Source organism: Numida meleagris, chromosome 1 (assembly GCF_002078875.1).
Source record: "Numida meleagris isolate 19003 breed g44 Domestic line chromosome 1, NumMel1.0, whole genome shotgun sequence".
Lineage (NCBI taxonomy): Eukaryota > Metazoa > Chordata > Aves > Galliformes > Numididae > Numida > Numida meleagris.
Genome location: NC_034409.1, coordinates 6,046,974 through 6,191,152, shown reverse-complemented (window position 1 = coordinate 6,191,152; position 144,179 = coordinate 6,046,974). Strand labels below are relative to the sequence as shown.

At 40.4% G+C, this 144,179-nt stretch overlaps 2 protein-coding genes and 1 long non-coding RNA gene across 10 annotated transcripts in view; 2 read left to right on the top strand and 1 right to left on the bottom strand.

Moving 5' to 3' along the window:
- ECHDC3 (enoyl-CoA hydratase domain containing 3) overlaps positions 1–2,816 on the bottom strand; it is a 6,591-nt gene extending 3,775 nt beyond the window's left edge. Inside the window, exons 1-2 of one of the 3 annotated variants that reach the window (XM_021384554.1) lie at positions 2,564–2,816; positions 2,033–2,154 (exon numbers count right to left, since the gene is read on the bottom strand). In XM_021384554.1, the coding sequence (XP_021240229.1) occupies positions 2,033–2,105 (73 nt within the window). In that variant the 5' untranslated portion in view covers positions 2,106–2,154; positions 2,564–2,816. The other 2 variants (XM_021384553.1, XM_021384552.1) reach the window with 2 other exon arrangements.
- LOC110392399 lies at positions 3,154–15,738 on the top strand. The gene is made up of 2 exons (XR_002434339.1): positions 3,154–5,446; positions 15,291–15,738. It is a non-coding gene; the product is annotated as an uncharacterized LOC110392399 (long non-coding RNA).
- Positions 23,685–139,864, top strand: USP6NL (USP6 N-terminal like). 6 transcript variants are annotated; one of them, XM_021384363.1, is made up of 15 exons: positions 23,685–23,885; positions 30,819–30,908; positions 82,324–82,397; positions 83,184–83,266; positions 99,039–99,078; positions 102,956–103,036; positions 111,653–111,760; positions 114,569–114,678; positions 117,581–117,629; positions 119,336–119,456; positions 120,911–121,005; positions 123,682–123,747; positions 123,831–123,930; positions 125,549–125,701; positions 136,265–139,864. In XM_021384363.1, exons 2-15 carry the CDS (start codon positions 30,905–30,907, stop codon positions 137,704–137,706), a joined length of 2,526 nt encoding a protein of 841 aa, XP_021240038.1. In that variant the 5' UTR covers positions 23,685–23,885; positions 30,819–30,904; the 3' UTR covers positions 137,707–139,864. The 6 variants fall into 6 exon arrangements, with proteins under 6 accessions (XP_021240038.1, XP_021240035.1, XP_021240037.1 ...); XM_021384360.1 differs by lacking the exon at positions 23,685–23,885 and adding an exon at positions 23,937–24,086; XM_021384362.1 differs by lacking the exon at positions 23,685–23,885 and adding an exon at positions 24,262–24,460.

Genomic DNA, 144,179 nt, shown 5'->3' with positions numbered 1-144,179 from the left:
CTAGTTAGCCACTGCCAACAAACTGCTCTGCTCTCAGACTAAACAAACACAATTGTTCCCCATCTGCTGTATGAAGAATTAATGAATAACTTCTGCTACGCAATCATCCAGAATTTTGTGTCGTGCATTTAAGCCAACAACCAAATAAAAGGTTCTTCTGCTGGAGGAGAACGAGGAGGGCTGTCCCTTTGTTCCTTCACTGCTAACATTCACCTAAAAGAATCCCCCCCAAATTCTCCAGGGCTTGGGTAGAAGAAGAGCAGGAATCTGTCAATCCATGTTTTGGATTCACTTTCCTCAGGTGGTAGCTAAGAACAAAGCACCCTTTATGGATAATTATCTCTGCAGCAGTTTTCCTTTCTTATGAAGATATGTGCCATAAAAATAAACCAATCTAAAGCTTTTTAATCCTTCAGAGCTTCTCAGGTATTTGTATGGATGCGACATTTGCAACTACAACTATGAAGATGCCACCTCACCAATGTATTCACTTCTTACAGATTATTATAATAGCATCTAGCAATAACCACACGCTTAGCATCCCTCAGCTCACTGCATTCAGAGCGACATCATCTGGAAACTAATCACATCTGCATTTGTGCCTCATTGAAGCGGAATCCGCTGTAAAGTCTGTGTTGAAGATTGAAAGCAACCCCTGAGAAGTCTGTTGAGAATATGCCCTACGAGGAGAGACTAAAGAAACTGGGGCTGTTTAGTCTGGGGAAGAGGAGGCTGAGGGGAGACCTCATTGCTCTCTTCAAATTGCACCAGGTTGTTTAGGTTGGACATCAGGAAAAACTTCTTTACAGAAGGGTTGTTAAGCACTGGAACAGGCTCCCCAGGGAGGTGGTTGAGTCACCATCGCTGAATGTGTTTAAAAACCATTTGGATGTGGTGCTCGGGGACAAGATTTAGTGGTGGGTTGTTAGAGCAGTATGGTTAGGTTGTGGTTGGACTTGATGATCTTGAAGGTCCTTTCCAACCTGAGCAATTCTATGATTTCTTTTCAACTGAAAACAAACAAGCAAGAAAACAAAAAAACTCACCAAACTGTGCAGACAAACTCCCTGCACATTGTGCTGCCAAAGAATAACCTGAAGTGCCTCATGAAATGCGTGCTGCTGTTTGAAACATTGAGTATAAATATTTAAGTCACTTTCTGTTAGGTTACTTCCACTCTCACATGCACACACACTTGCACGTGTGCACACAGAGTTCTCCTCTCCAGCATTCTAAATTAGGAAACCCATTTCTCCAAGATGTTTGGGAGGAGGACAGGGGAAGACTATCTTAAAACATCAGAGGAAATAAATGGCTTAAGAACACCTGAACTTTTATTATCTTTGAGAGCTCCACGGGCTAATACCTAAACAGAAGAAAACTGCAGAGAGAGATGTTTTACATCTGCAGGTTACAGGTGTCTGCAAAACCAATGTTAAGGTCTCTTCTTCACTGGAGAGTTTTAGAATCAGTTCGGACAAACCAGTGGCAGAGATTACAAAGGCTGAGCATGACTTGGAGCAGAGGAACAGGGCACAAGAAACCCTCTGAGCTCTGAGTATTACGCTCTGTGCCTGGCAACAAAAGCCATCCAGGCTCAGCCTGTCTCTGTGTGACAGCCAGTAACCAGGAATGTTTGTTCTTTAGTTTGGTAACTATCAGAACCTGGCTTACAGACTCTGTAAACACACTGTGCGACCTGACGGACATACCAGCATTCTAACAAGTGTTTCAACAGCGCTTCTCCTTACCTGCGTTAATTATCAACAAAAATAGAGCAAAAGTGAGTCAACTGTTAATGTCATATTCCAGAAGGAGGGGTTAAGCACATGGAAGTCAAAGCACGCCGGTGTGAACACGGAAGGCACTGGTGAGATGCATGCTCCTGGCAGGGTGTATCAAAACAACGTCCCCTCCTGTCGTGTCATCTGTAACTCAGTGACATCCTCAGCTCTAAACTCCGCGTTATCCCGTTTCTTTGCATTCCACCCACTGCCCTTCCTCCTCCCTCAGCTCTACATCGGGGCAATACCTGAAATGACAATAACGCGGAGCTCTTTGCTCTTGACGTCGTGCAGCAGGTCCTCCTTCAGCGCCAGCAGCATCGAGAGGGACAGGGCGTTCCGCTTCCCGGGGTTGTTCAGGATAATGTTCCTGCAAGGCAAACACTCAGCGCCTCGGTGAAAGACGAACCCGACACAGCCGGAGCGTGTCTGTGTTTGGAAGCTGTGGGAGGCTCTGAACGGACAGGGAGGAACTTTCTCGGAGGCCCCGCGAGCGGCGGACAGCATGCACCCCCACCTCCGCCACCCGAACCGCGCCGGCCCCTCACACCGCCCCGCGGCCGCTCCCAGGGCCGCAGGAGGGCCGGGCACCGCAGCCCGCCGGGCACCGCGGCCCGCCGCCTCACCGCACGCCCCCCTCCTGCCGCCGCAGCGTCAGCGGCGCCCCTCCAACCGCGCTGCTGCAGGCCGCGGCCAGGGGCCGTGCTGAGCGCCCGCCCAGCCGCCACAGCGCGGACACCGCCGCCATCAGCTCCGCGCGGCTGCGGCTCGCTACTGACCCCTAGGCCGGGGCCGCGCCGCTGCCTCTGCAGCCGCGGGGTTTCGGTCACCAGAGTCTCGGGGCTGAAAGAGCCGAGCGTGAGGCAGCAGCCGGGCCTGCAGCACGGAACCGCCTACTGTGTGCTGGGCTGCATCAGCAGCGGGGCAGGGAGCGGATGGTTCCCTCTGCTCTGCTCTTGTGAGGGCCCGTCTGGAGTACTGCGTCCAGGCCTGGGCCCCCAGCGCAGGAAGGACTTGGAGCTGTAGGAGCGGGTGCAGAGGAGGGCCGCTAAGATGATCGGAGGGCTGCAGCACCTCTCATATGAAGAAAGGTTGAGGGAGCTAGGCTTGTTTGGCTTGGAGAAGAGAAGGCTCCGGGGGGACCTGAGAGCGGCCTTTCAAGGAAAGGAGCTTACAAGCAGGGGGGAGACTGAGTTTTTACACAATCTGATAGTGATAGGACAAGGGGGAATGGTTTTAAACTAAAAGAGGGGAGATTTAGGTTTGATGTTAGGAAGAAATTCTTTACTCAGAGGGCAGTGAGGCACTGGTACAGCTGAGAACCCAGAGAAGCTGTGGTGCCCCATCCCTGGAGGTGCTCAAGGCCAGGTTGGATGGGGCCTGGGCGGCCTGAGATGGTGGGGGGCAACCAGCCCATGGCAGGGGTTGGAGCTGGGTGGGCTTTGAAGTCCCTTCCAACACAAGCCGTTCTGTGATTCTATGATCCTCTGCCACGCAGTTCTCTAGCAAGAGACCAGATTTTCCCAATGTGTTGACTGTAAGAGGAATAAAAAGGGGAAAAAAAGAAATGTGGGAAATTCAGGGAGACTGAACATGATACACATGGAAGGGACCAAGTAAATTATGTGGTTCTACTGAGTAACAGACTTTTGTGCATTACAACATACAGCTTGATGTGAGGTTTATAACTATATCTTCTGTTTAAAGATTTCAGAGACGTACATTTTATTGCATTATTTTATACTATGTACACTAATAAGAGGAAAAAGGAAAGCTTTTTCTCCAAAATGAGCGAGTGCATTGCAATCAGGAGTACAATCCTCTTCCTCATTTAGAATAACTCACCGGGTGTATTCTCCTGTAGGAAGCGACAGACCCAAGAGATGGAACACCTCCCCCATGAGGACAGGCTGCGAGCTGGGGCTGTTCAGCCTGGAGAAGGGAAAGCTCCAGGGAGACCTGAGAGCAGCCTTTCAGTATCTGAACTCTCTGCAGACCCTCATTACTTAAAATAGCTCCTCCAAAAAATGTCACTTTGCAATATAACCTCTCACACTTCTTTTATTCTGCTGCTCCCTGTTTTCTCACAGGAGTGATGACCTCTCTTTCTTCACACCTGGCTCAGGTGGTCTCCTGGGAAAGAAGCAGCTGTGTAGAAGAAGCAGCCAGCAAACAGTCTCATCTGCTAGGAGATGTTAACAGGCCCAAAGACCAAGCAGCATTGTTCAAGGAGATGCAGGGTGCCCTAGTCACGATTCTTGCTCTTATCACATCTGCTCATCGTGTATCCTGTCCTAAATGCTAGAGGAAAGTATTCACAATTCACGTGTTTTATACACAGTCAAGGCTTCATTGTTTGTGCTCCATTTTCTGTCAGAGCCACAGGTACTCTAAAATAAGATAGATATACGTCCAGCAGATATTCCCTGGAAATGTTAATCTGTATTCCTGCTTCTTTATATCCCCATTTTTGTGAGTGTGCCTCTGATTGCTGGGTTTTGTGGCTTTACTGTAATAGAAATGTGTAGTATTTTATAAATGGTGAAGGGCATTTATGGGTCTGAGAGTTGCGTCTGGGCTGGGCTTCCTCCACTTGCCCTTTTTCATTTTCTCATGGTTCTTTGTGCTTCGCCAAAATTTAGTATATGATATAAATCTGTGGGGAAAAAAAAAAAGAAAGCATGCTAGAAGAATAAATCATTCTAAATTGGTCACAGCAGTTCTCAGAGTCCTTTCTTGGTGTGGCAAAGGCCAACACACAGAGAACACAATGTGTTCCAGTTCTGGGAGGAGTTTGCATTCCCCTGCAACACTGGCAAGTAACCTCTTTCAATCATCCTTAAAGCTGGCCTTGTGAATTGCAACCTTTTTTTTTTTAGTTTTGCTTTTTTTTTTTTTTCCCAGTTCTCCTCTATCTCTCTTTGTCTTCTTGTTCTGTCCATTTCCAATGAAATATTTTTTTCTGTCTTCTTCAAATATCTTATTTTTAATATAGCGTTTCCAGCTCCCTGGAAATTCTGCTCTTTTCCACTTTGATTGACAGCCTCATGTTTCCTTTCACACCCTCCTCCATCACAGATTTTTTTTTTGGCTGCAGCTTCCCCAATGCTTTAAACAGACCTACTGCTGCCTTCTCTGAGAAAGTGTTGAAATTTTTTTTCCAATTTCAAACAGCTTTCCTTTTTATAGCATTTGCTAGCAGCACTGCAGTTACGGCTGAGCTCACACTTCCAACTGAAGACAACTAGGAGCCAGGATTGCAAATACCAGACAGGGCTTTTCTAACCTTTATCTTTATTGATCTTTCATACGAAATGAAAAGGGAGATGATAAGGGCTGTAATGCAATTTCATTGTTAGATCATTACAGAAACTTTTCAGGGTATCACAGTGCGAGGAAAAGACGTTTTGAATTTTGAGTGCGTTTAGCTGTCATGATGCACTCTTGGGTCCTCATTCCAATGTTGCTAGATAAGATGCACAGACAACAAAAATAGTACATAGAATTTATTCATTTATGAAACTTAATTATTTCTGTCTTTATTTCCTTGGCTTTCAGTGATCCCAGATAGGACATTTATCTCAGGAGTTCCTGCTTCACTCCAGTGGTCAGTGGAGGCCAGTATCAATGGCAGCTCATCCCAGGGTACAGACCTTGCTGAGGTGAGGCTGAAATGTGAGACTGTTGAAGAGAAGCTCTGTGTGTGTGTGAGTGTGGTTGTGTGTGCATACACACAATTAGAGTAAATATATACTTAAAGACACTTCTACCTATTAATTGGAGTTCTGTGAGGAAAACTTGGGACTATGCTATGGAACATGAGGCAGGCATATCCCCTGTAGAGTTTCATGCAAATTATTTCTTGAGAAATATACCAACCTGGCATTCCCAGAGGATCATGTGACCTGATTTTCAACACTGCTGAAATCATTCAAATCCTGCTGGGAGCCAGAGGGGTTCAGCACCTTTGCAACTCAAGAGCTGCTTACATCCTTGTCGGGTGTGTAGTAGTTCCACAACAACAAGGAGAAGAAAGTCCCGTTCTTACAGCCAGGCCAAGGAAAATAATTTATTTTCCTGCTTAGTGCATTCTGCTAGCAAAGAGAACTATTAGTGCACGATGGTTTCTCTGATGTGAAACCCTCTGGAACTGCCTAAAGAAAAGATGACAAAAGATTTTGACATTCCTTTTTAGCCAAAAGTCTCCTAGCTGACACTTCCATGGTTCCTTTGTCGCCGGAGACTGGAAAAAGGGAAACTCCCATTTACTAGGAAGGGAGGATGGACGATCCAGGGAACTACAGGCTGATGAGCCTCACCTCTGTGCCTGGGAAGATCATGGAACAGGTCCTCCTGGATAACGTGTTAAGGCACACGAGGGATGAGCGGGTGGTCTGAGACAGCCAGCACGGCTTCACCAAGGGAAGGTCATGCCTGACCTATGTGGTGGCCTTCTATGATGGAGTGACAGCATCAGTAGGCAAAGAGAAGGCAACCAGTGTCATCTACCTGGACTTCTGCAAGGCCTTTGTCATGATCCCCCACCACATCCTTATCTCTAAATTGGAGAGATGTGGATTTGATGGGTGGACTATTTGGTGGATAAGGAATTGGTTGGAAGGTTGTAGTTGGAGGGTTGTGGCCAATGGCTCTATGTCCAGGTTGAGGATGGTAACGAGCGGTGTCCCCCAGGGGTCTGTCTTGGGTCTGGTGCTCTTTTACGTCTTTATCAATGATATAGGTGATGGGATTGAGTGCACCCTCGTTTGCTGACAACACCAAGCTGAGTGGTGCAGTTGACACAGCAGAAGGAAGGGATGCCATCCACAGGGGTCTTGATAAACTTGAACGGTGGGCCCCTGTGAACCTAATGAGGTTCAACAAAGTAAAGTGCCAGGTTTTGCACTTGGGCCAAGGTAATCCTGGATACGTATACAAACTGGGAGAAGAACTCCCTGAGAGTAGCCCTGCTGAGAAGGACTTTGAGGTCCCCGTCAATTAACAACTAAACTTGAGCCATCGGTGGGTGGCCAGCAGGGAAGGGGATCATCCTTCTCTATTCTGCCCTCATGAGGCCCCTTCTGGAGTACTGTGTCCAGGTCTGGGGACCCCACCACAGGTAAGATGTGGAGCTGTTGGAGAGGGTCCAGAGGAAGGCCATGAGGATGATCCAAGGGCTGGAGCGCCTCTCCTTTGAAGATAAGCTGAAGGATCTGGGCTGGTTTGGCCTGGAAAAGAGAAGGCTGAAACAGAAACTTCAGGTCAATCCTCACTTGGGCTGGGATTTTCTGAGGGCATGACGCTAGGGGTTCTTTGGTCACTCCTGGAACTTGTATGACTTCAATGCCTAACCTTAATTGGGATCCCAGCCTTGTCATTTTCCCTTTGAAAGTATATTATTCTAATTTATGTTAGTCACAGGAAGACGTCATAAATTCCTCCTCTAGTTGAGGACTATCTTCTTTCTAGTAGTTCAAAATCTTCTACAGAATTAATGTATATCAGACTGTCAGAACAGCTTAGTCTGTTCTCTAAGAGAAAGTGAATTTTTTCGGTTACTGATTATTCTGTTAAGAGAAAGGACTTGAATCCAGGCTTAACTCTATGACTGCTATTGACATTTTGTAATAAACAGAACCAGGATGAGCAGTTCAGCACCTGCTGCTCCAGTCAGGCTCAGGTTAGGTCCTTACCTGGCAATAGCGCTGCCTCCTCCGTTCTTTCAGCAAACAAGGCAGTGTCCTGCTAGGCTTTGGCATTAAACATAAAGCTCCCGGTGTCGTTGCTGCTGCAGCGCTCGATTTTCCTGTCACTGTGTGGCAGCACTGCTCCACGCAACGCCTGCTACCTCTGTTCCCTGCAGCTTGCAGACCAGGGCAGCGATCAAAGCCCTTTTGTCACTAGACCTCTCCCTGCTCCTCTTTATTTGCTGTTTTTCTCTCATCCTCCCCACGCTCATTTTTCATCCTTCATTGTCCTCACCTTGGAGGCTTTTAAGCGATTCATATTTCCCTGGCTTTATCATTAGATTTTTCTTATGTGCCTTCCAATTATGAGATTCTTAAGATTGAACAACGATCGGAACTATGAAATACATGGGATGCTGTAACAAATGATAAAAAGGAGGCATTCATTCCTGTCCTAAGAATATGTAACTTTTGTTTCCGGATTTAGATGCTTAATCTTGCAAGGCTCCCTGAGCACAATAGAGGCGGGTGCTCCTCCGGAGTGCTGGTCAGTGCCTGCATCAGGTGCTCCAAACACCTCTTAGAGCTGCCTCTCCCCTCTGTTGGTTGCACAGGGAGCCAAGGGAAACCAGCCAGATGCTGTGAAAGAAGATATAAATTGGAGCTGCCGTTAGGGGCCCACAGCAACAGTTTGCCTGAAACCTCTCCCTTCTTGGCAATAGCCACTTTGCTTGCTTGGCTTTCTTCCTATCCAGTTCTGCAAATGGCAATCCTCGCCGCAAAATTACACCCTCTGCCCACCTCGTCCTCCCCTCTGCTGGTGGCTTCTTTCCGTAGTGCAATGCATTCAGTCTCCTGGACTCTTCCTGTTCACCTGTTTCCTGTCCTTTGGCCAGATTTCAGCTCCCTGTATTCTTTCATTCTTTTTCTTGTTTCTCTATAAAAGCCACCAGAAATACTGCCTTATAACCAGGGAAGATATTCATTTGTTGTCAATGAAGTAGGACTTTTATCTGATAAGAATACCTACATCTTCCAGATGACTGCAATTCTTACAGACAAATGAGAAAAGCAACAGAATCCTAATGGCTAGTTGTTCCTATGGGCACTGCCAACAAAGCCAAAAGTTCCGTGGGGACAACACAGATAAAATTTGCCTTGGCTATAAAGCTAGTGTAGTCACAGAGTTAAATCAGTGAGAAAGTGAAGCCTGTCAGAACTAGATGGGGCTGGAGGAGGAACGTACTTTCAGGTGTCCTCAGGCAAAACATTTCTCGCAAGGGGCTTGATCTAGAACTGCTCACTAATGGGTTGCCAGCGACTTAACCTGTTGTACATCTTCCCTGCCTTGTGCTGCGTCTGATTTCTCCCCCTGACATCCTCCACGCTGCGCAGTGCGAGGGGCGAGAGAGAATTGGGGACATCAGCCCCCAGCGCTGAGACCCAGCCCCGCTGCGGGGAGGCTGGAGCGAGGGCTGTGATGCTGGGCATGTGGTTTCCTGCCAGTGCCCACTGAAATGCCGTGCTCCAACCCGCTGGCTCCAGCGCTCTGAGTCTGGAACTGCGGCGCTGTTTTATCTCCTCAAGGCCACGTATGTTGAATTCACAGTGTGCTGGCACTAAGAAAGGGGCGAGGGCTTGATTCAACACAGCTGTCTGATATCGTGGAGAAACATCCTGTAGCTTTCTGTGTCAGAGTGCTCGTGGTTCCTGTTTCCAGGCAGAAGAAATATTAACGCAAAATGAGCAAAGAAAATGATTCTGTATTTAGAGGATACTAACCCACAAATCAAAAGGGACGGTTTTAACGACAAAGGGTTATTCTAGTTTTATTTCTGAAGGAAAAGGAAGCTGCCAGGGAATCCTGATGTTTGCCAGTCACACAGACAGGGAGGTTGGAAGAGAAACTGAAACACTTCAGGACAATTTTTTGCTGGGAAGAACGAAAAGGCAGAAAGCAATGCTTGCTCCGAGGACTGAGATCCATGGCCATCCATCTCGAGTGTGGTACCAGCCAGAGAACAGCGCGATGTGTCCGTAGTTCAGAGCCAGGCACAGCTCTGCTCTCACCCCGCGAGGAGCTCGGGGCACAGAAGGAAGCTGAGAGCGCCGTGCCTTTGGATATGAGTCAAATGGAAGCGCTGTAAGAGAGGGGATTTATGTAAAGAGAAACTGGTGTTACTGCTCAGTGCAGTACTGGATTTGAATTTGTAGAAAACAGTCGTTACAAGTTCTGCTGCTGAAGAAATAACTTGTATTGCTTTGTCCCTAATGCTCTGAGTCACCCACCCTCTCACTCTCTTACAACACCTCCACTTCCCCCCTGTCATCGTGTCCATTAACTGAGCAACCTGTGCTGCCATGTGAAGGATGCAGGTTGGCGGCAGGTCACGCTGCAGGTGACTGCTAAGTGAACTCTGCAGCTTTTCTCTTATTAGGGGCCATCATTTGTGCCTCTGTTCTGTACCCAGCTGTCAGTGTTCTTAAGACAGGTGGTACTGAAGATCACAGCAAACCCTAACCTGCTGTCAAATGTAGCAGGAGACAAGTGGAATGATCGTATTTCAAAGGAAAGCAGGCTAAAATAACGCCACTTTCCTACCTTTAAAATCATGTTGCTGCTTTCATGAAGAATACCCTCTTACAACACAGTAACACTACAGTGTACCTGTGGTATTCATTACTGTGTAACCACTTTATTGAGAGCTGGGCTTATTGGTACTGCAAGATTCTTAATGTGGCAGCAAGCTTGTCAATGAGCATTATAATGAACTAGTCACATTACTGATTTATTAGAGTTCAATTAATTTTAAACAGCCAACTGGCTAATTTATCTTTGCTTTTATTTTCACTTTTTCATTCTACTTCTATGAGAAACTTTTGCTCAGGTTTCGCAAGCAGCAGCACACTGATTTTCCTCTCACTGACACGGATTTACTTAAATCTAGCATTTTTCCGATGAGATCTGCACAGTATGCAAAAGATGGGGATGTGGCTAGATATATTTAAAATAATGGAATTTATTATATCTCATTTTAAAACACGACTACCCATATTTCTCCTTCATAACTGTTGATGTGCTTAAGTCTGGAGGTGGCAAAAAAAGAAGAGCCATTTCTAGCTAGCGTGTGATTTGAATTCCAGTTTTTCTTCTTCTTACTTCATAGAATCATAGAACGGCTTCCTCCTTGCCCTATCACTGTCTGCCCGTGTATTTCAGTACTATCCGAGTGCATGACTTTTGTGCTCTGGCTCTTGGCACATTCAGCTCTAGGAGCCTGGACACCTCCACTGATAGTACTGTTCTCAGCCAGAACCTCCCTAGAGATGAGCAGCACACATTTGGACATCTGGGGTAAAACAAGTATGTTTATACAAATTGATTGTGGCTGTAACTCTTTTCAGCTTCATGTTTTGCACGAAAATACAAATTTGGCTGTTAACAGTGGCGTGAGGTTTCATTTTAATTGCTGAGGACATGAGAAGATCTGCCTTGCAGGCCAGGAAGGCTTCATTTTCAGCTTTTAGGTGTGCAGCACTAATAAAATCTGTGCAGTCTCAGAGCCACAGTAATACAAAATAGAACCAGATAGCACCTTTGCACTCCAGTGCTCCCAAAATTGCAGAGCAGCGTAAGAACATAACTGCACATCTTTTTGATATTAGAGAAGACCGAGTACTTTCCTTCAGCGCATATTAGCATTGCTTAGTAGTCTAGGTCTGAATCAATCTATAGAATTGCAGGAATGCTAGGAAAGTAAATCATGTCTATTACGTGAGTGCATAAGCCTGAGAAGGGATGTGGTTCCTCCATACAACACGCTCTAATTCCTGCTCCAAAAAAGCTCGGACCTGGAGAAAGCAGCTTGATTTACACAGTGGCATGAGTAGTAAACACGTTGTGCAGTATTTTGGTGACGTGAGACTACTTGTGAGAATGTAAATGGAAAAAAAAGAGAGAGGAGGAAAGATAATGAAAGGAAGATTGTTAGAGCAGCAGTGTCAGGAGTGGAGCGAGGCTGATGGAAAGACATTTTGAGGGCAGAGGCTGTAACAAGCAGCCAATCAGCATGGGGGAAAATCGAGCTCAAACTAGAACGGCTGTGGGGATGGTTGTCACTCCTGTCCCTGCAGCTTCTCTCATGAGTTGCCTTATTCACATTTGAGACTTGGCTGCACCAGAATAGGGGGCTGCTGTCATTTTAGATGTCACCCAGAGCATCTGCTGTTTACTTATTCTTTTCTTTCTGAAGTTTCTTTTCAAGCAGGCTAAATGCATATTACATTTCCAGTAATAGGTTGAAAGCACTGGCCCACGTCTTTAAGTTTAGGACCTAAAGTTAGGTATCTACAGGCTAAACTAGAGCAAGTCTAATGCTGGCAGGCAGCCTCATGGATCATGTGGTACAAACACAGGTGTTCTGCTGCCCCTTGTTTCTGTACTCCGTCAGCTCTAGGCCAGCTCAGGAGTTATCCTGCATGGAGGGAGCTCTCATGTAACACATGGAGCTGTTTGTTTCTTCCATCTGCTCATATCTTCTGGTGCGGGGATTGGAATTTGTCTTGAGGAATCCCCATTTTCTTGTCATAGCTCCGCGCTGATTCACCATGGTGAGGGGTTCAGGTATGAGAAATGTCGCAGCCTGCGGTCATACCCTGCTCAGCTGTACCCCTACAGCTTCTGCTCACTGCTAGCAGAACACAGACGTGCATCCTGGGGGGTAGTTTGGCCCTGTATTGATTATTGGATCTGCATAGCATGATACTGCTCAGAAATAGTTTCCTGGCTTTTGCAAACCTGTTATTACAATTAGGAGTAGGACAGGCTTTTGACAAAAGAAGCATTCTTCATATCTTTAAGACCTGTTAGTTATTCCAAACTTGACGTCTTGGAAAAAAAAAACCACCCCAAACTCACATATTTTCTTTGTACAGAGAAGAAATTTGTGTCTGCATTCAGTCCAAGAAGTAGAATAAACCAAAAGGTGATGATTTTACATTTTTCCTGCTTTTTTCTTTGATCTAAACAACTTCTGTCCCAAAAGGAAATGCTTTGAAAACTGAAAAGAAGAATATACTGCTTTAATACATCTTAAAAATCGATACTATTGCTTAGAATCTTTAGGTATAGCTGATCCAGCTGGAGGGTAGGAGAGTGCAGTCGATGAGCCCATCTCAGTATCCCTTCCAGCTATGTTTTCTGTGATAATGTGATTGGGAAGAGGACAATTATCAGCAATATCCAGCGTGAACACAGGAGCAGATTTGGAGTGCTGCCTGATTACAAGGTATTTGTCTAACACTCATCGTCATTGTATGAGCATGCCTTAATTAGCACTGAAAACATTTAGTTACATGGTCTATCTCTGGCAAAAATAGATTGTGGTGCTGAGGTTTTTTCTACAGTGTACCAAATGCAAAGCTTTAGTCCTACACAGGCACCTAGTATCATCAGCTGAGGGCGTTAGAACCCATCAGTCCCCGATTTTCATTTGCAGCAGAAATACTAAGAATCATTAAGATTAATTGTTCACTGAAAGTATCAACCATACAGTGGATTTCAATACAAGGTAAATGTCTTCTTTTCAGTAAGGATGAATGATCGCAAAGTGTATTTTATCTACTCAAAGACAGATAATCAGCTTATAACCGTAAAAACAACAAATGATCCGGATCTCTTTCTAAAAAGGCAGATCCTGTTCTGTCATCTGAACAACTGAGTGGGAGGTACGTATTTATTTAAAGACAAGATACCAGACACACAGAACAGATTCCTGTTTGGCTCTTATACCAGTATTTACTTAGTTTTCAATGCAGCTGAGATTGTATTTTCTAAACCCTTTGCCCCTCATCAAAGTTATTCAAATCTGGCTTTTAAACCCGTGTTTCTTCAAAGTTGGCTGGGAGCAAATTCATTTACCTAATGTGATGGTTAGGCTCAGCACACAGATTAAGATACCTAAATTTAGGTGTCTGCATGTAGGTGTTTATTTGTGAGCTAGCTGTCGCAGCTCCCACTGCCGTCAATGGAGGTACCTGCATTTGATTGGCTTGATAGCACTCGAGATTCATTGAGTATTGATCAGATCGTCATTATCTGTAAAGGAAGCTGAGACACCCGACTTGCATCTAGATACTTAGTTGAGAACATGTTATCAGGTGTCTCAAAATGCAAAGGGAATTTGAGCTCAGGGATTTATAAAGTAGACAGCTAAATCTAAGCAGCTGTTTATCGAATAGCTTCCCGGTATAATCAATGAAAAGCTGGTCAGAAGAGCTTAGAGTGTGATTAATCTTATCAAATAAAAGTGTCTGTTTTATAATGAAGTGAATCATGACCTAAACTCCTTTAACTGTCTCTGCAGCTACTATGATGGGAGCCCAGACACCTGGCTTACACACGGGCACATACATTGTAGACACTTAAGTTTGTGGGATCAGCCCAACCCAGGAGGCTACAAGATGATCAGATCATCTGCTGTGACTTTCTGCACAAAATAAGTTGTGCAGCCGAGTTCAGCAGTCTCACAAAAGGGTGGTTACTGGTGGCCCCACTTACCTATGGCTTACTATGAGACTCTGCCCTTACAGGCATTTCCAAGCTCTTCTACAAAGTCTAGACAGGGAGCAATAATATTCCTTTCTGCACAGCAGAGGGGGTTCCCCAACAATCCCTTCTTCCCACGGAAAGGAATTGGGGATGCCTGATACAGGACACAACATAATTATGCCTTTATATCTCAATGCAAATGTTTTGGAATAAAACCATCAAGAAAAATCTGATGCAGCCTGCGTGACAGATTTTCATGGTCGTATGGGAAGTCCAGGATGTATTTTAAGTGCCAAATTGTGTGTCACTCGATTAACTAATGCGATGGATACATTGGCCTTGTCAGAAGATATTTCTAAGTGCTCTGTATCAACCAGGTGTAGTGGAGAGACAGTACAATGAACTAACTCAATTTTGCGTTTTCCCAAATGCAGATTTCACCCTTTACCTTAACTCAAGTGGGAGCAGCACCTATTCAAGGTGCCCATCACCTCCCCCTGCTTCTAAATAAAATAGTTCAAATCTTTGGCTGGAAAGAGTGTATGCAGACCAAGCTCTGCCTTGTATGAGGGTTAAAAAACAGGATGTATTTTATTTGACTGGTGTGAATGGAATGGTCAGGGGTCATTTTCATTTAAGACACATTTTTTTTTTCTCATGGTTTTCAAATGTGTTTTGTCTCTTAAATGGCAGTAAAAATAAAATGCATTCTTCTCATCATTTTTTTCTTAAGTATCTCTCGGCAATTTATTGGCAGCTATTTGCTAAATCTTGCTGTCTCCCTATCTAGTAAATATGTCACTGCTTGCCTTATCTCTTTTCTCAGGTTTCAGCCTTATTCCCCTCCAGTGTGAGGGAAGACCCTGGGTGCTTCCCAGCAATTATTAAGAAGACACAAACACCATACATTTTAATTTTCTAGTTATTTTTTTCTGTTACTTCTGTTTTTCTTCGTGTGTCTTTCCAAACTGAGAATTGATAATGAGTTCTTCCTTTATTTAAATGGCACTCTGTCCTTTCCCCTTGTTTTTAACAACTCCCCAGCGAGTCTCTGGTTTGCCCTGTTTCATTCATCCCCTCTGAAGTTTTGAAAGTTCGCTTCAGGAAGATTTCATAATAAGAACTTCAGGAAAATAATATAATCTTGCTTTAAAACACTTCCTTCCTCTGTTTTGCTGATGAATTACAACAATTCACAATAGCATCTAGCCAGTAACGGGTACAGGACTTGTATTTTCATTGTTTGAAATGTGTTTGTTTTGGTTGTAGAGCACATAAGGTGAGGATTCCCTGCTGCTGTTCTGTGATCGGACAGGCCCATACTCCAGCATCAGATCAAGACGTGCCCAAACTTTTGGAACTGGGCTGCAAGCAGATTTGGGAAATGCTCAGTAGTCTCACAGTGAATAGGAATATGAGTCCTGTGGTGGAGCGCAAAATCCGGGACTGAATTTAGCAGCTTGAGTCATTTTCTGAACTCAGAGAAAAATATGAAGAGAAATCCAATGTTCTCCTGCACAAGCGGCCTCTGTAGGAATTTCTTAAGCTCACAGATCAAATTCAAAATGAGAAAGGAACCTGGTTTTTTGTTTAATCCAGATGTGTTGTAGCTCAGTACAATGGAAGTATAGCCAGTCAAGAAGATTTTGTGAGCTCATTTAATTCATTCTTCTGCTGTTAAGAAGATGGTGAAAATGAAGAATTAGTCAAAACAGTCTCCGGTAATTATGAGCTTCCTTTCCGCCCTTACTGTGAAGTGAATGTTGTCTTCTAAATTACAGCCACTTAGCAACAGAAATGCACTGTCTGTCCCGTGAACAGATGCTGATCTTCAGTGTCATTGCTGCTCCAGCCACAACCTCGCTCACCCGTGGCATGCTTGGTGTTCATTTTTTGATACAGAACTTTTGATCACCAGCTTTTCCATATAAGCTGTGGCCGGATAATAAGACACAAGGGCTAGCTTCACATTAATGGCATTGGGGGTAAAGTTCTTATAATTTATTTTTAGCCCCCCAAACCATTCTAGTCCTCAGATTAAGATTCTTTAAAGCAAATGCTCAACACGTGGCGTTTTCCTACATCTTGTCTCATTTATATGGGCTCAAATAATTTCCACGTGAACTATAGCATATCGTAAAGCTGTGTCGTATTCTTTTAATTTTTATACTGAAGGGTTTCAAATGGAACCTAACATAATTAGCTTACAAGTAATCTCTTCCCATTTTGATCCTATTCTCAAGAGTGTTTGCAAAGAAGCTTACTTGAGTCTTAAATGCACAACTTTAAATCATGCTGACGGTGATGAATAAGAGAAGCACACTCCTACAAAAACATATTGATGTTTAGGAGAAAACCTCGTGAGTTTATCAAGTGAAATATGTATCTCCATCGGCAATGCCTGTTTTCAGAAGAATTAAAAACCCTGACATGTTTTTTTAAACTTCTGCACAAAACAGGTCGATTCAGAGGCTTTCCCTATCCATTTCTCCCATTTCTCCCCTGAATCAACACTAACCCTTATTAATAGCTACTTGCAACAGGGTTCCCAAAGAGATGGCGTAGTTTCTATTAAGGTGTCAGCCCTCAAGATAAACTGCAGTTCAGAAGTATTTTCAAAGAGCCATCACCTTCCCGGTAGTATATTAAAAGAGATTATGCCTTGCCAGAGACAGCAAGCCTTGTCAGGTCAGGGCAAAACAGCATTGTAAGCCGATTGACTCATATCTCTCAAGGTATGTGTGTCCTTGCACAAATTCACTTTCGCCTCAACCCAGTATTTAAGAAAATCCACCTTTAATGGTGTTGATCGATCTGAAGTGTAGTCGTATCAAACCCTGCATGTTATTTGGAGGTTAGGGATGGAGAAAAAACTCCAAATATGATAGTAAATCATTGGATTACAAGAAACCTTCCTTTAAGGAAAAAAAAAAAAAAGCCTTTTATTTGATGCTTAGTGCCTCGTCTTTCCTAAAATTCTGCTTTGCATAATAATTTTGTGACAGGATAAAGCTCGTTTACACTCCAGAGGCATTTGCCAAAGGTTTTTGAAGATTCACTCTGCTTTACAGCCTAATGCTGGCTTTGTTTGCCAGAGCTGAGGGCTGCCTGCAGGAATGACAGCCTCTGATAGTCTCCCTGTCTTGAGAGTCCTGCAGCTTCTTTGCAGGATGAAATTGGGCAACTGGTTCCTAGTAAGGCCTGGGGTAAACACCGGCCTCGGCAGAAAGTGCACTTTCTTCATCAGCCAGGAATCTGAATTACCCAACAGTCCCCGTATTTGGGCACTCTTACTGCCAGTCATGTGACAGCCCCACCGTGGGAAATGAGCTTGGATGCTTGCTGGTGTTTAACACCCTGAGAAAGCTTGGCCACCCTGTAGTTGGCCTGTTTCATTCTGCTTTTGCCGTATGGGCTTGCCTAGGGAAAAGAATGAATGCACAGGACTTCCATTTTCCCTGGCATGCTATTTCTGTAGCTAAAGCTTTACAGGTTTACTTCATGCTGCTTTCACCTGAACAGGAGCTGCCCGAACCCAGAGTGCCTCATGGCAGAGGTGGAATAACGTGCTTTAAAACATCCCCCATTTTGTGTTGTTCTATACACACTCTATACAGCATGGAGGAAAATACTGTAAATACCATGCTGTTGGAAAATAGATATAGAGAGAGATCTTCTGTAAGGAGCTTTCCCTAAACAAACTGAATATATTTCTTCTCCATCAGACATTTACACTTCTCTATCTGCTCATTTCAGCAGTAAATGGAAAAGGTCACGAACATTTAACTTTCACACTACCTTAGACAAATAATTACACCTTTTGCAGGACCCACTATTACAGCTCAGAACAACTTCACATTTTATTATACGCTCCTGTTTTCATTTGCTTGTAGCTTCATGACATTTTTGAATTTGCTGGTGTCTAAGAAATGATGCTATTTCTGTTAACTCTGGGTTACTTCTGGCATTCTGGTGGTTATAGGTGAATGATAAACTGTAATGGTGACTGTGCTCTGAAAACGGACTATAAAAGTGTCATGAGATTCCCATTGCTTGTCATAATGTAACTCTACAATAGATCTTCATAGTTTACAAAAACATGTTATTCTAATCATTATCTTCCAAACACTGTCCTGGAAAACCACACTCAGGCACACAAAAGATGAAGCTAATGTTTTGTTTTGTTGTGCATTATTGCCAATAAGACTTAATCTTCTGTCTTCTTATCTGTTCCTTTTCCTTCTCTGTTCTGACTTCAGTCTATCTTTCTTTCATTTGAATAGTAAATTACTTGATTATAGCTTTTTCTTTTTCCTTTCCAAATCGTATCCCTTCTGCTCTGAGAGCAGGATCAAATCTGGTTAACAAGAGTCTAGCACTCTGATTCATGAAAACGCCCTGATTTCATGTTTCAAACCCATCATACGCCCACACACCTTCTACAGTCAGGCTTTCTAATGTTTGCATTTTCTAAGTGAAGCTATTTTGCACCATCTATTTATGTAGTCAGTCTGGAAAGGGATCTCAGGAAGGTTCTACTACAAGGTACACACAGGTGAGTGACACATTTTTGGTATTGCGATGTTTTTCAATTCATTGAAAAATTACTTGGTATTAAGAAGTCATTTTCAAAAGTTGTCGTGTGCCAGTGTATGATACTTTGTTCTGTTCTATGGGTACTTTTTATGGATAACTAAAGAATAGTGAAAGCTAGATCAACATTTAAGAAGGACAGAGAGAGAAAGAAAGAAATGAATTATTGAAGTAATGGAGGGAATAAGACAGAAGGTGACTAGTGGAAAAAGGCAAGAACGTGCCAGAGGAGACAGAAAATTTGGGGAAAAAAGACAGGGATGAAGAAAATCTGTCTTGACAGACAGAGGGGACAGATATAGCCCCTTTCATCAGGCAGGGACAGAAGGCACTGTATATATTCCAACCTGATTCACATGGCAGGAGCCGCCAAAAGCAGGAAGAGAGGCTTGAATCAATGAAACTTGATCCTCAGAAAACAAAGAGCCAGTAGGCAATGGGACTGAATGAGGGCAAGGGAACAATCAGAACCCAGAGGAACAGAAAACAGTATTTTCGGCAACCAGAAGAATTCCAGCAAAGTGCAAACCCTCCTGCTTAGAATCAGACTTGCACCCCTGGTTTTAACACGCCTCTTTCTCAATGCAGTGCAATATAAGGTGGGCTGAAGCTGCCATGCACGTACAGACAAACCGCAGCCTCAATCATCGGTTCTGCAGAACTGGCTGGTGCTGAGCTCCTGTAAACGTGTGACAAGATCAAGCAAATGAGGGACTGAAAGTAACATCTGAAACACAGTCACAACTTTCATTCTGGGGAAGATAAACAAAGGCAAAAGCAGCAGGTGGTATGGCAGCTGAGTACATTTAATCTTTTAAAATATTGATGCTCTTTACCACATGATACTGGAAAGAATAGCCATCTGGCACCTATTGTTCTTAGTCCTATAAACACTTCATATCAAATCAGATATTTTGAGTGACATCCTTTGTAATGATTAGAGCGGGTTTTAGAAGTGACAGGCCTCAAAGGTGGAACTCTTTGAATATGAGACTAAGACAGGCTCGTGTTTGTTTGGATACCTGCAGGATCAGAGCCACTCACTCTCTAAGGTACATGACTGTGCATAAATGGTTTGTGTTTTCAGTGACACAGAAAAAGCATCAACTCGTGTGCCTTAACAATGATCTGCAAGCAGAACTGGAAATGCCATATGTAATCGAAAATATGTTAAATTTCTGCACCACAGAAGCTAAGCCAAGCCTATAGCACAAACACAAATTAAATCGGAACAGTCCAAAACCGGGTTTTAAAATTATTTTTAATACCAACAGACTTCTACTAACTGCTTTCTTTTGAGTTAGCAGAATGCATAATTTTGTAAAGTCAGCGTCAAGCTCTTCAGAGCAGCACTTATGTTCTTATGTGAATTCTAAAGTTTTGCCCAAAGGGGCTTAGGGACCACAGCAAAGCACAGTACTTCAAAACTTTCAGGTACTTCAAGTCTACATTTGCCAGTTCAAAGCCTAGGTCTTTATTTTCAAAGCCACTGGCATTCTGAAACCTTGCTCTGTCAGTGCTCACCGCTCTATCATGACTTGTCTTGCTGTTGACAGCAGAAGACATAGTGCTATCTGGATTCTGATCACCAGCCAGACACACTGGGAGAACTTGAATAGTTTTTCACCCAAAGTGGCACCAACATGCAGGCTGCCTGCTGAGCCGAGCATATCCTGAAAAGCTATGAGGCCTAAGAAGGGATCTTGAGTGGTCATCAAGTTCATTCCCTTGTCCCAAGGCAAGACTCAAATCTCACAAGGCTGATTTAGCTAGGAATCCATTGGCATCGTAAGAGCAGACAGTTAACAGAACTTGAAGACAGACAAATTTATTTCAATAAGATGTTGCAGTTGGTTCCTGTAATCCTGTGCATACGCTTTATATTCTGCTTAATTTTTAAATGGTGTTTTATTGAACAGAGTGATTTCCATAAGCTTCATAGCTAAAAAAAAACAAACCAAAAAACCCCCCAAAAAAAACAACAAAGGGCACAGCACACTGAGAAATAATTGCTGATGAAAATCTCATAATTTTTACATTATGAATTCTTGTACTCTTCTGAAGTTCAGTAGGAAAGACTGCAATGATTTAGGGAATAGGATACTTTAAAATGGAATGTTAATATTCTGTTCTTTAGCCAATAGCTCCGTGATACAGCTGCCAAATAATGTCAGTGGCTATGCAGAGTGCTCGGCATCTTGTGCAGTACATCTACCCTAAGTGCGGCCCTGATGTGATGAGCTGCTTGTTTGCCAGGTGTAATCTGTGAGTATCTTCACTTCCATGACTCCAGCTGCAACTGTAAGTGGTGAGTACAACATCTGAGCTTAAACACAGTCCAGGTCATCTTTTGAGGTTAATCACTGAGCGTTACCTTTCATCAACAAATATACCAGTTTGGAATATAATTAAATAGAAAAGTCTAGACTGTGACATGTGAGTCCAAGCCCAACAGAAACCCAAGCATGTCTTACATCTCTTCAAGTTCACACTCAGCAAGCAAATTGCAGCTTTTGCATTTAAAGTGCAAATGGACTTGTCCCAGACAGGTTTTCTACCACGCTGCTCATCCTACCTGTGTGACACAGAAGACGAATCAGTGGGGCAGGGAATCACATGAAGCTGTGCTACAGCCGGTTGACGAGCTGGATGAAGGACTACTTTTGAGGCCTGCACAGACTGAACAGGTCTCAAAGACTGGCAAGAGACACGCTGAGATTTGCCTGCTTCCTGGGGCACAGTCCTGCAGAGACATAGGCAATATCTCTTTCCAGACCGTGAAATGCCATGTAGATTTTTAAGCATTATAAATAATAATGATACAGATTATTCAGACTAAGAACTATAACAAAAATGGAGTGTTGCTGGAAATGATATTGCCGGATTTGTATGTGGGAGTAGCGATAAAACAAGTAGGATATCACTGTCAGCCACTTGGAAAGCTGTGATTTTAGAAGTGTTTCACAGCCTAGTTCCAGTGTTACAACAGGAAACAATGAGCATATGGGAAACAAAAGCGATGATGTATAGTTTGAGAATGTATGCAATAGAGATGAGATGGTTTAGATGAAGTAAAGAGCTCCCTGTGGAAGACATTTATCTTAACTAATTAGCCATTTTGGGAGGAAAAAAATCCCTAGCTTGAAGAAAGCTAAGTATGTTTTTTATTCTAACAGCTTCTGAAGTTTTAAAAAAGACAATTAAGACTTTAAATTGGAAGGATTCAGATCCAACATCATTATTCCTCTTGGGATTTTTGGGATACCGACAGACTAGTTAATCACAATTACTTTCTGAAATGTATTGTAAAGCAATAAATTTCTATTTTGTATTACACTTCCTCAGCACGAGAAAAAACATTTAGACAAGTGATCCAAGCTGGTGCCGTCTTACTGCTTTTAGCCATTTTCTCCTAAATAAAACCAATGTCAAATGCAACCATGCTTATGTATACATACTCCAGATTTGATACATTCACAGAAACTGCAAGATGTGTTAGCGTGGTTACGTGCCATGTCAGGGGATGCTACTTTCAGGTTTTCCAGGAGTAACACTGTTTCAGCTATGTTTCCACCAGAATCAGAGAGAACTCTGAGGACAACAAGTCCTCAACAATTAAAAATGGTATTATCTCTGTTGAAGATTTATTGATCTTCGGCTAACCAGTCAATAATCACTCAGCTCATTTAATCTACTTTGAAATAATGGAGTACAGCTTTCACCAATTTGCCATGAAATGTTCTTGCATTACAAGTTTATGTAAAAAATAGCATCAGAAGTTGAGAGCCCCACAACCCATAGAAGTGCTTGTTTTGAAGAGTTTATCTTTAGTAGATTGTACTAAATTCCTTAGTTATTATTTGAATAGAAAGTATGTAAACACAGAATCATAGCATCGTTTGAGTTGGAAGGGACCTTTCAAGGCCATCTAGTCCAACACCCCTGCCGTGAGCAGGGACACCTACAGATCAGGTTGCTCAGAGCCCTGTCCAGCCTGAGCTTCAGTATTCCCAAGGAGGGGCATCCACCACTTCTCTGGACAACCCATCCCAGCGTCTCACCACGCTTATCATTAAAAAAACAAAACAAAACAAAAAAAAAAACCCAAAAAAACTTTTTCCTTATATTCAGTCTAAATCTCCCCTCTTTTAGTTTGAAACCATTTCCCCTTGTCCTGTCACAACAGAGCCTACTAAAGAGTCTGTCCCCTCTTTTCCTACAGCCCCTTTAGATACAGGAAGGCCGTTCTCAGGTCTCCCCAGAGCTTTCTCTTCTCCAGGCTGAACAGCCCCAGCTCTCTCAGCCTGTCCTTGGAGGGGAGGTGTTCCATCCCTTGGATCATTTTTGCGGCCCTCCTCTGGACATGCCCCAACAGATGGTGTTATTACATGAACACAGGATTACTTAACATACTCAAAACATTTACTTAATGTTGCCTTCTTTTGTACCATTCCTACGTGTCATTTAGTAGCACATTTTAATTACTGTTTATTTTAATCTAATGCTTCTAAAGTGAAATCATAGTACGTTGCTATTTCAAATTCCGTCATAACCACAATGGTTTTCTTTTTACACCAAACTAACCGCTTTCTGGTAATGACATCACTGAGGCACTGGAGATGTCTCACAGCCTCAAACAGCTGTTTGTCACATTTTTGTGCTTATTCCTTTCCGGTTTTGTAACCGAGGCGAGTGCCCCATGCAAAGCACAGCTATGCATATGGATGTTACTTGCGTGCAGCGAGTGGGAAGACTCCAGCATGGGAAGCTGCTTAAGGACAGGGCAGGGCTGGGATCAAAGCTGTCCTACTAGCAATGTGTGCACGATCCCGGTAGAATGGGCAATCCGGTCTGTCCCTTTATATGTATTTCCATCTACGAGTTTATGAACTCCACCCATCAAGCTGTGTTTCAACCTTCCAGCATCTAGCGCTGGTTGGTCAGAAAACTGAAAAAGGATCAGGGTTATAAACACGAGGGTCTTGGTAGATCAGACCCAATGGCTATGACAGAGGACGAAGAGTCCCGTCTACCGCTTTTCCCCCACTACCACAGAGGGAAGGCACAGACCCAGCGCAGTGGCAATGGAGGATGAGTGCTGGATGTGGCCCCAGAGCCAAACACATGGGTCTTGTTGGATTCCCAACGGCACCCCAGCCTCACCGAGGGACTGCTCCCTCAGCCCTGGCACCCTGAGCCCTCGCTGCGAGCCCAAGATGGCGGCGGAGGGAGCGAGGAGTGGGGCCGCGTCGGGCACCTCCAGGCCTCGGTGTGAGTCCAAGATGGCGGCGGCGGCGGCGGGCGGGGAGGGGCGGGGGCGGGCAGGGTTTCCATAGCGGCGGCCGCCGGTGTCACGCCGGGGCACTTCCTGGTTGGAGGCCGCCGCTCCTAGGGCAGCAGAGCGGGGAAGTGCCGCTGGGGAGGAGGCGGATAGAGGCCCTGGGAGGAGGGAGAAGAGGAAGGCGAGCAAAGGTAGGGGCGAGCCGGCCGTTGTGCGCCCCCCTGGGGTCGTGGGTTGGACCCTTCCGTTCTCGGGGTGCTGTGTGGGGGGAAACGCCGCGTCGGACCTCTCCAATGAGGCGGGCGGGGTGGGACGGAGTTCCTAGAGAGCTGAGGGGAGGAGGGCGCTACCATCCTCACTCGGGGGGGCCGGGCTGTGCGCACCCCGTGGAGCTGGGGAGGTGGGAGAGGCGAGAGCCGGCTCCGGGAGGGTACCGATGTGCTCCAGGCTGTTCCATTTCCAGAGCGGGGGTGTGCGCTTGTGGGGAGCGCTGGGGAGTCGGTCGAGCCGAGTGTGCGGGGGCAGTGCGAGGGAAGCCTTGCCGGAGATGCCCCTTGGTCCCTTTGTAAGGTTGGAGCGAGGTGCTGGGGCTGTCCCGGGGGGAACCTCCAAAGAGGGGCCGTGGGGGAGCGGGGTGCCCAGCCCTGTGAGCGGCTGTGGGGTCTGGGCTGCTGTGGGAGTGGGGCTGCGGGGTCGGGGGTCCCTGCCGTGGCTTCACGAGGCCCCCGTCCCTGTCAGGGTGCTGGGGTTTCGGTAAGGCCGCTGTATCGCTCCTGTCAGGAGCAGGGAGGCTTTGGATGTTTTAAACTTGTTTTAGTCGGACTTCCAGGCAGTGGTGCGTTTTGTACCTGCTCCCTTGTCTGCTTTTTGTTTAGCTGAAAGACAGCGGCCTGAGAGCCGCAGCATGTGGCAGAGGGTCCGCAGCCCCGGGTGCTTTGCCCTGCGCAGCCCAATCTTCACCCTCCGTCTCCACTGGGACTACCAGCAAAGCAGCAGTTCCCGATGTTGTTTCCCTCTATGAGGTGGATGGCTTTCTGCAGGAAACCACCCCGCTCACTGGACAGGCAGAGCCAAGAGCTGACATACAGCACCGCTGCCCAACTCCTGTACCAGGCGGCTGCCCGAATAATAACTTTCTTTGTGCAGTTCTCAGTTTGGAGCAGGCAGCTGCACAGAAGGCAGGGCTGCTAGCACGGCCAATTTTATAGCTTTTTTTTTTTTTTTTGGCTTTAAAGTGAGACGAAACTTGGTGAGTCTGTGAGCCTTGCCCACAATCAAGATGTTCTGTGCAGGATCGGTTCAGCCAGAACGCTCCTATTAACGAATTGCTCGGTGTGGTTGTTAGGTTGGTGTGTTATCTTGGGAGCTGGAGCTGCTGTGTGACAGCCGAAACTCAAACTCGTGTGTACTGCAGGCAGCGGCCAATCAGCAGTGCCTGAAACTGAGGCAGCTCGCTTTGTAGTGTAAATATTCCTGCTCCGAACAAAGGAGAGGGTGTGCCCTGTGCTGTTTCGTTTGTACCTCTGTGTGCTTCCTCATTTGTGGCCGGTCCATGGCTTGGTGTAGCCTCTTAAGTAGTAGAATCATAGAATGGCTTGGGTTGGAAGGGACCTCAGAGATCATCTAGTACTCGTGTTTTGTGAATTCTACATTCTTGCTGTCGTGGGCATGGTGCTGAGCTAGGATGTTCGGAAGCCAGGTGCTATGTTTGGAATTTGTATTATGTTGTTTTTTTTTGATAGCTGTGCTGTTACGTGGCTTAGTCTTGCTTCCTTGTAGTTCCTCTTGTTGCTGATCATAACTCTGAAATTAATTCAGCTTGGTTGCTGTGTGAAGTGAGTATTTAGTACTGCCTTTAAGCAGCTGTTCCACTGCCCTCTGAACATACAGCATGGAAACCAATCATTCCAGGCATACTGTTGGCAACCCAGCTATGTATGAAACCTTAAAACGTGCTTCTGAAAGCTCTGGCTCAGTTTTCTTTGGGGGGCAGTAATGTTTTGGTTTAAAGAAGAAAGAAAATAATAGCAAAGTACTGTTTTGTGCAGGCAGGCTATACTTAGGCTTTTTTGTCATTGACATGTGCGGTTGCATGATGCTCTTTTGATTTCTGTGTCTTGGAATTGGGGATACAAATATAGTGTAAACTCCTTAGTATCCAAGTTAAACAGATGCTACAATAACATAATCACAGGTGAGACTTGAATCTTTGATTGTCTTTTCTCTAGATAAAATCATTGTGCACAGTTACAATGTGCTATAACTTACTTTTAATCTGGCTTATATTCATAGAGTCATAGAATCATAGAATGGTCGAGGCTGGAAGGGACCTTTAAGATCATCTACCTCCAACCCCCCTGCTATAGGCAGGGACTCCTCCCTCTAGACCAGACTCATTCATTATTATGAGACAGAATACTTGGTAAAAAGGAGACCTGATGTTAGGTGTGGAAAATTGAATATATTTCTAGTGCGCTCAAGTTTGTAAAGAACTTCTCCCACCTCAGGTATTCCATTCAAACCTTAGTTAAAGTGCTGATCATTTTGCAACCATGGCAGCTGAATAGTGCCGAGGGCTAGTGAATGTCTTGTTAGCTGGGGAGATACTGGGTTGGGTACAAGGGTTAGCCCTCCAGGAAAAGAGAAAGATCAAAGCTATGTGTGGAAGTTTTTCATTTCCTTTTTTTTTTTTTTTTTAATAGCCTTGCCAATTGGAAGAGCACATCAGCTTCTATCTTGAATAAAAGTGCAGTTTTTCAGGGTGATATATTTAAGCAAGACAATCAACAGTAACATTATTTCTTTTCACTGTTGTGTGGTATTAGGTAGTGTTTGTGTACAGGAGAGAACACAGTAAACACTGGCATAAGTCGAGTTGTTGGTTAAGAGGGCAAAGTGATTTTAGTTCCATAACACATCCTTACGAAAAACGTCAACACTGTATTATAGAATCATAGAATGAGCTAGGTTGGAAAAGACCTACAAGATCACCTAGTCCAACCATCCACCTACCACCAATAACCCCACTAAACCATGTCTCTCAACGCTATATCTAAACGTTTTTGAGCACCTCCAGGGATGGTGACTCAACCACCTCCCTGGGCAGCCCGTTCCAGCACCTGACCACTCTTTCAGAAAAGTAGTATTTCCTAATGTCCAGCCTGAATCTCCCCTGGCGCAGCTTGAGGCCATTCCCCCTCATCCTGTCACTAGTTACAAGAGAGAAGAGGCCGACCCCCAGCTCACTACAACCTCCCTTCAGGTAGTTATAGAGAGTGATAAGGTCTCCCCTGAGCCTCCTCTTCTCCAGACTGAACAATCCCAGCTCCCTCAGCCGCTCCTCATAAGGCCTGTGCTCCAGACCCCTCACCAGCTTCGTCGCCCTCCTCTGAACATGCTCCAGGGCCTCAATGTCTTTCTTGCAGTGAGGGGCCCAAAACTGGACACAGCACTCGAGGTGGGGCCTCACCAGGGCTGAGTACAGAGGGACACTAACTCCTACTGGCAACACTATTTCTGATACAAGCCAGGATGCCATTGGTCTTCTTGGCCACCTGGGCACACTGCTGGCTCATGCTCAGCCGAGCATCGACCAATACCCCCAGGTCCGTTTCCTCCACACAACCTTCCAGCCACTCTGCCCCAAGCCTGTAGCATTGCCTAGGGTTGTTGTGGCCAAAGTGCAGGACCCGGCACTTGGCCTTGTTGAACCTCATCCCACTGGCTTCAGTCCAGAGATCTCTGAATGTCCTGACTTTCTGGTATTTGGCAGGCTTAACTTTTCCTGGCTTTCCAATACTGCTTGCTATCATTATGCTCCAAATTACAAGTTAAAATAAGAAGCTTTCTTTTATTTTCAAACAGTCCAAGAAAATGGTCTCAAGGAAAATGCCCAAGCTACAAAACACATATCCTTGCTGTTTCAAAGTACAGAAACTAAATTTAATGGGAAGCATTTATTGGCTACTGAAGAGATATTAGCAACAGCTAAACAAAGTATTCAGATACAGATAGCTAGAACATCTTACATACGGAAGTCTGAATTCTAGTTTGTAGGGCTTACTGAAACATTCATTTTTCATAATTGCAACATTGTTAGGCATATAGCTGCTAAATTTAGGAATATAGCTGCTATATTCCCCACTACTTGTTTCCTTAGTTTTATGTGACTGGATTTTATAAATGGTATGACGGGTGGTTACGCTGTCGTTAGCGTGAGGTGGTTTTCAGAGCTGATGTTCTGTTTGTCCCCATGCGCAGCCTTTTCCTGTCCATACAAACAGTAAAATAGCACGTAATGTGATGTCTCCGAGGCAAGGTATGCTCAGCTCATACCTTAAAAACCGAGGTGAGACGATGACTTAGGAAAAACACATTGAGTTGGAGATGCCAGTCTTCCAGTTGACTCTGTAAGATTGAAGGACAACTTGAGCACAGGGGATGTATGGAACTCCAGCCACAAGTGCTTTGGACCTGGGTGGAGTGCCATCTGTAACACTCATTTGTTGTTCTTAACATAATAACTATAATTAGTGCAGTAAATGATTAGATGTCATGGAGGTTATATTTGCTAATTTTGTCATCAGTAATGAAAAGAAAACTGGCAAGACTGCAGTTCTAATGACACATTTTAACCGGACACTTTATTTTTCATTAGGCTGTATGCGCTTACATGTTTAATTTAGCAACTACTAAGTGAGAATTGCCAAGGCCTGCAATTCAAACTGTTGTTCTTCAGTGACTGCACCATGTAATGGCTTTGTGTTTGTCTGGCTTTTTTTTTTTTTATTTTAATTTAATGTTTGTATACATGTTTCTTCAGCATGATACCATTTTTATAGAATCGTAGAATCGTTTGAGCTGGAGGAGACCCCTAAAGGCTGACAGCTCCAGCTGCCCTGCAAGGAACATGGACACCTACAGCTGGCTCAGGTGCTCAGAGCCCTGCCCAGCCTGACCTTGAGTGTCTCTGGGGATGGAACATCCACCACTTCTCATGGGGCAACCCATTCCAGTGCCTCCCCACACTTGTTGTAAAAACTTCTTCCATAATATCCAATCTCAATCTCCCCTGATTTAGTTAGAAACCATTTCCCCTTGTCCTATCACCACAGACCCTGCTAAAGAGTCTTTCCCCTTTTTTTTTTACAGCCCCTTTAGATACAGGAAGGCCGCTCTCAGGTCTCCCTGGAGCCTTCTCCAGGCTGAACAGCCCCAGCTCTCTCAGCCTGGCCTCATAGAGGAGGTGTTCCATTCCATGGATCATTTTGGTGGCCCTCCTGTGGACATTCTCCAGCAAGACCATGTCTCTCCTGTATAGAGGACTCCACATCTGGATGCAGTGCTCCAGCTGAGGTCTCACCAGCGCAGAGCAGAGGGGCAGGAGTGCCTCCCTTTACCTGCTGCCCACTCTTCTTTAGATATAGCCTGGGATCCGGCTGGCTTTCTGCCTCATGCTTGGCATGTTGGTGACTCCTGCTCAGCTTGACATCCACCAGTAACCCCAAGGCCTTTCCAGCAGGGCTGTGCCCTCCATCCTTACATCCCCCAGCTTGTACTGATAGCAGGGATTGCCACAACCCAGGTGTAAGACCTTGCACTTGGATGTATTGAACCTCATAAGGTTCACCTGGGCCTACTGCTTGAGCCTGTCTAGGTTTTCTTCCCCTGGTGAGCCTCTTCCCTGCATTACTTTTTCAGTGCAAAAACACTGGCTGCAATTTTCAGTCTACAGTGTTACTGATGGCTTCCTTTTGGCTGTCAGAACTTTTTTTTTTTGCAAGTTTTAGCAACTGATACAGCAGTCTTCTTGTGATGTGAATCCCGTCCTATGTTAGGTCCTCTGCTTCTTTGGCACGTGCTGTAAATCTGGAAATGTTTTGCTAAGTCACGCTGTAGGATGCTGTAGTCAAATCTCTTCTGTCTTTTTGTGTATAAATTATTTTTATTTGTTAAGCATTAAGAGATCAGAGGTGTTGAAACTTGAAATCTGAGTCAGCAGAAGATATGATCTGGCTTGGCAGCCACAGGTGGTCAGGTTCAGCCAGTTCTAATTGGTTTGAAGAGAGGAAATAAGTCACATAATATTGTTTCATTTATGGAAACGATGTTTGTGCTGATATTAGAGGAAAACTTCATGGCATTATAGACATGTTTGTTTTTGCTTTTAATCACAACTGCAAGGAGAAGTTATTTGAATGTAACAGTTCTATCAGATTGCTTTTAGCAGCAGGATGGAGATTATGTAATAATGTTAAAGATGTACTTGCTGTGCTATCAGTGTTGAAGATTAAGCCCTGCGTGTTTGGCCTCAGGGAAAGCCAGGCCTATTGTTAGTGAATCCATATCTGCCCTGCTTAGGTATCTTTGCCTCATTTTGGTTAGATATTGATGGATCTGATGGTTTACAGTTAGAAGAAATCTTAACTTTCAGGTTTTGTTTCCATGGAAGTGCTGGGTGCTGGTGCCAATCTGTATATATATATATTGTTTTGTAAATCAGTTTGTAGTTCTTATATATCAAAAAGTATGGTTTTCATGGCAACTTCTTGCTAGCTGAGGAGAATTCTGCTGCAGGAAAAAGTGACTGATGGTATTTTCAGTTACTACATCCATAGTGTAGTTGCTTAAGATCATAAGAATGTTTGGTATCTCCTGGAAGTGGTTAGCTTTTATGAACTAGTCCATGCAAACAAGTTTATAATATGAATGTTAAAGAAAGTACACGTTTTGAGTTGATACTTCAAAATATCCACTGGTGTAAAGTTCCTCAATCATAACAAATACGTCTGTGTTCCTTTAAAAAAACAAAACAAAACTGGGGGGGTGAAAAGATAGTGAGAGAGTCTGTTTATTATTTATAAACGTGTTATTTATTTGAAGTTGAAAAGTGATTAGTCTCTTTATTTTCTTACCATTACCAGGACATGTATACCTCTGAGAAACCTTCTCCAACAAGATACCTTGCTTCAAGACCTGGTTTGGATTACATGCGAAGAAGTTTCCAGTCATGAGTGAGTAAATTCCTTTATTTAAGAAAAAAGAAACCCTTAGTTTGCATTTCAGAAGAAATGTGCATCTGTTATGGGCTTTGGAAGACAGCTCTGCCTTACAAAGGGTCTTAGAATCTTGTCTCTTCATTTATTCAGTAATAAAAGCTGAGATCTGGCAGGTACTATTTTTAACCTGCAAACTGCTGATCAATATGTGCTCTGTAAGGCTTGGATGTTGGTAGTCTGGTGTCATTTTCAAGAAGGTGGGTTCTGAAACAAGCTGATGTTTGTTGTGTGGGTTTTTTTTTTTCCAGTATAAATAAAGCATACAACTCTGAGGGGAAAATGTCTTGGGTTTCTTTATAAACTCCAAAAGATGTGAACATCCTGTAAATTGAAATAGCTGGTGGAAATCCAGTGTAAAATGAATGGACTTCATTTTATGGGAAAAAATAAATATATTGCTCAAATTCCAGTATAGAGCTCTGATTCCCAAAGGAATTTTGGCATGTGTTAGAAAGAGATGAGCTTTAGAAAACTGTGACTTAAGATCCCTTTTGATTGGGGAAAAAAACCAAACATGGAAGACACCAGGAGTTTTGTTTTAGGCTGTATCTGATGGTTAAGATGATTTCTTTTTAGGAAACTGTTGTAGGTATTTGAATGTCTGTCGTAAGTTTTGTGGATTTGAGAACTCTTAATAGAAATCTTGGCAGCAACGTTACCTGGCCTTGCATCACACAGGAATAACACTTGAACTTCATATGCACAGGAGTATGTAAATAACATAGCTTAGTTTCAACACAAGTCTACTGAATCTGTTGAAGAATGAGCACGTCTGTAGAATAATTGTATCCTCTATTAGTAAGATGAGTCCATTTGCTTGTCTGGGTGGAAGTGACTGAAGGAAACGTGTTGGCTGCATTTCTTGTCAAACTAAATAAAAATAATTGTACTTGACATCTGAAGGAGAAAGTCATGGAGAAAATCTTGTTTTTCTTGGCAATTAGCAATTCTTTCAGTAGTATTTTTTGATGTCTGCTAAACTTTAGGGTTCATGCTGAGTGCACATAGAATTCTATCTGTTTCACATATTGCTCTTCACATTTGTTTATTTTCTGATGTTTCGTGTTTGCAGTCTTGCATAAATGACATCTTTACAGGCAGTTTATTCATGTACCTGAATATCCTGACTTGCCAAACGCTGCAATGTTAATCATAATTCATTTACAGAGCGTCTCATGTGCTGTCACTGCCTAATAGATAGCCTTAAACATAACAAATACGTATGTGTCTTTTTACCTTTTAAGTCATAGTTGCTTTGTTGAATGTGACTCACTGAGGTATTGCTGTGATGTTAGGGCAAAACAAATGCTGTCATTGCTTGAGCAGAATGCCTATGATTTTGATGAGATTTTTGACATGGTTTCAGAATGGAGAGTTTGCTTTGTATTAGGAGGGATGAATACCCTTATTGGAAGGGAAGGTAACAATTTAGCAGTGCTTTTGTGGTGATTTATAATAATGTTAAGCAAAATGCAGTCTATTCTTTGAAGGAGGAATATCACATTCCTGTGTTAGATTGGATGCTTAAGTCTGCTCTCTCTGGTGGGCTTCAAGGACGAAACTGAAAATGCTGCCTTTTAAAAAACATAGATAAAAAGAAATAAATCAGATATTTATATTCAGCTGCTCTTGGACTTCTTAACTTACAGTTTGCTTCAGAGAAACTTGAACTACAAGCTCAGTATACGTAGTTTTAGGCTCCTCTTTACTAAATACCTCAACCTGCAAAGTATTTATCATCTTAAGAATGTATACACTTGATCCTCCTGCCCACGTCATTGACCAAAATGTTATGTAAGTAGCACCAGTCTTGTCTCCAGCTGGATGTTGAGCCATTGACTGCAACTGTTGGAGTGTGACCATCCAGCCAACTTCTTGTCCACCGAGCGGTCCATCTGTCAGATCCATGTCCCTCCATCTTAGAGACAAGGATGTCGTGCGGTGTTGGGTGCTTTGCGCAAGTCCAGGTAGATGATGTCAGTTCCTCTTCTCTTGTCCACCAGTGCTGTAACCCTGTTGTAGAACGGGTTACAGCAGATTTGTCAGGTGGGATTTGCCCTTAGTGTAGTCATGTTGGCTGCCACTGTGGCTTCTTTGTTTTCTGTATGCCGTAGCGTAGTTTCCTGGAGGATCTGCTCCATTATTGTGCCAGACACAGAGGTGAGATTGACTGGCTGTAGTTTCCTGGCTCTTCCTTTTTTCCCTTTTAAAAAGTGGGGGTTAAGTTTCCCTTCTCCCATTTGCTGAGAACTGCAGCAATCTGCCATGACTTCTGGAAGATGAACGGTGGCTTTGCAACTTCATCTGCGGTTCCTCAGAACCCTTGAATGCATCTCAAATTCCTGGGACTCCCATCCAACTCAGGGTATTCTGTGACGTGTGCACCTGAAGGTTTCTTAGGAGATCTCACACCTGATCTCCCGCAGTGGTCAGCTCCTTGTGCTCCCAGTCTCCCCTGCCTTTACCTTCTGCTTCTTGGGAAGTGCGGCTGGAGCACTTGCAAGTGAAAGCTGAGGCAAAAAAATGGGGTACCTCAGCCTTCTCCATACCTCTGTTATCCAAGTCTTCTGGTTCCGTCATTTGATTCAGCATACATTTTCACTGTTGTGTGTGAAGGACTGTTCTAGAATCTCAGTCCTAAGAACGCTTGCATTGCTTTTCTAGTAACTGTCCTGAGTTTACTCATGGGCAGTCTATTTGTAGCCCGCCCTATTCCTTAGCTTAAAGAGCTGCTTTTATCTTCTGTCAAGCTTGTTGTTCTAGCAGTTTGCTAAAAAGAGCGCGGTATCGCACTGAAACGGCTCGTGGAAGTAATCTGTAATATCTTGGTACTTAAGACATGTTTAAGCTCATTTATAAGCACAATTGGTTAAAAGTTCTCAGAAACTGAGTAGAGGAGCTACAGCAGTTGTGTAACTTCCATCTGTTTTCAGGTGGTAGCTAAGTGCTTCGGATCTTGTCCTGTATTATTCAGTATTGGAGGAGCATGTTGATGCAGTTGTGCAGTTGAGCATTCATGGCAGTTGTTTTTTGTTCTTGGGCAATACAGGGAATCTCAAAACTGCTCAAATGGAAGTAGTCTCTTCTAAAGCTTTTATTTTTATTGAATGCCTTTATAAATGCCTGTTTTGGTAAATGAGACTAAGATTAATCCATATTTCAGATGACACTGTAGCATTTTGTGCCCCGTAGGACAACGAGGTTGCATGCTTTAAGGGTGGGTAAGAGCATGCAGTGTAGCCAAGTTAAATAATCTTGATGTATTTTATCCTTGCAGATAGCTTGTCAGAAAAATCCTGGCTGTGTCTGACCTGCTGGGAATGTCACGCTGCAGAAAGAGTTGTTTTAAGCTTTCACGTTTTCTCCCGGTGTTGACATTTAGCTACCAGAAAATGTGTGGGATCACAATAAATTCTTATTATTATAAACTGTGCTCTTCATGTTTGGGAGGTTTCCTGTGCTTTCTCCTTTGAAGAAAGCTCGGTGCATTGAACTTTTTTAAGCTGCTCCAATGAACTCAGTTTGTTAACAAAGTAATTGTTGGTATATACTGTTGCAACAAGCTGCTGACATCTTCCTTTCTTTCCCTTTAAATGCGTAGGGTGCAGTGCCAACTTCTTTTTTAATTCTGCTGTCACAATAAATTCTAAATAATAATTCTTTTCTAACTTTTTCTGCAGTTAGGGGGGTGGGAAACAAAACTAAAAACTTACACGGTGCATACCGCTGGGAAGTGAACCTGCTATTCTTTGTGCTTTGGTGTAATTTGTTTAGGTTTCCTTTGTGATTGTCTGAGGGCAGGGGCACGTTCCGTGTGCTTGGAGAGATGCTGTGCAGTGTAACCTTATAGTTTGGAATCGGTCAGCGTGGTCTGGTAATGAGGTGGGAAACTTTTGCTTTACCAGTTCAAATCAAGACCACGATGGTGTGATTAAAGGCTGCCTCTGTCTGACAGCCGGTTGTCTCTCTTGACCTCTCATTAGAGCTGGCTCTCTAGCTTGTGTTTATGGAGGGAACCTTTGGTTTTTGTCATTGACAAAGAAAAAATGGAATGCTTTTTTTTTTTCCCCTGCTTTCTTTCTGATTTCCTGTAGAGAGTGTAGATCTGGCTGTCGGTTTCTCTGTTCCGAGTAGTAAACCTGGGAAGTAAAACAAATGACCTAGTAAGGTCAACCTGAAGATTGAAACCATGAAGATAAAATGCTTTGGCAAGTGTGCGTTATTATTTCTGCGTTTGCAACTTAGAAAAGTCTTTAGGATTTATGCAAAACTTCCTAGGCTAAGAAAAGCCTGGTTGAGGTTGGAGGTGACGGGGGGAAAAATGGAACCAATTTGCCCTCCTTGCATGCCAGAATGGGTCTGTAGTGAACTGAGCACTGAGGTGAACTGTTCAGAAAACAAATGCTGAGGAACAGGTGATTTTCTGTGGCATGGCAAAGTGCAAGGTTGTGTGTTTTGTGCCTTTTGGAAAGGGTGTTGCAAATAATTGTAAAGAAAATTCATAGTTATGTTGTTTTCGATGAGCTGAGATTGAGAGAAGGGATAAGTTCTGATTCATACACAGAATTGCGTGCTGGGAAAGGAAAATGCAAAAGTAAGCCAAAATATGTTTATAATGAGTAGCTAAGGGATGCCAGATTATTTCAGTACCTTACAAGCTAAGGGTTTTTTTTTTTTTTGGTTGAATTAAGAATCCTAAATGCCCGTTCATAAAATACAAGCCTGAAGACGCAGTATGCAAAGTGTTTTCTGTAACAAATATTCTGATTTCACAGTGTAATTATTTCCAGTCCTTAGAAATACTGCCTATGGAGAAATATAGAAGCTATTGCCTCCTAGATTCTCTGTACTGAAATTTGAAATCGTAGTTCTAAGGCTGTCGATGTGATCTACCTGGACTTCAGGTAAAGCCTTTGACACTGTCCCCCACCGTATACTCATGGAAAAGCTGGCTGCCCATGGTTTGGATGGGCATATGCTCTGCTGGGTGAAATGCTGGCTGGATGGCCGGGCCCAGAGAGCTGTGGTCAATGGAGTTAAATCCAGCTGGCAGCCAGTCATGAGCGGTGTCCCCCAGGGCTCGGTGCTGGGGCCGCTCCTATTCAGGATCTTTATCGATGATCTTGATGAGGGGATTGAGTGCACCCTCAGTAAGTTTGCAGGTGACACTAAGTTGGGAGGGAGTGTCAACCTGCCACAGGGTAGAAGGGCACTGCAGAGGGACCTGGATAGACTGCATCGATGTGACAAGGTGAACTATGGGTTTCAATAGGGCTAAGTGTCGGGTCCTGCACTTTGGTCACAACGACCCTGTGCAACCCTGCAGGCCTGGGGAGCAGTGGCTGGAAAGCTGCCTGACAGAAAGGGACCTTGGTGTGCTGATGGACAGTCGGCTGAATATGAGCCAGCAGTGTGCCCAGGTGGCCAAGAAGGCCAATGGCATCCTGGCTTGGATCAGGAATGGTGTGGTAAGTAGGACTAGGGAAGTCATCCTGCCCCTGTACTCGGCACTGGTGAGGCCCCACCTGAGTACTGTGTTCAGTTTTGGGCGCCTCGGTACAGAAAGGACATGGAGGTGCTGGAGCAGGTCCAAAGAAGGGCAACAAGGCTGGTGAAGGGGTTGGAGAATATGCCCTATGAGGAGAGACTAAAGGAACTGGGGCTGTTTAGTCTGGGGAAGAGGAGGCTGAGGGGAGACCTCGTTGCTCTCTTCAAGCTGCGCCAGGGGAGGTTTAGGTTGGAAATGAGGAAAAACTTCTTTCCAGAAAGGGTTGTTAAGCACTGGAACAGGCTCTCCAGGGAGGTGGTTGAGTCACCATCCATGTATGTGTTTAAAAACCATTTGGATGTGGTGCTCGGGGACATGATTTAGTGGTGGGTTGTTAGAGCAGTATGGTTAGGTTGCAGTTGGACTTGATGATCTTGAAGGTCTTTTCCAACATGAAAGATTCTATGATTCTATGATTTTTCATGAAAAATTGATTCAAGGTCTGAATGATGAAAAATCATAAATCATGAGGGTCAGAGGTCTGGATAGAAGATTTGAAAAGAAGCTATTTTTACACATATTTTCAATCTTCAAACATAGTTTTAAAGAGTTGAATTGCAGGTTTTATTAATTGTTATTTCGCCATTTTCACTCTTTTCCAGATCCTTAAATTTGGCAGCTCATGCATGTTGCCAACTCGTAAAAATTGTATCACTGATAATGTTTATATTTTTCTTACTTATATTTGCTCTGCTTTTTCTTTAAACTATCTTGAAACTGTCAGCTGTATATACTAATATTATATAACTGTATGTATTAATATTTAACTTAATTAATTGCAGTTACACCACTGCAGTGAGATGTGAGTTCCTGGATCAGAAGCAGCAGCAGTGTAGGAACTCCTATTTTTATTTTTTGAAGAGGGAGGATACAGCATGAAAAATCCATGTATACTAAGTTGTACTAAGTGGTTTCGTTCCTGAAGCTAGCAGCTGGGAGAATGCATTCCATTCTTAGTCTTGCCTCACTGTTATTTCTTGGCTATATATATTTCTTTCTTGTTTCCAAGTAGTGGTAGTTAATGCCATATATGCTGTGCCTGTCCTTTATGGTGCAGCTAGTTGTGCTCAGGGAGGCAAGCGTGCTGGAAATAGTTTTCTGACTTGAAGTGCAGATGTAGAAGTCACAGTTAATGAGTCAGAGAAGCTTCTGTCAACTTGCAGAAAAGCTTTTGATGCAGTTGAGTTGCACTTGAAAGGTCTGGCTTGTAGAGACAGCCAAGAGTGAAGTGAGGGTCTTCAGCATTTCATGAGCCCCTTGAAATGTTGCCCTTAACTGATAGAGTTGAGAGAGTTTCCCGGTCTGAATTCCTTCGTGCTTGTGCCACGAGGAGAAATGCACGAGGTTGGTTTGGGTTGGGTGGGCTCCCACATCTGTTTACCACATAGCTGCAGGAGTGGTTGCACTGCTGCAATACTGAGAGCGAAGGGAGGGAGCGGGGATGAGAGCTTCTGTCCAGTGGTAATGCTGCTGTTCCTTTGTAGCATGTGCAGAATGTAGTTGTTTAGGAATGCTGTAATCTTCCTCGATACTAAGTGAGGAGAGGCATCTCCGGAGGGCTAATCAGATCGTAGATGACCCAGTTTCTCACCAGTGCTGTAATTAAGCCTCTCCTCTAAGTACAGCGTTCACTAGTCAGAATAAAATATAAACCACAATATTTTACACATGGAGAACTGATGCACCGTATTGAGGAAACATAGGTGTGATGTAGAACCGAACTTGTTTTCTTAATATTCACCTTTTGTGACACAAAGTTGCATCGACATAATGATGCAACTTTAGAGACCTCGTTACTTTTTTTTTTTTGGCAGAGTGTTTGGTTATTTTGATCAATGAGGACACAAATGAAGAAAACCTTCTGAAATCCACCTGCACTGAAACAGCCTTCATAGATTAATATTTTCATGATCCTTTTATTTTTGATCCCTTCAGGATCCTTAGGACTGCTTGTTTGTGGCTTTCCTTGCACTTAGACTTTGTTTTTAGATTGGAAGAGCATTTTCGAGTTTGTGGGGCTCTTCTGTCAGTTTTGAACTGAATGAAATACCTCATTGGTCTCCATAGACTGGAGTGAAGTCACTTTCTTAAACTTTGCAGGAGGTTGCATCTACAAAAAAGGTATTTATCACATTCAGAAACTGTGCTTCCAGGTGGTAGATTCAAGCTCAGTGATCCGACTTTTTATAAGACACTGTCATCTCAGCAGTATTGCTTAGCGTTCACTGTTTTATTTAAATTAGTTAACATATTGTAAAGCTAACAATTCTAGTATCTTTTGCACAGATTTCCAATATTTAAATTGAAATTTAAAGCAATTATTTATGTATGGTTATCATAAAGGGAACTTTCTGCTTAGTGTTCTCCCTGTGGGTTTAAATTGATGGGGCTTCTCTACATAAGTTAGTGCAACGTGACCCCTACATTTAAACCAACGTAATTTCTGTTTGTAAACCAAGATGCTGGCACTGGCAGTAAACTATTGTTAGCTATGAACTGACAGGAGAGCTGTGGCAGAAAAGTTACCATCATGGGATGGCTAGGTTGGAAGGGACCTTAAAGCCCATCCAGCTCCAACCCCTACCACGGGCTGCTTGCCAGCCACTCAATGAAGTTGCACTGGGCCCCATCCAGCCTGGCCTCGAGCACCTCCAGGGATGGGGCATCCCCAGCTTCTCTGGGCAGCCTGTGCCAGTGTCTCACCGCCCTCAAAGTGAAAAACTTTCCCCTAAAATCTAAACTAAATCTTTCCTCTTTCAGTTTGAAACTGTTCCCCCTGTCCGATTGGGTAATGTTGCTGGAGAAAGCCCGCTTACTGCTCCCTACTATGTCCCTTTGAGATACTTGCTCTTTATTCTTTGTCATGGTTTCAAGGAAAAGTAAGGTTAAGTTATTGACAAGTTATTTACTCTAAAATTAACTTTGTGTGCCTCCAAAATAGCCAAGATAATATAAATATATGCATTATTGTAAATTATATTTCTAAACATCTAACGTGTAATGAACGTTTATAATACACTTTGATGACATTATGTTCTATTTATAAATTACATAGATATGTATGCAGCTTCTTTTAGTTTCTTGTATGTAGAAAAAAGACTCTCCCTTTTTATAAATTTGCCTCTTGCTGCTTTCATTCATGGCCAGTGAGGGCTACTGAATTATGACAACTTGCTTTATACAGAATGCATGCCTTTGGCAAGATAATACTCCTCTGTTGCAGATTTTTTTTTTTTTTGTAAATTTAAATCTTAGTCTTTTGGGTCTAACTCTGAACTCCTTAAATAGAACGTCTCACAATGATGCCTTTATTGTGGGTTGTTGGTATTCCTGCAGCAGAAAGAGCAAGCAGCAAGGAACACTGTAACCTTGTTCTCTGGAGAGAGTATCAAGTACCCACCGCTATGTAAGCAATTCGTCTATCTGGGATCCTATTCATTCCTGTGATAAGTCAAGTGTGGTGTTCAAATCCACTCTGAAGGGAAAGCGTGGAGGAACTCACAGCTAAAATACAGCCAAAAAACAAGAGCTATGGGTGTGGATGGTTGGGCAGGCACCCGCTTCTTTGCATAAGGTGCCATGCAGCCACAGAGCAGTGTGTTTCAGTCCCTGCAGGGAGGACTTTCTAGAAGCTGCTGCATTGAACACCGTAGCGTTGTTTCGATTTCCCACTGAACTGGAGGATTCGCAAAAGAGCAGCTTAGTCAGATAAGAGCTTGAAACGGGCTGAAAAGGAATTCTTCCAACAGCAGTGATGAGAGGTGACTTTACAGACTTTCCTTACCTGTTGTGAGTCCTGTAGTTCTCCCCTCCTGTGCAACTGATGGACTAATGTACACCACTCTTGGAAAAATGAGGCTGTTGCTGCTCAGTAGTGTAACTGTGTCACAGATAGGTGAAAGCTCACTTTCTTTCTTCATTTTGTGTAGTTTCTCCTATGTTCATACTCAATAAACCAAACACCTGACTGGCAGGATGTGCAGTTATTTTAAGCTAATTTGGTGTTTCAAAAAAACTGCATGGACATGTAAGTTTTAATAGGGAACAACTTTGAATTGTAGCATGGATGGAAAATACTTTGGATTATTGTCGTAAATGCGGTAATGCAAATAATCCCTGCAGAATTGCTGGCTCTATGACTGGCAGTGTTTGTTTAAATTTAAGATCTTTTCTTTACCCTAAACTGTCCGAACTGTTGTCTCTTCTGTAGTTAAAGGATACTTGCAGATGTTTGTGTAAACAAAGGAGCTGTGCTTAGATGATATCCGATCAAGCAGCTGATTATAAGTTTCATTTACTCTCTCATTGCGAAAGCACCCCTCTGTAATTAAGAGATTTTCATCCTTGAAATTGGAGCTGGACAAGATAGCTCTGGCGTTTCTTCCAGGCGGTTGGTATCCCTGCTCTACCCTGTTCCAGATTGCTGAAGTGAGCAGGGAGCTGCATAGGACTTGCAGCCTGGCTTGTGAAGCTGATGTCATGTGGGTATTTTCCTCTTTTTTTTCCCCTCTCTTCACATTGTATGCCACGTAACATAATCAATTATGATCTGGAACAGAAAGCACGCAAGTGTGCTGAAGAATCTGCAGTGCTTTTGCCCAATACAGTCATTAATCTGAAAGAACATTAATGTAAAAGGGCACTTTGTTTTAATAAAGTACTTTGGTTTGCCGTAGGAGAGTACTCTTGAATGCAGTCTTTCTGTTTTACCCTTGAAAAGCTCTTAGAAAATCTGCCTAATTCCATGGCAGAGTGCTGAAAGACTCACTCAGAGCTTTTTTTTCAGCAGGAGTTGGACTTCCCAGAATTTTTTAGGGACAGGAAAATAAGTCTCTAAATAAGCTTTGCTGCTTTCATTAAGAAGCTTATTTAATTTTTTTTTCCCCAGAATTTTTACAGCCTTGTATGAGGACTTTTCCTACATTACTATTTCTGTGTTGTGCAAATGCTACAGTGTCATAACCCTCCTTCCCTGCTCTCTGCCAGACTTTATGGCAGTGAGTTTGCCAGGTGTAGCTCTGTTCTTATCAGCCTTGCTGTGCTATAGCCATACTTTGTAGCCATGCAGTTCTACAGATCCCGATTCCTCACATTCTTAGGATAGGACAGATCTCATATTACTTTATATCTAGGTGTAAAAGCTAGACAGCCTTTTAGTATCCTTTTCTTTTTTTTCCCCTCAATTACGTCTAGTTACCATAAGCGTATTTGGAGTACATAGAGGCTGGTCTGGAAGATGGGAAAGGAAACACTGATTTGCAGTTAGCCCTGAAAAGATTAGGTGTGAACTGAGGAGTGTCAATTTTTTTTTGTTTAAACAGAAATCGTCTCCCCCACACCATATTCTTTTCTGTGGTAGAAGCAGTGACAAAAATGTCCATAGATTTTCCTTTAGCTAAGTGATAGGAAAATAATTCCCATAGCAAAGGCTCGTAAGTTACTCTGAATGACATTTCAAGATTTATTTATTCTCCACGCATTAAAATAAACTAGAAGAAATAATATGGAGCTCACTGTGAAACTCTTGGTAGCTGTTTTTTCTTTTTTTCTTCCATTGTTTATTAAGTGTAACATCAGTTTTGGAGAACTAACTCTTTACGTTCAGCACTTGAAATTCAGTGGTCCTACTCAATGATATGGCAAGGCAGTGTTATCTGTGTCTTGTTCAGTGAAACCTAATAGAGCAGCTTAAAGGCTAAATTGAGGGTAAGGAACACTGCTTTTTCTGTACCTCTAGCCCTGGTGTAGTATCATGGGAAGTTAAGTTAATGTATCAAATTGCTTCGTGAGTATCGGGTAGAGTGTTGAAGTTGTGTCCCTTGTTTACAGCATGGATAACAGTTGGCTGAAACTTGCTGGCATGATTTTAAGTTCTCTATAGGTACAGAGAGAGCGTGGAGAGCAGTAAATGTACTGCTGTCTTCAGTCTGCTGAACTTGGTACCGAGGCACGAAGGCATGTATGATTCCTTTATCTTTGCTCTTGTAATAGGCAGGTAAGATGTTCTTCAGTTGGATCCCCAGAGGTCGGTGCTGGGTCCGGTCTTGTTCAGCATATTCATCAAGATCCTGAATGAGGGGGTAAAGTCCATCCTCAGCAAGTTTGCTGATGATACAGAGCTGGGAGGAGTGGCTGACACACCGGGAGGCTGTGCTGCCATTCAGCAAGACCTGGGCAGACTGGAGAGTTGGGGAGGAAGGAACCTCATGAGGTTCAACAGGAGCAAGTGTAGTCTTGCATCTGGGGAGGAATAACTGCACGCATCAGTACAGGTTAGAGGCTGACTTGCTGGAGAGGAGCTCTGTGGTGAAGGACCTGGGTGTTGTGGTGGACAGCATGCTGGCCATGAGCCAGCAGTGTGCTCTTGTGGCCGAGAAGGCCAATGGTAGCTTGGGAGACATAAAAAAGGGGCATGGCCAGCAGGTCGAGGGAGGTGATCCTCCCCCTCTACTCTGCCCTGGTGAGGCCACATTTAGAATGCTGTGTCCAGTTCTGGGCTCCCCAGTTCAAGAAAGACAGGGATCTACTAGGAGTCCAGCGAAGGACCACAAAGATGATTAAAGGGCCTGGAGCATCTCCAGTATGAGGAAAGGCTGAGTAACCTGGGTCTGTTCAGCCTGGGGAAAAGACAGCGGGTCTCATAAATGTTTATAAATATCTAAAGCTAGGTAGGAGGCAAATGGATGAGGCCAGGCTCAAGGAGAAATGGCCTAAAACTTGATCATAGAAAGTTTCATACAAACATGTGGAAGAACTTCTGTATGGTAAGGGTGACGGAGCACTGGAACAGGCTGCCCAGACAGGTTGTGGAGTATCCTCTGGAGATATTCAAGACCCATCTGGACACCTACCTGTGCAACCTTGTGTAGGGTGCCTGCCTTAGCAGGGGGGGTTGGACTCGATCTCTTGAGGTCCCTTCCAACCCCTGTGTTCCTGTGATTCTGTGAACAAAGAACAAAGCAGCCTGTTTCACACTGCTGCTTCTGTTGTGCACTGGCTTGCTTATCTGCAGGCAGGGAGGCTGAGAGGCCCAGGTGCTCTCACCAAGTTTTTTTCATTGATGGGGGAAGTAGGGGAATTCTTTAATAGCTGTTCTCTGTGTAGTTTGTAGGAAATAGGATTGGATTCAAAGCAAATGTAACATTCTAGTTACTGTGCACTACTGAATTCAACCTGTTCTTAAGAACAGAGACAAAACAAAGATATCCTCAATTAGCTACTTAGCCAGAATACACATTTCTGCTAAAACACTAGGATTATAAGAAGTCATGTTTAATGTAATTGTCATTTTCGATTTTAATCGCTGAGCTTGGCTTTTAAAATACATTGCTTAAATATGTTTTAAGAGCGTATGTGTTTTCTGAGTGAATGTACAAGGAGAGTGGAAGGCAGAAGTCTGAAAGGCAGCAGGTAACGGTGTCAGGCATTAAAACACGACTGCAGTGAGCAAACAGGTCCAGGTACCCTTCCTTAGGGAAGGCGGATCCCTTCTGAGTATGTGACCTTCGGGGTAACTTCCTTCAGTTACTTTTGAAGTGCTAACGTTTTTCTTCTGTTTGTAACAGTGTTTTTACCAGTAATAAAGCTGTGTTTGCGTGCGTAGATACTGCGTTAGTGCTAGACTAGCCCTATTGCAAAGTGCTCAAAAACTTGTAAACATTGGGATTTTATTGCAGAGAAAAAATCCTTCTATAGATTATTTGCTACACAAAGCAGATATGCAAGCTTAATAAAGATGTGCGCATTTTCCAAGTGGAAGACGCAGCATTTCCACAATTTTGCATTTGCAAAGCTACCTCTCTTAATTTCTGGTTTGGTTTTTTTCCATATGGTTACATTTGGCAAAGTATTTTTCATATTATCCTTTGGCTTGAAGAAATCTGTTAATTGAGACCCAAAGCGATGACCCAAATCTAGGAAATCCAAAATTGCAGAAGTGCTGCATCTTCTTCGATTTAAAAAAAAAAAAAAAAAAAAAAAAAAAAAAAAAAAAAAAAATTGAAACCTTTCTCTTGTTGTAATTACAACTTCATAAATGTTTGGTTTCTATATGAGAATTCTAGCATGGATTTTTTTTCTCCTCAAAATAAATAGGTAGCTAAAAATGTATAAAGGTTAGGATTATAATGTGAGGGAGGCTGAGAAATTCTGTGGAATGTGTACATTCACTGAGATGAGACTTTATACTCACTTTTTCCCTCCTCCCTTTTAAAAAAAATATTTGATCACATAATTTGTAATTGGAATGGGTTGCTTAGATATGGTGTGCATTTCTGGTTTTTTGTCACTTTCTATGTTTACTTGATTATCATACCTTACGAAGTGTTCTTTTGCCTTTTGAATGACATGAGCCAGGGGGAGGGGAGAAAAGAAGCATGACAAATGTTTTGAAGAGCCATAATAAGGATCTCTTTCTGTGGTTACTCTTTATCGTAACATCTGTGCTGCTTGCTTAGCACAATCCTAATCATGTTGTTGCAGCAAAGCACTTCAATTATTTTGGATCTAAGGAGATCTGCACTGTAATGTAAGCTGTCCTTTTTGACAAGTCTTCACAGGTTAAATATCCCAGAGCTTTTGGAAGCCTTTTAAACTCTTGTTAAACTGTAGCTTAGTTCAATAAAGATGTTGTAAGTACTTGAACGCGCTTGTATGTCTAAATCTAGTGATACTCTTTTATGGCAAGATTATAATCAAAGGCTAAACAACATCCTTACTTTGCTGGTGGAGTTAATAGACATAAAACACATCTATCAATAGGAAAAAATAAAATATACATACAAGCATTCCTATTTTTTGGAGCAGTGCGTCAAGGTGCATTTGAACACAGATGTCTGATATTCATCTCCATTGCTGTGTGGTGTCCATTCACCAGGAAGATGACAGAAGCGATGTACACGGGCAGTTCCCTTCTCTTCTCTGTGGCTCTCTGGGAAAGTTACTTCTCTGCTCATTATCGTCTAGATCCAGTTGCAGAATGTGTTGCAGCAAGAGCTGGGGGGTAAGAAAGAACGTGAATTGAGTAACAAGGAGAACAGTGAGAGTATTGTGCAGCTGCAGGGTTTTGTAATGTGTAGTTTCTTTCCTTAAAACTTCAACTGGTGCAATAATGGCTGCCGAAGTTACCTACGTTTTCTTCTCTTTTTCTCTTCCGCTTAGCTTTTGTTATTTGTTCTTTTTCTTTTCGTGATTGTTTTTTACCTAGAATAGGTGGAATTAATGTCATTGATCCTTTATTGTAAAGTTCTCAATCATGATCCTGAATGTAATGAGTGGTGTTTTTGTGTGTTTAAGTAGAAAGAAAAAGACATCAACTGTGAGTGAATACCTCTTCTTTAATCAGTGCACTTACTGTTACTTATAAGTTTTCCATTCTCTGTCTAGGCCAAGCTTATTTCTGTTTGTAGAAGACTTGTAAAGATGACTTGTAAAAGAGGGACATCTGTGTGGTTAAAAACTATGGCCATTCTTTCATGCTTTGAAAATGGTAGCAAACCTACCAAAAAAAAAAAAATCTGAGTGCAAATTCAATTGAATTCAATATTTCCTGACTCTTATTGGCTCTGTAGAATCTTAGATAGGTGGGGACTGATGACCTTGAGTATAGGAAGACTGCAGAACGGTAAGAATGGGATGAGTTCACCTGCATGGCATTCAACAAGGCTAAATGCCATGTACCGCACTTGGCTCGTAACAACATCGTGCAACAGTATAGGCTTGGGAAAGAGTAGCTGGAAAGTGGCCCAGGAGAGAAAGACCTGGGGGTGCTGGTTGCAGCTGGCTGTACGTGAGCCAGTGGTATGGCCAAGAAGGCCAGTGACTCCTGGCCTGCATCAGAACTATGGTGACCAGTGGGACTAGGGACTGGTGAAACCACACCTCAGATATTGTGTTCCGTTTTGGGCCCCTCTCTACAAGAAGGATATTGGGTTAGCTTTCATGTGTGCAGAGAAGAGCAGTGAAGCTGGTGAAGGAACTAGAACTCAGAAGTGATGAGGAGTGACTGAGGGAATTGAGGTTGTGTAGTGTGGAGGAGGTGGAGGGGAGACCTCATTGCTTTCTACAGTTGACCAAAAGGAGGCTGCAGCTGGGTGAGTGCTGGTCTCTTTTCTCAGGTGACAAGGGATAGGATGCAAGGAAATGGTGTCCAGTTGTAGTAGGGGAGATTTAGATTGGACATCAGGAAGAAATTCTTCATGGAGAGGGTGATCAGGCATTGGAACGGGCTGCCCAGGGAAGAGGTGGTGTCTCTACCCCTGGAGGTGTCTAGGAGAGAGCTGCATGTGCCACCAAGGGACATGGTTAATGATGGGATTTGTTAGGTCAGGCTCATGGTTGGAGTTGATAACCTTGAAGGTCTTTTCCAACACAGATGGTTCTATGCTTCTATCTTTCAGAAAACTGCAACCATATTTCATTTTTTTTTTTTTTTTTACGGAGGCTTTGCAAAATACATAGCCAAAAGCAGACATTCTTTGAAAAATGAATACCTTGAATTACAAATGGGGTTCTATCACTAGTGCAGTTTTTTTTTTTTAGCCAGGAAGGGCTGCCAGAATTCCAGATCTGATTTCTTGAGAACATTAGGTTTTCTTTGCTTATCTTTTTCATGGTTCTCTCCAGTCCATTACTGTCCAAGAATACTCTGTAGAAAATAGCAAAGATTCAGAGATTTGTTGGGAGATAGGTGGGAGTTATTGATGTGATTTCTCCTATTCCAACTAGAGTGGATTATTTAATATCTGATGAATGAAAACCGTAGGCTTCAGTTCATGGATTGGAAAATGAATTCAAAATATTAGTGAGAAAGGATAGATAGCCTGCTTTACCACTGCTTTAATGGTTATTTGTTTCAAGATATATTGTTTGTCCTAGAGCTCAATGCCCGTTTATTTTGAGATATTCATTTGAAGACCAACTGTGACAGGAAAAGTCAGAGAGGAGTAATTGTAAAACAAAATGCTATCGATGTCTAAGGTATTGCTGTGACTTAGTTGCTGGGTAGATTGTACCTAGCTGTATCACTTTTTGCACAGATGTATGTACTGGGAATTTACTATGCAAATGTTTTTACAATGTATTTTTCATTCTCTTTAGTATTTAAAGAATCTTTTCCCAAATAACATACTTTATTTGCATTTCTTTAATTCTTTTAAGCTAATTTAATGCTGAAAACTTTTTGCTTGCTTATAAAATTATTGTTAGTGCTTATAAGAAAATCTGCTTCATTTTCTGAGCTGTTTTGCTAAGATGGGAGGGAAGGCAAAGCAGTTTTGCTGTGCATAGCTTCTTAAACTGTAGCTCTTAAAGCAAACATTCAAACTGGCCGTTAAGAACAACTGCCTTTACTGTTTTTGATGCTTGACAGCCCTTGTTATGAGTAGTCCTACTGACTCTGTAAGGTATTTAATCTGTGAATTTTACAGGTGTAGAAAGATGGGTTCAAAGAGTATGTGGATCCCATCTACTGCCCATAGCATCAGACTGCTCTTTTGCAATGCTGGAGAGATATCAGAGTCTTCCATGGATACATTTAATTTCTGTCTGGATGACAGAGGCCAGACTTGAAGCTTGATTCTGCATTTATTGAAGCAGGCAGAGACAGAATGGAGCTCAGTCTGATACCTTGCCATGGCTGCTTTCCCTGGATTTCTCTCTGTCTTTGCATTGGGAACTGTTTCTTTGGGTCTGTCAGCCCTTAAATCTTGGTATCTTAACCATGTTTAGAGGTCAGCAGATAGGGAAAAGGACATACATAAATCTGATCTGCTGTACTGGAAGCATAGTTTAAGATTATGAAGACAGAACTGCCTATTTCTGCAGAGATGTGGCAGAATAATCTGTATGCAAGCTGAATTCTAACCAGGTCAGGTTGATGTGAGATGGAAAAAGAATGGTCACGATAACTTTGCATCTCAAATAAATGTGTGCAGGACTATTGTTCATATGAATAAATGCCCTCAAGCTGTTTCGGTGGTGAGTTTTTGTGGGTTTTTTTTTGGTGTTTTTTTTTTTCTGTAGCTTGTACATTTTCTTTTCTGCAAATGAGGGCACAATAAACTGATGACTTTTGAGATAGCTGCAGTGCTGCTTGGGGTTACCTCAAGGGTTCATGATTTTTCTTTTTTTTTTTAAGCCTGGACATTATGCCACAAATATATAAACACTCTAGATTATAATGAGAGAAGTAGAATTAAGTTTTGCTCAAACTTAGTGGGTTTTTTTTGCAAACTATTGTTTGTCATATGTCCACTGAGCCATATTCTTGTAGCATCCTTTGTCCTGTAAACGCGTTACCTCTTGGCAGTGTGCTTTATTAAAATGAACTGCTTTCAAAGACCAGCTAATTATAATTACATTAATAGACACGTTTTTATTTTGAGTGATGGCAGCCAACTAATCAAGATGCAACTCATACTCTCTATTATGGTTGAGAGAGGTCGGGGCTGCACACAGTGATCCATAAAATCTAATCCTGGTTAACTGTTCCTTCTCATTATCACCCTGATGGAATGAATTGTAATGGGTGTGGTTGCTGTATGCCCTAAATTTTTGAAGTTAAGGGAGAAAAGCAAAATGCAAGAACATTAAGAAGCATGCATTGCTCAGCTAGCTGGTTGCTGAAAATGCAAGTGATTAGTGGAAATTCACCTGGTATGCACTGAGTATTGCAACACGACTCAGAGAGAATCTGCTTAAATCAAAGTGTCATAATGTTAGTGTAACAATTTACCTTGTGTATCAGTGTTCTCTTGCAAACAAGATGTTCAGTAAACCTGTTTATGGTTTCCCACGTTCATTTTAAAGCTTGCTTTTTTGGTTATAAATGACATTTTTATAACAGAAACAAGAGGAAAACTACTGCGTGTGCCATCTTTGCAGTTTTTTCACACTGAGGAAGGGCAGGTATGTGTGAGAATGATTTCTAGTCCTGGAATTCTTGCACAGCTCCCTTCAGGAAAGAGAGATGTTGGTGACCATGGGATAAAAGTGTTTCTAGTGGCTGTTGTACAGACTTTAGGAGGTAGTTTTTTTTTATTTTATTTTTTTATTTGACCTGAAAATCATGTAAGAAACCTTTTCCAGTTAATCGTCAATGAGAAGGAATAGCTTTGGGAAAAAAAGGGAGCAACTTCTCTATTCTCAGTAGGGAATAGCTGTAACCCTTTTCTGGGTGTTAACTCAGAGCTATGAAAGTGTAGTATTTCTTTTTACTATCAGTATGGCTCATTTCCTGAATTATGAAAACAATAGTAACCAAAAGCAAGTAGGAAACGTGCTTCATAGGTTCGGTTTTCTCTTGCCCTTCTCCCTCTTCCCTACTGTGACTTTGTCAGTCCACCATCCTCATTACAGCAACGCTTGAGAACCTTGCTGTAGAAATGAGATGATCTGCATCAGTTATCAGTCACCTTCAGGACCTGTAAGGTAAACTCATGCTTTAGTTGGTTAAGCATTTATTGAGTTATTACTGAAGATATGAATGTACCTCCTTTTTTCTTTTCCGTCCTTAGTACGTTTGTATCAAAGACCAGAAGAAGTTTTTTAGTGCTCTAAAGGTAGCTGTATGCCTATGTGAACGGTAAACTTAGCTTTTCAGAATAAATTTGCAGTGCAATTTAGCTGTAAGCAATGATGTCTTCGAGTTAAAGAAATAAACTCAAAGGAGCAAGTTCTTTGATAACCCAACGAAATTGAAGAACACATCCTGGAAAGATAATGATGGGAAAACTCATACAGATGTGTTCTCATCTGAAGAACATGTTGAGGTCCATATTATTAACATCTGAAGAACCTGCAGGTAAACTTTATCAGACAGTTCTATGCTAAGTCTTGTTTAAATGTTTTGAAATTATAGTTGTTTCCTTGAAGTATCTTCTTATATGTAGAAGAGGAAGGAAAAAATGATTATAAAGTTATTTGTCAGAAACCTGGCATTTAAGTTTATGTACAGAAGTTGGAAATTATTCTTTATGTGAGGAGTTAATGTTCCATTCCAAATGACTTGAAGAATCCTTTTTCGGGAAGAGATAATTGATAGTTGCTCAGTAATTGTCTCCAATTGAGAACTTTGTTCTCAATTGAACAGAATTCCAACTACTTGCAGGGTGGGACAAGAAATTGGACGGCTTGTCAGAGATGATGGTTTTAGTTGTCTTTGTTTTGCCAAACCAAATACAATAGTATTTTGGAACGTTATTACTTCTGGCAGGGGTGAGTTAATGGGTGGGATGTAAATGAGCCTAACGTAACAGAAACAGTTTGTGCCTACCCTGTATGTGTTTCAACAGACCAACGTGCATGTGGATAAATATGCCAGCAACTGTAAGATCTAAGATGTTTGTGATCAGCAGCTGGAATGGAAAGAAATGACCTCTCCCACATCTAACGCTTAAGCAATGGGAACAGAAGGTCTAAAGGCCAGAGAATACATGTTGAGCCTTGGTTGGGCCTGTGTTTGTTCTAATTTAATGTTTTTTGGAAAACGTAGTTGGCTTCCTAAATTGCTTGCTTTGTATAGATGAGGCCTCTACAATGCTATGTAAGAATTCAGTTTCCAAAAGCATTCACAGAGGCTGACAGTTATTTAATGCAACAGTATAAAGCACGATTTCTCATGACTTCGTTTCCTTAGCTCCGTAGAGCCTTTGACAGAAGGGATTTCTGAAGTGCCTTCGTGCATTTTCCAAATGGCATAAAAAATGTTATGGGGCACATTCTACGATTTGTCTGTTTAAAATTACCTGCCAAAAGTAATGATAGTACCTTAGCTGAAACTGTTCTCTGGGCCTCTGGTGGTGAGAGAGAGAAGAACGCCTGAAACGCTCCCTGGATTTCCAGCATGCTTCCTGATGTGCAAGGATTCCAGTCACGTACACGGGTGTCAGAGGTGAATGTTCGAGGGGGGAGAAGAAGGAACAGAAAGACTCATTTTAGCAGGTGCTTGCTTATGCCCAATTGTGTTTAGCAGGGTAGATTTGAGTTCTGTTAGCAGGTTTGATGCTGGCTCTACAGCGCACCAGAAGCTCTCTTAAAACGTTACGTGACATTTCATGAATTGATACGGACTTTAAAAGAGGATGCAGACACGCTTCTTAAATACTAGGCTTAGGGGAGCGTGTTGCTTCTCTCAGAATTCATTTCAAGAGGGGTTTTCTTTAGTTACTTTTCAGTGTGAATGTTCCCTTTAAACTTTAGGGGAACCAGTATGCATTCTTTTCTGCAAGTAATTTCTTAAAATGCTCTGCAGAAATACGTTTAGAACTGCTTGCAGATTTTTGTCTCCTTGTGCTGAAGTCACTTTAAATCCATCACCCCAGCCTGTGGAGTCGTCAGGCAGAAATCTTTCTCTGAAGGTAGAGGAGTTGTTCCTGCATCCGTTTTGCCTGAGCATGCTGAAGACAGCCACCTCATAATATGTAGTAATGAAACCTGTTGGAATTTTAGGGGGGAATCTAGTCTCTTTGATTTTGCTAAGGAGCAATGATTCAAGTGCTTCAGATTGTGAAGGATCTGGTGTCGCCAGCAAGACGGAGAACAGATGCTGCTAAGAAAGGTAAGAGCAGCACTGGGAGATATGTTCAGTGTTCTGAGTAATTGGCTGTAAATCAGAAATCTTTTGGAGTTTGGTTATAGTTATACACATTTAAAATTTCCTGTGGCGTGTAGAGCTGCTATGATTTGGCTTTGAATTATTAAGCCTAATTATTATTGTTTTGCAACTGCAGCTTTCCCAGAGAGAATCCCGATGACGTTTATTATGCTGAAGATGGAGTTTTTGTCAGCATTTGTAACTGCTAGTATTGTTCTGAAGATCTTTTCCTTATTTTCCTGTACTAAAAATGTTTTTCATGTCTGGATGGCTCAGGCTGTGAAAATAGCAACTGTGTTCTATATAATCTACCATCAGAATAGTACTTAGAATCTTAAGTATTCTGAATGAGAATAAAAACAGAAATAGACTTCTTTAGTGCTTATGGAAATGAGACGGACTGAAAGTACACAGCTGCTCTGCTGTTTAGATTTTACAATTAGATTATTTTGAGATTACAACTAACTTCAAAATCCAAAACGGCTCTTTCTAGTGTACAAAACATTACTTTAAATACTTGCTTATTGTTTGAAATTAATTGATGTTAAATGCTTTTTTGTTCTCTTTGGTGTGTTGAATGTTTGTTGTTTTTTCTTCTGTAAACTAGTTCCATCTTTTCCGGTGTCTTGCATGCTTATCTAATTAGGAACTCATTAAACACTTTTTTCTTCTGCTGTTCATTTTTACTTTTACGTCTTAATGATTTGCAATTGCTCGGTATACGGTTTGTAGAGGAATAAACTAATTCATAAAGCTATCTGCAATTGCGTTCCTTTCTTACTGGAATTAATTTTCAGTGGCCACTTCATTTTGTAGTGAATAGGTCATGAATAATTTAGAGGCTATAGCATCCATGTGTGCCTGCCACTGTGTCGTCGTTGTGTTCTGCGGTTACACGTAATCTGTGGCTAAAGGCAAGTATCTGTAATTTACATCACTTATCTACAAATATCAGGCTGCCGTAATTCTAAGGAATTAGTTAATGAAACACTTCTAAGAAAACAAAACGATTAAAGGCAGAACTGGAGCGCTCTGTATCATCTCTAGTCAGAAAAAAAGACGTGCTTCACAAAATCCAACTTCTGAATTGCTTCCTTAGATTTTGTAATGATTGGCTGAACGTCCCACCCAACAGTTGTATAATTTCGTCACAGTGAATTGCTTGCTATCAGCTCTCTGTACGTCTTCCTTTTTTTTTGATTTATGTACTTACGCTCCACTTGTTACAGAAAAGAACGAAGGGGACAGTCAGTAGTTGCTGCCTGTTCTGAGCAAAGCTGGCTAGTCAGGCTTGGCTTTCATAGAAGTTGTGTGAGAGCTGGTTAAAAAGATAGCACCAAAAATGTAAAATTTGGTTCATTCATACTGATGCATCTGAATTGGAAGTGAAAGCCTTGAAAAACATAACAAAATACTCAGAAATGAGCTGTAAAGCTTTGTGATTTTTTTTCCCCCCTTGTTTATTTCAGACCCTTTTTGGTCATTGTTTGGGCAGTATTCTCAGGCTGCTAGTAACTGAGCTAATTAGATGTTAGCTCTTAGCGAATGTGGTAGTAAAATTTTACAGACAATATTAAAATCCTAACATTAAAAAGATCTCAAACATATGGAAGAAAACATTAATAAAAGATGCAAAGTGCTGACAGACTTCTGTAATAAATACAGCAATCTGAGTAGGCAGTAGGGTTTCTTTCTCCCAGCACGCAATATTAGGCATCTGGTGTATGGGAAGGACTTTATTCTACAGAAATGACTCATTCTCATTATTGTTTTCAGTAAATGGAAAAATGTATTTGTAAAGGAAGAGTTGCTAGGAAGCCCAGTGTGAATGTGAGGTGAATTCATAGAGACATGAAGGATGAAATGTGAAGTGTTTACAAATGTGCTTTTGAAGTAGTGTTGGTAAGTAAGTGTTAGAGTTTTTTAATCTCATTCCTTGGGTGCATCCTCTTTTTCCTGTTAAAAAAAAAGTGTTTTTCATTTAAATGTGTTTTTGAGTGAAGTGTAAAATTCTAAGGTCTAAATTTTCTTTAGAATCTATTATTTGCCATGAAAATTGGGAACCTAAGAAATACCTGGGCAAACGCTTGCAGGGCCAGTGCACATGGGTGGAGGAAGACTGTATTCCTCAGCAGGATCTTAACTAGCACTCAGGAGACAAATGTTGCACAGTAGTATAATATATTAATTACATATTTCTTGTGTTGCACCTGGTTTAAAGATTTCCCTCTTTGAAGTTGAATGTTCTAACTTTATAATGATTTTTATAAATAGTATGCAAGGCTGTGGGGGAAAGGATTGCCCTAGCTTCCAGTTTACCCAAAGCTTCTTTTCAGCTGAGACCCAGAAACACAGTTATTAGCCAAGAAAATGTCATTTTGCATCTGTGGTTCAACAACAGAAGCTTATTATAAGACATGTAAGTGTAGCTACTGCGGAGAGGAAAATTCAATCCCTGCAGAAGAAAGTCTTGCAGAATGTTATTTGAAAGAAACCCATTCTTAGCATTTCATGGGTTTAGATATGGATTTAATAGGGTAGATGAACAGCTTGCCAGAGTTGCTGAGTCTAATTGTTTGCTACAGCCAGAGTTGGTTTTCATTGTAGCTGTGACCCATGCCAATAGTTAAATTAGATTTCATTTTCTATATCAGAAGAATGTGGTAAATAGTTTACAAATACAAGACTAACTCCTTGCAAATAGAGCACTGTTCTTGTCTCCCAGCTGCAAGTCCTTTGGTTATGGTTTTGTATGTAGTGTTTGGCTATTACAAAGGCTCACATCAGAAAGTTCTCGTTAACAATGCATGCAGTGAGCAAAACAGTAACTTCTGGGCTATAATGTCCAAGGTGCACTTTCATGCTCTTAATGCACTGCTTGAAACTCGAATGCCCAGAGTTTCCAAAAACCAAAATCCTCTACAATTGTGTTCCATAATCTTCCAATTGCATGGAAAGCTGTGTGTGTAATTTTGTTTGCTTTTTTTTAAACTGACCTGATGTTATCTTAAAACTAAAGGAAAAATCTCTTGTTCGTTTATTGAAGAAAAGGTAACACCTGAGCTCACTTTGCCACTTTCTGTAAGACTGAAAGTAAACATGAAGTTGTAAAGAAATGTTAAAGGACTTGTCACTGTTTTATTTCATGAGGCTTGGCTTTCTTAAACAAATTATAACCTTGAAAGCCTGGCTTTGGATAAAGTTCTAAATCACGTCAATATAAGATTCTCTTGATAAGCATTCTAGTTCAAGGCCATGTATTTCACAAGATCTGAGACTTGTTTCAATTAGGAAAAAATGGTTTGAATGTTATTTCTGCTGGAGAAATCAATGGGGAGTATAATTCTGTTGATTTTTTTTCACTATTGGAATCCTATTTGAAACCAAAGTTCTTTAAAATAATGAAGGCATGTTCTTGTTTTACCTCTTCTCCCCTTGTTCTTTTCACAGATGGCCACAGCAAAGCATAATTGTCATCACCTTTAGTTAGAATATGATGAAGATATTGCACTGAAATCTGTTTAGCAGATAACGAAGTAAAAATTGCAGTTGCAAAGACATGCAGTCTTTAGAGTAGGAGATGCTTAATAGAAAACTTAGATTTGAGGGTGTGTGTATTTGGTCCCTGCTGGGGGGGCTGTAAGCTGAAGAGAGTGATGCTCTTGGGGAATCCCCTGTGTTTCTTTGAGGTGCATGGCTTATCTCAGTCTTTCTAGGTTTTAAACAAAGCGTACAGATACCTTCAGATTCAAAGATAATTTTCATTCTGGAAATGTGGGCATACAAGGTATGTAAATGTTGGGCCAGACGAGGCTAATTGTGTATAAATGTGCCAGTAATAATAGTTCATGCTTCTGAAGATTCTGCCTGAATTCACTTGCCAGATGGTACTCTGGTAGAACCTTATATTCCAGACTTAGTCTTGGCAAGAAAAATGCAGTCTTTCTTTTGGTTTATTTCTTGTGCACTGTGATTGGTTGATTAGTTGCAAAATGAAGAAAATAAAGGTCCTGCAGCAACTACCTACAGTGTTTTCCTGTTTGTTTTCTTTTTCCTAATTGTACTATTTTTTGTGCGCAGCATGCTGAGATTTTTGCCTCTTATCGGAGGCTTCAGGGTTAACTGAATTTCTTTACTTTCTTTTTTTTTTTCTTCTTCCTTCCTGCTTTCCTTCAGGAAGCTTTATATACTTTTCTATTTCTTAGACAGTAATTTTTTATCAAGTGACTTGTAAGTGCAGTAATGCCTTTTAAAATCCTTTCTTTTCTTTATCTACTGATAGGAATTTGTTTCACTCTATTAGGATTTCCCTTCTTTTTCATACTAACACAATGGAATCAAATGTTGTGGAGATGTCTATTTAAAATAAAAATCTTTGGACTTCTTGATTTTTTTTTTTTTTTGCACTGGAATCTCTTAAGAGCAGAGCTACATGTTAGGGAGAGAGACTGCTTACAAGAAACCTTTCACAGAAATGCATGAGTTGATTGAATGCAGCATGCAGCCTAAAGCTTAAAAAGTTCTGGAGGTATTTTTGAGAGAAATCCTTGTCTGTGGTTGCCTAGCATCTCAATTTGTGCTAAGCTTGGTCTGTGGCTTTTTTTCTTATATTTTTGGTGTTTATCATATCTCAGCTTAGATCTTCTGTGATTCCTCCTCCAGTCAAACTGATAATTACAGAATTATAGAATATCCTGAGCTGGAAGGGACCCACAAAATTCTAGTCCAGCTCCTGGCTCCATGCAGAACCACCCCAAATCCAGACCCCGTGTCTGAGAGTATTGGCCAAACACTCCTTGAACTCCACAAGCTCGGGGCTGTGCCCACTGCCCTGGGCAGCCTGTTCCTTGCCCCTCACCCTCTGGTGCAGACCCTTTCCGTAACACCCCCTACCCCTCCCCTGACACAGCTCCATGCCGTTCCCTTGGGCCCTGTCGCTATCACAGAGAGCAGAGCTCAGTGCTGTGCCTCTGCTCCCTGTGAGGAGCTGCAGCCTCCATGAGGCCTCCCCTCAGCCTGCTCTGCACTGAGCAAACCAGGGAGCTCAGCTGCTCCTCACACACCTTGCCTACTAAGCCCTTGCCCACTTCATAGCCTTCCTTTGGATGGATGCTCTCTGATAGCTTTATGTCCCTCTTGTCTTGCGGCACCCAAACTGCACCCAGTGCTGGAGGTGAGGCCACGCAGAACAGAGTGGGACAGTCCCTCCCGTTGCCCTGTGGCAGTGCTGGGCCTCGTGCACCCCAGGGTACAGTTGGCTCTTTTGGCTCCAGGGCATGCTACTGACTCAGATTCAACTTGCTGTCAGCCAGAACCCTGAGATCTGTTCTTGTGGGACTGCTCTCCATCCTTTGGTCTGTTGATTTGTAAGTATACCTGGGGTTGTCCTGTCCCAGGTGCTGAATCCAGCTCTTGGCTCTTGTTAAACTTTGTTGGTTCACCAGGTTGGTGATTGCCCAGCCCTCCCATTTGTTAAGATTTCAAAGGCCTTCTGTGATCAGGGGAAACAACTCTTAATGCAGTGTTGTCTGCAAACCAAGTGCCCATTCAAATCCTGAACCGTAAAGATTCTGATTTATTTCAGGCACAGGAGAATTTTGTGTTCTTTTCACTGGTCTCTGGCTTTGGCCCGCAACAGGTTGTTGTAGACAATAACTGTTGTTGGTAAGTTTCTGTATATAATTGGTTTGAGCAAGTGATGCTATGAAAGCATATGTGTACTTTTGGATGCAAACCAATAAGATTTTTTTTTTCTTGAAGAGAAATCCTTCCTTCTCCTTCTTACTCCTTAGCCAGAACTGAAATATTGAACAAATTAGTAACATTTTCAAAAATTACCTTTTTTTCCCTGAGAGAATTAATAAAATATATATTTCTGGTGTTCCTGATCCTGCACCATTTCTCACAGATGGATCATATGTTATCTTCCAGTGGAGCTGAACGTAGAAAAGGAATATAGTAGAATGGGATAACTTGCGTTTTAAAATAAGTGAATCAAATGAAGTTCAGATTTCTTTCACCTCCTGGATCAGTTTCAAGAATTTTTCCACTTCTTGTGACTGCATTATGCATACAGTTTTCCTCAGTCTTTTGTTTGAAGAATGGTCGCCTCTCATATCCTGCAGTCTTCTGAGTGGCAGAATAATATAATAATAATTCGTGGCATTTAGGTTTGAAAGAACCCAGAGAAAAACCTCAGCCTCCTCTGACTGTATCTGGGAAGTACTACGCTTAAATGAGTCTTAATTTGTATTGTGTACCTGAGAAAGTTGATGTGAAAGCCATTTATCATGCTCTCATCTACACTTTAATCTAGTGTGACCTCTTGCTGGAAGGCAGACTATTGACTCTAGCAATTCCTCCTTAGAGCCAGTGGTATTACAGTTCATGTGGACTGAAGTAGTGTAGTCATACGTATTTTATTGTTGAAGAAATACCGTTATAGTCCAGATGAGAAATGTGGAGTAGAAGTAAAGGCATGCTATACCTGTATGCTGTTGTTTGAAATTGTTTTGTTTTTTACAGCTGTAGTGGAGAGGAGAGAGGGAATAGTGATTTCCCCCCTCCCCCCCCATCCTAAGGCTAGAATCGTTAAGATTGGGAAAGACCTCTAAGAACATTTAATTCAGCCATCAACAATATACTGACTAATCCATGTCCCCTAATGCCACCTCTGCCCTGTTCTTGAGCACCTCCAGAGACGGTGACTCCACCACGTCCCTGGGCAGCCTGTGCCAATGCCTCACCACTCTTTCTGAGAATAACTTTTCCTAAATCCAACCTGAACCTCCCCTGGGACAACTTAAGGACATTCCCTCTCATCCTATCACTGTTACCTGGGAGCACAGGCTGGCCCTCCCCATCACCACAACCTCCCTTCAGGCCCTTGTAGAGAGCAATAACTTCCTCGTCTCCAGACTGAACAATCCCAGTTCCCTCAGCTGATCCCCATAAGGCTTGTGCTCCAGACCCTTTGTTGCCTTTCTCTGAACATGCTCTAGGGCCTCAACGTGTTTATTGTAGTGAGGAGCCCAAAGCAGAACACAGTAGTGAAGGTGCGGCCTCACCAGAGCCGGGTGCAGGGGGTAATCACCTCCAAGTCCTGCTGACAGCACTGAGTCTGATACAAGACAGGATGCCATTGTTTTTTCTGGCTGCCTGGGCGCACTGCTGGCTCGTGTTCAGCTGGCTGTTGACCAGCACTCTCAGATCCTTTTCTGCCACACAGGTTGCCAATCACTCTGCCCCAAACCTGCAGCACTGTGTGAGGTTGTTGTGACTGAAGTGCAGGACCCAGCACTTTGTCCTGTTAAGCTGATACACTTGGACTTAATTCATTGATCCAGCCTGTCCAGATCACTCTGCAGGGCCTTCCTACCTCCAGGCAAGTCAACACTTCCTCACAACTTGATGTCATCTGCAAATTTACGAAGAGTGCACTCAGTCCCTTCATCCAGATCATGAATAACAGTAACAAAAAGGACTGAGCTGCCAAGTCTGTATCAGGGAGTTAACTCTAGGGAACCTGCTTTAGCAGGGAGGTTGGGCTCCACGATCTCCAGAGGTCCCTTCTAACCCCTATAATTCTGTGACTCTGAATGCATTTACTTATTTATCCTGAAATAAGAAATTCTGCCCGCGTTAGTCATAATCATTTTTTGTATTATGCACCTCATCAATACATATATACAGTTTGAATTCATTATTTACCATGACTAAGGTTCTATCAATACGACAAAATTGAACTGTTTTTCAACAAGGTCTACTGACTTTATTGTATTTGTGTTGAAGTTATGCCTTTTGGCAATGGTTTTACAGATAATTAAGACTAGCACCAATGGCTCTTCCTAATGATGTAGTCATTACTTCTGCTGCTTCTCTTCATCCCGCTTTGTATAGTCATGTTGATTTAAATCGGGAAGGTGGTCTGAATGTTCTCGTTTTTTTTTTCTTGTTGAGGCAGTTTTAATCTTGGTCTGTTTTACCAACCTAATTGCTGAGGCAGGCTCACAAATGTGCATGCCAGCTCCCAGGAGGGGTGTGAATAAACGCGGGGGTGAGCTTCCTTCACAGTGATGCTGGCTCGTACAAGGGCAAAGTACTGCTGAAATTTAACAGGCAAGCACGAGTACGAGGTGTTCTGCCTCAGAATGTTACATATACAAGCAATAGTACACTTGTACTAGTACAGCTGGACACACACTAACTCGTCAGCATGATTTTTATTGGATATGCTCTCTTTTTGAGGCTGACGTTCACTATTTCCCACTTTGAATAGTAATAGCTCTCATGAGATGTACGTGTTTTGGGGCTTTTTTCTTTCTCTTCTTATCTTGAGGGTTTATTGCTGTTTTTACTTCATTAAAAAAAATGTTTAAAATGTTGTCTGGTTTGTGTAGTGCCAGATGCAGTGATTAAGAAAGGTCGCAGTGCTGCTTGGCCACATGTGGCTGCTAATGACTGACTTTAGTGTCTGTTTATTTGGTCTTTGATTATTAGTTAGCATCATTTAATCAAGTACTTCGATGTTGTATCTTGGGAATTGATCTATGGCTTAGCAAAATAAATTCAGATAGCTAACCTTCATGATTCTTTCTCCAGTTTGATTCCAGTCTTTTTGTGGGGAGAACTGCAACATCTCTGGTTGGTTGCACTGGCTGCCCTTCATCTTGGAACAAGTTTCAGCAGTGATAGAAACTGAACTTAAGTTGTCTGCCTGTAACTAGTCAAAGTTTCATTTTTGGTTCACTTGCTAGAAGTGCTGACTTTTTTTTTTTCCATCTTCTCCCTTTTTTTTTTCTTTCCTTCCCATGTCAATTGTTCTGCAGTGTATCTGGGATAGTCAAATGTAAAAGTCAGCTGCAAGCTGTGGACTGTGTTCATTTATGTAGCAAATCTAAACAAATTTTTCTTCTTTAGTTAATGTCAAAAACCTCCAATGTAGGCATAGCTTTAGTTCAAGCTTTTATTGACAAAAAAAAAAAAAAAGGAAAAAATGGAAGCAAACTACCTGCAAGCTACAAAGACTGTGTGATTATAAATTGTTGTAAGCTGCTATTTATCCTCTTTCGGTAAGAGGCTGTCGTGTGGTTTTACATCATGCAGGCAGTGGGATGCCTCTGTGCCCTACAGAGCCTTTTGCAGTTGATACTCACTGATTTGATCAAAGCAGCTGCCTGAATTGTGGGTAAGGAAAGCAAAGCCTCCTATTAAATCACTTATAAATATTCTGGCATTGAGAATCAGTTTCATCTTTAAATCCATCTAGACTTCATAGGTGGTATAACGCATGGGGCAGTTGCTGGTCTGGAGCAGCAGTACTTACACAAACTCTTCTTCATGATTTCACTGGAGCAGAGGAAACCTGGCGGCTGAGCCTGAGGAGCAGCTGGAAACAAGGTGGCTTTATTGGGCTTCTTGAAAGAAGAGAAGAGGACAGCTGTGTCTGTGGAGTTTGTGATTTATTCAAGTGTTTCCTTAACATTTTACAAGGTTAATGGGTTACATACCTCTGAGCTTGAGCTGCTGGGGTGAATGTTTTTGCTTTTCTGTTTTTAGTGACACTGCAGTGGAGGCTGCAATTCTGCATTGCTGGCAGCATTTGTCCAGTAAGTTCAGAGCAGAGAGATCTCCAGCCTGGATGTTAGCATGGAGGGAAGGATGTTTGCGTACCTTTCCTTCTGTAGCTCTTCTGTTTTTACTGTGACATGAATTTTCTAACCATGTCCTTCCATCTTGGAGTTCTGGAGCGTGGAGGCTTTTGAGAAAGAGCTGTGAAATCAGTGTCTGACATTTGCTCTGTGTGGAGGGTCTAGAAACACAAACCTCCTTTGATCTTGCATTTTCATTGTTCAAGCAAACACATTTTTCTGACCTTCATTTTGGTAAGAACCTGCCAATTGTGCTATGTTATTTTAAAAGGTGTTCAGCTTTTTTCTTCTTGTGGGCTCTCAAAGCAGAATGTTGACTCTGACACTGTAGGGGAGTTATTTTTCTTTCTTAATGACGATCTTGTGCTGTTAAGATCTGCACATTTAAAGCTATGAGAAATGACCCATTGCTTTATTTTTGCCTTGTTCAATTTCCAGTATTTTATCCTCATACTTAGGAAACTTGGAATATAATGTTAAATGAGTTTTAGTCTCTACATTTATCAGTTCCACGGGATTTATTTATTACGTGTATTTAATACACTTACAGCTTAAGAAGGTGACAGTTTTGTTTGTTGAATTGCAGTGGATGGGGATAAGAAACAGTGCAGAGATGGATGCTATTAAGTTCGGCTGTTTGTTTTCAGTAACATAAAATGTGGTGAATGTTTCCAAGTGACAAGGTCTCAGCTGGACATGTCCTACACCAGATAATTACAGCAGTCTGGTGGCTTAGATAACGTTTTGGTGTGTATCCACCATTCACAGATTTCTTGGACATTTTATCTAGCTTCTATAAGGTGCTTCTGTTTGTCTTGTTGAGCTTCTAGACATGTAGGCATGGCTTGTAAGCAAAACATCCAGCCTTTTCAAGTCAGATAACATATCCATTTTTTTTTTTCCCTTAAGTTAGTTATATTTAACAACAAATGAAACTATTTGTTTCCCAATGGAATAGGCTCTCTTGCTTTGTCCCTTTCATTGCAAGTACAAGCAGCTTCTTCCAACAGAAATGATCTGTCAGTGTTAGTATTAAACTAGCCATAAAAATGTTAATTTGAACTGAATTTCCAGATCAAACAGAAAACCTAATTAATGTCAGTTAATTAAATTCTTGGTGGAAATGGGAAAATAAGTACACAGATGCCCAAGACTGCTGCTGTGTCTTTGCTAATAAAGCAGCTAACGAAGCAGTTTCTAGCTGTACCTGGAGAGAGCAGGTCCTTGGTGGGAACAGTTTCTCCCTTGTGCGTCAGGTCCCAGGTGATAGGTTTCGTTTTGCTGCTCTTATCTCATGCCGCATTATTATATGGCAACGTCTTCAAACAAACAAAAGAAAAACACACGCGGAGACGCCTGATTGCGCCCGCTCCTCTCCAGGAGAGACACCTGTATCAGATGTCGTGCTTATTAGTCACGGTCACTTAACTCTTCACTGCGGGCCGCAGTGATGAGCGTGATATAAATGCTACAACCTGTCAGCTGCCGGGCTCTGCGTGCTTGCAAGGGCTTCGTTTTAAACTGAACACAGGCTCCCACACCGCAGCGCTGGTGAGCAGACTCTGTCCATATGGAGAAGCTCATTGATATTCAGCTTGTAGAGTTCTTCTGATAGTGCTGTTTGCCAAATATTACTGCAGTATCTCCACTGGACTGCAGGTGTTTTCTACTGCTGCTTGGAAATAGCTCGGGTGTATGCTTGATGTTGAATTTACAGCTTGTGCAATCAACTTACAAGAGTTAACTTGAAGCTCTGTGTAGATTTTAACTGTGCTTTCAGTCTCAGAGCGTTGTGAGGACGCTGGGGGGCTTTTAGTCATAGAATCATAGAATATCCCAAGTTGGAAGGCACCCATAATGATCATGAAGTCCAACTCCTTTTAAGGCAGGAATGATCTTCATGCATGAAGCTGAGACCAGTTGTCCTTGGGGAGATCAAGCTGTGGGTACCAGTTGGTATTTCTTCATCCTTTCCCACTGTTTTTTTTTTTTTTTTTTAAATCCATAACTGTCTCCCATTCTTCATAATGCATTGTTTTGCTTTCAGAATGCCGCATTATTGAAATGCAGGTGCTCCATCCCTATTGCACATCAGCAGATCTTCATGTAGTCTAATGCATATTTTAATGAAATACAAATGGGATCATAAAAAAACCTATTTCTTTTTGTTTTGATTCTTCAATGTAAAATAGATTGGCATTTAAGAATACTAGAATCAAATGCTTTTTCTCAGCGTGCATCTTAGTGGTATAAGTGGTATCTACATCTTCAGTAGTGCAGCCACCAGTTAATGCTCAATGTACAGTGTTTAGAATGTCATCTTTCCCTATGTCATTCCTTCAAAAGCAAAAGGCAGGGCCCAGTAACCTATGGATTCATCGGGTTGCATAAATTTTGTTGCATTTATTGACTGGCAAATGTTTATATTCTCTGGAAATTCAGGGGGAGAGTATTTGTGTGTTTTTTTTTTCCCTTGTCATTGTTTTTATATTATCATAAAAGAAAAATGTGTCATGTAATGTAGAAGGTGAGATTGATATGCAAGCAATAGGAGGAGAGAACACGAGTGTGAGTAGGTAAATGTCACCCTGTCTGCTAATCTACCCCATGTGCTAGATGTTCTCAAAAATGTTTTGACTGAAGAGGGTACTCTTTTCCATGCCATTCTTTATTTCTCCTTGGTCAGTTGTATTTTCCAGAGGTTAAGGCTAAGTTTCAGGCTTGTTTGTAGAAATACATCATTTCATATTTTAAGTTTAAAAATTTGAGCTCACTGATTCATGTCACGATTAAAGTAGAAGTATAGCTTCTGTTTTGTAAATCAATGTTTGGGGTGGGAAGCAGCAGTAGTTTGAAGGAAGGAATTACAGTACAGTTCACAGGTCTCAACTGGAATGTTGAGAGGTAGCCTCGATCCAAGGCTTCGTTTCTTTGTGAGAAAGGAAATATTCTGTACAAATGGGAGGACTCTGATAACATGGAAGTGCTGCGATCTTTCACAGATAAATATTTTCTATTTCATTTAAAGCCATCACTGGCTCAGTGAAACATTTCTTGGCCATTGAGGAAGACCTTTTGAAAAACTGGCCTTTTCTTGGGATGCTCGCAGGGCTCCCTGGTGTGTGATGTGCACTTGACTGCGGGCATTGCGCTTTCATAGTTAATATACCAGCACTGTTGCTCTGTGTCCTAATTTCTCTCCTTCAAGAAAAAAAAGAAAAAGACGACCAGCTCTCCCCTTTTTGTCATGACAGCTGTGCACTGAAAAGGCTTTAACATGTTTTGAAAAATTTGCTCATCTATGCTGCAGCTGCATCAAGTCCCGGAGACACGCTGTCTCAGCACTCGGTAAAAGGAGAATGTTACGTTCACAGATGGTTGTGTGGAGCACAAAGACACGTGGATCAATGAAAATGTTTTTGCCACTTCTGTGCTATGAGTTAGTGCCATGGTTAGAGTTTAAAATAGGTGGAGTGAGCACTAGTTCAGAGCTTGTCGAATCTATACACAAAAATTAAAGCTACACGGATTCAGGTTTGCATTGCTATTTAGCTTACAGGCACTGGAATGACCTTCTAAACTGTGCAGTGATAATTGTCTATTTTACAGTATGTATAAAGCTTTGGAGAAGAATGTTCAGAGTGCTGGAACATGCATCAAAAATCATTGTCTGGTAACTAATAAGAACGTAAAGCCATTCTATAAATAGTTCAGATAGGCTCTGAAGGGAAAAATGAGCAAATACGCTTAGGCAAATGAAAGGAAGACTTGTGCTGAGATGTGCTGTGTGCTTGACGCAGCGGTAGCCTATAGACCATGTCAGCAAGCAGCACGGCCCCGTGGTAATGAGTGGGTCTAGAGAGGGAAGGGGAGGTGCTGAGGGCCTGACATCCCTGTATATTTTGGCATGTTTTCCAGGCTAGCTCAAGCCTCGTCCTTGTTCCTTGGGCGGAACATCAGGCAGAGCTAGGAGTGCGTCTTGCAGATTAGTTTAATCTGGAAGAAATCCAGTTTGCATGCTCCCTTGTCGCTTCCCAGTGTGAACTAAAGAGCAGTAAATAGAGATGGTCTGGAGGTTTGCTTCTTAAGCATGCTTCTGATCTAACTAAAACTTAATTTAAAAATTGCGTGGAAGATCTGTAGTCTTTTACCACGGATTTATGATCTTGACATGGGGTAGAATACTGTAATGATTTTTTTAGGAATAACTAGAAGTTCTAACAGGGCCGATGTTTCAGGGGCAGAAAGGAGATCAAGAAATTGTGCATTAAAATATTGAAGACTGACATCTATGATTCATGTTTGCATATGCTCTGCCTTTCAAGTGCTAAATTCGCAGGAACATTTGTGTTTGGGGATATGTGGCAAGGGTCTGGAAATGGGTTGGCTGCAGGAGCGAGAAGAGACCAGAGGCTGCCCCAAGTCTGACACAGCTGCTTTCGATCGGCTCCAAAATGAGCCCAGTGATGGCCAAAGCTGAGCCTGTCAGTAACGTTTCGTCCCTCTGAGATAATGTATTTAGGAAAAGTGTGCGGAGAACTATGCAGCAGATGTGAGAGAGAGGACTGAGAAAATGTGAGAGGGACGGCCCTGCAACCACCAAGGTCAGTGCGGGAGGAGGGCAGGAAGCGCTCCAGGCACGGAGCAGAAGTTCCCTGCAGCCCTAGAGAGGCCCGTGGTGGAGCAGAGTGTCTCTCTGCAGCCCACGGACACTGCATGGAGCAGATCTCCATGTGCAGCCCGTGGAGGAGCCCACGGTGTGGCAGTGGATGTGGCCTGAAGGAGCCGCAGCCCATGGATACCCCTGCAGGATCAGAGCCTGGGCTGGAGCTGCAGCTATGGAGAGGAGCCCACAGTGAGGCAGGCAAAGCTGCTGGATGAGGGGACCCGTGCTGCGGTCCTGGGAGATGGGCAGTGCTTGAGGAGCTGCAGCTCATGGGAAGGACTTAGAGTGGAGCAGGGGAAGAGCGTGAGGGGGAAGGAGTGGTGCAGGTGAACTGCTATGGACAGACCACAGCCCCCCTCTCCGTCCCTGCTGCTCGGCTTGGGGTGGTGTGAAGGCCAACAGGGTGAAGTTGAGCCTGGAGGAAGGGCTGGGCGGCACGCGATGGCTTTTGTTTTATCTTAGTTCCTCTTCATCCTACACTCTTTTTAATTGGCAATAAATTAAATTAATCTTTCACCTCAAGCCTGTTTTGTACATAATGATAATGGGCGAGTGAATTCCCTGCCCTTATCTCAGCCCGGGAGCTTTTCCATCTCATTTTCTCCTCCTGTCCTTGTTGAGGGGGAGTGTGAGAGTGGCTGGGTGGGGTCTGGCACTGAGCTGAGATCCCCCACTGCAGCCACACCGAGTGTGAGAACAAACTTGAACTTTGCAAACGTGTTCCTGTGAGTTCTCTCCAGTCCCAGTTCCCTTAAACTGCCGGTGACACTAGCATGAGCTAATTTGACAGTTCTGTTTTTCTCTTGTTGTGGATTACGTTGCCTTCACACGATCCTGTTTACCAGCACAGCCCAGAGCAATAACTTCCAGCAGAGCTGAAGAAAAAGAGCACTGACACGTTCAGCAAGCACTGTAAATGCAGGACAGGATGCCTGAATGATATCCTCCTAAATTTTACTTTCTGTTCTCTTCATGTCCTACTACGTGTAATCTTCTCATGTTTAAAAAAAATGAACAGGCTTTTCCAAAGAACTCTTCAACATTTCCAACTATCCATCTGTGGTAACTGGTTTTGAAGTAGGATTTATTGATATGCCAGCTAATTGTAGATCTGGTACGTGGCAGAATTGTTGAACTCATATTGAAATCATTAGTGACATTAAGAAAAATTCAACAAATTATCTCGTGCATCCTAGCTACAGAAATGCAGTGATGCGAGAAGCTTTCAGAAGAAGTCTTTGAATGGAAACACACCTGAACGTGCAGTGGTTTTAATGGTGGGGAGGGCAGTCATGGGTGGACGAGGGAAGCAACATTTACTTGCCATATCTTAACCACTCCTCCTGCTTTAGAAGTGTAATTTAATAGTGATTTGATTTGGGTGTTGTGTATTTGACTTGGCTGCCTTTTTGGGCCATTTCTGATTCCCTTTTAATTTAAAACAACTTTCCTGCTGTATTTTGCAAGAGCTTCTCCTCCTCAACCTCCTTTTTGCTTGCCTTTTATCTGTCATACTGCTTTCTTCACTTGAATTTATAGATTTCTTATTAGCAGGAAAACATTTGTTTCCAATTAATACCCTTAAAAAAAAGCGAAAATCTTTTCAGCTTCAGATTTGAGAATTTATTTCAGTATGAAGATGTTAAAGAATTGCTATTGCAAATGAAAACTGTTTCTGTTCTTCCATTATTTCGAGTGATCTTTTTCTCACAATTAAAACAACTGCAGATGAGTTTGTTCTCAAAGCATTCTTCTTCATTATGAGACAAGTCTGAAAATGACTTCGTTTAAAATTTGTTCTCAATCTCAATTCTTCCCTTCCCTTCCCCCCTAGTTTCAGCACTGTTTGTTTATGCAGGGTGATGCAAAATGCTGCTAATCTAATGTGCAGGTGTCAAGGAGGAAAACATGTGCAAGGTAATAGGAAAACTGGTACTCACATATGATGGAAGTACTTGTGTAACAAGACAGTGGAAACTTGGAACAACTCCATAATTTGTATATTTAATTTAATTTGAGTGTTGCCTACCTGTAGCTTCGTGCATTAAAATACCTATGATGCACACACAGTTGTAAAATCCCTTTGCTTTAAGTCCCATATCCCTTAGCAATGATGACCCTCGCATACCTTAACTTGGCAGCCAATTTTATTCTGGCAGTTTTGTACCTCATCCTCTTCAACTGCCATTCCCGAAGTAATGCGTCACACTTCCTCCCCCACCCCTTCTGTATCCTCTTTCCATATTGTTCACGTTTGTGCTCCTTGTTAGATGTGACTTTTAAATTGTTGCTCTTCTGCTTTTCTGGTCTCGGAAGGTGAGACGTTACCAGAAAGCAGCTTTACCACGGGCCAGGGGCTGTTTGCCGCGCGTGGTGTCGGTGTACAGCTCGTGGTGTCAGAGCTAAAGCGCAGTGCTCAGGCCGTGCTTCCACCAGCAGTGAAACTCTGGCTGCTGTGGTTGTGTCGTACAGCTGTCACTTGCATCCACAGCTTCAGAAGAGATTCGGACCATTCAGAACAGTAATAACATTTCATTACGCTCCCACCAAAGACTTCTGACTCAGTAAAACCTGGTTAGATGGGTGACAAATGCGCGTGTTTTTCGTTTTGCACATCCTCTTAAACTCCTCAAAGATGGATTCATTGATCTGAAGAAAATCTAAAACTTACTTAGCTTGGTTTTGAGCCTGTGGTTCACTGAACCACCGCCTCGACTCAGCAGCGCCTGAGGAATGGCTGTTGGTGATGCTGCTGCAATAAGAGAGAGAACGTCCCCCAGGAGGTGCATCTGATTCATTTATTACAGAAACCTGTCAACCATGTGAACGTTACCTTGGGATTAAACAACCTTTTGTACCTTCAGGTAGAAAGTATTCTTGGATGATTTTATTTTCTTGTTCTCCGTTTTTACAGCACATATCAAAATAATGTGAACTGTTGGTCCCTGTTGTCATTTTTGAGATTTGATGTGCTCTTCCAAATCTGCTGGTGTTGGCAAATAGATTATGTGTGAGTAACTTCATAGAGTTCATTGGTTATTTCTACACTAGATATGAAACTGAGATAGGGAAGGGGAAATAAATGGAGCTAAATTTTGAGACTGAGTGCAGTAGTTCTTGTACTTGTGGGTAGCACACACCAAAAGTTGTTTGCTTTAGTGAGGTTTCTATTAAAATAAGTTTAAATTAAAATTTCTCTTTCCTTCTTCTCCTGGCCTTAACTGAGGTGGTCTGTGTTCTCCGTAACTTCTGTCAAGAGCTTGCCATGATAATAAAAAGTTTGGCTTTAAGTTTAACAATTTCAAGAAATGAAACAGGAGAAACCTTTGGTGATTTTCACTCTCGTTCTGACTTGTTTATGTGATGGAAATGACAGCTGTACTTCTGCTGAACGGGGAACAGCTGATGAAAGGCTGCTGGATTTTCATCAGGTTTGAAGCCACTGGGGTGGTAACTCTGAACTGTTCCCTAATGCTGTAACTGAAGCACGGTTTATGTACAACATCTTTATTTCCTACTGCGTAGCTAGAGCTTCTGGGAATATCTGTACAAAGTTGATGCCTTGGCTTACTGTATCACTTTGGCTATCTCTGGAGTAACGTCAGAAATAGGAAATTTGGATTCATACGTGTGCTTAAAAATTGCCTTTACCACTAAAGTACCAAGGGAACTAAAACTTGTAACCATTTTAAAACACTTCCTCTCCCAAGCTACTCTGTATTTAATTTTACAAATGAAGTTTGCAGACTTGAATTTGTTGAACTTCCGTGCGGGGTTGATGAGTTTTTTTGCAGAGTGTAAGGGGTCATGGAAGTGTTCCCATGTGAGCTCTATCTCTAGACTGCTTGTGGCTGCCCTGCTTTGGGAAGTTCTGCCATCAGAGTCTGCTCTTATCCAGGGCAGGGATACTTGTTTGTCAGATGCTGCTTTGTTGGTGCGATGGGTTTGACTTTTGCAATAGGTTTTGATTTTGTAAGGTATAAGAAGTCTGCAGATGCTGAGAGAAATCTGTTTGCTATGAGGTAGGCTATGGAGCAGGGCTGAAATCTGCAAAAGTCTTTGTTCAGATGTTGTCAAAGAGTCAATCCTTGCAATTTAGGACAAATGTTGCTTAAGGATTGCATCAGTGTTGGAATTGCATTAAGTAGGCATTCTTCTCTGAACTGAATTCAAAAATCCTTTTTATCCTCTCTACTGAGTCTGTGACAAAGGGTCAGATTTTGTTTTATTTTATTTTTCTAAGCAGAATGTAGTGGTAAGAAGCGGATCTTCATTAGTGGGTTTACTGCATCATTGACTTTGTTACATCGATTCTTTGTTTAATGCCTGTGCACCACGCCTAGGCTACAATTAACCTGGCGTGTTTGTGTTGTAACATAGATGTAAGGTCTTTGCAGCGTGTTTGTAGCTCTTCATCTTGCATTAATACTGAAATATGGGTATTGATTTTTGAGAGAAGTAGCAATGAAAGCTTGCTGGTATGTTTTTAGGTGATATTTAGGTATTACGCTGTTTGTAACATCCTTATAAACCAGTAAGAAGAAATTACTAATGTTATACCTGTCATCGCACTGATCACTGAAGTCATTGTTTCTCTCCCCAGAAAGAGACTGGGGGAAAACAACACTGCTTTGCCACACTGTCCTAAGGCACACGGATGGATTACAACTAAAGACTAATTAGTTGTTATGTGTAGCAAGCAGAAAAGTCAAAACTGAATTGGAGTAAAGGTGATGGATAGAACATAGCTGGAGGGTTTATCTTACTGGTGCTGTATTTGGTGGATAAACGGCTGCAAGGTTTGAGATGAATCTTCTTTTTTCCCTTTGTGCTGATTTAACCAAACGGGAGTGCTTTTACATTCGTAAATATTTTAGCTGATGCAAACTGAATGGATACCAACACATTTGTACTCCTTGCTGGTTAATATCAATATAATCTGATTTAAATTTGGTAGGGATGAGTCTCAGGCTTTATTGCAGCTGCTCCGCTGTGTTTTCCCTGAGCTGGAGGCGGGGAATACAAGGTAGCCTTCAAGCCGATGTTCTGGTCTTGACTGGGAAGTTCCACAGCTCTTCTTGTTTTGTTTTGTTGTGTTTACCAGTCCTCAAGAAATGAAACTAGAAACAACAGCAGCTTGCTGCCTGTCAATGACTTCCTCTTCTCATAGCGGAGATGAGGAAACTGATCTTGTTACTTCCGCAGTTACTGCTGCTGGTGAATAAACTGGTTCACCCTTCATTTGGCTTTCTTATACTACTTCATAAGCATAAAAAGCCACGGATGCAGAGCTGCATGACGATGAAGATAATTCCAAATGTTCAGAGGGAATTTTAGTCTTTTCCCTCTCTACCATTTTTTAATAAAGTGCATGACAGATATTATAAGAAGCTGATTACTTGAACTTTTCCAAGTTTGTGTTGTGTAGACACGGCTGATAAAAGCAGGTGGGTATCCAAATTTGCCCTGGTGTCTTTGTGTGGACTTGCTCCAGCCTGCCTTTGAGTCACTGTGAGTAGATGTAGAGTCACAGAAGCTTGTTTGTGCCATTCAAACTTTTCATAGGATTTAGTGAGAGCATCCTCTTTGTAGTTAGAGTGTGACCACAGTTAACGTGTTTACCTTCTCAAAGACAAGCAGTCTGTGGGAGCCTGAAGTTCAGGTGTGGCCAGAGGCTGATGGCTGGGTTTTGTTTTGTCTGCTGTTGGGTTGTGACTGGTTGCAGGATACCCTGCGATGTCCGCTCCTGTAGAAGGGAGAAAAAGCCTAGGAGTTGGGAAGTAAATCTGAGACACAACAGTAACGCTTCGCTTTCATTTACTGTGTGAACACACATCCCTTGCTGTGTCTCACAGGGCCCAACAAGGCCTGTGGAGCAGAGCAAGAGCTGGGTCTCAGGCTGTGGTCACAGCACGGCGGGAGGAGCTTCTGACTGCTCCCCACCGTGCTGCACCCGGTGTCCTGCTCCTGGCAGCGGTGTCTTTTGGAGCTGCTGGGAGCTCTGTAACCTTACTCTGTAACAGCAGAACAGCAGCCACTGCAGGAACAGCCCTCCACATCTTCCTGTTTTCATCTCTGGAATTATCTGTGTAATCAGACGACGAGTTGAAGCTGTGCCTGTGTCAAAGTGTTCAAGGACTGTCTATGCAGACTAGCAAAATCTTGTATTTTAGTTAGTAAAGTGATACAAATTAAGACGACTTTATGACTCCAGCTGGACATAGTGAAGAAGCACAGCTTCCACGAAAACAGAGCCCCTCGTAAAAATTTCTTCCAGTCTATGTCTGAATGTTGTTTTCGTGGCGCTGGGAACAGACATCACATCATTAATGATGAATTTTAAAATAGCATTATTGTTTGCTCCATTAATTCTGACTGATGCGGAGATAAAAATGATTAATTGAGAGACTTAACATAATTAGTGCAGCGTAGCATCTGACTACTTAAGTATAAGTCTGCTAATGTGGGAAGCATAACTCTTCTTAGGAAATGTTCTTGCTTGTGGCAGAACCAAAAATATTAGCACCATTTTTCAGTTTAAATTGATACTGTGTATCTTAGTGCTGTTGAAACATTCACAGCGTACTGCAAATTAGGAAGTGCAATACAGGAAATCAGAAATTGTCAGAAAGTTTTGGATAAATTTTTTAAACGTAGTTTTGATTCATGTTACTGGGAACAATGATTTTTGTATGTCGCTCTGATGTATGGCATTGGGAGAACAGGTAGGAAATTTATCGCAGAGAGCTGCAGAAGGATGGTTTTGCTTTTGTATTTAGGAAGCTGTTGGAGTTAAAAGAAGTAACAGCATCAACATGCAGAAGGGATACTGTAGTTTTCAGAACCCTGGGGGAATGTAGACATCATATATGAGGGCTGCTCCAAAAGTAATGCCTCCTGATTTATGGTGCTGGCCCACGATGTCAGAGCTGGGTGCTGGTGGTATGGCAGTAAGAGGCTGAACCTTCCCACCAATATCCCATTCCATTTTGTTGCTGTGTGACAGATGGCAGCAGAGGGGCAGTCTGACAAAACGGCATCTGACATGGAAGTGCATATGGAGCAAAGGTGTGGAACTGAATTCCTCCCTGTGGAAAAAAATGGCACTCATTGACATTCATTGACATTTGCTGAACATTTGTGGAGACCAGACAGTGGATGTGAGCTTAGTGAGGCGGTGGTGGTGAGTTTCTGCAGTGGTGAAAGTGACTGTGGGTCAACTCCGCTGGTAGAGATTTTTAGGAGCGTGGCATGCAGGCTCTTGCTCATCACTGCTGAAAATGCATAGCTAATGGTGGTGGCTAAGTTGAAAACAAGTGTTTTGTAGCTGAGAATTTGCTCTATTAAATAGTGTTATTGTGCTCTTTGTTATAGTTTCCATGGAATTAAATAGGAGGCATTTCTTTCGGAGTGAGGTGTGCTTTTGTCTTAAGGTGTGAGGGATCCACAACAGTGTGCAAAGAATGATTTATGGTAGGTCATAGTTAAAATTCCTGAAATACTTCTGCTTTTCAGTCTGTTGATACTGCTGCTATGGCCACATGTCTGACTTTACCATCTAATACAGCAGCTGACTTGCAGAATATTATATTAAAACATTAAGTATAAAGACTGGGACTAGCGCTGGGAAAGGTCATGAATTTGAAGGAGAATTTGGGAGTAATACACACGGGCTGTAGCTGAAACATAGCATAGCATAGCAGTGTCAGCTGTAGCCAGGGCAGGAGTTCCAGAAGGTGTAATCTTTGGCTGGAAGTACAATGACTTCCATGTAGTAGCAAGCCTCCTGTGTTTTCCGTGAAGACCAACTATATCCTTATATTTTCTTTGCTGCCAGTATTAATGTATTACAGAAACAAGGCTTACTCCATGTTGTTGAGCAGTGAGAATGCAAATCTGCTTTGATCACCACTGGAACAGCTGTTTATAGGGCTGACTCTGCCTAAGGAGACTTGGGTTTACACCTCCTTAAAGAAGAAATGTGTGTGACCATTTGGCGTTGGTCATAATGGTGCCCTTTCATGGGAGTGAGGAGAGAAAAATAGTAATAAACTCTTGAAAAAGCCAGTCACCAACGAGAGAGGGAGAAGGAGAACAAAAGATGACTTAAGCTGAGACATAAGACGTTAGCTGTTGCACAAGTCAAACCAGTCATTAGATATTAGCAAGCCTGAAATTATACCCAGCCCAAGCCTTTAAGATTATGTTTATTAAAAGCTGCTACATGATATTGTGCGCTTTTATTTCCCCCCCTGTCAAGAAAGGAGCATTGTTCAGAATTGGCCATCCTCATTTAATTGTAGCTTGTCAGAAATTAGCGATTACGGTTTCTTTTGGCTTTGCAACTGATTGTGTTAGCCCTCATCAGATTAATTATCTTATGGCTCGTGACTGCACACGCAGCTCTTGGTGAAGTGGAATTTCTGCAGAGCCCTGCCAGTTCCCGTCTCTCTGCTTTGCAACGTACAGAGGACGTGCTATGAAGGTGACATCACACGCACTCAGACGGCAGCTTCCAGCTGGGTTGGCTGTAGGCATGGCTGATGAAGATGATTTAATTTTAAGGTGTGCTTGTTTAAGCAATGCATGTAGAACTAATTGTGAATTAAATCAATAGTAGATTGATCAATAGTAGGCCCAAATATGTTTTATTAGATTATATACTTAATTTTCTTGCCATTTTTTTCTGATTTTTTTTTTTACTTTCAGCGCTCTTATTAACTAGTAAGCATTAATAAGGCTATATTATTAAAAATATGGTCCTAGCCATATTACGAAGATTGATTAATGTTCGTAGAGTTCCTGTAAGTCTCTAAGTCAATTACTGCTTATTGACTGCTGATAGTAAGAGTGGTTGTTTTAAATTCTTTGCAGTGTATATGTAAGATGCCTCAATTCTAATTTCATGTTTTGACCCAGGCTTTCTCAGTGGAATATTACTTAATGGGGCTGCCTTGGTTTCCTTGCTCGTACTTTGAGTCCTTTGAGGATGGTTTTAAAATTGCTTTGAGATAGCTTTTAGTAGCAGCTAATTCAACTAATCTCCAAAGTGACCGATTTCCATTGGTGAGTGTGCAGCATCTCATAGGGGATCCTGCAGAACTGCAAGTGTTCTGCTGTAACGAAGCATGATTTTTCATTAAGATGAGAGTTCGATTATATTTCTTCAGGCAAGTTCAGCCCCTACTTTCCCGTCTTCCACCTGTTACTCTTCATGCAATACAACTGCAACAGCAAGTTCTACTCTGAAGAAATGCTGACTTTTAAAAGCTGGAGGGGAAGGAGTGTATGTTTTTTTGCAGCTGGATTTTTGGTGTGTGTGCCAAGTGTAGCTGTGCATATTGATTTTCCTAATAGCTTTACTTCATCTTTAGATTTTTGTTTTCTAATTTTTGCTTCTGGATGGAGGAAGAAGCTTTCTAGTCAAAATCTTCCCCTTCCTCAGTAGGTCTTTACTTTAAAGCATCCAGAAAAATATACATACTAAACATGAAAACAAAGATACAAGAAAAATATTGGAATAATATAGCTCTTATCCTATTGCTGCCTGAGGGTAGTGTGGTAGAAGACTACCAGAGTTGTTAAAAACCCTGATTGTTTTCAGGTGCTTAAGGTATTTGTTGGAAGAGTTAGCCTGCGATGAGTGCTCCTTTTCATGGTATGTAAGTTGTTTTGTCTTTCTTGCAAATATGCTCTCAGATACAGAAATAAGTCTTTGGTTTTATGGAACCAGTTCAGTAGTTCTATTGTAGAAAAAAAATGGAAGGTGATTTTTGTGTAGCAAGCTTACTACTGTCTGTAATAATGTCAGCAGTGAGAATGTCATGTTTAAGAGAAATGATCTTAGAGATCGATACTTTACGGACTTAGTCTAAACTCGCACTACATCAGCAGACTAAATTATTGGCACTTGTTTAGGTAGGATCTGTAATTAGTAACTGATGATAAAAGATAAACGAGCTGTTTCTTATTTCCAGACTTGGTGCTCAGTGAGGCGATATGAGGAGGAAGATTAAAACAATTAAAGGAATTAGTATTATTTTTAAATTCTCTAGTGGGAAAAAAAAAGAGAGTAGTCCTGTGTACTTGTCTGTTCCTGGCATTTTAATGCTTTTCAGGGTGCAAGGAAATCAGACTCACGGGTTGAGGTTGGCAAGGACATCTGGGTCCATCAGGCCCAAGCTCTGCTCAAGCAAGGACACCCAGAGCTGGGTGCCCAGGGCCGCGTCCAGGTGGCTCCTGAAGATCTCCAAAAAGGAGATTGTACATCCTCTCTGGGCAACCTGTGCCAGTGCTCCGGCACCTGCAAGCACAGAAATGCTTCCTGATGTTTACGTGGAACCTCCTGTGTTCCGGTTTGTGCCTGTTGCCTCTTGTCCTGGCACTGGTCACCACTGGAAAGAGCCTGGCTCCATCATGTTTGCAGCCTCCCTTTGGGTGTCTTATATACCTTGATAAGTTTCCCCTGAGCCTTCTCTAGGTTAAAGAGTCCCAGTGACTGTCAGATTTGCAGCAACTTGGAAGCCCACATGAGACTTTGAAGCCAGGTTTGGCACAGTGCGTGCTTCTGACATGTTTAGGTTAAGAAGTTAAATTGATAGTTGCGGGCTGGTTCCTGGCTGAACCATTGCATAGCACGTAGCATTTTGCTTGAGAAGAGCCCATATGTGAGACCTAAGAACTCTGCAGGACAATGGCTTTGGTATGTGTGCCCTTGCATATTTGACATGGAGATTTGTTTTTCAAGTGCTGAACTGCTGTCCAGAAGGCAAATGAATTCCAACAATATTAAATCTCAAATTTGTACTGCTTTCATCCAGGAAAACATTCTCATCACCCCCTAACGACCTGAGTATTTCAAGTCCCCAAGTTATCCTTAGCAATAAAACAGTTCTAAATAACAATGATAAAAAAGTAAAATTTCCACCCTGTAACCAAGAAATACTGAACAGTTACAGAGATATAAACTGTACTTTTACAAGGTTTTATTTCATGATATCTTAAGTAATAAGCCAGAAACAGATACTTAAAGCCCCATTTCTAGTAAGCTCTTTAAATAAGATGATTTTCACTGAGCTCTTTGCAAATAACAGTAAGAATTCTTACCCCGGACCATAACAGTGATGTGTTACAGGAGCAGTGTCCTGTGAGGCTGTTTGTTCAAATCCTCTTGTTTATTATTAGCTGGGCTGTAGGCTGCAATGGATACCACTGGTATGTCGCCTGCATGACACTTCTTGCTAACAAATGGCATCTTTGTTTGAATATCTGCACTTTGTGTAGCTGCAGAGGGGCCATGCCTTGAAAAAGAGAGAGCCGATGCCACATAGCTCGATTACATGGAACAATTGCTCCAAGTGGAGGAGGAGATCTTTCCCCTTTTACTTTCGGATGCAATGATTTAGAATATGGTCTAGAAATAAACAGATTTACTTCATGAGGACTAAAAGTGAGTTTTACAAGGACTGGATAGAAAATCTCAATCTACAGAACGGTAAAATGTCATTTTATTTTATGTACTGAACTTCAATCATTTAACTTTCTGAAGATTCTCTGTACTAATTTCCTTTAATTTCTGTATAGTGACAACTTTGAGTTTTAAATACCCAGTATGAATAAGTTATGTGGTTATGCTTAATGGTGGAAGCAATGTAACTCAGTTAATTTCTGATGGTATTTCTTCCTGAGAAGCTATTACTATGTAAAAGACATAGTATTTTCTATTTAACTCTTTTTTCACTTCCTAAAAATAACATGCATGAGAAGAAAAATAAAGTATAATAAATGTTTATTTTGTTTCCTGTAAAGTAGAATATCTGATATCTGTGTGTAGATATTTACCACATTTTTCTTCCTTTTAAATGCTGTCTACCCACAACAAAATACTATTAAGTGTACGTCATGGGTCATGGCTTCTACTTCATTGTTTGTGAGAAAGGACTCGGAGGAAAATAAACAGCGTTGGTATGAAAGGGACTTTCTGATATGACCACAGACTTAAAAAACAAAACAAAACTTTTGTTTATTGCTCTGATATGTGCCTTGAATGTGTAGATGCACAGCAGCTGTTGGTAGTGCCTGCAGACAGGAATTTGTGCCAGTGCAGCTCTTTGTGCAGTGGAATGTGCAATGTGCAAACAAGCAAGAATTTGAGTGAAGCAATGGAAAACAAATTATTGTGTTCCAGGTCTTTGGGGGGTTTTAGATTACTCTGCCGTTGAGGAGTCAGTGGGGGTGGGTCAGATAAAGCAGGGAGAAATCTCCTCAGAATGTGGGATAAGGTTGCACAGGTTAATAGCAGTGTACTAACCCCCATCCCCACAACGAGAGGCATTACTTAGGTTTATGGCACATCTGTAAAAAGCAAATCATGCCACCGATGCATAAGCCCTGTAACGTGCTTTGTATCTCCCCATTCCTTCAGGATGTGTGAAGCTCTCTGTGGCACTCAAGTTGTGCTGCCCTGATGAAGAAGCTGAGCTCACTGGTTTTTACCTTTCCCCATATCTAACTGTGCATTTTTAGACTGTTTTAGGGAGAAGCCTAACTAGTGAGGTGGAGCTACCCAGACTTCATTCACAGTAAGTTTGGCTCAGCAGCTTGTAGATGGCTCCACACAGGGCCACCCATGTCTGAGAGCATTGTCCAAACGCTTGAAGTTCCTCAGGCCCTGCTGCTGTCCCCAGAGAGCCGAGCTCGGCGCTGCCCCTCCGCTCCCTGTGTGGAGCTGTAGCCGCCATGAGGCCTCCCCTCAGCCTGCTCTGCTCTGGGCCGAACAAACCCAGGGAGCTCCACTCTAAGGCTCTGTGCTGTCTGTGGATGCATACATCTGGCAGCTGATGTTTCTCCCTGTGGAACAAAAGGGAATGTGTAGCATGAAGGTGAGAGTAAGGCAGGATTATTTTTGAGCTGTTTAATTGCTGTCAAAATGTGACTTTCTGTTAGTATCTGTTTTTTGTGTAAAATTGTCTCTCCTTGAGAAAATGTTATTCTTGGTTAAGAGTTTCATGGGCTTTAAGGTCCCTTCCAACCGAAGCCATTCTGTGATCTGCGTATTTTTCTGCCAAGGAGGATATTTAATGCAGAATTTGTTCCCATATTTAGCTTTTGCTTAATCAGGAATCACTGTGTAATTTTTAACTTGGAGATATTTAAATGATTCTTCTTGTAAGAAAAAATATGTTCTGTTTATTTCTTGAAATATAACCTCTTGTCCCTGTTTCAAGCTGTTTTCTGAGTCCTCAGCGTGAATGGATTAATGTAACATTAAAGTATGTCAGTGCAGCTAGAGAAGGTTAAGATGTTTCTGGCAGACAGTGAAGAGGATTACTTTAAAGGCAATGAATATGATAATTTCCACACTAAATGTAATTGAATTGTCACGAGGCACTGAACGTGTCAAACATCGATGTGTGTTACTTAGGTGGAGAACAGGAAGGTAAGCCACAGAGACATTTTCAGCATGAAGCTGGACCCTCTTTCTGGTGCAAATACAGTCCTGCATTATTTTAATCATTTATTTAAACTTGGTTTCAGCTTCTGTTCTTTAATCCATTTGTGTCATGGAAGAGCTCTGCGTCTCCTTTTGAGTTGATTTTTGAATTCTGTTAATGAAAAAGTACTATGGCACTAGCTACTTATTTTACTGCTCTCTTACTCAAACCAGACCTCATCTCCCTTTTACTGGGAAAACAGTGATACAAGTGTTTCCCTGTTTCTCAAGGCCCAGCAGTAATCATACTGTAAACAAATGGGCTTTCCCCAAATCTGTCCTTAAAACCATGACAAGAAGTAAGGATTAGGGTCACCCAACTTTGGAATTCTCTCAGCAACTAATGGCTTTCTCAGCAAGTATAAATTTACTTTTAAAAACCTATAATTGTTCTTCTCTAAAGAATTAGTGTAAGCAGACATCTGTTTGTGTCTTACAAAAGGAAATACAATTTAGTTTTGATTACGATTCCTTTAGCTTCTCTCTTTGAAAGTAATGCTGGGCTTCATGTACTATTTTGTCAGTGTAGATATGCTGGCTTTAGTGTGGGCACTGGCAATTTGGTAAGCATAGTGTGTCAACTAGTAAAGAATTAACAAATGGGTTGTTGTAATTGGGAATATATAGTACTTAATTGCGCTCAGGGTAGCACGGAGTTGAGTTTGTGTCCTTGTGTGGTGACGTTGCTGGGGAGGACATAATAGAAGGGGGTTCTGGTTGGCTGTAAGACAGGTAGCTGGGGTAACGGCCCACAGTAACTATAGAATTGTCAGACAAAACCAAACATGAAACCAAACTGCTTCATCTCTTGCTGTCCTCTTTAAGCTTGGGAATGAGTAAAGGTGGATCCAGCACCGAGAGGAGCAACAGGAACATCGCTCTGCTCAGACAACACTAGAGGCCGACAACATGAAATGAAGCAACTCACTTGTCACCTTACAGGGAGGAAATTATTTACCAGTGTTGTGGCATAGAGATGCACAGCTTCAAAATGTAGCAGATGCGGTTCTTAAATTTTAAATGATTACATAAATAAATGTATGCTGGTTCTGGTGTACTCTGGGGAAAAAATGACAAAGCCAGATGTCCTCACTAATAAATGAGAGCAGTATGATTGGGAAATGATAGTGACAAACAGGGGAGCCAGAATGAGGAGAGCAAAGTGTAGAGCATATATTTATGATCTCCAATAGTTAAAGAAGGAGTCAGACTTCTCGTTAGGGGAAATGTGGGATGAGCATAATTGCTGTCCATGCACTGGTGTGTGTGTCTGTGAAGGGGGCAAGCTGCAGTTCCGTCTGCATTCCCCTAAAGAAACTTTAAGGGGAAACACGTAGAGAAGGTGATCAGTCACTTCACTAGCAGACAGCTTAGGAGGCCACTTAGGAACAACTTAAAAGAAATACGTAGGTGAACTTTATTTAAAGGAATACCCCTTTGAACAAATAAATGTGGTAATGCCATATGCTAAAATAATCTTTAACACGCTTAACATTAACTTGACTCATTCATGTGATGTCCAGTTTTGCCCCTTAAAATTTGTGATATTGAAGTGCAGTATGTTCTTGAGTATTCCGAGAAGCATCTTAATTGCTTTACCTCTTGTGGTGCCCTTTTGCATTCTTATCCATGATTGAGAGATGATTTCTGCTAAGGCTAGAATGCTGAGGAACCTAATTCAGTTACACTTGCAGTCTGATTTGTGTTTCCTCAATCTTACCAGAGTTCTCTAAACTTTAACTCCACCATTGTAGTAACCTCTGCTGTACTTGTGGTGTACTGATGTCCAATACTTACCTACACATCTCTTTTTTTTCTTGCTTATTAATCTTCCCATTGTCCTATTCTTATGCTTATTCTCTCTCTGGGTTGCACAAGTTGCAGATATGATCCTATAGTGATCTCTTTCCTGGTTTTCTGAGAAAAAAGTCTTCGGCAATTTCTGAGATAAAGTTATACATTATTTCTTGAGCATTCATCGGTATTCTAATCCTCCTGTACAAATCCTGAAAATACTTAAGTCTTTGCTTTTAAAACAGGAGTGTATGTTTGGGTTTTCTTCAACTGGATAAATGTTTCTGGAATTGGTAACTAGTAGCTTTCACTTCTCTCTTCAGTCTTTCAGTTATTGGGCTGTGGGATGTATTTTCCTTTTTTAAAAATAAATGCATTTAGTAGCTTTTATGGTGGAAAGTGGGGAACGTTCTGAACTCAGAGCTGGTTATCGTCCAGTAATTATATTTTACTCTGATCAGTATTCAGGAGGTGTACCGTGATCGCATTTTGTTTTGATACAATTGTTTTGGCGTTTCTCCATACAAATAATTACTCTGAAGTCAAGATTTATTTTCTAAGTATTTAGCTGCAGTATTTTTGCTCACAAGGGAGAGAATCTGAACAGCTTTATTATAATCCTCCACAGGTGCAGATGCCGAGCAGGATGCTGCTGTCAAACTTGCCCAAGAACGAGCAGAGATAGTTGCCAAATATGACAGAGTAAGTGAATTTAATAACAATTTAAAGACATTTTATAATTAATGTTAGTAATATTTCAGTTTTAAAAATGAATCATGGTTTCCCACTAGCTTTTGTTGATTTTGTTAAAATACCCTATGTACTACTAATCTCGCGATTTCGTGATGCGGTGGCCTGTGGGGGAGTTAAATTCTCCCTCCACGGGGATATTCTGGATCATCAGCTCATTTTTCAGGTGCATGGCAAGATGCTTTGGGGCTACTTTAAGGTAGTGTAATGTTTTGAGATGTAATAAAAGCGTTGTGTTTGAGAATGCTGAGCGCATCTAATAGGATCGGAGAAACTCTTTATTCAATTCTGTTTATGGTAATAGAAACACATCATTACAGAGAACTTAATAGATAAGTAAACTGCATTGTTTGTCAAACTGTTATGAGGAATTAAAGAAATATCCTAGGCATTATCTTTTTCTTAAAGTACTTGTCAAGTAGAAGCCTGGCACACCATGCACCTGGAATGCCTGCACCATGTTCATATATTCTTGTAACGCATGAATGCGTGCAGCAGTGGCAGAACGATGTTCCCTGTGATGAAAATACTGGTTCCAGTGGCTGATAGAGCTGTGCTACTTTGCTATTTTTTGGTTGGTCAGTTTAGTATTAGTGTTCTCCTGCTCTACCTTACTACCAAAGTGTACCAAAGATTATGACTCAGTCCTGTCTTTCTGTGTTTTAGCTTATTGTATCAGAAAACTTAATTTGAAACTTAATCTGGGTCTTTTTTTTTTTCCTTTTCCCTTCCTGATAGGGACGAGATGGTGCACAGATTGAACCATGGGAAGATGCTGACTATCGCCTTTACAAAGTTACAGATAGATTTGGGTTTCTACAGTAAGTGGCTGTACTGAAAAGAGAATAAGAGTTTGTTACTGTTACTATTTATATTTTTTATTCCATTGCCTATTTGGTGAAAGTATTTGTTATACCTTTTGGCAGATCTTCTGGAAGTGTTGCTATTTTTCACTATGCAGTCTTTCACTGTGCTTTTCAGTTCAATTTTTAGCTTTTTTAGTTCTGTAATCTGATCCTGTTTAGGGGGTGAAGTGTTTTTTTAATTATTTGGGAATAAAAATTGATAGTCTGTGGAGATATTTTAAGCTCAGTTAAATTGCAGATAAAATTTGTTTTTAAGTAACTGTTACATGTAAACAAATTCCAATTTTTGGAAGGAAATTTTAAAATTTTATTCACATGTTGATCTTTAATTTTTTAAAAAGCGTAACGTTACGTAATAGCTACATATGAATAACTATATGTCCTTCAAAGATGAATCTCATTTAACTTCATTTTTTTTTTTACTAACTGTACTGAAATCTCTCACTGCTTTTGGACCGAACATTGCATCATTAAGAAAAGTCAGAAAGCACCAGAATCTGGTCTAATTCCCCTAATAACCTCCTAGTAATCTCCTTTTGGCAAATAAAGATGATAGGATTAAATTCTGTTAGAATTCTTGTGACCGGCAAATGGGAAAATCCAACTAGCAGAAACTGAACTCAAATTGACTCGCCACTTCTGATAATATCCAGTCAAGAGTCTTTGCCATTTGTGGAATTTGGCGTTTGTGTGACTGTACAAAGTGCAGTTAGGCTCTCCAGTGAAAGCAGCGATGAGTAGAAAACTTAATTTCAAACTAAATGTTTTTATACTATTTGGTGTATGACTTGCAAACAGTTGGTAAACTATAGCTACACTACTACGTATCTGGTATTGTAGCTGTCAGTGTAGGCATTCCTAGTGTAGAACAGATGCCAGAATGATTTCTTGTGCAAAAGTAAAAGAAGTCACTGCTAAGTTCACCACTGACTTCAATGGGAACAAAGACAAGTACCTTCAGATTTCCAAGTGGATTCTTGGAAATGCTGAAATTTCCCTGTTACTTGCATTGTGGTATTTCCTTTTCTATAAACGAAGCATGTTATTAATGTCTGCTACAATTACTACTCCTGTTGGTCTCTTTTTAGGAGTCTTGGATTTTGTGGCTCCAGTGTCATATTATATCTGAGGTGCAGAGATGGAAATGCTGCTTGGCAAAATAACGTTTGCCATTTTCCAGGCTGCTGTAGCACTAACTTTAAACTACTCATGTACCTTTACATCACGCTATAATCTTTTTTTGTGATCAGGCAGTGCAGACGTACCTTAGTCATTAGACAGTACTTCCTTTCCATTAATACAATTAGTCACTAATGTGAAGTCCATGCAGTATTCATATAGCCAGCTTCAAGGGCTGAAATGGGAAAGATTTATAATACATGAACACTGCACAAATTAACAATGTATATGGATATTCCATGTCCTCACTAATTCTGTGATACTCATGCTTACGTGTTGATCTGTGTCTCTTTATAAGGCAGATTTTGCCTGAGAGTGCTGTCAAGGCTGCTTTATTATTCCTTAAAGCAAATTCATTGCAAATGACAGTTCTGTTTTCCTGAGAAATAAAATCTCTCCTGATAGGAGAATTACAATTAGGACAAGCATATCAAATGTCTTTTCGGGGAAAGATGATTTACATTACAGTATAGACTCTGACTATGGTCTGAGTTTGCTTATACTGCAATACTGACCCTCCCTGCTTCTAAAGAATCTGAAACTAAGCAGCGTGAATGCAGCATGTACCAAAAGCCTCAAAAATTGCCTTAGTGGTTATCCAAGGCTATTCACTGAAACCTTCAAGGTGCCAGATCAGCACTGCAATGAGCAGTTAGCGAGAGAGTTAAAAATCTTCAGCTGATCGCTTGTTGTGTATTGCCAGCAATTCCTTACTGAGCTGTCGGGACTCATAATCCCTCCTGACCCATCTATCCTGCTTACAGTGTGAGTTAACAAAGCAATCCGATGCACATTGAAAACAAAAAAATCTGGGGACAGTACCAAACTTTTGTAATGTAGTTGAGGCTTGCAACGATTTGTAATCTTGTTGACACTGACATTTTTAAAAGTGCTCAGTAGCTGAAGAACATCTTTGTATCAGAGGGCTGCTGGCTCTGGGCAACCTGGCAGAAAATCGGGGCTTGCTAGCTCAAGCAATGGCCCTGGTTGCCATTCGGAGTTTATAAACTTCTCCTTAATGTGCCCTGTTTGCAGCTTTCCTTGTCTGAGTGTGCATCCAACGTTTAGCTGATAGGGCAGGGTAACAAGGTTTTTTGGAATTGAAGCACTCCAGTAACATGCCACATTAAGGACAGAGAAGATGGTGGGAGAAAATAAAGATGAGATACTTTGAAAGAGCAGTTTCGGTCTAGATTTATGATTCTTTGGTTGTTCTGCTGTCTTTATTTGTGTGTCAAAGTAGGATATAGTAAACTTAGAGAACCCGAAGACATTTACACATTTATTGTCTTCCTATGATACTGGTAGAAGTGGGTAAACTGTTTAGATTTTCTTTTGAGAACACACTGAGTAGCAGAGGGAAGATGCCTTTTTATGTAACAGTTTAGAAATTGCCAGCTACAGGAGGCAAATATACTATAACCCTCCAGGCAAACTGTCTAACCTTAAGGGTAACCTTGTAAGACCCACAGAAAATATATCTGTTGGGCAGTCTTGTCACTTCTAATGGTTGTGGCATTAATGTTTGCAATCTTTACTTACCATTCTACTGTAAAATTTTTATAAATATGCCTTAGGAATACAATTTAAAGTGTTCTCTTGTAGTGCCACTTTTTATTTTCTTCTTCCACAAATGAATATGGAAGTTGTATTCGACTTTGGATAGTAAAAGGAAATTGGTGTGGCCAGGCTATTGAAACAACTATTAAAAACAGAGAGAACAAAACGGAGTCGATGCCTTGTGAATTCAGGGAACAAGAAACAAAGTGCAGTGAAAAGCACAAATACATTATTGTAAGCATGGATTGTTTGAAATTAATAACGGGAAGTTGGATATGAGGAAAGAGATTTCCAGCAAGCATGCTAAGCTGTGACGTAACTCCCCAGGGAGCTGAAGGGATCTCTCTCTTGAGATGCTTAACACCAGATTGCACAAAACAAAGTGATGCGCTGATAAGGAATGCTGCCAGTGGGACTGACATGCAGAGATCTGCCATGTTCTGGGTACATCTAGCACTGGAAAGTCACTTGTGAGGATGGAAACTGAGGCACTGACCAAAGGGGCTGGTGTCTTCTAGATGTGTTGGTGCCTGAATGCTGTGAACTAGGTTGTCTGTTGTACAACCTGTTTGTTTAGCTCTGTGAGGTTGAGGATATATTTGAAAAGATATCCTTTCAGTGCCTGTTTTCCAAGGGAAAAAGGCTGTTTCGGAGTCCAGAGTTCCCCAGTGACTTGGATTGTCTCTGGGGGAGCTGTGCTTATGTGCCTTTTCGTAGCTGTGATTATGCTGCACATGTGCCATTTCAACCTGGTCATTAGCTGTTCACGCACTACAGTGCATCGTTTCCAGTCCTGCTACGTTCATCTCAGTTTGAGTAGCACAAGAAGGGTGACCTAGCATTGGTTCATTGTAATACTTTTAAATTCAGTCTTAATTGCAGTAGCATTGTTCATCTTAGAAATTAATAGAGACTGTTTTCAATCAAGTACTCATGGTCTTTCTCAATGTCATCTGGTGTACATGGATTAGTGCCAACTAAGGCTTTATTATTCAGGAACATAATGTTTATCTATGGAAACCTGTGTCAGGGAGCTCATCTAAGTCTTGAGAGAATAGACAGGACATTTCTTTTAGGTGCACTCTGCTTGCTTGTAATCCTAAAAGTAACTAAAAAAACTACATCCACGGTCCCCATTCCGTAAGCTCTCCAAGAATCCTGGTGGACTCCTGATTTCAAGTTAACAGAATGCTGAACAGTAGAACTGTTGTGAGAAATGCCAGTCATTTTTAAAAAGAGCATCTTTTCCTCCTGGAAGTCTAGCACCAGTGTTTCCATGTAGAGGCTACCAGGCTTTTGATCAAATTGAGTATTCTTATCTAGAAAACTTGTGCTTGAAATTGTATCTGACTGATATTTTGTTCTACACTTGTGGTTGGTATACAAATCTAACATGCTGTCTCAAGGGACCACCTCAGTGCTCAGATAAAACTTAGTCTCTAATCTATGTCTTTTTCAAGCAAGTAGTATAGAAATGGGAGAAATGTCTCAGATGTCTTCACAGGTAGACATAATAGAAAAGCTGTTCCAGCTGTTTTTGGAAATGGAAAAGATTGAATGAGTCTGGTATTCATAGAAGAAGGTTGTTTTGTAAATTATTTTTATTTGGTCATGGATTTTTGTTGTGGATTTTGGATCAACTGTGTGTCAGAGTATTTCATTAGTTTTCTCTAGATCTAATAGGCAAAAAATAATTGTGTATTCTGAGTATGGAAATTAAAGGACCAGAGCTTAGCAATTAAAAAAAAAAAAAAGAAAATTGAACAGAAAATGTGTACAAGACCTCGGCCCCAGGAAACCAAGCTCTAAACACCCTGCATCCAGCAAAAAAAAAGGAATTCCTTTCTCTGTTATCTTGAAATCTGGCTAGACATTAGAGTGTTCTTAAACTTTTCACTGTGATCTGTCATAGAAACAACATCACCTTATCCACCCTTCTTCCATTTGCCTTTTTTTTTTTTTTTAACAGCAGTCATTGAGAAGGGAATAGCTTCAGTAAAGAACTGAAAAGAATTTCTTCATGTTTAGAAGCTGATAGCAGACATTCCCGTAATGCCTTGGGATCTAGGATTTCCCCCTTCCTCCTCCTTGAATTCTTTGGGTCATTTCTTACTGCTTCAGGATGGTTAAATTAACAAGGAGAACTAATATGGTGTTCATGGGGCAATGGCGAGTCCTCTGTTACTCCTAGGAACATGAGAAACAAATAAGTAAACATGTATTTTTGTGAATGTATCCTCTTACTGATTTTTTTTGGCAAAACTCTCAAGCTAGCTAAAAGAATGAAATAACTTAATTCCTTTTATTTTGTTTTATTTTTTTGTATTATGTTAAGGTTAACGGACGTGTGAGCATTGACTAACTGGGGTTTGCAAAACATCTGAACTTTGTGCTTGCTCCCAAAATAGGAGAGAAGCTGAAAGCAACATATTGCAACTCCAAAGCTCAACCCCAGGTTCATGCAGTCGCTGATCGTGTTTCAGGCCTTTCAGCACCAGGCCAAAGGTCAGAGCAGGATGAGTGCAACAGCCTCACCATCTTCCTAGGGTGACATGAAAAACTGGGCAAATCCAGAAAAAACAGAAGGCATCACCTTTTGTGTAGGTCTCCACGCAAACACTTCTGTATGTTGCCATGTTCTGGGCTCCTTAGTTCTGCTGCCTTTGATTCTTAGAAGGAAAGTTGTTCAGTGACATCAGTTTGGATCGTTCATTTGGTACCTGTTGGAACAACTGAGTTCGGTCCTTTGTCAGATCATGATAATGCAAAAGGTATAAAAAAATAAATAAAAAATCGATGTGTTTTAAGCAAGCAATTCCAATTTATACTATACAGTCCTTTATATATTTGCAGTGCTTGCATGTATATTCTTTTGGTTCTTTTATGTATCTGTCTCTAGATATTACCATTGCCTTTGGTAAGGAAGCTCTTGAAGACTACACTTGTTTCATTCTTGAGAAGAAAACTGTCATTACTTTTCGGCATTCAGGGCAGCTACAGCTCAAGGCTGCTTTTTACTAATCTAAGCTGGTGAATGTAGATTATGACTGATATGTTGGCTAACATTGTGGAAGGCATCATAATAGTTTAGATCTTAAAGCACAAAATGGAAATAACAGGAGAAAAAGTTTAATCACTGTAGATTTTCAGGAATTTTTTTCTTTTCATCATTCATTGGTCCTGTTACTCTTTTGATAATGAGCTGTGAAAAGCATAAGCTGTCCCAACACACAGAAGAATCAGCAATTATTTTCAAGACTTTTCCTTTAACCCACACGGTACAAATTATTTTAAGATTTTATCTTATTAGCAAATTAACTTGCATGGATAACGATCTGAGACCATAAAATCTGTTAATATTCGTTGTTGCTGTAACTTGATTGATTTAGTTTAGGCAGGTTTTTCTCTTCCTAACTTTTCAATAAATAGGAGTTGAGGATGTATGTGTGGCCTGGCAGATGCTACAATGTTGAATAACATCCAGGGATCCTTATAGCGATGTTGGCTGGATGTGAGGTTTATTCCACTTGGTATTTTTTTTTCCTAGCAAAGGGTAAAGAGTGCAATAAAAGTGCTAATGGTAGAAAATACACTTCTTTTTCTTCCCCCTATGTTCATAAAGCCCTCTTAATAGTTCGTGTGAGATTCTTGTGCTACTTTTGCAGTAGCTCCACAGTGGCTTTCGTGGAATTGTACCAATTTACAGCAGCTGAAAATCTGACTCATACTTTTATTCTTTGTCCCGTGGGTCCAGTAAAGCTTTGAGCCGACTTTCCAAAGAGTGTGCTAATGCTGGAAATGTGCGTCTGGCAGCACAATAATCTCAAATAGCAGAATTCATTCTTTCTTTCACTAAGATAATGTAGCCTACCTGCTCTTTTCCATCAAACTCTACTCTTCAATTGCATTGCATTTTTATTAGCTCTGTAATGCATTTCTATAGCGTGCCGCAAAAAGGATGTAGCGGAGCAATGAAATGAAGAACTCAATGAAGAATTGTGAGAAACTCCATTAAATGTCTCCAAATGAAGCTACTGATATTTTGTTGTTATTGTTGCTATTGTTTTTCTGCCTAACATTTCAAGAGGGAGTAATAGGATGAGCAACAAGTTAATGTCTCTTTCCATTTCTTGGTCATTTATACAGAGCTTCACTGGAAAAGAATGCTTTGCCTCTAAAGTATTCTCCATGCATTCCTTAATACTTGCTGCGGTGTTTGTAGAACTGCATGTTCCAGAACAACTCTCAGTTATGCAGCAGACCCTGCTGATTTGAGAAGGTACACAGGTGAAGTGTCTTCAGATAAGAGGATTAAGGACAGGTCACCGAGTGCTCTCAGCAGCACAAAAAAGTTACTGAGATGCCAAAACGTTCTGGGGAATGGAAATTGGAGAAGCATGATGCCTGTAATTGGTAACAATGAAATGAGTAGTCAAGTAGAGATTTTTATATAATTTTAATTTTAGTCTGCATATCAAAGCTTAACAAAAGAGTACTAAGGTTATTAGGAAGGTTGAAAGGGTATTGTTCCTAGTGACGTGCAGATGGTATCCTTAATTCTCAAGGCACAATCAGTATTGCCAAACTCATCAATTAATGCATTGATGCACTAAAAGAGCAATGAAATATTTATTCTTAGCAGTTCAATTATAAATGCAAACGTTATTTCGTTTCACATGCTGCGGTCATTCACTGGGGACTTGCTGTCGTTCTCCTCTGCCCTCTTTTCTCAGTGTTGTGAGCTGGGGTCAGACCCACTTGTCAGGGCAGTGGCTGTGCCCTTTGCTCTCCTGAGCAGGAGCTGTGCTGGGTTCAGCCTCTCTCAGCTGCCAAAGACAACTTTCTATTTAAAAGCTAAAATAAAAACATTCCGCTCTCAAATGTTAGAGTTACGTTTCTGCTAATTTCCTTTTCTGTTAAAGAGCAGAAGATGCCTCATTTTGTCTGTAAAATTTCTTCATAGTAAATCTTTATAAACCGCATGAAAACTCTATTCTAATCTTGCATTGTGCACAATGGATTCCGCTCTAATATATGCTCCATTTCCCTGGACTGATTTTGCTCTGGAATATTCATTGCTAATCAAGATGTTGAGGAACTGCTGTTTAAATAATCTTCTTCCCCTTTTGCCCTGATGTACACTGAGGACTTTTTTTTTTTATTTAAGGAGAGAAATAGAAGTTTTATTGGGTTTAGTAACTGAGGTTCAGAATGCTATTTTTAGATTAATCTTCCTAGCGCTAGGCAAAACCAATACATTTTTTCCCTTGCTTTCTTTTGCAGGGAACTAAGGGAACTAACTTCTGAAATAATATATCAGTAGTGTTTCTGTATGGTAACTGGCTTGAAAACATGACAGTGTTTTCAAATAGATAGATATGTAGTAATCATTAATGGGGAGATTTTACAGATTTTGGGACTTGGTACCATTTATCAGTTGTGCAGCACCTGATAAGTTGAACTGGATCTTTACATGCTGTACAACTGCGAAGTGATGGGGCTGAGTTTCAGAGACCTGAGTAAGTCAGCAATGTTACTTAAACAGAACTGACAGCCGAGCAGTACACTGAGCTTACATCTCTGTGAGAGTTGTGATGGACACGATGGACTTGATCTCCGTTGTGTCCATTTACAGTTGCATCGTGATCTTTCCTTGGCATTGATGCATCTGAAATTATTTCTGGAAGTTTGGTGTGTGTATAGCATTTTGTAGTAATTGTCATCTTTAGTCAGTGCCATGTTTCGCAATAATGTGGTCAAAAGCGTTGCTTGAAAATGAGTTGTGGTTACTGTGAGGAACTTTTCAATGCCTTCGCTGTTCACTTTTTGTCATGCTTGTTTTTGAAAGCTTGAGTCCTTTTGCTTGATGAATATTTGGCCATTTAGTCAAAAGTTGTTCCATAAAAGTGTACAGAACTGACCTGGGGGGGTGAGGGAAAGCAGACTTTCTCTCCCAGGTGATCATTTGGGAGCTTCACAGAGAAGCAGCCAAACATCATAACTGGAACAGCAGCTGAAGCTCCTAACTACTGGATTGGCATTTCTTGACCCCAAAAGAGAGTAGTAGAATTTCAGTGTATCTTTCTCAGTCATATTTTTGGTGTCTAATTTGGGCTTCCATTGGAAAATAAATAACTTTGCCTATGCCCTCATTTTTTTGTGGTTGCAGCAGCATTTTAATATTTTTGTGTTTAGAAGTTACCAGTAAGATCCTGTATGCTTTTGGACAGTTATTTTCAGTCCCTTTACAAAGGGTTCATCTTAGTGAAGGTGGCTTGTTGTTGTTTTTGCTTTTTGGAGAAAGTCTGAAAAGTTGTGTATTTTTTTCTTCTTTCTGTTATCAAGATGGCAATCTAATGTATGGTTCTTCTGCTGCTTTGCGTGTGGGTTAGTTGCAAGGCAATAAGGAATGTTTATTTACTTTTTAGCATTTTGAGCCGTTTGGATTTTTTTTTTTCCTAAAACTGTATCACAAATGTGCTCATTATTTCAGTTTACTCTTAAGACTGGAATTTGAATTTTAAATCCATTCCTTGAATTGAGTTAGTGCAGGCTGTCACTTCAGCAATTCTCTGCAGATTCAGAAAGAAGCGAAGTGAATGCAGCCCGGCAGATATAATTGCAAACACGACAGAAAGCTGCAGGATAAATCTGCCAACCACATACAAATAGTGTGGTTTTGTTAACAGCTCCTGTTTTCTGATTTGAGTAAAAGATCACCCGCTGTATATCGGGAATTCATAAACTACTTCTTTTTATGAGAAGAGGAATAAGATAACAGAATTGAAAAAAAACCTCTTTGAATATGGTAATATATGACTTAATTTATATAATACATTATAAAGTAGTATGCATTGGTTTTAAGCTACTGCTTAAGCTCTAAAATATAAGGATTTAACACAATCATTATTACCATTTCCCACTATATTTAGCATCTATTAAGGGAAGCAGGGAATAGCATGAGTGTGCTTCACTGACACTGATTATTAAGAATGCTGCAGAGAGGTCTGGGTGACAGGTTGTTGGGTTCTTCTGAAGTGCAGAGGTGCTGCTAGTCTTGACCCAAGTGGCAGACCCACCAAAATAGAATTTTAGGCTGCGAAAGATTATTATATGGAAGAAGCAAGTGCAGGTACCTAAAGCGTTCATCTTCAACAAGTACTAGTGCTGGAAGACTACCATCGTATTTAATTTATAGGAATGCACTTTGTGTAACACATGAATTTTAGCTCAGATGAAGCTGCTAAAATGCAAGTCCTGTGCAATTATTAATACATAGTTTAAGTGAGCTATACAGTAACTACCCTTCAAGCGGTTCTTAAAAGCAATCAACACATATATGCTTAAAGAAAGAAATGTAGATGTTTGTATATTGAGTACAATTCAGAAGCAAGGTAGAGAAATTCTTTTTCATTTGTCTTTTAACCACTTTAGTGTTGCAAGGTGGCTTTAGCTTTTTATCTTTCTTTAAAGGATACCTTTCTGACCTCAGTATTTGTGTGTGTTTAATTACAATGATGTCAGAAATAACTAGAAACGTTGCTGTGCTCAATTATGTGGATTATGGATTTCCTCAAAGGTCTTCTGATCCCAAATTGGGAAAACTTTAAGCTTACATGTAGAACTTTTGCTAAAGATACAGGGAAGTATACTGCATATGGCAGTGGAAACGCAGGTACTTTTTTTTGCTATAAATTGATCCATCATTTTTTTATATTGGCAATAAAAACTTTGTGGTAACCTCATCCTAAGCAGGAAGGTACTTTTAAAGTCACCACTTTGAGATTTAATTGAATTTGGTCTATCTTTTATCTCTGAGAGTCTGCAGTACTGCAGACTTCTGGATAGGGGCTACATATTCATGGCATTGTGCTGTGAGTATTGGCAGCATCGTCAACAGAATCCACAAATAACAATTGTAACTAGAATCTGGTCACGAAATCGCATCTGAGCCAATCTTTTGCCAGCACTAAATTATTTCTTACAGCATATTTCCTGATAATTATATTGTAGAATATCACATTGGCTTGCCCTGTATGTTCATTAATTGCTTTGGCTTGCTTATGAATTTTAACAAAACTTCTGTTTTTTAATCTGCTGTAGTCACCACCCCCATGCTATGCAAAGGTTATTTGCTGAAATTCAGTGGATGATAAAAGTAGCAGAGCTCCAATTATTTTGGTAGACACACAGAATTGTAAGTAATATAAATAAAATATGTAATGGAAGGGAGAAGGAAGGGATCTATGGAGTTTTATCTGTGGAAAATTCATAATTTATTTTAAAACAAAGCTGGCTTTTTATTTAATATTCTCAGAACAATTTTCTACTTATTACTAGTTTTGAAGATTATACTGTTACCTCTAATTTCCACCTTAAGGTTGGGAGATTAAATCAACTGTTTAAAATCAGAATTTGTCTGAAAATTTACTTGTTTGGACTAAAAGATCTGAGTTCAACACTGTCTGAATTGTGCTTTAGTTTGGTGCTTTAAGGAGTAGAATAATTAAATCCTATGTCTAAGGAAAGGCATCAAATTGAAATATAGTTTGACGTGGACTTATAATGGGTAATTAGTTTTTTTTTCAGCTGACTTCAGAAAACAATTTGCTTTGTAGCCCATTTTGTGGCAGTAATTTAACGCAGACAGGAAAATAATCAGCCTAAGTAGCAATGTTATGTATCCGACCATTTTCACAGACTTATGTATGCTCCCTAATGTAAGACTGTGAAACACGTATAACCTAACTCTTGATATAGATATAATGTATGACATGAGGCAGTAACGTGGAAATGATATGCATAAATACAGAATAAGGTTGCATTCTATTGCAGTGCACTGTTTTATGTTATTTATTTATTCATAATATCATTTATTGCTTTGGCAGTTTTATGTGCCCTGTATCAGAAGCTGAAGAGGAGGCAGACCTAAGAGAAGAGCTAGTCAGAACTGATTTCCCAATGTGAAGATACTAATTTTTGTCCAGTAATACTCTAGACTCCTACCACTCGCTCTTGACTAATTATGACACAGTTTAATAACTGTTCATGCTTGGGAAGATTTACATTTTCCTGATACATTTGAGTTCTGAAATGTTGTTGCAATTTGTAAACCAACAATTGGAGTTATGAATTGTACGGCAAAATTTTCCCGTTTGTACTCAGGCTTTTATTAACAACTGAATTCTTCCCTTCCTCCTCACTATTCAAAAGTATCACAAAGTAAATTTATGGTTTTCATTTCTGTACTTTACTAATCATAGAATCATTAAGGTTGGAAAAGTCCACTAAGATATCTAGTCCAACCGTCAGCCCATCCCCACCATGCCCACTGACCATGTCCCTCAGTGCCACATCTGCCCGTTTCTTGAACACCTCTGGGGACAGTGACTCCACACCTCCCTGGGCAGCCTGTGCCAATGCCTCACCACTCTTCCTGAGAAGGAATTGTCACCATCCCCAGAGTTGTTCAAGAAGAGGTTAAATGTGGCACCAGGGGACATGGGCATGGTGGGCATGGGTCGATGGTTGGACTGTGATATCTTAGAGGTCTTTTTCCAAACTTAATGATTCTATGGGTATTGCACAGTTGTGTAGCTATAGAAATAACAAGCAATGCTGTCATCAGTTTGCTGCTGGGATAATTTAGCAAGGCAGTTAGGTGTCTGCTTCCCAGCACAAAGGAGCCTTATTCCTTCATTACTCAGTAGATCCAGTGATGCCTTTTGTTTGTACATCAGTGCTTATTTACAAAATTGGCAGAGAACGTGTCCTTAATAAATTGCTGTGAGTTGTCCACTCCTTTGTGAGAAAACGAAATTTGACTAATCTTTCGCGTGACGAGTTTCCATGCCAGATTAGAAGATGTGGAGATGAACTGTCAAGTGGTACCAGTTCAGCTGTGCCTTGTGGGAGCGTGTGGGGCTACAGAGCCATCAGCCTGCTGTCTTGTGCTGCTGACAGCAGTGGGAAAGAAAGAGTCTCTTGTGTGTGCAGCCAAGTGCTTGTGCAGTCGTGCAAGGCCACAAAGAATGCAGCAACTGTATGCTCCCCGTGCTGGGGCAGTGAGGCTGACTCAGTGGGAGATGGAGCAGAATAGAATAGCTCAGCTGGAAGGGACCTTCAGAGATCAAATCTAAGTGCAAGTGCCTGCAGCGAGGGAGATCATTCAGAAATTTGGTGTGGGGAGAGAGGAAGGGAAGGGATCACTAAAGAACTGAAAACTGAAAATTTGAAAGGCTTAGTAATCTTTGTAGTTAAAAACAATTTTTTCTACCCTTTTGCTTATTATTATTATTGTTCAAATAATTTCTAGGAGATCATTGACAAACAGGACCTACATGCAGTTTGTTACTTTAATGATGTGGCAATTTAACCAGTAATACCCATCACTTATAAATTCTGTTGGTAATGAATAAAGGCTTTTTCTAGTGCATCAGACATCGAGACTTTCATGGGATTTTATTGGGTTTTGATGTTATTCTTCAAGAAAACTTTCAGATTCTTGGAAAGTGCTTCTGAATTAACTGATTATGCTTTTTGCAGTGCTGTTCAAAAGATGAACTCTCTTGGCTATTAAATTAGAATCATAGAATCATAGAATGGCCTGGGTTGAAAAGGACCTCAAAGATCATTGAGTTTCAACCCCCCTGCTGAGTGCAGGATCACCAACCACTAGACCAGGCTGCCCAGAGCCACATCCAGTCTGGCCTTGAATATCTCCAGGAATGGGGCATCCACAACCTCCTTGGGCAACCTGTTCCGGTGTGTCACCACCCTCTGAGTGAAAAACTTCCTCCTAATATCTAACCTAAACCTCCCCTGTCTCAGTTTAAAACTATTCCCCTTTGTCCTGTCGCTATCCGCCCTCATGAACAATCATTCCCCCTCCTGTTCATACGCTCCCTTCAGGTACTGGTAGGCAGAAATTAGTTCCTATGGTGTGTACTGTAAGCTTAGACTTGAGGTGGCGAGGGGATGTCTCCAAAAAGGTGTTGACTGGAGCAAGATATTCCATTAGGTAAACTTAATGATTCAGATAAAACTTCTGAATTTAAAATGGCATCTTTGAAGTCTTTAAGCAAAAATGAGATCAAATATAACCTAATTGTTTTGCATCAGACTGCTCTTATGTTAACTGCAACGACAGAGGAAGGCAGGTGGGTTTCAGTTTCTGTTTCCACTGTTGTAGTCTTCCCTGGTAAGGATTTTTTTTTCCACACCCGCACAGATTTGGTATTGGTCTAAACTGGAGGGTTTTAGTGTCCTTGCCATAGACAACTATGGTGATACGTGTCGGAATTCTTTAAAAATATTAAGACTGAATAGGAACTTTTCATTTTTTTTCTTCTCTCCGTGAAGGATTTCACACAGTGCTTCTTTTTTTAGTCCCTTTTATGAAGGATTTTGTTGAGTTATTTATTTATCTGATCTGTAGAGCAGAAAAAGGGAGCCTTGCTACTTAGATGAGCTGCTGTGTTTTCAGAAGCTGCAGACGATGCATACAAAGGAAGGAAGTCTCATTTGGCATCAAAGTGGTCCAGTTACTTTTGATATGAAAAACATAAGTTTTCTTTGATAAGAAAAACGTAAGTTAGAGCCCTAAGAATTGAACTAAAATAAATCTGAAAAAGTATCTGTTTAAAAGCTGCTTTTCAAGGGTTCACTTTGTAACCTGTCTTTTTAGTTGGGCTCAGAAATGGAAAAACTATTTTGAAGTATTAGATACCTACTAATAAAACAGGTGTATTTTTAATTTTTTTTTTTATACTACCTCCTCCCTGTTAATCAGAGTGAGATATCTAAATTTCTTGAAAACTAAAAGGTAAGTCTTCCAGATCAAAGTCTCTGTGCCTTTCACAAGGTGCAGCAGTAAGGAAGGAATACTTAGGGATATTTCACTTGTATGGTCAAATAAACATGGAGCGGAGTTAGGATTCTTACATTTGGAAATAGCTAGATTTCTAAAATAGCAACGTACATGAAGTATGCAACAGTGTGAAAAATCTTCATTTAAAAAGCTTTAAAACTGCTGTGTGTGTTTAAAGAAACTTTGCTTCATGTCACTAGTGCTGTACAGGGTGCTTTAACAGAAAAAAAAAAAGGTTATTTGTGTTAGTAAAGTCATTTTCTCTTGAAGCTATTCATAGAGTCATAGTATTGTTTGAGTTGGAAGAGACCATTAAAGGCCATCTATTCCAACCCCCTGCAATGAACAGGGACACTTACAGCTAGATCGGGTGCTCAGAGCCCTGTCCAGCCTGACCTTGAGTGTTTCTAAGGACGAGGCATCCACCACCCCTCTGGGCAATCTGTTCCAGTGCCTCACCACCCCCAATGCAAAAAACTTCTTCCTTATATTGAATCTAAATCTCAATCTCTCTTTCAGTTTGAAACCATTTCCACTCTCCTATCAGAACAGACACTGCTAAAGAGTCTGTTCCCTTCTTACAGTCCCCCTTTAGATACTGAAAGGCTGCCCTCAGGTCTCCCCAGAGCCTGCTGTTATTCAGGCTAAACAGCCCCAGCTCTCTCAGCCTGTCCTCACAGGAGAGGTGTTCCATCCCTTGGATCATTTTTGTGGCCCTCCTCTGGATGCACTCCAACAGGTCCATGTCTCTCCTGTACTGAGGACTCCACATCTGGATGCAGTGCTCCAGGTGAGGTCTCACCAGTGCAGAGCAGAGGGGCAGGAGCACCTTCCTTGACCTGCTGGCCAAGCTGATTTTTATTCAGTCTGTTCTGATTTAGAAGGTTTAATATTAAAGTAATTATATTTTCTTACTTAAAATGTGAGTTTTATTGTGTTTAAAAAATGAAATCCCAGAGGTTTCTGTGTACCATTGTAATAACGATCTGAAGTTGACAGTTCTTGTTTTACTCCCTACAGCGTGTTGCTACTGGAAATGATTACTTGTAAGAACCTATAGAAAAATGATTTTGTGCCAAGATAAGCCTAGAGTAATGTGAATTTTTTCTTTGTTTTCAGTCCAGAGGAGCTTCCTGTCCATGATGCAGCAATAGAAAAAGTAAGTTCAGTGTCGTCCAGTTTTTTTACCTAAGAAGTAAACTTTTAAAGATTTATGACTTTTTAATATAAATTATTGTGAAATTAAGAGATGAAATGTTTTAGTGGTTTGCATTCCCAAAGAAACATGTTCCAAGTCCCAGAAGGACTGTGTTCGTTGAGGCCGTGTTAACAAACACATGGATCCCTTGGGGGCCCATGCAATAGTGTAATTAATTACTCATTGCTGTGAGGTACAGGCTTTCCTCACCCATCACATGACCCTGTAAAGCAAATAGGGCTATTTAACAGATCACACCCAGTTCTGCCCCAAAAGGAACCCAGATGGCAGGCACATGTCTGGGGTGAGACAACCTGTTTGTATCACAAATTGTCACCAGCTGCACTGGGTGGATTCAGTGTCCGGGTGAGGTGGTACCTTTGGTGCTGAGGCATCTGCTGCCTTCCCCTGACAAGTGCAGCATGCTTTTCTCCTGTGGTAAATGGTGACAGATAACCTGGCTGTCACTCGCTGCAGTATGATGAGCTCCATTGTAATGCCGAGTTGACAAGGCAGGTGTGTTCTACAACTGTAAGACATGCCAGCAGCCAGTGCAGGCCCTTGTTCAAAAAGCCTCCTGCTATTGGAGGATGGTGGAGGACAAGTTTAGGAGCTGATGTTTTAATAATGCTAAAAGCTTTTACTAAAACCACTAGAACTGAATTTCTATTTGTATTGGCCAAGATGTGCTCCTTTCAATACTATTGGCCTTTTCTGTCTGACTCTTTTTGTCTCCAAGACTTGATCAGTTCCATACTGATCTTCTGTATCATCAGAAAACTCTTGAAATATTTAAAACTGTAAGCTTACAGTTCTCTCTCTTGACTGCACAAATCAGTAGAGTGCATGGAAGAGGGATGGAGTGACTCGTCTTAAGGATGCTCAGCCTCCTAATACTAAGAGCAGTGTTTCTAATACGAATTATTTCCCCCTCCACAGAAACTAAGGAATCAGTACATGGCTAGCGAGAAGGCTTTCTCATAAAAGAAGTGAACTTCTGAGTGTCTGTTTTGCATCAGTTCAGATGTATATTTCTGCATTCTCTGCCTGAAGTAGTTGCATTCTCCTGCCATGTTCCATTACATTTAATAACGTAGCAAGCCTATATATAATTTCATTTCCATCCGGTGGACGCAGCAGGGTAGCAAGCCTATGAGCATAAACATTAGACAGCTTGCAGTTATTATGGTATATGTGTTTTGGAGCTCTGTTTCACTGTGACTATGTAGTAAACTTAAATTATTGCATGCAAATGGTGTCTCAGGTCTTTGTCCCATACTTTATTCATGCTGTCTCAGACAAAATCTCAGCGTAGAAACTGTATGTATTGAATCAACGTTAAATTGCAAATCTAGTTTACTTTTATAATCATACAGTAATGCTCCTGCATTCGACTCCTGGTTATACTCCTGATGATATCCTGACCTCTGCTGGTTTGAGGTTTATCTGTCTTCTGTCTGTGGTGATCGAGTCTTTGCTGTTTTCAGGACACCATTCACAGAATAATCAAAGTGTCATGTTAATGCAGGCTAACACTAGAAGCTTTCTGGGCAATATCTTTTAAAGTCACTTATTTAGCAGAATTATATATTCTTCCCTTTTAACTTAACTATGAATTAAGAAAAAAAGGTTCTTCAGTCACGCCTTGATGTAGTTTACAGCTTATGTTAAGCATTGGATATGCTTGTGAATTTGGAGTCTGTTTTCGTACACATTCTAGTGTAAAGCTCAAGCAGGGTTTGCACAGGTATCTTTGCACTCATGTTTTGTGTGCAGTGCTTCTGGCCTGGGCATTATTACTGAGACTGCAGAGTACTTCGATGGTTTGTTTACCATGCTGGACATTTGATAACTTAAATGCATCATGCTACTGTCCATACATTATGAACTGCATATGAATCGCACAGTGCATCTGAGATAAAACTGAAGGAGTAAAGATGATCCAGAGGAGAAATGGGGACAGGAAACTGACATCAGGAAACTTGGAGTCTGTGTCAGGCTGGTTTTGTCTGAGGCTTCTGCTAAGGCATTGCTCTAAGCCTCAGCTGTAGCACGCTTACTGTCTGTGAAGGTAGAGCACTGCACACAAGGTGGATACCTGCCAGCAGAGCTTCATGCTGCTTGCTTTCAGTAGCGCATTATTTACTGACACTAGAGTGAGAGGCCTTCTCTTTTTCAGTAAAGGACTCTGTTACTCCCAATGGCAGAAATGCTTCAAAGTGTAAAAAATAGTCAGAAGACTGATAAATGGATTTTTTTTTTGTGACAACTATATGGAATTTGTCTAAAAGAGCAGTAGCAGCATTCCTCTGCTCTGCAATGAGCTGCTTCTGATCTGTGCATGCTTCCAGTGTTGCACCTGTTAGACATGAAAGTGAACATAATTCCAACTGAAAAAAAGAGTGAAAAATTTTCAACAACTGCACAGAGAAATAATTGCTGTTTCGACTGCAGTAGCTTCACATGAGAACTGGGATAAATTGACACAGAAGACATAAAAGCTTGAACAAACATACAATTGAAGTGAGCTTCTGGCTCAGAAGACCAAATATCTTGAAAGTAGATCAAACATACAAATAAAAAGACTTCAGAGGGGATGGGGTTTCATTTTTCTTAGCAATTATCTGAAAAACCTGTTGAGGGCAGAGACCTTTTCTAACTTAATAGCAGTGTTATTCCAGCAGAATAAACTATTCCTAGAGAACATCTGCCTCTGAGATGTTGAAAATGTTTGGTTTTTAAGGGGGTTCTATGTGGGAAGGAGAATCAGAAACAAGAATGTGAAACCTATGAAATTTGGGAAGCGGTAGTTTATCTACTGTTTCCTTCTAACCTAACTTAAGAAAGTATTTTAAAAATATATTTATACATACGTACACATATATATTTAAAAACTATTTTAGAAATTGCCAAATACAGCACGGAACCTGAACAAGAACATGGCAGTTGATTGTGACATGAAGAGTTGGATAAGTGAGGTTAAGATAGGGGTAGCACTTCCCAATAACCTAGGCTTCCGTCAGATGGATTGAATTCAAAATAACTTTTCAAGAAACAGCAACAACAACCAGACCCAACCCCTTCTTTCCTGTACACTTTGTGGACTCAATCACGGTTGGAATGGATCTAAGCAGCCATCGAGCTGCACTTCTGTCAGTGCCAGGCGTTGTGCTCCTGAATTAAACAATTCCTATGCTTATCTTGTTGTCAAGAAAGAATGCATAAAATCTGATGAAGAGTAAAAGCTAGAAGCAGAATTACAGTTCACTTGAGACAATAAGTAACAATTTCCATTGTTATTTTCCCCACCACTTCAGATACAGTTGTATGCTTATTTTAGGGTACATAGTGCATTTTTAATTTGGGCCTTTTAAGAAGGGGTGGTTTGTACTGCTGCTGGAAAGCAGTAGCTAATTGTGTCTAGGGCAAGTCTGGTTAAAGACGGCCATCTTTGCAGAGTCAGCTAACTTAAAATGTTTGCAGCAGAAATTATTTGCCTGAAAAATCACTTAGTATGAAAACAGATCAAAATCATTTTCGTATTTGCAAAAAAAAAATGCGTAGAGAAGAAACTTCTATAAATGTTACACTTAAAATGTCCTCCCAAGCAGCCAGCCAAAGAGCTGAGGAAACTCATTGTCAGTACGGTGGAAGGAGTTGTATTTTGTAAGAGGAGCCTAAGTAACTGATGTTACTGTTACTGTTGCTGTTTGTAGGTAGGAACAGAAGTTGATGGTACTTCATTAATTTTTTTCTCAATGTTTTTAGAAATACATGAAATAAATAATTTAAAATGTGTTCATCTTGAAAATATTAACAGATTCTAATTTCTTTTCAGCAAAAACACCTTGAAATTGAAAGAACCACAAAATGGCTTAAGATGCTGAAAAGCTGGGAAAAATACAAGAATACTGAAAAGGTGAAGTTATGCATGCTTTTTCATTAGTTATCACTTTCAAATGAATGGGCAATCTTAAATTAGGCTGTCTTATTTTCTGATCAGAAAAAATACACGTGGAAAGAGAAATGATTGTTTTCTTCCAAAATGCTATAATACATTAAACAAACAAGTGAAAAAACATCCAACAAAACAAAACAGTCCCCCACCCTCCCCAAAAAGCAAAAACAAACAGTGGGCAAATGCAAGGAATTCTGAAGGACAGTACCCTTTATTCATAGTAATAACTGTGTGTTGTGTTGTGTTGTTCACTGCAAGTTTGGGTCACACAGTGAATTGTGTTCATACGACAGCAGAATAATTTTTGGAGCAGATGAAGCATTCGACCTGCTCGGCTTCTCTTGCAGATAGCTTGTGTTGCTGGAAGTTGTGTTTGATTACACTTCGAGAACGGGAAGGAGGGAAAAAGAGAAAACCTTTGTAAGCTTAAAAAGTGGGAGTATATTTAAATGGGGATAGCTGAGTTGTGCAGGAATCATCAGTTCCCTTTTGGAGATTATGAATTTTAACTTTCGGGTCTTTTTTCAATTCATTTATTTGCTGGATATTGTTGTAATTAATATTTAAATTTAAAGTTATTCTTTTGAGGCACTGGTGCCATCTTATTAAGATCTGAGGATTTTTTTTTTATTATTAATCTTCTATGGTTTCTGGGTTTTTTTTAATGCTTTTGCTACCTAAGTTTACTGATGAACAGCCTAGGATGGCTTGCAGTCACTGTTCCATGGAAACTGCCTTGAATAACTCTCCAAGGAAACTGATTAGTCATAACATGGGGCAGATAGTTTGATGTTTAAATTATCATGCTTTTGCCAGCAAAGATATCTTTAGAATATTGCAGAATGCGTGGTTTCTTTGCTAAAAGGAGAGTTTCATTGAGTAAGTTTTCAAGTAAGAAGTACAGGAAGCTGTTCTGTGCCTCATCCTCCATGGGATAAGTCTCTCTTTTTTTTTTTTTCCTGTAAATAATATGCAACACCCTTCATAGTCTTTAAGAGAAGCCCTTTTTTGATGGTATGAATGGGATCTACTTTTTAATAGAATACCTTCTGGCTTGATGGGCTTTTGTCTTGAGATCAGTATGGAAGAATCGTTCAGGGATAAATCCCCGAAATATGCTTGTAGCTACATAACCACTTCTAACAGTGCTACAACGTTTCTTGATTTAAAGAAGTAAATAGATGAAATGATTTTCTATGTGAAGCTACAGGTGTTTTTTTAAAGTAAATAAATTAACTTAACCTACTTGAACAGCAGGTAATGGTCGGGGGGTAACACAGAAGTTGGGCAATGTTAGGTATGCCGTTAAACACTGAGTGCTTTTACTCACTTTGAAAGGTAAGTGGGGACTGTGCACAGTTTCTTTGCTGTAAATGTAGTCTTGGTCATCTTAAATCTGTTTGGTAGTGAAAATGTGGAGGAATTTTGTTTGGGAAAAAACTTGCTGGAGAAGCTGTATTCCCACCACTGTGCTCTGAGGAGGTTTTCATAATACTTCCTATTCTGGCTGTTTAGAGGTTAATGCACAAGAAAAGGGGTTCCCAGAATCAAATTTTCTTCTTCTTAGTGGGGCTTGAAACTTGGATTTTGTTGAGGGGATTCTGGTGATGCATTCTGGTGATGCTGATCTTCCTCTGTTTTGCTGAGGACAACTGTTGCACATCCCAGGTCACTGCTTGGATGAGTGTCCTACAGAGTTATCTTGCTCCCTTACACCCCTTTGTTTCACTAAGTTATTCTTTGCAAAATGGAAAGACTGCAATGGGAGAGATTGAGATGAGGATATTTGTTAGAATGATAAGCAGAGAAATAGGAGATACTAGAATTGAAACAGAAAGAAATTTACTTGTCCCCTACTCATGATGTCTGCAATCCTGCCTTTGTTTTTGGGGATAGTAAATTTCTTGTACTTTGCTTTTCTTAAACATACCAAAAGCAGTTATTGCTGTCTTTCAGGGTATCACTTTTTAAATCTAAAGCAAATGCATAAAGAAGTAACTTTTTTTTTTCCCAAAGCTTTTCTTATAGTCCTCCTTTCTGTTCATAACACGTCTGGCTTTGTTTCTTTATTGAGGTGACTGACTGATCCGAAGATATGTTCACAAATCAAAGGGATGCTCAAAAAAACCTGTAGAATAGCAACCTAGTTTGCAGTGAGTATGTCAAATACCACCTTTCAGGAAACACAGCAGCTCTGTGTTGTCTAAGCAGCAGTGGTCTTCCTCTCCAGCTGCCAGTGACATCAGTCCGTTGTCCATTGATTTAACTGAATGATTCTCTTCACCAAGCGTGTGGAAGGTAAAGCAGATCAGCTGAGCAGAAAGAGCTTCAGTTCATGTAACAAATTATAGACTGAGCTATAAATAGTGGCAGGAATAATTCAGTATGTTCATAAAGGGTATAAACTTTGCTGGAGGCTAGGAATTTTCACTGGTCGTTGGGCCTTGGTGGAGCACATGAGACTTTAAAAACAAGGATGTTTTTGTTATTTTCTTGCATCAGAACATTAACAATATAGAATCAAACCCCTCCTCCTAGCCAGCATGCAGAGGAAAATCATTTTTCATTATTTGCTGCTCCTCTTTATGGAAAGTGGTGTTCTTGTGATTATATAAAATTCGCAAATGAAGACAGTTTTTACTTTTTTGTGTTGGAAGAATACAGCAATTTCCAGCCCCATTTTTTGAAGAGCAGAAGCACTAAGTTGCAAGAACAATTCCTGACTCTTGCTTTCTGTCTTCACTTGATTGGATAAAGTGGTTAATACTAGAGAAGCAAATTACTGAAAAATATGAACAGCCTTTCTTTGAAGGATTCACTTCACCTGGCATTCCCGTGGTTTCTGTGCAGTCAGACTGCTCCTGAAATCACTGCTGTTTGGAAACAGCACTGAAAGGAACATTGCTGCAACAACGAAAACAACAGTAATAATGTTGTAGAGTTACAGATGATAATTGTAATGCTGGCTTGGTTTTGGAAAATGACATACTTGAGGGAGGGAGAGACAGAGAAAATAATGGTCTCAAGGATGGAGCAGGTATTACAAAGTATAGGACTTCAGGAAGCCCTTTTGTAATGGGCCTTCATAACATACAACCATGATAGTTCGGGCTTGAAGGAACCTGTTTATACTGGACATGTACATATATAAATGAATCCGTGTCTTTGATTACATTATCCAAAGCTGTCATATACCTAACTGCAAAATACAGTTTTCTTTGAATTCTCTTTTGCAGAGCTGCCTAGAGCTGCTTCCTTAATTCTTTCCATCTTAACTTTGCAAGGAGAATTAATGAGAAGACATTTGCACACTGGTGTGTTTGTATGTGTGTGTGAGATGCTTCAATTTACATCTTCCCTTAATCTTTATTGCAGAAGAATATCTCAGGAGAAGTGGGAACTCTGGGGACTTCATCTTGCTTTCTCACTAGAACTTCTATGCTTTAAACTTTCATAACAAAAAAGTAGGGGGAGGGCAGCAGCCTATGGCCACGAGGAACTGGAGAAAGACTGAACCAGAAAAATGTCAGTCTGTACCAACTTTAAGCAGTGAATTATATGTAATGAAAGAAGACATAATGGAAGTAAGCACATGCTCATCTTCATAACTGTGTAAGCTCTTTGCTTCCTATGTGATTATTTACGCATCTTTTCAGTGGAGTGATCATAATTCTTACAGACACCAGCCTCTGAAATGTGGACCTGTCCTCGTGTCTTTGTTTTGACAAATATCAATCACACAAAGCTTTCGTCTCCCCATCAGTCATTTCTTATGCAGGAAGTGTCAGAGAGTAGCAAAGTTTGTCTTTCATTGTGGTGTTTCTCTAGTTTATGCTTTTATTTTCTATTTGTATTCTACTGCTTAATAGCCCAGGGTACTATCATCCACCATGGATATTGAATCTTTCCTGCTTAGTATGATCATAACTTTCATGAAAGATTAAATAAAACTGTTACATTCCCATTTGAGTATTTCCACTAAAGCATTTCTGTCTCTTGCTGTCTACCTTCATCTAGCTGTGACTGACGTCACTTAAATTGAGAGAAAAAGGAAGAATTGAAACGATCAGGGTAGCTGGCAATTTCCAGCTGTTCTGGCATTCACACAGAATATAATAATCAAGTCTCCACTTAGTTTAGAGTCTGAACACAGAGCCCTAATGAAGAACCCTCTTCGCATTCCTCAGATTTTTTTGAATGAGATTTAGCAGCTCTTGAATTTGCACTTTTTCTTCCTTTTATGCAATCCACGGAAGCTGAAGAACCTCTAAAGGCAGCAGCCTTTATAAATATATTTTCTTTTCATTATAAGTATAGTTTCTTGTGGGCCTTCAGATTTTAATTTTAATTTTGATGGTTCTCATCACTGATTCTTTCTGAGGTGGCAGAGTCCCTCTGTGTCATGTGCAGATCTTCCTAACACAACTGAAGAAGTTTTATTTTCAGGAAAGCCAGTTTTCTATCTAGTGGAAGCTAGAAAGCCAGGTCTGCTCTTCAACCTGTACTGTGTGATAGTGGCCTCATTTCTTGGCCAGGAACCAGCTGGATTTATCAACTTTAAAGTTTGGAGAAGGGGCGATTGAAGGTTTTCCAGATTTTTTGCATTGAGGCCGTATTGAACGCTAGATGATAACACCTTCATTATTTGAGGTGATGGCTAAGAATTATTTGGGATATTCCAAGTCTAATACTTGGTTTGTTTTTTTTTTCCTTCTATTTTCTTTGTTAGCTTTGTAAAATTCATTCTGTATATGCTCTAGTTTCACAATGGGAAAAGACAATACACAGGTCCAGTTTCTTTTTGCATGAGAAGCTCCTTTGGAATCAGAGTGACAGATCATCACCATGCGTCCATATGTGTCCTATCTATCAGAATCAGCAACATTAGTGATAATTCTAAGAGTTTATAATGGATGTCTTTAGCTGAATATTAGCTTAGATGTGACAGAGAATTTGAACCCATGTTTTTAAGTTGTGTTCTCATAGTTCTGTCTACTGAGGATGTCTCTTTTTTCCTCAGTGTCCTCTAACGATGGAAACATTCCAGGCTGCACAGCACCACTCCCTGAATGACACTTGTTTTCACTGAACACTTATCTGAATTACGTGATTATATGCTTGTGTTTTGTTTCAAGCTACTATCTTAAGAAAGCCTTAATTTTAGTGAATTTGTTGAAGACTGTTTACTTTTTCTTCTACCTGTAGGGAGATGAAATAAAGTAACTTGCTTAATTTTCTACTTCTTATTTCAGTTATTAATTTGAGAGAACAGAGACTTGATTAGGGTTCTTCAAGTTTCTAGACTTAGCCTGCAGTTCTCAACGTAAGTTAAACTTATATAGAAATAAAAGACAGCAGAGGGCAGTAGTATGGTACTAAGGTATAGACGTTCAATCGGCTAATAAGCAGTTTGTTCATTTGTGTGCTCTTTAACTGTTTGATGACTGAACGATGATGAGAAATGAGTTTTGCTCTGAAACTTGTATTTCCCCCCCCCCTCCAACCCTGAGACACAGTGCAGCTGTGTGGTGTGCTGTTATATAAAAAGCTTATTCACACTTGTTTCCAGCTTGTTTGTGTAATGGAGCCTGTGCCGTGAAAGAGGCTCATCTGGAGTTACATTTCTTATATCTGACAGACAGTGAAGGTCCTTAGCATTGCGCTCTATTGAGTCTCTATTGAGAGCAGGCAGACTCTTCTAACGTTCTGGAGTAACTGAGAGCTTGTTTCCTTGCCTAAATAAAGGAATAGATTGAACAGCAGATGTGGCTGGATACAGATGTGAAAAGGTTTGCAAAAAACTCTGAATGTTCTTTAGACTTGTTCTGCCAGTCCAATAATTCTGATCCCAGCAACTGAAAATGTCACCTTATTTTCTGATTCTTCTCAAAACCACAGTGGGCTTACCAATCTGCTGGTGTCTCAGTGCTTTCCACTCTTTTCAAAGTTATTAATAACAACTCATTTTTCAGTCTTTTCTTTTAAAAGTGCTTCCACCACTCTCTATCTCAGTTTTCACTTGCTGCTTTGAGAACTCTTTTATGTCTGGTTGGTTCAGTCTGAGATATGCAGAAGATGGGAAAACTGGGAAGTCATCTGCAAAACTGATCATTTTTCTCCTTCAGCTTTGTCTCATAAAGCAATGCCCACAGTTTGGGTGGTCTGGATTTGTTCTATTTCAGGAAGAAACTAATGTCATAAAGGCCTATTTTTGGCCTTTAAAGTTTACTCAGCCTTCTCCCAAAATATTCTTTTAGAACAAAACTCTTCTTGAGAATTTCTTCTTCAGCCTATTCTGTTCACTAGCAAGCTGACAGTTGTTGGAGACATTTGGTAATGAGTCAAAAAATGATAATGGTCTGGCAAAAATGCTTGTTATCAGATACGCTATTGTACTGTGGGCCTGAGGAATACAGCTAAATGTCAGTGGGGGCTTGTAACACTCCTTTCAGGTTAGCAGATAAGGTTGGCAAATTTAGCTCATTCTGGTTTCCAACAGACAGGCTAATCTCTTTGCAGAATGACACCACTGCAATTGGTGTTGGTTGGCTTTCAAAAGACTGAATTATCCTTGCTCTCAAGCAGTTACCCTTGTGTCTGGGTTGACGTACACTGAAATCCTCAGTGTGAACTGAAGTCTGGAGGTACATCTATAGGAGTGTGCTTTGTAGCACTGTGGCTTATTCTTCATCCTCGCAGGAAAAAGATGGAGTGATGTTGTTATGCTCCTGCTAGAGGTGCTGCTACTTAAACAATTTTAATAGCATTAAAGAACCAAAGTTTCCTTAAAAGGGCCACACCTCACAACGCTTTCTGTGCGGATGGCCTCCAGGATTGCTCTGCTATGTTGTACAATTGAAAAAGGGACAGAAAAGAGAAGAGTTGTAACCCTACTAGGTTGTGTTTCTCTTAGAGAACCACCAAATAACTTGTGTAAGAGCAAGGCATTCTTAAGTCCAGACATGGATTTTGTCGGGCCTTAAAGATAGCTTCAAAGATCTGATCCATCTGAAACGACATGAGGTGTATACGTATACTGCAGTGGTGTGGGTCACTGATCTTCCAAACGTGAAATAGGAGAAAAAGCTAAAATGATCTTTGAGATGGCTTTTTTGAAGTATTTCTTTGGCTACAAACATAGCTTTTATGGCCATGATAGCTTTGCCATTTGAAATTTTTAAGTTCTAACTTTTATTGTGGATTAAATGCAAAGAACACCTAAGCTGGGTAGGGGTTGTGTGTGTTTTGTCCTTTAAAAAAATCTAGTTGTCTCTGCCATCACAAAAATAATGGCAAAAACAGAACTTCAGAAAGGTGCCCTTTTGTTTTGTGTGTTTCCTTTTTCTTTTTGGTGGTTTTTTTTTTTTGGGGGGGGGGGGGGCAGTTCTCTGAATTTCCTTTTCTCAGCCATGTTTTCAGAAAGGTTACCTTTTCTTTGTGTGTGTCTGAAAAAAGAGTGAGGAAGGGTCAATTGTCTAAGGCTTTGCTTACCTTGGGTCTCTCCTGGCTGCATAAAGCCAAGACTGAACACAACGAGCCTGCCTTTCTCTGTTCAGAAGATCTTCATGCTCCTAAACGCTGCAGCAAAAATAAATGCAAATTGGAAGAGAAGCCGGGGAGACAGTTGTCATTACTCCTGATTTTTCAAATAAACCCAGTGAGAACCAAACCGCTGAATCAAAATGGAAGAGAAGTGACATGTCAGAGGCAAGACTGACATGAGATAGATAGTTTATGTAACTACTCTCGCTTTGCACAGGTACCGAGTTGTCCCTTTCTGACCCATTTCTAATACAAGCTGTGTGTGTCAGAATAGACTGTGTCAGGAACAAGGAGTTTAATTTTAAGTTTCACAGACAAGAATTCTACGTAGTGTTGTAAAGTCATTCTGTAGTCTTAGAAACCATAGCTGGCATGTCTTTTGTGTGTTGTTTTTGTGCAAATACTTTTTCCTAAATGCATTTTAAAACATTTGTTTATTAATTTAGAAATCTGGAGTCTTTAGTTTGACATGTGGCATTTCCTGTGCTTGCGGCGAGCTCACACTCATGATACACATACATATGTGGCAGTTTTACAAGAATTCAGAAATCAGCAGTGCATTTTTGTACTGTTAATATTTAAAGCTTTGCAGTAGTGCTGTTTGCCTATCACCATTCTCATTTATACATTGTAATTATAGTGAGTTATCTGTGGCTTGTCCTGAAACCTTGTGTTGCTAAGAATCCGTTTTTCATGTGTATTACCAAATCTAGAGTTCTCTTTCCAGTACTTTTAGAACAAAAGCTGTGTAGCAAAGGTGATACAATTTTGATAGGCCTTCCTACATACTGAAATCTCGATTTGCAAGCATTGCTTGTGTGTCCATTTTATTCCTGTTCCTTTGCTGATTCCATCAGCGCAGGCATCGCTGGACTCTTACTTCAGAGACTGAGATGGTTTGTCCCAGCAGGTTGTCCCTTTGCCAGGATAATTAACAAAATTACCTTTTTGTCTTTAGCCCATTGTATGTCAACATTTCTTTGATTCAGAACTTTGTGAATTGTGATGCATTTATGTTTTCTTTTCTTTTTACAGTTTCACAGGAGAATTTATAAAGGAATCCCATTGCAGTTCAGAGGGCAAGTTTGGTCTTTACTACTTGATGTCCCTAAAATGAAAGAAGAAATGAAAGACTTGTACAGTGTGAGTTGTTAGAATTTCCACTTAATACTAAAATTAAGAAAAAAAAATTACAAATTACCTTGAACTCCACTGTTCCTTTTTCTTTCTCTTCCATGTATTGGAAAGCACTTTACCAGCTTATCTTTTTGTTCTAGTATTCACGTAATTAATTTGATCTTCTTTCCTCTTCTTTTCCCATTCCCAAATCCTTGTTAAAGCCCCCTTAAAAGCAAAGTGAAACAATTTAAGATTGTTGTGAAACCCCTCTCCTCTGAAATGACAACTCTTCTTTGAGAAATTTCTATTAAGGAAGTGCCACATAAGCTGGATATCAGTACGAGGAATCTGTAGTATTCTTGAGGGGGTGAGGAGTTGTTGCCTTCTCTATCTTGTTAAAGCCAAGAGGGCCTCTGGGAGAGCAAGCTGGCAAACTTTATGCCATATTGTCTCTGAGTTGAAGCATAGATATCTGTTACAAAGTACTGTCATTTAGTTTATTGTATTCTCAGAGGTGTAACTGATACCGAGGTGTTACCCCACCAAAAGCTACAGGCATAAATTGACCATTTGAGCCCATTCCTACTTAGAGTGTAAAAAAAAAAAGCTATGTGTTAAACCTCAGCCCCTGCACACACACTGGATAGCAGCTAAAGCCACTTTTAAATTATTCTGGTTATATTCCTCTAAACTTTTCTCCTCTAACTCTGCTTTTCCTATGGATGTGCTGATTGCCATCTGAGCTCGACTTCAGACCTCAAACAGTAGACTGAGGTTCGTATGCAGGCCAGTAAATTAGGCAGAAGGGGACCTGAGTCTTGTCACATTGTCTTTTCCTTTCAATCTTTCTGCCCTAGGGGATTATAGGAAGGCAGTTTAGCTAACAGAAAGGTAATATAGCGTTGTAGAGTGTTTCATTTTTTCCCCCCTGGAACTGAAATGTTCACTGCCTTTTAAGAAAAAATGTCCAGAGTTTCAAGGAAATGCATTGCTACTTTTTCTTTTTTTTTTTTTTTTTTTTTTAATGGCACTCTTAAGGAGCCAAGACTTTGGGTCTGACCAGACATAGAATCCTGTAAGGTCATGAAAGAAGATCGATGTTGGCATTGATGTTATCTAAATTTTGGTCTCTGTGATCTTCTTCTTGAATTATTTATTGTGCCTTAGTCTGACAAGCTACTCTTTCTGACTATTAGATTTTGTTTAACTTCATAAGGGAGACTAGAGGCAGATCCAAAAAGGATAGAATGAAATTCATGCTGAGTAATGTAGTTGTGGGAAAGAAAACTGAGTATAAGTAGAAGCATTTAAAAATGTTAATTCGTAGTAAGAGATTATTGATGCCATTTAGTGCAAAATGAAGAAGGATCTTTGTAGTTCAAATGTGGTAGTAGAAAGAGTTCCTTCCATCGTAATCCTTGCTTGTTTATTTGCCACAAGCTCATTTAACTGCTCTCCACTTTTCCCATTTCCTGAAGTGATGTTAATACTCGTAATAATTCTCATTTACAAATTGTACACCTTAAAGTTAGAAGGAAGATGCGTGGTTTTGAGGGAGGTAAAACAGCTTCTTGCAGTTCTCGGTGCAGGGCAGTTACCAGTTCTTCATCTTTTAACACTGCTGTTTCCAAGACTCTAGGTGCCCAGTCTAGAGGCTCTCATTATGACCAGGACTCAGGGTACTTCTTTTCCTGTAGTTGCAGCAAATCATAGGCTCTGGGTCCCCATACCATCTTAAAACTTTCTGATCCCTTCTTTTCTGTCTGGAGGACAAATCGCTCTGGATGTTTGTACTTTACATTATACTGAAAGAAGCAAGAAACTGACATTGTGATTAGTGTTATGTTGACTGCTACCAGTTGATTCCTAGATTTACAGGTAATTCCTGATTTTCCTAAAGCTGCAGTTTGTCTTCAACAGACTGAATGGATGTTATTGTTTCATATCTGTCCCTTTGTTTTTTCTTATTTTTTGTCTTAAAACCTTTTGTTTTCTTGCGACTGGAAGCTGTAGAATTCTACCTTTCGACTACCCATGATATTCTACAAAAATGCCTCTCCCAACATAATGTTTTGAAAATATCATATTGAATACAGATACAAGTGTCTCACATACTTGACTTTTAGGGACAGAAGCAAGAATGAATGAGTGAATGTCAAGAGAAAATTACTGTAGATGTAAAAAATAAGATGACAGTCCAACCTGTGCAGGCTTCCTAAAGTATTCATTTGCAAAATTTGACTTGCTTGTAAAACATCAAAGCAAGTAGAGGTATTCTACCATTAAATTGGTTAAAACAGAAAGACAGAGTAAATGACTAGGGAAATGTCCAGAAACGTCCATTATCTATATTTAGATAGTAACTGGCAGCTATGTGACTTTTTCTTCTGCTTTGAGAAAAGACAACAAAAGCATGAAAACTACCCTCAGTCATTTGTGGAAAGTCCAATCTGGAGCTGTTATTCCTGAGCAGTGAGATTCACTTTCTGTCTTTCTCTGCTCATGCACTTACATGAGAAATGGCAATTAGAAATTTGAGATGCTGAAACATAGGGGTCTGGCAGTGAATGTTGTCATAAAAATGTATGCTGTGGGGTTGGTCTTCTAACTTTTATACTCTGCTAATATGCATTTGACTCTCTAGAATTCATATATATATATATCTGTATTTTTGAATGGGTTTCTGAGTTGCCATTTTATACTAAAGACTTCAAATCATGAGATGACAAATACTTTAGTGTAAGTGTGCAGTCAGGTAGGTTTCTCCTGTTTATGGGCTTGAAGTTTTAATCTTTGGTTCTTTATTGTAACTTATGTTTTTTTTTTTTTTAGAAATTGAAGTGTCAAGCACGAGGGTCTTCACCAGATATTAGGCAAATTGATCTCGATGTAAATCGAACATACAGAGATCATATCATGTTTCGAGACAGATATGGTGTTAAGTAAGTAAATTAGAAGTTTTGTTTTGCCTTATAACTTGTTTCTGATCTGCCTCAAACCTCTCTGATTTGTGGAAGAATGTTGAATGTGAGTTCCAGACTTTCAAAGCAGAATTGTCTGTGTGTCATGAAGTGATCAGCATTACTGTTACAAAGCCAAATAGTTACTATCAACCAACCAGTCTACCCTTATTATGAAGTAGTTAGTAACGTTCCAAAGAAAACCATTTCTAAACTGTTCTTGCTCCATTTTTAATAAAATTGTAAATAAGCATGAAAAGCCAATCTAATAGATCAAATTTATTACACAATCATTATATTTTCTTTCAAAACCTAAACTTTTTACATCACTAGCATCTTTTATCTTCTCAAAGGCTTTAGCCTTCCTTTGGATTCCTCCTCTCCTACTTTCTAATTCAGAACCAAATAGAACAATATTTTAGATGTGAGCACTTAGTTACAAATGTAAGCCTTAATGCTTTTGAATGCTTTCAAAATGTTGTTATTTCTACTGTCATTGTATGAACAATATTAGGCAGCTGTCACCTCTAAAAATGCTTAATAATGAAAAATAAGTGGCAGTACAAACAGCAGCACCTCTTGCAAAGAAAAGCTGAGGCAGTGGGGCATGTTCTACCTGGAGAAGAGAAGGCTCCAGGGAGACCTTGTTGAAGCCCTCCAATATTTAAAAGAAGCTTATTAGCCAGATGGAGATTGACTTTTTACATGGTCTGATAGTGATAGGACAGGGGGGAACTGTTTTAAAATAAAAGAGGGGAAGATACCGATGTTAAGAAAAAATTGTTCACTGTGAGGGTGGTGAGTCACGGGCACAGGCTGCCCAGAGAAGCTGTGGATGCCCCATCCCTGGAGGTGCCCAAGGCCAGGCTGGATGGGGCCCTGGGCAGCCTGAGCTGGTGGGGGGCAACCAGCCCACGGCAGGGGTTGGAACTGGAGGAGCTTTTAGGTCCCTTTCAACCTAGGCCGTTCTGTGATTGTCTCTAGTATGCCACATCAGCACCCTGCTGAGATGGAAAGGATAGGGAAAATTTTTAGTCTCTTTTTCTTTCTAAGACATCATCTACAATAGAATACTATTTTCAAAAAGCAATACTCAAAGAATTATGAACTTTAATGTGATAATAAAAGAAACATTTTCTTATATTATTCCTCAAGGTATTTTGCAGACAAATTCTAAGTAGGCATGGGAAATTTCTGTGATGGTTGCAACGCAGGACGGAGTACAAAGCAGAAATTCCCAAAGCTGAGAGCGCTATTCTGTGCAGACACTGTAATTTAGATATGTTTGTGCTGTGCTATCTACATTGGAGCTGATGTGCCTTGCCTCTTAGTAGTACGGACACGGTGCCTTGCAAAAATGGCTGTATTGCATCTGAGCCTCAGCTAGTTTTAACCCACACGTTTTAAGTCTGAGCACAAGCTCACTACCCCATCGGTTTGGGGTTAACACAGACAGAGCCAGCTCCATTCCCTGTGGCTGTATTGTAAGCATATCCTCAGAGTCTACGGAAAAACCTTTGGCTGCATCAATTTCATACTTGGACTAGAATTTGGAATGACTGTACATGCATTATGCATTTCCAGCAATGTGGATGAAAATTGAGAAATCATTCCATATAGCTATGAAATAAAGTCTTCCAGGTAAATCAATAGCTTGTTTGACTTCTCAATAGACTGTACATTTTTGAGGGGTCATTCTTTTACAAGTCTTCAGGGTAAATGGTACTAAAATTACCATTATTTTTATATCTTACTGTGAATGAGATTGGCTCTTATGTTGGGTTTCATATAGTTCAAATTCCCTTAACTGATCACAGAACGTTCTCATGTATGCTGTCTGCAACCTAGCTATTTAATCTCATTTTGTCCTTGTAGAATAAGACTGAAGTTTAATAACTAGTACTTCAGATTACATATTTTTGGTTACCTAAGAATGGGTAAGCTCCAGTTTCTGTGAGAGAGTGAAAAAAATGCCATAATCTAGATATTTGGGTAAAATTCTCCAAATGTGCATCTTCCTTCCCAACAGAAAATAAGCAGCTTTTTGCTCAGTATTTCTTTTTATAATTTCTGAATATCTAGTATGCAAGACTCAGCTGTTAAAGCCTAGCAGTTGTAGTTGAAAGGAGGCATTCACATTTCCAAATTCCCTTCCCAACAAATCACAGAAAGTATGTGTGAGTTTAAAAAACATCTTATGAGTATTCTACATTTTTTCGATGTCCCAATTTGAGAAGAGTGGACTTTAGGTATATTTTGTCCTGCTACTTTCACAGTTTAGTACAAGATGACTTAAGCTGTTTTTATACAAACCAAGGGACAAAGCTCTGCATGTACTTCAGAGTTAGAATTGCAGGGTTTGATATACTCTGGAAGACTGAGCGTGGGATGGGAAGCTGGAATTGTGATTCTTTGACAGTAGCAGTCCCTAACGCAGCTTTTAATTTCGGTACCAAGATTAAGACACCTTTGTGCCTGCTTTGTGTTTTTCAACTCTTCTGTGTAACCATTTGCAATCGGTAACAGCTGTTAGTGTTCTGCAAACAGAAATTAGGTGTGGTGTGTTTAAAGTTTGTCATTCAGAATAAATCAGTGTTTGACACGTATGCCTCACTTTCCCCTATTTGTAATGATAATGGTCTGACACCACTGGCGTCTCAAATTATTGTAGATACATTTTGTCATCTTTAAACAAGCAAAATATCAGAAAAGTGCTAAATATAATGTTGGTTTACAACCAGAAGGACATATCGCTGCTCTTTTGTACCAGACAAGTTAAATTGGAGAAATGAGTTTCCAAAATATAGTTAACTAATTCCATGTTTTTCAGTTTTTACAAAACCCAGTATTACAGCATTTTCTTTCTCTACTTTTGCTTTTCCAGGCAACAATCTTTATTCCACGTTTTAGCTGCATATTCCATATATAATACGGTAAGTTTTGTACTTTCATGTTTGGTTTCTCTGAACATGCTGTAAATTCATTGCAGTTCTGTATTCTCTTCCTCGCTCCCCCAAAGAACCACAACGCATTTCAGAGATCTTTGGAAGTGCAGAGCAATCAAAGATTTGTCTGTTGACATGTTTTTAGCTACTGAAGTTAAAGCAAAGCATCTTGATTATGAGTATCTTACTGGGCAGACTGAACAGTACATAAAGTTTAACTGAGATTAAGGATAGTGTTCAATACGAATAATGAATTTGTGCTGTGCTGCAGTTTCATACTACTACTATTTCTTTCCATTATATTATTTGCCTCCAATTAAGATCATTTGAGTGATGGGAGGAAAAACTGCAGAAAGGTGTGCGTAGGAGTGAGCAGGTATTTCATAGCCTGGAGCATTCTAACAAATGGAAGGTTTTAAAGGCTCCTCCACACTTAAGCCCTGTTTTAGATATGCTTCAATTGATATGTTAAAGTACATTCTGCTACTAAATTTGGTCTCGATTGTAGTCCTGAAAGAGGATTTTTTTTGAAGTGGAGTTTCTAGACTAAATCATAAGGGTTAGAAACTTATTTTGTAATGTCCTTTGACTGCATGCTAAAAATACAGAAATGCTATTATGTCCAGGTTTAATTTATTTTATGCACTATTCCCTTGTTCACTGTGCCTATTTTGATCATTTCAATTTTCAGAGTTCTAAGAAATGTGGCTTTTCTTTTCGGTTTCAGTCTCCCCATATTTATTTGGCCCATAAATGAAGATACATTGCTAGCATTTGTCACCTTTCATTTCCTATGTTGTCTTAAGCTTTTGGTTGGTAGTGTAAATGCTGAGAAAACTCTGGAAGGAAGAATCTCCTTTATATATTCTTGTGCAGCATTGGAATTAATGTCTTCAAATTGTCTGAAAAGTATTGTTTAAAGTCAGCTGTTACAATATAGATGAAGGGAATACTGCAGCAAATTTTTAATTTGCTTTAATGCTGTTGTATTTTTCTTCTTCTCTGCTTTGTTTTTATCTTTGGAGCAAAGTTCTTAAAAAGAACTTTTAGATCTGAAAAAGATTATTCAACAATTAATTCGTTCTCCTAAATATTTTATCAATGGAGTTACCTGAGCAGTGGAATGGCAATGACAATTGATTCCTGCCATAGAAGTCAAAATTAATAGCAGAGGAGTTGCTCAAATTTCGCTTTGGAGCAGGACTTTTTTTTTCTTCATGTTTAATTACATCTGCCTTTTGTGTGCTGCTAAACTTGAGCTGGTTTATAGTTACAGGTCACTCCTGAAAACTTCCATGTTTATCAGAGGGTGCCTTGATTGTAAAACAAGATAAAAGAATATCCCCCTACTCCGAGCAAAATGCATCTAAATGGAAGAAGCGTCCCTTCTGGAATAAGATGTTCTATTTACTTGAAATTATTGGCATTAAACCTGATTTAGTGCATTGGTAGAGAGTTCTAATGAGAGTTCCAGTTTATTTTTCAGATGAATTGTTGAGCATCATCCCTTCTATCTGTCAGTATTTTAGATATTTAGAAATCAAGTGCTTGTGGTGGTGCGATAATTAGGGAATGCCACATGCCATCAAGACAAGCAGCCTCTTTGCTATGCTAGCTCAAGAAAAGCTAACAGATCATGGGTGTGGGGGCTTTTGCTTTTGGGATTTTAATATTTTTCACTGTGTAATTTCCAGGAAGTTGGATACTGTCAGGGAATGAGCCAGATCACAGCTTTACTCCTAATGTACATGAATGAAGAAGATGCCTTCTGGGCCTTGGTGAAACTTCTCTCGGGTCCCAAGCATGCTATGCATGGTATGGTGTGTCACATTACTTAGTATGTATTAGGTTTCAACTTGATTATTTAAGCTGTGAATTATGTGAAAATGGAACCATGCTGTTACATGTGTATATTCAATGTAAAACATAACTGGAGCTTTATACTGGGATGCCATTAGATGTTAGCGAAGCTCAGGTACTTTTTAATAATTGTTTTCCTATGTGGTTTCAAATAGTTCTTAATGAAAATCAGATGTTGCCTTTCCACTTAATCTCTAAAGGAATGTAATGAGTTGAAAGCTGGTTATGTAGATGTCTATATAGCAATAAAATACTAGTGGAAAACTAGTACAGAATGTGTTAAATAACACTGTAGCTGTTCTATCACTTGGCAGGATGGGAATCCGTAGTAAAAAACTAAAATAACAAACTATAAGCATTAATGTTGAGTTTCTTGGTTTTCTCTTTGCCTCATGCAGCATTTCCTGCGCTCTCAGTCTTGTTACTGTTATGTTATTGGTTGTTCTCTCTTTCCATGTCAAATTTAGTATGACCTATGCATATTGCATGCCCGCAGAGATGGAACAACTCCAGGAATTCCAGCATCTTTTGTTAATGACATAGTGGTTCAGAAAGCTGTAGTTCTTGGACAACTGAAAAAGAAAGATATTATATAGAACTTGGTTATGGGTTGTTGTTTTTTTTAAATTCTCAGCAGGCTCTGGCTGCTTTTCCCTTACAACATTCTTATACCATGGTAGCTTCCTGTCCTGTCCAGTGTTCTTAACCTAGTGTGCTAGTTGGCTTTTTTTTTGTTTGTATTTCTACAAAGCCATTGCCTTTTTGAGGGAAAAAAAAAAAAAGTTATCTGAAACAGGGATCATTGTCATACAAGAAATTTGCATTTATAAAGAATGGAAGACTTGCTTGGAGCTTCACACAATGATAACACAGACTAGGAAAATCTTAGACAAGCCTATATCTTTAGATCTAGTAGTAATCAAAAGCCATAAAAATACAGCTATGTTGAATCTTGAGCTCCTCAGTGATCACAGAAAATTTTAGATGTCTTGGGAAATGAGTTTAAATCAATTCATTATATATCAAATCAGTGGATCTGATTTTGCTACCTGGGAGGCAGCTTCACATAGGCACCATTTAAGATGCCATAGTCAATTAAACAGGATCTTTTTTTTCAGATTTGAAGACTTACAGTGAGACAAGCATAGAACTGATTCAGACTGATGTTATCTACCATTACTAATCTAACAATAGTCACTAAGGGAAGGTATTGCTATTTTACTGTAGTTGCTTAAGCAGAAATATGTGTATATCCATGCAGAGACATGAGAATATTGCTATGAATATCTGTTCAGATCCAGTGGTCTATAGAAGAGCAATATTCTCAGAGCTCTGTATTCTGCCTTTTTTTTTCCTGTTACTGTCTTTATAGTAAATAAACACATTTCATGGTCGACTTCTTTTCTTAGGTTTTTTTATTCCTGGTTTTCCAAAACTGTTGAGGTTTCAAGAACATCATGACAAAATACTGAATAAGTTTTTGTCCAAACTTAAGCAGCATTTGGTAAGTATTCACAATAGAAGTAATACTAATTTATAACCTGCTGCCTTGTTTCAATTCAAGTTAACCCGCTATATGAGAATACCTTAAACTTCAGGCAAAAACAGAAAAGAGTAAAGCTCTGAGGTAGACATGCTGTTGCTTTAGTTGTAGATGAAGTCATTGTGCACTGGATGAGCTGTTACCATAAACAACAATAAAACACACTGGTGCAGGCGTGCACATGCACACACAAATGAAAACCAAACAAAACAGAAAATAACCAACAATTTGGAAACAGTCTAGATCCTTGGCAATGATGAACTGCGTCTGTTGTTTATCTTTTCTAAACTAGAATTTAATGTCTTTTAGCTATTTGCTCTAAGACTTGCTCATAATATGGAATTGGGCAGATCTGGTTAGAAAAAAAGTGTAAATCAAGGCCGGTTCTGTACCTGACTTGACTCCGAAGTCAAAGTTGTAGTTTTTGAAGTATGTGCAGGATGATGATTCTTGTCTGGAATTATTGTCTTACCCTGATTTTTGACATTGTCTAATGTTCCATAATTCTAGTGTGAATAAATTACTAAGATGAAACTATTTTAGCTTGAAAGATGAAGGTAAAGCTAGCAGATACGGCAGAGAGATTTGATCCCTTGCTTACTCAGTATTTGCATACTTGATTTTTTTTTTTCCTGAAAAGCTTAATATAACAGGCATAGAATATGCTATTCCAAAGCTGAAATTCAGAACTTCTTAACTTTTCAGCTTATACTCTATCCTTTCCTCTACCTGTGCAAACAACGTGGAAGAGCTCCATAGGAGCGTAGAAAGGCTCTGTCTGTGGGCTGACATGCCATGTAAAGCGTATATGCTCTAGAGGAATTGCACCCTTTAGTTAAGCAATTGCATTCACTAAAAGCCTAAGCACCCCTTTTGAGGTCCTGTGCTTGCAACTAATTGGCTAGTTTAGGTTGCTTTCTTGTGGGTAGATATCTTTGTCACAAAATCTTTTCAATGCTTAACATGACCTAGCAGCCTTGCTATAGAGAAATGAAATTCTAAATGGACCCAATTGCTGAGCTCTGGTTGCTCCAAAACATCGTTTTCATAGAATTATAAAATATTCTTAGTTAGAAGGGACCCACAAGGATCATCAAGTCCAACTCTTGGCTTCACACAGCACCACCCCGAATCCAAACCCTGTATCTGAGAGTGCTGGTTAAATGCTCCTTGTACTCAGGCAACTTGGTGCTGTGCCCACTGCCCTGGGCAGCCCATTCCATGCCCAATGCCCTCTCTCTGGTGCAGACCCTTTCCCTAGCCCCCACCTGCCCCTCCCCTGACACAGCTCCATGCCATTCCCTCGGGCCCTGTTGCTGTCACAGAGAGCAGAGCTCACCACTGCCCCACTGTTCCCTCTGAGGAGCTGTGGGCTGCCATGAGGCCTCCCCTCAGCCTGCTCTGCTCTGGGCTGAGCAAACCCGGGGAGCTCAGCCTCTCCTCACACACCTTGCCCACTAAGTCCTTCCCCACTTCATAGCCTTCCTTTGGATGGATGCTCTCTAATAGCTTTATGTCCCTCTTGTCTTGCGGCACCCAAACTGCACCCAGTGGTGGAGGTGAGACCGCACAGCACAGAGTGGGACAATCCTTCCCGTTGCCCAGTGGCAGTGCTGGGCCTGGTGCACCCCAGGGTGTGGTTGGCCAGGGCATGCTACTGACTCAGATTCAACTTGCTGTCGGCCGGAACCCTGAGATCCCTTTTTATGGGGCTCTTGGAACGGGTCCAGAGGAGGGCCACCAAGATGATCAGAGGGCTGGAGCACCTCTCCTATGAAGAAAGGTTGAGGGAACTGGGCTTGTTTAGCTTGGAGAAGAGAAGGCTCCGGGGAGACCTCATTGTGGCCTTCCAATACTTGAAGGGAGCATATAAACAGGAGGGGGGACAGTTGTTTATGAGGGTTGATAGCAATAGGACAAGGGGGAATGGTTTTAAGCTGAGACAGGGGAGATGTAGGTGAGATATTAGGAGGAAGTCTTTCACACAGAGGGTAGTGATGCACTGGAACAGGTTGCCCAAGGAGGCTGTGGATGCCCCATTCCTGGAGATATTCAAGGCCAGACTGGATGTGGCTCTGGGCAGCCTGGTCTAGTGGTTGGCGACCCTGCACTCAGCAGGGGGGTTGAAACTCGATGATCTTTGAGGTCCTTTTCAACCCAGGCCATTCTAGGATTCTATGATTCTCTCGACCCCCAGCCTGTGCAACAGGGTTGTCCTTTTCCGGGTGCAGAATCTGACACTTGCTCTTGTTAAACCTCATATTGCCCAGCCCTCCCATTTGTCAAAATCTGTCTGTGAGGCCTTTCTATGCTCAAAGGAGACAAAAGCTTCTCTGAATTTATTTTGTTGAGAGAGGATTTAATCTTCTGCTACTTCTGTTGCAAGAATAAGATGGAGGCCTAAGATACGGTAATGCCTCTGCATCTCCAGACGTATTTCTTAAGGTTTGAAATTGTGAAGAAAAACTGTAATGATAGAAATCATGTTTGTTTGATTAAAGCAGCGGTATTTCATGTAGCCAAAAAAATATTGATTACATTGGCTGAAAGGCCATTGAGTAAAATGCTTTTTCATGGACATTGCAAAGTGTTACTTGATTTTTGTGAATATTTTGAAAATTTTTGTGATTTTTACAGGACTCTCAGGAGATGTCCACTAGCTTTTACACCACAAAATGGTTTTTCCAATGTTTCCTTGATCGTGTGAGTATGTTTTCCATTTTGTTTTTCTGTTTTTAACTGTGGATTTGAACAGACTGTTTTCACACTTGATTCTTTCATTGCAGACTCCCTTTATGTTAAGCCTCAGGATATGGGATATCTACATACTTGAAGGAGAGCGGGTTCTCACTGCTATGTCGTACACAATTCTGAAGATACATAGAAGTAAGAAATGTGTCGAGCACTTGAATGCTAAATAGGCTTTCAGCTAATTTTGTTCTTATTTTGTGGGAAAATCTTAGTTTCCTCTTCGCCTTATGCAATTCAAGTGTTTTTCTCTCGTTATGAACAAGAAGAGGAAAATCTTTCCTTCATTCATGTGAGTGATTGTCAAAGAAAAATTGTTATACAATCTTTGCAGTGGGCTTCCAGATGATATTACAGTTGCCCAAAAATCATATTTGATTTACTTGATCATAAATGATTAGACAAATGCAGTTGCACCATAGGAATTTTAAAACTTATATTTTTCTGTATTTGTGTTTTAATTTTAGGTAACTCAGAAAAATAAGAAAGTTATTTAAACATCAACATGGGTTGAGCTTTGTTGCTGTTAAAAAAAAAAATGGGGAAAAAATGTTCTAGTTGAATGTTTAGAATATGGTTTTCTAGCCACTTTAAGTTTTTAAAAAGTGTTTAAAAAAAAAAAAAATCCAGAGAGAAAAAGGCTGATATCTTGTGCCCTTAGATACCTGAAACTCTTATCAGCAAGCAATGCAGCATCTAGGAACCACCAGTGTTATATCTCATTTTATACTGTTTGTCCAAGGATGTCATTAAAATTCAGAATTTTGGTAGTCTGACTGAATGGTCTTTTCTTCCATCTTTTTCTGACAGGAAAAATAAGATTTGGAATTTTGAACAAAAACACTGTCCAAAGCATTTACACCTGCCCATAGTGCCTGCATCGGTAGCATGTGAAGTTCCAATTCTGAGAATGGATTTTAGCTTCTAAATATCCTTAGATGTGTCTCCAGATGATACCTTGTAGCTCAAGTTTGATACCATTTTCCTGTGGTGCTTTTGCATTTTTTTTAGCGAAATCAAGTGACTCTATGTAAATTTAGAAGTCTACCTGGAGCTCTCTGTAGAATTGATGTGTTAACTTTCTCACTAGCTTATCCTCCTTAAACTGTATAAGCATGCAGTTACGGTCTTGAAAGCAAAACATTTGTGTGGGAAACAGGGCCTCACAGCTGTGTAAAATGGGAAGGAAAAAGAATCCGATAACTATAAAATGGCTTTCAAAATATGACCTGAATTAATTGAAGTGGCAAATAATGCCTGAAGCAATGGTTCTGTACTGCCGTAACCATTTCTTTGGAAGTTAATTCAGTTGTGAATGAGAATACCTTAAATGTCAAATCTTAAAATGTTTTACTGCTTTTGAAAGCTTTTAAATAAATGATGTATGTTGTAAAGATCTATACTGATGTTTTGTAAGTTGGGGATGCAGACTGGAAAATGAAGACCCAAAACTGTTGGGCTTAATGTAAGCAGACTGAAGGCAGGTGACTCGTATTTAGTGTTTAGAAGGTGGCCCTTTTTGAAAAACATTGTAAGTAGAGGTTAATAAGTAGAAAGCATTTCTGTATTAATTTGCAAGTGAATTTCTGATGCATTCTGTAGATTTTTAGTGTAGAATTCTATTTTCTGCTTAATTAATTCGCCTTTTTTGTTCTATTTTAACAAGAAAAGCATCTGATGTTGTACATACATTTTTGAAACTTTATGTTCATAATCAAGATATTTTTATTTATAATAGTATTTTCTTCTTGTGTAGAACATCTGATGAAATTACAAATGGAAGAGCTTGTAGAATTTCTGCAGGAGACTCTAGCTAAGGATTTCTTCTATGAAGATGACTATGTAATAGAACAGCTCCAAAATTCTTTATCAGAATTGAAACGAGCAAAGTTGGATTTACCAGTAGCTGGTAAGATACTTGTACAGATGCAGATTTAGATACTTGGGAGCTTTTTACACCTTGTCCATTTTTAAAGTTTTAATTCACTCTGCTAAAGACTATGGAAATGGTTGTCTCTTCATCACTGCACCCTTTTTTCTTCCAGAATATTTTACAGTTTAAAAGCAACACCCTTCATTTCATGAGTTTGCTATTTTTTTGCTCATTGTTTTGTTTACTGATTACAGTCTAATGGCACAACACTTTAAGACATCCCTGATCCGATAATTTCTGTTTATAAAATGGAAATATCACAGTTTCCAATTATTTGAAGCAACTGTTGTCTGAGAATACAAACAATTTTGTAGCTTGAATAGCTATGAAACAAACATCAGGTCAAACATTTGGTCCAATCCAGTTTTTAATTCTTTGCAAGTGATACACCCTCTGGGTGTTTAAGTGAATTATTTTCTTCATTTTTACTCAGCCTTTGTGTTTATGTTTTGTGTTCAGTTGCAGAGCAGTGAGTGTTGTTTCTTGGGACATTACTTAAGAAATGTCTACAGGTTCTCTTCTTCCTGTACTAAGATTCTATTATCTTTTTTGGTCACTTTTCTACCCTCAGTATTTGAATTGAATTTTCTTGTGATTATGCTTAGTTCTTTTTTATCCTTGTTAATTTGTAAAATAGTATGTGAGAAAGAAACGTTTTAAAATTAAAAAAATCTGGCAGAAACAACCTTGACTTTTACATTGTTATGGTTAGTTTTCCGAAATTAAGAAAAGTCAGAATAAAGGTTGCCTATGTAGCCTGGTGATAGTTTCTTCTTGAAGCTCTTTCATTATGGAACCTCATTTTTCTGTTCAGTGCACCTTGTTGCACTGGGGGGTTGTATTGGGGTTTCAGGGCTCTTCCTCAGAAAAAGATTTATATTTCTTCTGGTTCTTAGCAGATCTGTCTGTCAGACATGAGTCAGACGCTCTGTGTGTTGGTTTCCCATCTTGGCTTCTTGTCCCAGTTTCTCTTCCACTACATTCTTATGCTTTTCCCTCATTCTGACTTCTTAAAACATATCTCCTATTATGCCTTCTCCCACCCAAAATAGACGTCTAAGTCTTGCTCCTGCTTGTCTACTCATCATTTTTCTTGTTTCTCCTAGTCTTTATACTTATTTTTTAGTGAGTCTGCAGTTCTTCTTCACGTTACTGCTCATGCTGCATATTCCCCTTTCTAATCATAGCTTTCCCATCCTGCTTCTTTCCGTTTTCCTAAGCTAGGTTGCAATGTTTTCTTGTTCTTCAGAAGCAAGTTGCACTTTTCAGCACTGCTCTTCAGTTGTCAGCTTTTGTTAGGCATCTTGTCTCAGCTGATGCTTGATCACAGTGACTGGATGTGAGTAAATATGTTAATGAACAGCTTTGTCTTTTAGCTTCAATTCCAATCCATCATGGTAGAGAAAGATAGGTTCATTGGAGTGCTCTCTGTTAAATTTTAGATACGGACTTATCAGTGATTGCATGTGAACAGTGGAGATTTTTGCCACCCTTCAGAAACTCAACTTATTTTTAGTTCAGTAGGTTTTTCATGGATGTGGTCAAGTAAATTTCACTAGTGTGGATTGTCTGTTTTCTACTTGAAAATGTGGTAGCTGAAGAGTTATGGAAGATTTTGTAGTTTACTATGTGATATAATCCATGTTTTTTCCACCTGAAAATAGCATACGCACAATTTGTGGCGAGAGTTTCTGTGGAAAATACAGAATTCACAGTTAGTTTTCCTGAATGAAAAATGAATTAATAAATGAAGGCAGTCCCTAACTGATTTAGATTTTAAGGTTTTTATTTTGTGAGAATGTAAAATGCCTTCAAGTGAAATTTTGACTGGGGATACTGGGTCTTAACAAAACAATTAAAGGAAGCTGTACGTGATGTTAAGGGCAACAAAGTGGATACCTTGTGTGAGACACAGGGAGTCGTCTTGTGGAAGCCAAAAGCAAAAGTTACTGAACAGTGAATACATCTTCTTGAAGTTGAATGTGGGTTGTATGATTTCCTATTTTGTATGAGCCTTGATAGGACTAGCAGGCAGGACAGTCATTGTTTTAATCCATATTTTTTCTCTCTTTTGGAAAGCTAAAGGAACATCAGTAGGTTTAAAAATGTCTTATTTTTCTGACACGAGTGAGGAAGGTTGAGCAGTAAAATAAAAGTAAGAAAAACAGTGCCAAAGTGAGGTATATTTTGTTGCTTGATGAGGAGGTGAGCTTTTTTCTTCTTTCATTTCAAAGTAGCCTGGGAAAGCCTCTTTGTGGGATACTTCTGCCAGGCCTTACTGGTAACATTACTTAGCCTTTCGCAAAATAAGTAAAGGATAAAGGTATTTATCCTAATGCTTGGAAATCTAGTTGATTTCTCTGCTGTTATCTGTAGTTCAGTGAGGCTGCCTCATTTGTTCTTCATATGAATTTTACAAGTCTTTTTTTCTTTTTAATTTTGGTTTTACTAATCCCTATTGTCAGGCAGTAATATTTTTGTGCAGGTTCTCAGGATGCTATAGGCATTCAGCTTTGCTCAAATGTCATTCTACTGTCATTTCTACCTTCAGTCTCTTCTTACTATTTTCCATTTAATTTCATATAAAATTTATGAAATTATGATATGTCATGCAGTAATATGCACAAAAGTACCAAACTGTTCACTTAAGTATTCACTGTAGCCTGAGAAAAGGATGTTTATTTTCATTTTCTCAGCTGAAATCAAAGTACTAATTCCTGTCTTATACTTTTTTGCGTTGAGCAACAATTACATCTCTAAGAACTAAAGTAAGAAATGAATGATCAAAAAATATCTCCATCTTACAGTTGCTTCAGTATCAGTCATCCTGGAATAGCAGTGAGCTAATTGAGCTCTGTGGAATTTTCCATCTGGCATCCTTTGTTAGGCTGTATGGATTTTCCTGCCCTAATAAACAGTGGTAGGGTATTAAATGAGGTAATTTTTGTGTTACTTTAAAGCAGATGGATGCTTATGTCTAATGTGGCTTTCTCTGGCTTACTTCTTCCATGGCTTCTCCTCCCGTAGTGAGGAGTTCCTTTTTACCTTCAGAGCACAGAGGAGAGAAGAGGCTTTCTTAAGCTCTTTGTCACTGATAAAACCCTTACATTTGATGTTCCAGGAGCACAACTGTATTGATCAGCCTGATTTTGGATGTCAGCTAAATGCCTTTGGCAGTACTGGGACTGTATTACATGAGGCAGACCACAGATTTTTATGCCTTTCTCTGGTAATTTCTAGTTTTAAGTACTGATCTATACAGGATGGTCTGTACTTAGCAACTGCAGCCTTCAGAGGATGGCTGATAACTTGCTCTTCCCAAAACCCAAGGTAGGCATCTATGTTCCAGTGACCGTATGGAGACAGAAATCTGAATGGATAAGCATGCTGCTTATTGTCAAGCCCTCAGAGGGACAGGCTGTGACATTTATACAGTAGACAGTCCTGTAAGGTACTTCTCCTCTGACATATCCTCAAGCAGATTTAGTAGAAAAGACAATTAGTATTTTCTAAGCTGACTGGAATTATGGAGGGTGTCCACATCACAGCAGGTTCTTGAACAGCGCAGACACTTAAATTCATATGACTTCTGTTTATATCTTCTCAAGGAGCCAGATCTGTGGCAGAGTAGACAAATTCATTCAAAGAAGGTGAAAAGAATTTCACTGGTATATACCCTTGTTTTTCAGAATTTCTTGATGCAGATCCTTTTCCTGTCTTTTATTTAAAGGAACAGCAAAATTCTTAAAGTGCTCCGCATTTTGGTACAAGATGTCCTGGAAAGAGAGGACAGAGAGACCCTGGGATGGATTTTTTTTTTTGTTAAATGAAAGTTTAATAGACCTTACAGCAATGGAGAAGGCCTTAAGTCAGAGATAAAGGTCTTACATCTTAATTTTAAGGAAATATTGCCTGATTTGGAATCTGCCATTGTTCTTTTGATCATCTGAGCTATTTTAGTGCCTGGTAACACCTGCATTAAACTCTGATTGCGTTCTTCTAGTTCTCCCAGTCTTTTCCATATTTAGAGACAATTAGCAAAATTTGAATTTTACATCTCAATTTTGTAAATGTATACCTGCTACTTATCTTTAGAGATATGTTTTAGTAAATTTATTATGAATGCTTTTTATGCAGATATTTATCTAATTTAAATACTCATCTGTGACAGTGCAGAAATATATGAATGCTCTATTAAATAATGTTGGTTTTCTGCTCTGACTACATATTTTGACAGCCAAATATTGCAAATATATAAGTGAGCTTGACTTGTGTTTCTGATGGTATATCTCTTTTGGTTGTGTTTTGTTTCAGAGGAATTTTGGATTTTTCACTTGTACTTGAAGAATACACAAGTAGCAGTTTATACGATGCACTTCATATTTTAATCAACTAATTTTTCTGCCTTGATTCTTGTGTGATATGGCCTTACAGTGTCATGAAGGAAATTGGCATACAGAATTATACTAATACAACTAGTCTATTATTTTCAGCAATTTTGGACTTAGGCTTTGCATCATTTAAAAATGCTTGCTGTTTAAAACTTTCATGCTTTTGTTGAATATGGTCCAGATAGTTCTGTTGGTTATTGTTCATAGCACAAGAAAGTGTATTTTCTGGAAGAAACATGGAGTTAGGGATATGAAATGAAGAGGTTACTTCTACAATTTTTAATTTTTTTTTTATAGAGACCAAGTTTGTTAACATTTCTATTATTTCTCTAAATGAAGATGTTTATAAAACATGTTTTTGTTACTGTCAGTATTACAAAAGTGACCTAGTATCAGAAAGGCAAGGAGTATATTTTGTTCTACCATTATCAAGTAGTCAAGCAAGATTTCATTCCAGCATCTCCTCCTGGCATATACAAGAGCAGGAAGAGAGAGTGACTTTCAGGCAGCAGTTTGAGCTTTTGGTTCAGGCACTTAAATTTCTTTAAAATTTACCTGGACTTGTAAACTGAACAAATAAGATGGGAAGCCACTGATGAAAAATAAAGGCAAAATACCAAGATGTCATTTTAAGAGTTGTTTTTATGACCATTACCATCCTTGAAAACTGTGTTAGAACAGTCAGAGTGCATGTATTCTGGTCCTGAAATTAAGGACTAGACTGCTATTCACCAGAGAGAGCACTTAAAGCACTTTACTCCAATTATATGTCTGCTATTCAATGCATGAGGCTGTTAATGCCTCCTGAAGCAATTATCTGTAAAAGTCTTGTAGTTGAGACCGACGTCCACTGGGTGGTGAGCAAGACTTGCTAGAGCAGGAGTAAGTCAGAAGACCAAAACTTTCTTTAATATGACTTGAATTTTTTATCTTTGGGGGAACAGTCAGATCTGTTTATATTTGCCTTGCTCCTTTTCATGTTAGGCAATATATTTATCAGCAGCAAACAAGCACCTGATTGTTCTTTCCCATTTAAATTCTCTCCCTCTACTTCCATTTTTCTCCTTTGTCTCCCATTTTTTACCTTATTTTCTTTGTCATTTGCTTATTTTATACTGTGCTATATACAAACCAACTCAATCACTGCCTTTCTTTTGAATGAAGAATAGGAAATCCTGTAGTGCCAACTCTGTAAATTCTAATATAAGCTATTATGTTTGTCTTTGGGGAAAGCTAGTAACTAAACTGCATCTAGGAAGCTGTTTTATTGAAGGAAGATGGGGAGAGAAGATGTAGTTCTGCATCTTGTGCTAATATTGTCAGCCTGGGGAAAAAATCTGGTTGCCCAGTTCGCTTCAAAAGACAAAGATTGTGGAGATTGCTGCCAAAACAACCACCAGCTGAACTGGACAGCTTTGTCTTACATCCTACTTTAAAGTGCCTTTAAACCTTGTATGTAAACATCATACACTGTACAGAAGATTACTTGTCCCAGAAGTACTATTAGGATTCAGAAGCCTCTCCATTCAAATAGCTTCAGACAGCAAGGTATGCCTCTAATGTGAATTAGCTCAGACTTAGGGTTAACAGCACAAACAGACTCGATTTAATGTCCTTGAAAACATCCAAATAAAATTTCTGCATGTTCAGATCTCAGAAATGTGAACAATGAGTTTAGCTGTCATAGAAAAGATAATGGCTCAGAGCTGCATGAGAGGCATTAAGCATATTTAGAGTGGAAAATGGGGAGATAAAAGATACGCAGCTTGTCAGAAGAACTGGTGCTTTTGCATACTTCTCTGGCAAGGTATCTGTGTACCTCTTAACAGTAGAGATGTTTGTTGTGATTTAATTTCTTGCATTTGCTTTTGCCTTGTGGTTTCTTTTCCTCTGCTTTTTGCTTCTATTCCTTTTCTTTCTTTCTTTCTTGCCTGCATGTGGCATCATGGTTTTTTCTTCCTGTTTTTGGTAATAGTGGACAGCTTAAAGCATTCATAGACATAGCCTGCATGCTGTTTTGTGCATTTGAGGAATGTCTCCTCGTATTAATGTACATGCTGTAGATGTGGTTATCCTCTACCTATTTAATTGTGGGGACTTTTCTAAGCTTCTGGAGATGCTTATTTTTTTAAAGAATAAAGTACTTTGGTAGTTCCACAAGTGGCAGCTGCCTGCATGTTTCTCCATATGTATATATCTGTATATTTAAATTAGAATTAAATATCTTTTTTTTTGCAGTTTAATAAAAGAAATTGCTTTTCCTTTAGGAGGTGAAATTTGGGGCAATGTCTTTGTGGTGCAGCACCGTGGATCATAGAATCATAGAATCATAGAATCATAGGATCATAGAATGGCTTGGGTTGAAAAGGACCTCAAAGATCATCGAGTCTCAACCCCCCTGCCAAGTGCAGGATCCTTATAGCACTTCTTTCCTTCCAATGTTTGTTATGGCAGGAAATGATGACAGCTGAAGCATTTCTTGCAACAGATTTTAGAGTGTGCTTTGTAGCTTTGGTTAGTACACTGAGCATCTCTAGCAGCGTGGCCTTTCCTACTGTTGCAGATGCAAATATGGTTGATTAAGGAAGCTTCCTCAGTTGCTTCAGTCTGAAATCAAGTTAAAACTTCTGTGGAAACTTTGTGGCTAAGATTTAGAGCTGTATTTCTTTTCTTCATTGACCCCTCCCTCCACACATACTCATTGTGCCATATTTTTGCTTTCTGTGAGAACTCTAAGCTCCGATATTACCAGGCTATTAACAAGTAGAGGCCTGATATAGTGCTGTTAGAGTGCAAAGGTTTTCTTCTAAATGAACTATTGTTGTCTTGGAACACTTTGCTTATTGCTCAGTACATGAATTAATTCCAAGCTTTAAAAGTTTCACAGCAGAAAAGTTAAGACTTCAGATACTTACTTGACACCTGTAATTCATGTAATAACATGCATTGTCTAAACAGCGTGGACCACATGTACCTAATTGTAACATGTTCTTTTACCCTCAAATGTGAAGGAACGATGACAGAAAGCAGTCTTCAAAGCAGCCTAGATAGAATGCAATAAGAATGTCTGCAGTATTCTCACTTGAGTTTTATTAGAGCTTAATGGTAATTAAGAAACTTTTAAGTGTGTGGAATTAAAAAAAAAAAAACCAACCAAAACCAAAACACTCCCACAGAACCCACCTTAATTGTGTAACCAAGTATATTTCAAAGGATCTCACATTGCGTGCATTTCTTAGAGAGTAAAAGCTGGAAGAAAGGAAATTCGTTCATGCCTTTAACATCTTTGTACAAATGAAGGAAGCACTGCAAGAACTAGAGCAACTGAATGGCTGAATTACAGGGATGGAATTAAAAATCATTTTTCTAAAATGGTTATGGCACACACGGGCAGAAATTAAATGAAGTACAGGTGCTGAGGAGCAATTTTCTAATAGCATACTGTAACTGCCATGGAGGTTATACATGTAGTAGCATATAGAGGCTGTATTCTGTGTAATTAAGATCAAATATCTGGTATGTACCTTGAGTACTGTTTCTTAATTCAGGCTTCATGCTATTTTAACAATTAGGATTGGTAAGATTAAAAGCGTTGTAACATGTAGTTTCAGTATTGGGAATATTTATTATGGACAAAATTCAGTTTTATTTAGAAGATAGGATCTTCAGTTTTGCTTGCCACTGTGTTAGTGAGTGCAAATGGAACCTAAATGGTGCAAATGCCTTTTCCCAAACTGACAGTAATGGACAATTTTCAAGAGATTGGTGCAGAAGAGAGTATGTTGCAGAGCTGTTAAATCATTCATTTGCAGCATCCGTGCGACTCATTCATCTTCTGTTTTGCTGGTGATGCGCTGCTGGGGAGTGCAAATCTACAGATCCCTGCTTCAGATTTTAGCCTGATTTGTGAATCATGGGCCCCCACAGAGATGGAGAACAAACTGTGATGCTTTATTTCCAAGACTCGCTCATTGATGCCTGATGCTAAGGCCCTACCATGTAACCTTTAGCACTCTTGCATATCTTGTGCATCACAGAGAATAGTATGCCAGGTGTATAATCATATAAGAGTATTTAACGTGTAGAACCTCACATTTGGTGCGGTGGGATCTTTTCACAAGTAACTTTGGCAAGGCATAGCAAGGTGAACAATGAGTACTTTCATTGTAAGAGATTAGGTTTGTATATCTTAATACTTGTATGGTCATAATTGAGCTGAGGGTAGCTAGGGGAAAATAAGAGCGGAAAGTTTTTCTAGAAAAAGCTGGGTAGGCAGGATCTATTGTATATACAATGAAGTTTCTGAAGTTGTGCTTTTCTAAAGGAAAGGGTGTGTTCCATATGAACTTTGGCCTCCTGTGAAGACTCTGAATACCAAGAAAAGGGTAGTTTAATTGTTTGGCAAAAGTAGGCTCTATTTTTTAAGTACTTTTTATTTAGTTATCTTGTCATGATGCATAGCATCATTGTATTTCTCTCTGCTGTCTTCTTGCTATGTCCTAGCTGGCACAAACTGTAAGTTTCCATTTAGTTTATATAGCAACTGATCCGTGATGATAATTTGTTTTGCTGTTATAATAAATAACACTGACCTTGGCTGCTGGCTTTCCTTTGTGTACCTCTAGCATGAACCAGTCACCAGAGATTGAAGTCATACGATGGACTGTACAAATGAATATGGCTCTCTTTCTTAGTACAGCACTCACATCAGGGATAGAGATGTTTATGTCTTCACTCGCATGAACCCCTATAGACAATTAAAGGGAATTCTAATTACAGATATCTAGAAAGTGTGATGTTAACTTTAAAATCTTCGAGATCTTAAGTAATTTCTGGATCTTTGATGATGGTGGAAGATTTGACAGTTCTTGTCTGGCAGGAGGAAGAAGAAGGAATTAAACCTATTTATAGCTGTTTTACACTGTTTATTTTTCATAACATTTAAAGGTAGCCATATTTTTCCCTCTGTACAGTAGAGCTTTTGCTAATAGGTGCACAGTTGGATTTGTTTGACTATGCTGACTTTAGAAGATTGTTTGTTTTTGGAAATGCTGAACATCAAGTAAAATTCAGATTAATAAATGTAATGAGAAGTATGTGACCTTTTCTACTTGTAATGGGGAAAGTAATGTATTGTACAATTAAAGAAGTTATGTGCAAGTAGATGTGATAAAAGGCTTTGGCTAAGAACATGAAGGGTGTTGCCTGCTAAGGAGAGTCTGGTGTGGAAAATTCGATGTAAATTGTCCTACAAACAAAATTCAGCAATGAAGCACATCTTTATTCTTTCTGTAGTGGCAGTGCGGGTTATTCTGAGCCCCCGCATAGCTGATGTTTACCACTGGCTGTTGTGATGTATTGGACTCAGAAATGAGAGAACATACCAAAACTGTCAGAGTTCTGTAAATGATGCTGTTAGCATTTGGTGAGATTTGCCCGTCAAACGCTCATTTGAGGTCTTGATATGGAGTTTTTCTGATAGAAAACTTAACTGAATGAAATGATGATTCAGTATAGTCTTCTAGTTACGGTGTAGATTTCTAATGCTGAGAATGGCATTTCCTAAACAGGGACTGAGGGAGAACGAAGACATAACTGCGCAGATGTTAATAAATGTTAACTACCTGGAAAAGTAGTGAGAGAAAGTACCAAAATGTCTACTAGAGAGGTTGTGCATGTGAATGCAGAGCTGAGAGCACGGCTTACCAGAGGCAAACAGTAAAAGATGAGCGAATTGAAGATGGTAGATTAGAAGAGGGATATCAGAAAGGATCTTTAAAGTGAAAAAAGTGGTTTATTTAATTAGATGAGGACAGTATACGGAGGGATAAATACAGAATAGGTAATGAGGCCAAAATCATGTGGGGAAATGATTTTTATTTATATATTTTTGCTACAGTGTTGTCAGCGAGCAAAAGCTTGCCAAGAGTGCATCAGCTTTAGAGGGAAAGACTAGAATTACTGGTTGAAATGGGAGCCTAAACAAAATCTTTATTCAGTCTCAGTAAAATACCTTTGAGGTTTGACAGAATGGTGACTCAGCAAAAGGCCTAGATAATTGAATTAGTTATTTTTACTTGCATGACCAGCAGATCAAAGAAGACTTCAGTTCAAATGTGAATTTATGTTATTACTGTTCTTATTTTAGGTAAAGAAGATGAATTTCCAAAGAAGCCGATGGGACAAATTCCATCAGGACCTCAGCCTGCTATGCTTAATTCCACTCCAATGCTTAATGGACAGAATAGCACTGGTACACAAACAATAAGAAGGACAGAGAGGAGACCGTCCTCTGTAGAAGAAAGAGAAAATTCACCAAATAACCGAAAAAGAATTAATTCCCTGGAGAAACAACCTTCCTTAAAACAGCAGAAGTCTCGCCCGATAGACACACAGAGTAGTCAGTCTAAAAATGAGGTAGATGCCAGAAGAAAACCTCAGCCAACAGGGCAAGACAACTCAAAACAATATGATAATGCAGCTGCTAACCAAAATTCTAATGCTACTTCACATACAAGAAGGGAATTTGTACCTAAGTGGAACAAACCATCTGATATCAAAATAATGGAAAAGACTATGAAACTTACTGCAGAGGTGAAAGGAAGGCCAATAAATCATTCAGTTTCAAGCTCACCACCAACTCCTACAGAAACACAGCCTTTGAATGTAAAACAAAAGATGAGGGTTTTGGATGCTGACGAAGGTAAGCGTGGGTCTAATGCATCACAGTATGACAACGTTCCAGAAGCTGATAATGGGAGTGAGAATCTTGTTGAAGAGATGCTTGAGAGAGTTCAACCACAGAGTCCTAGGCATGTAGCATATACTAATAGTCCAAGAAAACAAACTGAAAAAATACCTGCTCCATTAAAAATGTCCAATAATTACACCTTCACTTCACAACCCAGATCTCCAAAATATTCATTGCAATCTGATGGACCACCTCATGGACTAAATGCAAAACAGCCGCTGCCGTCTTATAGCAGTCCTCCTACTTATCATGGAAATTCTCCAAAGCATATCTCCAGCATAAGCAATACAAGTTCTATACCTCTTCATTATCATGGGAATCGAACCAGCCCTTCTGGTAGGCCATATGGCTCTTTTATTTCAGCAGATTATTCTCCTGATAAATTGCAAGTGAACTCCTATCCTGCCAGTCGCCAAAATCCTGTTTCACCAGCCCCTACTCGGATAGACGTAGCCCCTGTCGATGCTTACACCAGCAACTTAAGGTCCCCTACAGGTGTCAAATTCATAATGCCTCCAGTGGATTATTTACCAGAAAACAGAAAGTGGCCAGATGCTGCTTATGTGTATAGACATGAACCGTACCGGCAGCCCTGGAGCCAAGACATTCACAAGGGCCACTTGGATAACTTCCAGAAATACCAGCATTTTCAGTCAACACCCTTTCAAGACCATAGTCTTCCTGCTGTTTCTGTGGATAGCCCAGTAAGATACAGGACTTCACCAACCTTTGAAGAGCATGGTTCACCACAATACCAATATTCAAATCCATCAGCTCAAGTCCAACACTACCGAAATAGAAATGATGGATTATCTATGCATGAATCTGTGCTTCTCTGAAAATGTTGGTTCTTATTAAAATGGCAAGATCCAAACCCACTTATACATTACTGTGTTAGTAGTAGTCCACCTCATTTCTTCTATGAAATGTGGACAGTTCATGTGACTGTGCAAAAATAACAACACTATTTCAAAAATGTTTCAGACTTTTCACTGAAGGCTGGGTGAGTTCTTAGACTTGCATTGAAGCTATTGAAAGTGATCTGATGCACATAGACATAGCAGTAGCAATAAGATCATATACACGGTATGGCTAATACTGTCACTTTTCCTCAAATTGAAATAACTTGTGTTATGATCTTTCTGCCTAAAACCTGATGCATTTGCGAGTTTTTTTTTGACTGACATTGTTAATGCACTGTATTAAGTATGTGTATGCGTGCATGTGCGCCTACATACACAAATGCTTATGGAGAAGAACTAAAGACTTTAAATGTAAATGCATTTAACTTTGGACAGAGGTTGTGAAGTACTTTTATTTCGTATTAATTTTTCTTTATAATTTATTTGAGAAGCCATTCATTTTGAATGGGAATTTCTGTCATTTTTATACAGCTGCCTCAGTATCCCAGTATCTGTTCTGGGCAAGAGAGATACTTTGGGATTATTAATTTAAATTTATGTGAGAGTTAATTTCCTCTCCTTTGACTACTGTTTGTGATTTTCCTTAGCAAGAAGGAGCCAGACAGGCAAGAGCAGAAAGCCAAAAGCATCTCTGTAATCTGGCTAAGAAACGGTGCTTAAAATTCAGGGCAGTCTCTAGTTTCTTAGGTGAATTGAAAGTGGAGAGTTTTTACCTTTGCATCTAAATCTACCTTCAGAATGTCATATATGCAAAACATTGGAGCGCAGTAAGAGCAATGCCACATCCAGAAATGGTGCTGCACCCTTTGCTTTTTGCCACACTGTGCTGTCAAGCAAAACAAATTGGTTGCAAGGCCAAATCTCATAGGTATCAGAGAATTACCAGCTCCTTGACACTCTTAAGAAGTACATACAGGAGTTTGAGACTTGGGTTGTGACTTGATATTCCCTGAGCTGTGTGCATACGCAATGTCCTTTCTCTTAAGCTTTGTCATGTCAGTTCTATTTTTTTCCTTCCTTTTTTTCCCCCTAAAGAGCCAGCAGGATCATGTCTGTGATTGGGCATGTGCCCCCATGCTTTTGGGGTGCTGAGAGAATGTGGGTTTTTTACCCTAAAATCAACCTGACTGTTAATAGGAAGCTTAGACTCCTGGTAACGTGTTTTTAATGAGTGTTTGCAGCCTCTTCTGCTTTGTGTTTTCTTTTCCTTTCGTTGACTGTGAAATGGGGGTGACAAAAATGCAGGTTAAAGTGGCCCGTGTAGGATGAGAGCTGGGTAGGAAGTGCTGGATGCACCGACCTCTCACTGAAGCCAGTGGGAGTGGAGGCAGATAAGGATCTTGCCAGAAGAGGTCCTTGGAGTGCTTAGCAGAGAGATTTCCTAATGCTTAAGGACCAAGCGTCAAAAAGTATCAAAATCAGCTTTGGATGGTTTTGAAGGTTGTCTTATTATCTTTTGTTTTGTAAGATTTGTTAATTAAAAACATAGAAGTGGATTTTTTTTTTTTCCTTTAAAGAATGAGCTTTAGTGCCTATTATTGCTGCAGGTTGGCTCTGTAAGTTTTAAGGTACAGAAGTAAAACAATTTTTACAAATGGAAGTAACATTTACTTAGGATATTTCAAAAACTTTTTTGTGTATATGATGTGTCTGATGTAATTTTTAATGAACTGGGCAATTTTATATTTTAAGGATTGCAAACTGCAGCGAAGTAACGGTAGCAAAGCACTACACTGAAACTCTAAAATTGTGAAGATAAATATGACTTGGGCTTACCTTAGTTCCAATTGCTTACAGCAGCTTAGAAATGTATGTATATAATACTGTGGCTAAGTGTAATAATCTCAGTGTTTAACGATGGTTCTGTAATTCATAACAAAGCTGTACAATTTATCTGTGCAAGCAACACGAAGCTCCAGAATATGTATCAGCAGTAGTAAATACTGTAGATTTTTATATATAAAATATATACACACTATTTTCTTATGTCATCTGCAACAGTTTTATAACTGTGTATCCTATTTTGATGTGACTGTATTTTTAACATGTTAAAATAATAATAATTAAGCTTCTATTGTTTGGTCTTTTTTTTCATTGTCTGATTAGCTCAAAACTGCAGTTTTGCTCTTCTCAGCACAAATGATTGCTTTTCATCAGTGAGTCGTGTGTACATATATATTTGGTGCATGTCCCGTTTTCTTTGTTTGTACACGTTTATTTTTAGGCTCAGCAATATGGATGCAATCTGTACAGTGCTTTCGCATTATCACAGAAGTAACAAGCTTATTGATTATAGTTTACTACACCGCCAAACCTTAACCTATCATTTGTGAAAGCTGGGAGTATAAACTGTGATCATAATTTTCTGGCTGTGTTCTAATAATCTCACCCAATATCAATTCAAAAGAAGAGAATTACTGGGATGAGAGACTTGCGATGCCGCATTGATCAGAGCGCGGCATAATGGTCTGACTGTGGCTGTGGTTGTTTGTTGCATGTTTAGAGAACTGTATTCAGCTTACAAAAGCCCGGTGTCACATGTTTGTAGTGCATAGTCTGCTTTTGTTTCGTTTAGCTGGGCTAACCAAACTCAAGGTTCTGTCAGGTTCAAATCCATCACTGACGCCAGTAACAAACGCCCCCGATGCAGAGTGAAGCAGGGCAGCGCTGTGCCAGTATCTTGCTGTGTCTTGCTGGTGGAGGGAATCATTCCCACGTAATGGATTAGATATCCTCCTAAGAGCTTTTCTGTCACTGTTTGCTTTGATCTGAAAACAGTCAAGCAGTAAGTATCAGCATAAAATACTTGAGACCCATGGTTTCTTCGTAATAATTTTCTAACCTTTACCTGCCTTGTGCCATATAAACCATAGGTTTCTTGTCTGATTAACTGTCATGGCTCTCTTTGTGGTTACGGAGGCAGTTTCAAGGCAGGGATTCGGAGAGCAAGTAATCTCTCTCCACTAGCAGAAGAACAGGAAAGACTAAATAAGGCTAAATGCCTCACTTCTGCAAGGGCAAAAATAAGTGAAATTAAGCTAGTTAGAATATAAGAGCATAAGGAAATCATTTGTATGCTGTGAACTTCTGTGTTTGCTTTTCCTTTGACTGATACCACATACTAAGAGTTCAGTGCAGGACTGTACAGCAGAAGACTGAAATCCTTCAAGTTACTGGGGCCTTGGGAAGAAGTTAGGAAAGGCTGCAGTCTCACTGACTCTCCTAAGCTTTTTCTATGAATGGGGTTTGATTATGTGATCAAACTGCTTCTCTCTCTAATCAAACCATGTACGTTATATAAGCGAAGACAGAAGCCTTCCTACTCCTGCTGTGACCCCGGGGAAGATTCTTTCCTGACGTCAGTTTGGGTGATGAATTTGAATCATCATCGCTTGGGCATCTAAGGAAGAAAATATGACTTCAGGAAAATGATCTTAATCTTTTCCTCTCCCCAGATCCAGCTGTGGCCTGCCTGTAATGCTTCGGGGAAGGTGACACAGAGGAAACAAAAAACTCCTTTCGCTAGAAGTCTATTAAAGAGAGTATTTCCTCCTAATCCCTGCTGATGACTACTGAAAGCCTCAAAGCATGATATTCTTTGCAATTATTTGAGAATGATCAGATCAATGCAGGCAATTCTTTTATTTTTTCCCAGGGCCATCAAGGAAGGTCTTTTACAGATGTAAATATCGGTTGCCTCCATAACACCTGACAGCAGGATTAATCCCTAACTGTAAAGCAACTGCTATATCCTCACTACGAATAAAAGTTTTAATAGTAAGGGATTTTAGAAACCTTGGAGGTTCTGAAAGGGAGCTGTTTTATCATTAGGCAAAGATACACCTTTGTAATAAACCAGTTGCTAGTACCAAAATTAGATGCATAGTGTAAACAACATTGAAATGTCAAAAGACAGAACAGCCTTCCAGTGTGAAGAAGCAAATCCAAAGATTCCCTGAGGTACATACTCATTTTCCAAGGAGGTTTCTCTCAAGAATCCTATCCTGAATTTCACATCATACTCAATATGACTTTGAAATGGACTTGCAAATTACAGACTTTTTTATTTAATCTCCCCCTTGGGTGGCATTACATCGCATTCACAAAGAGGAATACTATTTAAAATATGCCATCAAACGCCCACCGTTTCATCTCCAGTGGAGTACATTCTGCTTTCAGTATTTCAGCGAGAGGAAAATGTAAATTTTTTTTGAAGCCCTTGAAATTCTGCATTTTTGCAAAGCTCTGTAAATGTAGCATAGCTACAGCTCAGCAGTTACTTGACTAAGTACAGTTAGATTTTCTTTAGATGATATGAAGTTACTGCATAGTTTGCCAAAGATTTTTTTTTTTCTTTTGTGGGGATATTAAGACACTGGAAATGCTTTGAATGGTGCAGTTGCAATGAGAAGAGGACTAGGCCAGCAAATGGAATTGGGAATATCATTGGGATTGTTTGAGTGGTCTTTAACTGGTTTCCAAATCCGGTGAGCTAGGGAAAATGCCATTTGGGGGCTTCGTTGTGCCAAGAGGACTTCCTGCCATGCCAGAGAACGCAGCGGTCCCTCCCCTGGGTAACTTCATTCTCTCAGCCTACACCGACCGCCTTAGTGCTTACAGACTTCATAGAAAATCAATGGTGGAGAGTGGAGTATGTTTATTTCACTGTAGACTTTATTGTCAGCCTTGTCAAGGTGAGCTGTGCTTCATTCTTCTGTCTGCTTCCTTCCTCTGATAATGTGCCGTCTCTTGTTTTTCAGAGGTGTTGCGATGCCTTTTTGCTGCTCTTCATTGGGAATGTGATGAAGCAGTTAATAACAGAGGTTGCTGTTCGCCTCTTCAGCCTTGCCTCTCTCTAGACAATGTGCAAATTAAAAAAAAATAAAATAAAATCATTTGCGTTCTCAATATTATAGTTGGTCAGAAATTCTCCAGGAAGGTTTTTCTCACAGAAAGCAATTTAATTTAGCAGTGGGTGAAGGACAAAGTAGTGTAGAGGCACTTGTACAGTCTCTGCAATCCGAAGTCATGGTTTGCTTTTGCTCAGCATCGCGCACCGAAAGCTGTATGACGTGCAGGACCGATCAAGTATTTTTGCAAAATGCTGTAGGGTGCCACAAAAACGTGCCAGCTCAGACTGGCAGTAGGTCAGATGTAGCTACAACAGGCTCGATTTTCTAGTGATATGTTGCTTTGTCAGATTTCTCTGTTTGAAATGAGTCAGAGAATTGAAGCTGGTGCTTTAAGCCAGGATATCTTTGTTCCTTTTCTTGCTTAGGAAAGCTGGAAGTGAAACTTTCTCATTCACACCATCCAGACTTAAAGCTTCGCATTTTCCAGTTCAGCAGTATCTTCTGGAATCATCTGCAGCATTGTCCCTGAGGAAAAAAAAAAGATCTTTGTCATTTTTGATAACAGAGAAAAGAGCTCTGCTAGATGATTTAGTCCAATCCATGCCTTTTTTTTTTTCTTAACCTTTCTGTTCCCAGACGTTTTCCCCAATGATAACTCTGACAGCATGGGTTGTGTGTCCCTCAGTGTGACACTGAAGTCAGTAAGTGACCTGCAGTACTAGCCTCAGGCAGGTTATGTGGCATTTCTAGGTAAGTTGGCACCCAACTGTGAGAACTGAGGTTTTGCAACATGGTTAAGTGGGGAGCTTTACTGGCTGAAGAGTGTACTTGAATCCAGCAGTAATGTGTAGATTTTATGTTAAAAATTGCAGAGCTTTCAAGCAAAAGGGCTGGATTTTTGAAGGTGATGGTACTTAGCTGCCTTTATGCTTGGGTGGCAGTTCTGTGTAATGGGCTTCTTCCTCTGAAAGTTAAGGAACACTGGAGAATCCAGTGAGAATCCCACTCCTCCTCTTCTGAGAGTCAGTTATGCATGTCACTCATTTTCAAATTACTGGACACGTGCTTGGTACGCGTTACCCAGAACAAACAGGTTATCTTTCTTAAAAGTGATTTGAAAACAGTCCCGTTGACTTCGGTCTTCCTTAGAGACAACACACCAGTCAACTTCCAAAGAAAGCGGCTGTGCTGAGAATCTTCATTTGATGTCAGTTAATATTCTGGTCATCAGACATCCTTCATTTATTCAAGCTGTGTCTGTAACTCCTGATATTTCACTGCCAGTAGAGGTGTCCGCCTGTTTGTCTACTTTGGTGAACGACTTTTATTTCTGACGGCGTCGTGTCACAGACTACCTGCTCCGTGTCAACTCCTTGCGTTCTCAAATCCATCTCACAGCCTGTTCTTTGTAGTGCAGTCACCGTCCTTCAAATAAATCACAAAAGAAAAAAAAAATAGGATAGAGTAAATGTTGTTGAGACTATAAAACAGATAATTAGCAATGTGAGTATAATAAGCCAGTTATAAATGCTTTCA

What these genes read in the sequence shown, in the direction of transcription:
- USP6NL (XM_021384357.1), top strand. Translation starts at nt 51,985, where the DNA reads ATGATTCAAGTGCTTCAGATTGTGAAGGATCTGGTGTCGCCAGCAAGA. An exon ending in TCCCAAGCATGCTATGCATG is followed by an intron (nt 119,457 to 120,910) that starts GTATGGTGTGTC and finishes TTCTTTTCTTAG; the next exon opens with GTTTTTTTATTCCTGGTTTT. An exon ending in CCAAACTTAAGCAGCATTTG is followed by an intron (nt 121,006 to 123,681) that starts GTAAGTATTCAC and finishes TGATTTTTACAG; the next exon opens with GACTCTCAGGAGATGTCCAC.